Here is a 140,886-nt window from a genome sequence, read left to right on the forward strand (position 1 = left end):
TATCAGCATGGCTAGCCAGTTTGGTGCTTGGGAAACTTCTCCAGCATTTGTATGGCCACAGACCATCAGTGGTGATGGAGGCATGCAGAAGCAAATTGGCAGATTTGATTAACTCCCGTATTACTCTGCTTGCTAACTCAGGTTGTGTCAAGCTTTGTAACAAAACAGGTGAGCTCTTTGCCTTTTTAAAAAAAAAATAATGATTTGATACTCTACCTCTTTAGAGGGCTCTGTTGGCCAAGCTTCGAACGCCATAAGCACACGACAGATTGGTTTGCCCTGTTCCTCGGAAAGCCAAGTTTCTTGCCCCATGTAGACTTCCCACTGGAGCTGTGCTTGTGAATTGCCACAAATCTGTTAGAGAACAAAGAAGTGGATTTCAGTCTCCTCCCATCCAACGCAGTATTGTCACCTGGGGAGACTACATATCCCAGGATTCCGTGCAGGTCGTTCTTGTGTCAATATGCAGAGTGATCTCTGCTCTTTCCAGAAGAGTATTGGTTGAAAGGCCACTGTCACTCCCATTTGTTGTTCCAGAACAGGAGAAATAAGGAGCAGGAGGGGTTGCAAATGAAAACAAAGATTGCCTCATTGAGATTTGGGGGTAGGGAAATGCCATCAGGAGTTTGGGTTCTGAGCTAGGTGTTTGAAATTAAGGGAGATGGCTAAGACCTAAACACAGCAACAAATGAGGTGCAAGTGGTGAACAGCAGCCCAGCAGAGACTGAAAACTCTGAACCTGGAGTGAAACTACCTTATCAGAAATAATACCTAGGCCTAGGATGATTGATTTGGAAAACACATTTTAATTCCTTTTAAGAGCTTCTCCCCAGAGATTAACTAATCCATATTTAATTTGCACACAGTATTTTAAATTGTTAATGCACAATCCCTAGTTTTTATTTTCTTACTATTTTCCACCAGCCTTTTGGATTGTGACAAGAAGGGCTGCGCTTTGAATTTAACCTTTTTCGTGCGTGCATAGAAGAGATAAGATTTGAAAATATTTGTCCTACACGTCATTTTACTTACCTGTGAGCTGTTCCCCCTGGTCTGTGCATTCCACAGCAGTTTCCTTTTCCTTGTTCACCAAAATCCTCAGTAGTGGCACAGTTTTAGTGAGGTCAGTGCAGAGACGTAAAACGGAAAACAAAACAAAAAAACCTTTTGGCTTCTCCTGGCTCCTAGGCTTTGTGTCTGTATGTTTTCTGAGGAGGGGGGTGGATACAAGAGTGGGGGAGAATAAGTGATGCAGTGTTGCCATCAGGAAAGCTGAATGTATTGACTGAAGCCCATGAGGCTGCCACAGAAAGCTTGCCAACAATCCTGCTGTATTGCAGTTTCTTTGGGCCATTTCACACATTGCACAGAGACCAAGCTGGGCATCAGTTCAGCCCACCACAGCACCTCAATGGGCCTATCAGCCTCAGCCAAGCTGGTGCCATCCAGATGTTGCGGGACTATAGGCCTCCATCAGTTCTAAACAGCACATCTTTGTATAGCCCAACTGCTGGAGGGCGCCTGATTGGCGAAAGCTGATGTATCTGCAGCACATGCTTCCTGTGTTTGCATTCAGGCTTTTCATCTCCAGGTTATGCTTGAAAACGGATGTGGCAAGGGGCCTTCTAAGAAACGTGAAGCAGCTTTATAAAAATTAAGGAGTTTACATTATGGCTGCTTCTCAGTCTCTGCAACATGCAGGCCTTGGCTCTGAGCAGTCATCTTTCCATCTTTCGCATTTTAGCTTCAGATTTTAAAGAAGGGAAGAGCCACACCCATAGGTTGTGGGGGTGTAGTTAACTGCTTCCTAGCTCTGTAATTCAGGTGGGGGTGGAAGGAAGAGAACATACTCTGGAAGATTCAATTGCCTTTTGGAAATCCTGAAGTAGGAAGAGCTTGCCACCCCAGAAAGTTCTGTTTGGAAAGAATTTGTTCCAGTTGGATCACACTCCCCATAAGCAGGATGGTATTCTGGAAGGAAGAGGATTTGGTGTCTATAGATATTTTGATCTCAAAGCCTTTCTGTACTGCCTTGATTTACATTAGAGCATCAAATAGCATAAAGGAAGGGCCCGTTTTCACTTGTGGCCATGCAAATATCTGCTAGCTTAAATGCTGCAAATGTACATTTAACCTGCAAGCCCCCATTAGTCATTCAGTCTTAATTAATGGTAAGCTTATGTCCTCATTTTTTAATGCACTTGGATATTGGCTTCTTGTTTCTGGTGCTGCTGGGGGGAAATATGTGAAATGGAGCATCCCTTCCCACAAGTTGCTCTGGGCAATATTCTGCCTGTCAGTCATCTCCCTTCCTCCCCGCCCTCCAACCCAAAACATTCTGAAGACTTGAAGCAGTGGCTGATTTTAACCAGGCTTCCATCCCAGGGTGTATTTCTACCTACTCACCCATGATATAAAGTCTCAGCCTCCACAGCTGGTGGAAGTGCTGACTTTTCCTGCTGCACAACGTCTAATAAGGGCCATATTTTTCATGCAGTGGAGCTGTGGATCCTCCTCTTGGGCTCCAGGGCACTTCCTGGAGCGAAAAGCTTCTTATGGTAGAAAACCCAACAGTGCTTGCAGCCAAATTGAAGTGGGTAGTATCACTTGGCTCCACCTAGAGGGAAACCAATGAGTCTGCTAAGCAAAACAGCAGGAGTGGTTAGCTGCTTTCGTCAAGAGACCACAGAAGTTGTTCCCAGTCAGTGGGTACAAAAAGCAGGAATTTCTGATATAAACAGTCCATCCCAGGACACCAAGAATTGTATACAGGAAGGGCATTGCTAGAGTTGAACAACTTTAGCTCAAACAATGGAACTTCTCATCTCCCCCATGCCGCCACCCCCCCCAGTTTGCTCTGGGGGTTCACCCAGTCCTCTAGAGCATTTTTTTTGTGGCTGGGGGGCATGATTGCAGTGGTACATGCAAGGAGGAAAGGGAGTGGAATTCCTGTTACATGAGCAGAAGCAATTGCAGTCATGCAGTGACTTCATTGGATACAATCCCAGCAATCCAGCTTCCTGCAGCGACATTGGAGTTGATTGCATACATAATGGCAGGTTGCAGCACAGAGACAAAAGAGAGAAGGCAGTATGTGCCCCTGCAAGTAGCTTGGCCAGAATGTCTTCTGTGGGTGGCCGGAATGGCGCCTCTGCATTCCTGCGGCCCATGCTGCTCTTGACCTTCCAGCAGTGCAGCCTCCTGAACAGCTAGAGGGAAAGACAAAGAGGGACAGTGAACCCCCAGGGCACAGGAAGTAGGAGAACAGAATAACCAGCAGGATCCTTGGGGTAGCCAGCTCATGAGGAACATGAAAATTCCTCCTTTCTTGTGCGCACAACAAACTAAGTTGCAATATTCAGTTCTCTTGTATTTCAAGCTCCTTCTTGAGTCTGTTGTTGTTATTATTTTCTAAACCTTGCGGAAATGTGGCAGCTCTTAATAGAGAATGAAATATGCCTTGTTGCATGTTACTAATTTTTGGACATGGCACTATACCTTTCAGGTCTCCTGTTCTTTGCTTACCCCCTTCCCTTTTTTTTCTTTCTTTCTTTCTTTCTTTCTTTCCACCTGCCTGTGACTTTCTCTGATTTTTGTGCTCAGAACTTGGTAATACCTGGATCCTTTTTGCTCTCAGCCTCTTTTCATACATACAACAGGACTGGAAGAGTTGCTCCATTACACCCAAAGCAAGGCTTGTCAGTCACTTTATACAGTCGTACCTTGGAAGTCTAACGGAATCCGTTCTGGAAGTCCGTTCGACTTCCAAAACATTCGGAAACCAAAGCGTGGCTTCTCATCAGAAGCCGCAGAAGCCCCGTCGGACGTTCTGGTTCCAAAGAACGTTTGCAAACTGGAACACTCAATTCTGGGTTTGGGAGCCAAAACATCTGAGTACCAAGGCGTTTTGGATGCAAGGTACAACTGTACTGAGGATTCCTGTGGGTTTGCTTCATGTACATGAAGTTAGATGTACACACGTCATTTGGGAGCATGTAATTGTTTTTGTCTTGCACAAAATATGTCAAAAGTGGCTTCTGAAAAGTGAGGCCACTTTGTAGGTTTTGCTCTTCTGCATTCCAGCCCCTTAGAGTCTCATGCAGAAGGATTCCGTCTGCATAGCAGGCAGCTTCTTGCAGATTTGCCTCCATCAAGATTCAAGTAAGTCAGCAAACCGTGGCCCTGTCTTGCATTCTGGGACCTGTAGTTTTTCACCAAGCCACTTCTCAGAGTCGGTGGCTGCTTCAGAGTCTGTGAATTGCAATTTACAATTTCCTCTTTGCATTCTTCATCAGCACTGCAGTTCTTTTAATCCGTCATATCAAGTAGACGTCCGCTATTTTCCGAATCCCGCACTTGTTTGTGCCTGTAGGAGAGACCCAAGGGTTCTTCCAGCGGTTATCTTTAAGGGAAAACGGAGCTTAGTTTTTCAACTTCATGATAGACGATTTGGCTGTGACACAGCTGTTTCCATAGCAACAAATTATGATCTAAGAAGTCGCCTGACATCAAGGGAGACCAAGATTATGATACAACTCATTAAAATTCATGCTGGAGACAGGCTGACGCTCGGGGAGAAATCTCACATGCTGAAGGGGTGCTCAGGCTCACATGTCTGTGCTTTCCATGTTACACATCCAGACATCTGATGCCTTCTTAAAGATGCCATCTTTTAGGGCCTCTGCAAACTCTAAATAGTCCAATCTCTCTGGTCTTTTTGGTCCTTGGCTCCTTGTGAAAAAAGCACTGAGATTACTTTATCCATTTGTCACACACCTGAAACTTTTAAAAGAAATCCGAACCACTTTCTGCATCAGTTTCATCCCTTTTCACCACAACCTTAGCACACATGACATTGTTGGGACTGCTCTGATCTGAGCTCAGAACAAGAGCGAACATCTCAAGGAAAACTTAACGCAAAGCAATGACATAAGTAGGGGTCGGTCGGTCGGTGAGGGAGGTTTCCCGCAGGAAGAGGGAGGGCTACAGCAGTACCCAAAATGCAGAACTGGCATTGAGAGCTACCAAAGTTGCTTGGTGCTTTTAACTTGAGAGCCAAGCGAGCCGGTAAACTACCGGGAAAGAACCTATCTCTTGTTCATTGCTATTACACAGAGGATACTATATGGATGTACATTTGGAGATCAGTAAGGACGTAATCTGGTCATGCCAAACTAAGGATCGCTTGACTGTTGTGGAGTGGGGGTACCCCTCAGCTGCATTGCTGGAGAATTCCATGTAAGCTTTTAGAAGTACTTGATCTTGTCTGTGCCCTCTTCAAACCTCACCGCTGGGGGAGCATTCAGGCAGAGCATTGTCCTTTCCTCTTGGCTTGACATGGTTGTACAGTGGTACCTTGGTACTCAAACGACTTGGCTCCCAAACAAATCAGCTCCTGAACACCGCAAACCCGGAAGGGAGCGTTGAGGTTTGTCAACGTTTTTCAGAAGCCGAACGTCCAACACAGCTTCCGCGGCTTCCACTTGAGTGCAGGAAGCTCCTGCAGCCAATCAGAAGCCGTGCCTTGGTTTCCAAGCGGTTTCGGGAGTCAAACCGACGCCCGGAACGGATTAAGTTTGAGAACCAAGTTACCACTGTACTTCAAAACAAGCAGTCTGGATGCAATCTTCCCTTGGCTTAAGGGATTCTGTCTCATCTTAGTTGATCTTTGGATCCTTGCCCTTATACACTACTGACTGCTTCTGTCTCCCTTTGGGTTGCAGTCTCCGCTCTGCGTTGTTCTGTGTTCCTGTCCTATTGGAGGGAGGAACCAAACTCTTTTTCTCAACTGCTTCTGTAGCCGGGAGCAAGTGCCGACAGGTGACTACTGAAGACTCTGCGGCTATTAGCCAGGCAGGGAGACAGGTTGTCTGAGCACTGTCTCCCGTTGGGCTTCTTGTTCACTGATGGCAGCTGTTCTCTGAAAACTCTTGGATCTGTCACGAGCACAGCCAGGAGTCTCTTCTCTGCCTGGCCGAGCCCACCAGTTCCAACTGGCATTTGAAGCAGCTCTGGCAAACTGGGAGATACTGTGACATGTCACAGCACCCTTGAGTAAAGCTCTGTGTTGTATGTAGGCAAGATCAGGGTCCCTCTGTTTATGTGCTGCAGTGAGGGGGCTAGGTGAAAACACAAAATCATAGGACGCCATGCCACATATCCCCCCCTGTTTCTAAACAAAAGTTTAGAGAGAACTAGAGGAGTTGCAGGCAAATAGGGGGTGGTTGAATGGCCACAAGAGCCGTACAAGTGTAATTTAGTTGTCACAGGTAAACCTTGGTATCCGTGTCCAGTGGTTAGTTCTAGACTCACAAGCCTTGTTAAACTGCACAAATCCATCGTTCGCACCTTGATTTTTCACAGTTAATGTTTTCTTTCCCACTTCCTCCACCCCCCAAAAAACCTCCAACAGCCCAGCTCTGTTCTGTTGAAATGGCCCTCCCAGTTGGCTCTTTCCTAACCTCACATTTCTGGCACGCAAGGCCTGCCCTGAACACCCTGAAACAGCTGCCCCACACATTCCAAGAGAGGCACGCCACAGCGCAGTGATGTGTTGGAGGATTCTGAAGCGCAGTTCCTTCGTGGGTGCGCATAGAAACATGGCAGCCACACCAGCTGCTTGGGTGTCTTGTGCGTTTGGTGGTTGCCGTGGCTGCAAGTGGCTCTGTGGGACATAAAAAGTGGCTACAAATTGCTTTCCACTCCTCACCCCGGCCAATCCTTCACTCATGGTTGTTTCTTTTAACCTGTGTTGTAGCAATTATCTTTCTGGGAATTCTTTCGGAAGTCTTAGTTGATCTGTCTGTGGCTTTTGGGCAACCCGCACCTCACTACCAACGGCGGATGGGTAAGATCTGCCCTGACCTTTTTTTTGCGCACACGACAATTCATTTGGGAGAAGTGGAGGGGTCCTGCCCATGGAAGAAGCTCGCAGGAAGCAGCTGTTTTCCTTTTTATTTATTTTGTGGAGGGTGAGGCGACCTTCGTTTTTTCGTTTTTACCTTTTTGCACTATCTGCTGAACCGCGCCTGCCCTCCACTCCGTGGCAAAGTTATCAGGGCTGCTGCATCAGGACGTGATGCTGTTCTGGTACAGCGGACATGATCCAGTGCATGACTTCTGTGTTCTCCCTGTAATATGTGCCATGACTGATTGTGTGTAAACGTATTTGCAGAGGAAGTGGTGTCTTCGAGAGAAAGCAGTCTTAGAGGAAATGCGTCTTACGTGTGTCTGTGCTCCCAAACTGGAAAAAGGTCTCTTTAAATGCCAATCCTTTCAGGAGTGTCACCTCCTCAGAACTGTGTTCTGCAGGGCCAGAAAACCTGGATGACTGGGCATCAATTGCTGAGACTCTTCCTGCAGGAGGAGCCCTTGACATACATTGCTGATCACGAGCCAAGCTTTGAATTCCCACCAACATCTGGGTCTTGGGTGTGCCAGACAACCAAAAGTGAGATTGGGTACTCAGTCTGAATCAGCCTTTCCCAATCTTAGCTGGCTGGAGCTGATGGGGAATTGTAGTACAAAACGTCAGAAGGGCACTAGCTTGGGCATAGCTGGTCTAAACTATTGATTGGAAATCCATGTTGCGTGTTAAAGCTTGGCTCTGTTCTGCAATGCTTTGGGAGACACCTATTGCCTCGCTGCCCTTTTAACCTTGCCACAGAAACAGGTTTAGGGTGGTGGAGTTGGGACTCTCTCATATTGGTTTATGCCCACTCATAGTAAGCCAGCCTCCGTCTTCTAGCAAATGTTTGTCTTGACTTTTGCTTTCTGATTCAAATGATGTAGCACAGTCCTCATTTCCCCATCATGTAGAATACTGCCTTAAACAGATCCGTTCAGTTGTGTATTATTTTATTATTATTATGATTGTTATGATTTACCAACAGGTTTATGCATTAATTTATTTTTGAAATGTGGTTTTTGGAAGACATGAAACATGTATAATATTTTTTTAACATTTCCATTGCAGTATTTATCATTGTTACTGGTTGTGTGTAGTGTAACAGAATTAATATTAAAAAAGCATAGATATGAAACCTGCCTCTGCAGCTTCATTGGGTGTCTCTCAACCACTGTAGAAGAAGAGAAGAGGACGACTTTCTCCCTATAATTCCAAAAATCTGTCAGCAAATAATATAAAAACCTTTTGCTTGCTTTTGAGCCTAAAACATGATGCCCAATTACCCTTCCACATCCCTTGCTGTCATTAGTGCGCAGCTTCTCCAGTACCTAACAGGTGTGTGACCTGCTCCTCTTAGCTCACGCACCACTTTCTCAACTGCCCCGTTTCAGTCAAGTTCATTTTCTGCAGGACATACAACCTCCATATTGTTGGCAATAGGTAATATTTATTGCAATGTAGATGGACCTTGCACATCTGTTAACAGAAGCTGTCCTGATCTTGAACGTTCCATGACTAGCACCCTTTAGTAGTTAACCCCAGGAAACTTGGGAGCTTGAGGGGCTTGCATGCAACAGCCTAATTTTTATCCTATGACAGATGTGCATTACAGACACACTTTTAACCCACCTCACAACACAGCTGTATGGTCTCTAAAGGAAGCTACGTGGCAGAAGCTTCTCCAGGGGTGCTGTGTGGCAGAGCATTTGCAGGAACCTGACCCTTCCACAACCAACCCCCACCCCTCCATCCCATTGTACACACCGCACAGAGAGACCAAAAATGGACTTGCGAGGCTGGAGTTTCCTACTTCCTGGCAAGCCTTGCAGTTCCTAGCTGCACCTATTCCATTTGCAAAGCAGCTGGCCTGAGCAGATCTATGAAATCTAGTTAAGCTGTTGTCGCACTCTGCACAGGCCCAGTTCTTGAATCATGTCCAAAGCAGGCGTCTCTGTGCTTCCGATCCAGTCAATTGTGTCTTGTTTTTTCATGCACATATTTCTGTAAAAATGTGTATCCGTGCCTCATAGCAGAGATGGGAGTAGAAATAGGGACTCTCCTCTTCTTCCTCCCTCCCCACCCCAGTTAGCGGTTTGATTTAAACCATTGATCCTCACTCTTAAGGGCTGGTTCAGAATATTCTTTAGCAGTGCTGTTCTGTGAATATTCCAGCAGCGAGGGTCACTTGTGCGCCGATTCCACAGCAGGGAGCTAAAAACGTGCTTCGATCCAGATGTGGACTTCCAAGTGATGCTTAGTGTCATTGTGCGGATGATTTCAAATGGTGCATTAAAGAACTTTGGGGACTCCTCGGTCAGAAGATGAGCAATAGCTGACAAATTTCCCTACCAGAAAAATTGTTCGCTATTACTGATCATCTGTGGTAGAAAGTGCAAGGGAGTGTGTTGTGCTCTATGCTTGCAGAATACACCCGGGTGTGTGGGTGTCTGTACCCCGTGGCAACTTAAGTATACACCATAGGATATGCTTCTATGCTTTGCAATGTAGCAGCTGCTCTCAAGAGGTTCCTTTGCAGACGACTTGGTGTGCGAAGTTTAAAAAAAATATGCAAAAGCCCATTAGTCCCCACAAGAGGGAGCATTTTGCAAACTCACGGGCTCTGTGCTCTGAAGAGGAAGGGCTGTGCAGATCCTTCCTCCAGCAGGTGGACACCACAGAGCGGCTTCCTCCCATCCATTACCTGCCACAGTCTTCTCCTTGACCTCACTTTTCTAGGTCTGCATGACCCAAGTGCTTTTGCATAGGAGAGATTCTGCCACAAGTTTTGCTAGCATCTCATCTGCCTATCAATCACTACAGTGACTTCAGAGCTTAAAAACAGTAATAAACAGGAGAGCTAGGAAGTAGATCGCTTGCTAGGAAGGGAGAGAGGATTTCCAAGGCAGGACTCCTCCAGTGGGAGAGGGGACCTCCCGCTGCTTCTAGGGTGCAGCAAGGCGCAGATTCCAAGCGAGTCAGCCAGCACCCCTTGCCACAGAACCAGCCGCTTCTCCTACTCAAAGCCTTTGGCCCTTCTCCCCATCATGCCTGCCTGGGGCTTCTCCTCCCCCCCCCCACTTCTGCAGCACTGACCCTGCCAACTGTGACATCACACGTGATGCAAAAGGCTGGCTGCTGGGAGGGGCTATGACCCTCAAGAAAAGCCACTCACCAATTTTGCCCCACCGGCATGAAGAGCCCCTCTCCCCTTCTGACCACTCACGGCAGCAACAGCAGGGGGGAGATCCGTGAACTTGATGAAGTTGAGGCTCAAGACGTCCCTTCTGATGAAGTGTGCCCCACCAGTTATCCCAGTGACTCCCAAGTTCTCCAAGATCTGCCAGTCCCTGAGTCAAGATGTTCCTCTTCGCCAACAAAACCAAGACCCCCATCAGCACCTACACGGACTCCTACAGGGCTCCGAATACCATGAAGAAGGCCTACGATGAGGCTCCGTTGGCCCTGTGGAGTGAAAACAAGTTCCTGACGCAGGTACGACGCTTGGCGGGTGGGGTTTGGTCTAAAGCAGCCTTTCTCAACCTGTGGGTCCCCAGATGTTGTTGAACTACAACTCCCATCACCCCTAGCTAGCAAGGCCATAGCTCAGGGATGATGGGAGTTGTAGTCCAACAACATCTGGGGACCCACAGGTTGAGAACCGCTGGAAAGGAAAGGGGAGGAGGAGGCATGACAGAGGTGTGTAAAATTATACATGGCACAAAGGAAATCGTCCGTATCCCCTTGTAACACTAGCAGCACTCCAAGGAACAAGGGACACAGGTGGCTCTGTGGTCTAAACCACTGAGCCTCTTGGGCTTGCTGTTTGGAAGGTCATTGGTTTGAATCCCCGCGACGGGGTGAGCTCCCGTTGCTCTGTCCCAGCTCCTGCCAACCTAGCAGTTTGAAAGCATGTCAGCGCAAGTAGATAAATAGGTACCACTATGACGGGAAAGTAAATGATGTTTCTATGCACTTTGGCTTCCATCACGGTGTCCCGTTGCGCCGGAAGCGGTTTAGTGCTGCTGGCCACATGACCCGGAAAGCTGTCTGTGGACGAACGCCAACTCCCTTGGCCTGAAAGCGAGATGAGCGCCACACCCCTTTGGCTGGACTTTACCAGGGGTCCTTTACCTTACCCTTACCTCTCCAAGGAAGCTGAGTGTTGCAAGATCCCAAAGAGACAAAAGGGATTGTCACACAGTGCATGATTAAAAGTAGAGATGGCCACCAACTTGGTTGGCTTTGAAAGAGGATCGGACAAGTTCATGGCAGAGAAGGCTCTGTTGTTGGCTATTAGCAGGATACCTCTGAATACCAGTTGCTGGAAACTACAGAAGGAGAAAGTGCTTCTTGTGCTCCCGCTCTGCTTGCGTGCTTTCAATCTGAGCCTCTGCTTGGCTGCTGGAAGAAAGGGCACTGGAGCCGAAGGGGCGCTGGCCTGATCCAGCAGGGCTCTTGGGTAAAACTTCCATGTGGCAATAGTGCCTCTGCACAAAGGGGGTCTAACAAGGCTTCCTGACTGCAAGAGATTCAGGAGCCACACAGAGTTGCTGGGTCTCCCACCGTGTCCAGCCAGCTGCCCCAGGGAAACTTTGAACAGCAGGTTCCTTACCTTTGTTGCTATTTAAATTCATTTTGTGAGTTTGAGGTTGCAGCTAGCAATGGGGGGTTAAGGGGATGGAGCCAGAGGCCTTGCAGGGGGGGAAAGAGCTTTGAAGAGAGTTATAATGAGAAGGAAGGGAAATTGTGCATTAATAGGCTTTGAGAGGAGCAAGCTTCCCCCCTAGTTTTGGGACAAGGGGGGCTCCACACCCAACCTGAGCTTATGAATAAGGCACTCATCATTAATTTTATTTGTATCCTGCTTTTCCACAAAAAGAATAGTGCTCAACATGGCTTAAGGGACGCGGGTGGCACTGTGGGTTAAACCACAGAGCCTAGGACTTGCCGATCAGAAGGTCGGCAGTTCGAATCCCTGCGACGGGGTGAGCTCCTGTTGCTCGGTCCCTGCTTCTGCCAACCTAGCAGTTCGAAAGCACGTCAAAGTGCAAGTACAGTGGTACCTCGGGTTAAATACTTAATTCGTTCCAGAGGTCCGTTCTTAACTAATGAGGCCTCCTGCTGCCGCTGTGCCGCCAGAGCACGATTTCTGTTCTCATCCTGAAGCAAAGTTCTTAACCTGAAGCACTATTTCTGGGTTAGCAGAGGCTGTAACCTGAAGCGTATGTAACCTGAAGCGTATGTAACCCGAGGTACCACTGTAGATAAATAGGTACTGCTCCGGCGGGAAGGTAAACGGCGTTTCCGTGCGCTGCTCTGGTTCGCCAGAAGCGGCTTAGTCATGCTGGCCACATGACCTGGAAAAACTCTGTGGACAAACGTAGGCTCCCTCAGCCAGTAAAGTGAGATGAGCGCCGCAAACCCAGAGTCAGCCACGACTGGACCTAATGGTCAGGGGTCCCTTAACCTTTACCAACATGGCTTATAACATAAATGCATCAACTACTGGAAAAAGAATTTCATAACAACGTAATAGCAAATATCACAACATTTCAGTACTATAAATGTATCAAGCTTGCATTATCAACATTCTGTGGCTCCATGCCTCCTGGCAATAGCAAAAATAGCAAGGGAGCTTGGCCGTGGCGATGCTCAGAGCCCTTCTCATGAAACAGCCTCTTGTAACGTTTCCAAAGGGGTGGCTGGAAAAACTCACCCCATGATGTCGCTTCCATGCGCATGCCAGCTTAGAGAGATCTGGCGGCTGGGGGCTTGGGGGCTTTTGCCGTTTGGCCTGGGGATCCCACTATGGCAAGTCTGGGAATGGGAGTGGGAGCTGGCTCCCCAGGAAAAGATGAAGATGGTTATGTGAAAACACCAAAACCTTCCTGGTCTTTGGTCTGTCGTTGGGAAAGCGGCGCCCTCTGCTGTGTAGATGGCGCACAGGCAGTAAAAATTAAGTCGAAGCTCATTCAGAAAAGTGGTTTCTGTCCAAGGCTCTGTCCCTAAGCTAGTTTCCTAGCCTGCATGCTGCCAAACCTCACCCCCAACTGGTGGTACACGATGCAGTGCCTCCCCCTTCCATGTCTGCTAGGTTTTCATCAAGCAGTACCTGCCTTTCCACTAGTACTTCTTTATTTATTTTGTTTAGTTATTACATTGATATCACAGCTTTCTAGATCATGCCAGAGCCCTACTCCCAGAGCCAGCACCCAGGAAGGCATGAACCACGCCACCCTGCCCAGTTCCTCCGCTAGCCTCACTGGGGTGGTCCAGGTCAAGCAATCCTGCTCCAGCAACCGTGCGCTTGGCTTCAGTCTTGTTTACTAGGTCCTCCCACAGGGCCTTGCAGAGCCAGGCAGAGGCCCAGGCCAGGTAGATAATGTGCCCCCCCCTATTTTTTTTTACCCTGGGGATAACTGAAGTCTTATAAGTGAGTATGTAACATAGTTTTTTATAATGTATTATAATTTTAAATACATTTTACAATAAATACATTATTCTTTTAAAAATGTATTACACAATTTTTAATAGTTCAATAATGTATTTAAAAATCTATTTTTAAGTAGACAACTTTGGCTATTATTTATAATTAAATTATAATTATAATTAAAACTTCTCCGTCTTCTTATTCTACTCTTTAAAAAGATGTGTGCTTGGAGAAAGCCACTATTGCTAATAAGCCACTATTTCTTTAAAAAAAACACGGTTTCCACCAAATTTTATCCTCATTGAGCTATATGTACTCCTCGGGTGTAAGTAATATTCCTGGCCTAGTCAACAAAATTTTAAACAAATGGCCACATCTCCATCAATTTTTCATCATTTTCCAAAAAGAAAATAGCGATAAGAAAGCCAACACACTTATCTATGAGGTACGTGTGGTTTTAATTTTTGGCAAACAAGATTTCAAACAAAAACTCACCAACGTTTAACAGCATGAAAAACATGGTCCAGCATCACATTCGCGGCACATTGGCTGCTGGAGCCTTGGTCGCCTCCACTCACCCGGCGCCTATTCCGCACTCCTCTGCGGAGTTGATCGCAGGCCCTGCTCCAGACGCCGGAAGCTTTTCTCTCGCGCTGCCAGCCATGGCCCCAGGGAATCCGCCCACCACCACCACCTTTGCGCCTCCACATTCGCCCCAGTGCATCCCCTGCAATTGTAAATATGTTGACCGAGGCCCCCTTTGGAATCAGAGTCCCAGGCCAAGTAGCCCATATGCCCCCCCCCCTCGGTCTGGGCCTGTCCTCCCAAACCCATTGCGTGTGTATTCTTCACTCGTAGATGCCTTAGGCAGTATTGCATGCAGTTACTGTATTTTTTGCTCTATAAGACACACTTTTCCCCTCCTAAAAAGTAAGGGGAAATGTGTGTTCGTCTTATGGAGCGAATGCAGGCTGCGCGGCTATCGCTGAAGCCAGGAGAGCAAGAGGGATTGGTGCGCACTGATTCCTCTTGCTCTCCTGGCTTCAGGGATAGCCACGCAAAGCTTCTTGAGCGCAGCGGGAGTGCTTCTGCCTCTTCGCTCAGGAGGCTTTGCTTTGAGGCTTCCCACTTGCTGTCCTGGCTTCTGGCTTAGCCGCCCGCAGCCTCTTCTGGGCAGGGGGAACCTTCATCCCGCTGCCCGGGAGAGACTGTGCATGGCTATCCCAGAAGCCAGAACAGCAAGAGGCTATCCCAGAAGCCATATCCCTCTTGCTGTTCTGGCTTCTGGGATTCAGAATATTTTTTTCTTGTTTTCCTCCTCCAAAACATAGTTGCGTCTTATGGTCTGGTGCGTCTTATAGAGCGAAAAATACGGTATTTCACAACAACCCTGTAAGGTGGACCGTAGAATCACAGAACTGAAGAGTTGAAAGGGACTCAAAGGGTCCAATCCCCTGCAATGCAAGAATCGCAGGTGTGGCTTGTAGTGGGCAGCCAACAAGCTAGATATTTTATAAATATTTTTGTATATCCTCCCCTTTCTCCAATCTCGAGCCCAGGGCAGCATAGCAGCAATCACAAGTGGGGAACCTCAGGACATCTTAGGCCTGATAGGGGTCCCAATTTGACATGCAGGGCTGTTTCCTTCCTGCTACGCTCTCCTCCTTGCCTGCTTCCTCCTTTGCAAGTCCAGCTTGAATTTTGCACTGTTTAAATCTGCTACCCTATGCCAGCTGCACTGCCAGAGTCAGGTCCACTCAGGAGTTCCCGAGTTCAGCTGACAGCAGCTGAAAGGAGCACAGTATGTCATAAACAAAGACCAAAGCACTGTAACTTGTCAGATATGTATCAAATTCAAACCACACAATTAATTTAAAAACCATTAATGGCAACGACAACCCACATAACCACAACCCCCGTGTGCTGCAGTAGTTAAAAGTTTCAGACTAGGACCCGAAAATATAAATGCAATTAACAAACTAGCCCCAAAGAGTGCAGCTTTCGTGATCCAAATGCCTCAAAAACTGCAACCATGCTGTGCTTAAAATAGCAACTATGGGGGCATTTTTCATAGTTTGTGTGAGTTGGCATTTGCTTATTTGCTAAGTTTATATGCTGCCTTTCATTTGTTAAGGGGCGCTGTGGGTTAAACCACAGAGCCTAGGACGATCAGAAGGTCTGCAGTTCGAATCCCCACGACGGGGTGAGCTCCTGTTGCTCGGTCCCTGCTCCTGCCAAACTAGCAGTTTGAAAGCACCTCAAAGTGCAAGTAGATAAATAGGTACCACTCCGGTGGAAAGGTAAACGGCGTTTCCGTGCGCTGCTCTGGTTCGCCAGAAGCAGCTTAGTCCTGCTGGCCACATGACCCGGAAGCTGTACGCCGGCCCCCTTGGCCAATAAAGCGAGATGAGCGCCGCAACCCCAGAGTCAGCCATGACTGGACCTAATGATCAGAGGTCCCTTTACCTATTAAAAAAACAACAGTAAAACAATTCAAAACTCCACTCAGCCACAAGATGTTGCACAGAAACGACATAAAACAAAGGCAGCCACAAAATTATGCAGCAGAAATAACATTTGCGTGTCCACGTTTTAGTTTACTGAATGCATTATGATGTCAAGCAAGCCCAGGAAGATGGAGTGGACTAAGGGGCATACATTAATGTAGTTAAAGTTTGTACGTACTTCAAAACTGGGAGGAGAGAACTGTGAATAACAACTGCTCCGTGTAGCAGTAACTGGGAAGGGTGGTGAGCTGACTCCCGTGCCTTGCAGACTTGGCCTTGAATCCAGCTCCCTGCTGCGGTTTTTAAACAAAACAAAACAAGCAGCACTCCTTATCTTCATCAGCAGATGTCCACAGACAAATAAGGCGGATGCGCTGAATTATCTTAGCTGCGGAACTTGTTTCTTGTGACTGTGCGCTATATAGTCAGTTGACTCAATGCTGGGCAGGGTAAGGAAATAACTTCCACAGTGGTTTAAATTTTTAAGGAACGCTTTGACCTTAAAAGCATGCTCAGGTCCTCCTCTCCTACCCCCGAAATTTGGGAAGCAGCGGACTAGTAGGTTTTGCACACAGCAGGTTTCCTGCCTAGAAATGTAACAGCCCATACCAGTCCCAAAGCTGTGACTGAGAGCACAGGCAGGAGGCTAATAGGTCATTTTAGCAAGGCAGCCAATTGACGCCCGCAATCCCACCTCGCTTTGCGAGGGTATCTTGGGGAGAGGAACATAACCCTCCTGGATCAGACCCATGGCCCAACTTGGGCAGTATCGTCTGTGGAAAACTCATGAGCAGGATCCAAGCGCCAGGGCAATTCTCCCCACTCCTGTGATTTCCAGCAAATGGTATTCAGAAGCATTGCTGTTTCCAACTGGGGATGCAAAGCAGAGCCACCCTGGCTACTAGCCAATAATAATAATAATAATAATAATAATAATAATAATAATAATTTATTTATACCCTGCCCTCCCCAGCCAAGATGGGGCTCAGGGCGGCTAACACCAAATATAAAAACAATTGATTGAAATACAGCTTAAAAAACAAGATTAAATTACAACATTATAACATTAAAATGCAGCCTCATTTCAGTGGAAACTTAATCAAAAACTTTTTTGGGGATGAAAACGTCAAATCTTCACCAAGGCCAACTTTCCAGGCTGGTCCTACACGGGCCAGAAAAAAGCCAGGGAAGTCCCCAAATAGGAGTTCCAACGCAGAAGGAGAAAGGGAGTAGCCCTCTCTTCCCCCATGAATTTGTCTAATCCTCTTTTAAGGCCGTCTAGTTTGGTTGCCATCACTGCTTCCAGTGGGAGAGAGTTCCGTAGGTGGGTGAAGTGCACTGAGTGGGTGCACTGGGTGAAGAAGTGCTCTCTTTTATCCATCCTAAATCTTCCAACATTGAGCTTCACGGAATATCCACGGGTTCTAGCATTATGAAGGAGGGAGGAAAAATCTTCTCTATCCACTTTCTCCATGCCATGCATGAGTTTGTAATCCGTTGTGTCACCTCACCCTTGCCTCTTACTCTACTGAGAAGTAATTCAAAAAGTCTAGCTTAAATATATCTCTTTGAAACTATACTGTTGCATCCAACTTAAATACTAGGTAAAGCAGCTTTTTAAAAAACTGCTTCCCAACCCAGCTGGCCCTTGTAAGACCTTTGCAGCTAAGAAATGGCGTGCGGGTTTTGCTTTTTCCTCCTCCCTCCCCATCCATGGTTCTTTCTGTGTCGTGCCTTTTAGATTGTAAACCTAAGGTGTTTTTTTATTAGCATTATTGATCTGAAAGCCACGGTAGGACCTTTTTCATACGACATGCAGGGTTTAGGTATAAATAAACAACGTGCAATGAAGTCAGCTGGCAGAAGTCTAAAACAGATTGGAAGGGCTGGATATAGCTTGTTGGACCTGCTTTGTGTGAAAATGAGGTGCAAAAGCGTATTGTATTAACTGAACATTTCGCATAAAACAGCCGGAGGGGTTGGACTGGGCGCCTCTTGGGGACCCTAGAATTCGATGGTTCTGGGATGCAAGACTCAGTGGCCACTTGGCCCAATCTAAGCAGGGGGACAGTGGTGGTTCTTGTTACGCATTTACACTCCAGGGGAAAGTCTCTCCTTGTTCTCGAGCCCTTTGACACAGTCCCCCTGCCTGACACCCCTGCCATTTTTTTAGCTCACCTGTATTATGCCCCCCTCCCTGACTGTGACATCACAGCTGATGCAAACAGGGTCAGTGTCAGGGAGGGAGGCTGTGAGTTTAGAGAGCCATTAGCAGGTTGTAGTTTGTTACTAGAGTGCAAAGCGTCCCCTTTCTATTTTCTTACCTTAAACTCGCACCGAGCTGTTTAGTTGACCCTTTAGTTTAGCGTGGCGTACGGGGAGGAAAGAAGCCCTTTTGCTAGAAAACATAACAGAGAGTTTAGTTTAGGCCCCCAGGCGGAAATCTTCAGGGAAGGTCAACCTGTGGCGAGATGTTCATCTTTGCGCATAAGACAGACACCCCCATCAGCACCTACAGGGACTCCTACCGTGTGCCATGCCGCACCGACAACTCCTACAAGGAGCCCAATCTCAGTATGGGCGACATGAGCCACCTCGTGTCCAAGGTAAATACTGACATGTGTCCGGAGTCAAGGGGGTGTGGTGAGAACACAAAGGAACCTTTCGAAGAAGAGTTGCTTTTCTAAAGAACAACTTGGGACCAGTTTACTGAGGAGATCCGTATGTGTTCAACCACTTTGATCAGCTTGTTGAATGGTCTCCTTAAATTTGAAGGTTCATTATTGTTCCGCAAGATGTGTATGTCTTTAAGGGCTAGAGCAAATAACGTGACCCAATTTTACAGCTGTGAAACAGTATAGCAGGTGCGGTTAAGGTGTGTTAATTAAGCTGTGCCAGCAATTGGGTATAGTATATAAAGAGCAGCACCTAGCTCTCTCAGTACCCTGGTGGTTGGGTCATGCTTAGATCTGATATAATTAATGTAAAAGGAGTTTTTGTTTTTGTTATTAAAACCTAGCTAAAGTTGTTTTGCGTTCCTTGTAATGTGTGGTCTCCCCAGCACGCCTTCTGCAGTGCAACTAGTCTGCAAATAGCCAACACAGCTGACCTGCCACTGCTAGAGTTGCCTAATAATAATAATAATAATAATAATAATTAATTTTTATTATTTATACCACGCCCTTCCCGGTTCAAAAACCGGGCTCAGGGCAACTAACAAATTTAAAACACTTATTTGTAAAAGCAGCATAAAATACAGTATAAAAACATGAATAACAATAAAATTCAAAGTTCAGAAATCAATTTAGGGGAAATCCATCTAATAAGCATTAGATGATCCCCAGGGCTAGCTGGCTGAATTGGTCCTACTTGGGCCAACGAGGAGGCCAGGGGAGAGTTAGCTGTGGGATCCCAGAGTGGGTGATCTTCATAAAAGGGGAGGGGGAGGGAAGAGAAGGGAAATAAAAGATCAGGCTGAATTCAAATTAAAGGCCAGGTGGAATAGCTCTGCCTTACAGGCCCGACGGAAGGAGGTTAAATCCTGCAGGGCCCTGGTCTCCTGGGACAGAGCATTCCACCAGGTCGGAGCCATCGCTGAAAAGGCCCTGGCCCTGGTGGAGGATAGTCTGACTTCCTTAGGGCCCAGGACCTATAAACTATGGTTATTCATGCACCTTAAGGTTATCAGGCTCCTAATAGCCCCTAGCCAACTTGGCTGATGGGCCAGGATGGTTGCGAGTCCAGCAACAACCCCTGGAGAGGTCTTCAGCCCGGCAGGAAGTGAGTTGCCCAGGGCCACCAGATCACCAACACCCCTCAAACAGGGCAACCGAGGGTTCATGAGTCTTTTTTCTGCCTTGTAGGGCTTGACCGTGCCCAGAATTGACCACCCGATAGACCAAAACCGCCTGGAGAATATGGTGAAGAAGGCAGTGCAGGAATACACCTATAAGAACTGCATAGACCCAACAGCTTACCGGCCGTACAAATATTGGGTGACCAGGGAGGAAGGTATGTTTGACTTACATGTGCACAAGGGGTTGCTTCTATCGATATATTTGTTAAATTTTCTGTTTTACAATTTAGAATATACATGTAAATAACCTTAAAATATCAATGACTTCCCTTCTTCTCTTCCCATGGTTCATTTTGCATAGCGTAAATCCCTGCATATTTTATGTTAACTAAACCGTTCAGTATTCCATTATTACTTCCATCAAAACTTATTTACACTGTTGAATTTATCTTAATGCTGCCAACCTTTTCAAGTGTACACAATTCCTTCCCCCATATATTCAAGAAACATTTTCCAATCTTCTTTAAACAAATGTTCTTCTTGTTTTCTTATTCTGTAAGTTAGATCTGTAAGCTACACATATTCCATCAGTTTAAGTTGCCATTCTTCTTTGGTTGGGACCTCACTCATTTTCCATTTTGGGGCTAACAAAACATGGGCAGCCGTAATGGCATACATAAATAACCCTTTTTGACACCTGGGAAGCCTTTAGGGGTCACTTCCAGCTCCACAATTCTATGATTCTATGACTTATTAAAAAATATTTATTGATGCTTTTGAATTCTGGTGCTGGAGGAGACTCTTGAGAGTCCCATGGACTGCAAGAAGAGCAAACCTCTCCATTCTGAAGGAAATCAGCCCTGAGTGCTCACTGGAAGGACAGATCCTGAAGCTGAGGCTCCAATACTTTGGCCACCTCATGAGAAGAGAAGACTCCCTGGAAAAGACCCTGATGTTGGGAAAGATTGAGGGCACAAGGAGAAGGGGACGGCAGAGGTCGAGATGGTGGGACAGTGTTCTCAAAGCTACCAGCATGAGTTTGACCAAACTGTGGGAGGCAGTGGAAGACAGGAGGGCCTGGCGTGCTCTGGTCCAGGGGATCACGAAGAGGTGGACACGACTAAACGACAACAATTTCATTTTTAAAAATGTCAAAGCAGTTTACAATTATGTATGCATAAAAGCATACAGCTGAAAACCATATCTGAAAAGGTTAAAAGCAGGCATTGATTAGGCATACAAATTACCAGAAAAGAGAATCTGACTTGTAACTTGAACCCATTGGTAATCCAGCCTCGAGGTTTGGAAGGCATGGTCTACAGTGCTCTCAGGCTATCCCTGTCCAGGAACGGCCATCGTTGGTGAACCAGACAGAGCTGTTAAACCAGCCTGTGATCCCCATTGACTCTTGTTCCCAGGCATTTCCTGCCCCTGAGAGTAGAGATGGAACATAATTTTCTATAGGTAAAGGTAAAGGGAGCCCTGGCCATTAAGTCCAGTCACAGACGACTCTGGGGTTGCGGCGCTCATCTTGCTTTACTGGCCAAGGGAGCCGGCATACAGCTTCCGGGTCATGTGGCCAGCATGACTAAGCCGCTTCTGGCAAATCAGAGCAGCGCACGGAAACGCTGCTTACCTTCCCGCCAGAGCGGTACCTATTTATCTACTTGCACTTTGACGTACTTTCAGACTGCTAGGTGGGCAGGAGCAGGGACCGAGCAACGGGAGCTCATCCCGTCACGGGGATTCAAACCGCTGACCTTCTGATCGGCAAGTCCTAGGCTCTGTGGTTTAACCCACAGCGCCACCCGCGTCCCATAATTTTCCATAAGAGGCATTTAAAAAAGAAAAAGTACCTGCTGAGAGAGGCAGCAGTTTTTACGCACTTAATTTCACATGTCCTAAATCATTCGCCTACATTGGATGTCCCTGGTGAGTTCCAGTATCGTGAGAGAGAGAGAAGTTTTTCTCCATCTGCTCTCTCCATGCAATACAGGGTTTTTACACGCTCCTATCACCTCTTTTCTATAAACAGAGAAGTCCCAAAAGTTGTGACATTTCCTCCTTGGGGAGTTGGCCGAAACCGCTCGATCATTTTGGTGGCTCTTTTCTGACCCTTTTCCAATTCTACAGCATCCGTTCTTAGGCGAGGTGACCAGAACTGCTCACGGTACGGCCAACGCAGTGGCGCCATAGATTTGTATAGCAAACGCTTTGGTCCCCAGTGGCGCGTTCCTTCCTCTTTTTTTGCCCCCTCTGGGCTTTCCATCCTCAACCCTGGTTGCAAAACTCTCCCGTCTCCTTTTTAAATCGCAGAGAGGTTCAACCCGGTCTTCATCGGTGACAACAGGTACGCAACGTGGAGAACGGGGCCCTACAACAGCGCGGCATGGAATCGATACACCACGTACCTTCCACGGATCCCTCGGGTAAGCCTCGTGACTCCGCGGAAATCCGGGGTGGGGTGCAGATGTGAAAGGAGGCCCCTGCTGTGGACAGGAACTGCCCCTGCGCACCTGGTAGCAGAGCGACAGAGGGCCAGGCTGCAGCGAAGTCGCTCTTAAGCAAGGCAACTCTTTAGCAAGTAATATCCAAGGCAATCACATAAACAGGAAAACTGGAAGTCACAAAATATGCACTCTTAATGGATTCTCTGGAAAGCATAAAACCAAATAAATATGTCTTATAACCACTGACTTATGACTACTGCTCCATAGCAATTGTTGTTATACCGTATTTTTCGCTCCATAAGACGCACCTGACCATAAGACGCACCTAGTTTTTAGAGGGGGAATGCAAGGGGGAAAAAATCTTTAAAGGGAGCGCTGAGCAGAGCCTGTATGCATCCCAGGCTCTGCTCAGCGCTCCCTTTCACGAACCACGTGGAGCGTGTATGTGGCGCTTGCAAGCTTTTCCCCTCCTCAGGCAGGGTTGTGAAAGGGAGCGCTGAGCAGAGCCTCCCGCCTGTATTTGCTCCATAAGACATACACACATTTCCCTTTACTTTTTAAGAGGGAAAACGTGCATCTTATGGAGCGAAAAATACACTACTTTTCCATTCACCATATAGATGGGTTTATGAAGCAATTCTGTATCCTTCTGCTGTGCTGAAGAAGAATTCCACGAAACAGGGGCTATATCCAGAATCACTGTTCACAACGTCTGTTTGCGAACTTCTTCGGCAGCGTTGGACACCATAAACAAGGCTTTGCAGCCTGTTTTCACCAGATAAGAATCTGATACATTGCTTCTTTCAGAGACTTGCATAGGCTTCAAAGACTTTCAGAGCCTTATAAGACTTGTTCATTTGGTTTTATGCTTTCTAGAGAATCCATAAAGAGTGCATATTTTGCGACTTCCAGAGATTCATAAGTTTTCTGTTTAGGTGATTTCATATTATTCATATTATATAAAGAGTGTATATTGATATCGTATCATTGAATTTGGTCATCCTGTTGCCTTGGATATTACTGACTATTGTTGGCAACACAGGGGTTAAATTGTTTGGTTACTCTTAAGCAAGGCCAGCTCCACCATCAGACAGAGCCAGGCAGCAGCCTTGGGCGGCAGGTGCTTGTGGTGAGGAATTGGAAGAGTTGGGAGGGACCCCAGAGGCCCTCTAGTCCACCCCTCTCCTGCAATGCTCCGCTAAAGCGTCGCTGACAGATGACCACCCAAACTCTGCTTAAAAACCTCCAGGGAAGGAGAGCCCAGCACCTTCTAAAGGAGTCTGTCCCACTGTCAGACAGCTTTCCCCACCTTAAATTTGTGCGGCTGGTTCTAAGCGTAGAACCTTACATCGGTTCCTTGTGAAATTCCTTTCCCCAGTTTGGGCCCAGTTCTCCCACCTCCCCAAAGCATTGGGGGGACACGGGGTCCCAAACTTGAGCACTGCGCTGCATCATGCCAAATGCACATGTGCCTGCATAAATCCCAGAGAAATGGGCTCACGCTGTGCAATCTTTCCTTGCAGGAGGCTGGGTTAGAGTCGATCCTTCGTGGGATGCCCATGCAATACCCTCCGAAACCTGAGCGTCTCAACAATTACGGTAACTCCTTTGTGATCTTGCATGTCCTGCCTGGTTTAGGAACATAGTAAAGGTAAAGGGACCCCTGACCATTAGGTCCAGTCGTGGCCAACTCTGGGGTTGTGGCGCTCATCTTGCTTTATTGGCCGAGGGAGCCGGCGTACAGCTTCCGGGTCATGTGGCCAGCATGACTAAGCCGCTTCTGGCGAACCAGAGCAGCGCACGGAAACGCCGTTTACCTATTTATCTACTTGCACTTTGACGTGCTTTCGAACTGTCCCCTGTAGCTTTGCTTCTCACAGTGAGGGAAATGCCAGAAGGCCCTTGGCGCTGGACCTCAGTGTCCGGGCAGAACGATAGAGGTGGAGACACTCCTTCAGGTATATTGGACCGAGGCCATTTAGGGCTTTAAAGGTCAGCAGCAACACTTTGAATTGTGCTCGGAAATGTACTGGGAGCCAATGGAGATCTTTCAAGACCGGTGTTATATGGTCTCTGCGGCTGCTCCCAGTCACCAGTCTAGCTGCCACATTCTGGTTTACTTGTAGTTTCCGGGTCACCTTCAAAGGTAGCCCCACATAGAGCGCATTGCAGTAGTCCAAGCGGGAGATAACCAGAGCATGCACCACTCTGGCGAGACAGTCTGCGGGCAGGGAGGGTCTCATCCTGCATATCAGATGGAGCTGGTAAACAGCTGCCCTCAACACAGAATTAACCTCCATGGACAGCTATGAGTCCAAAATGACTCCCAGGCCGCACACCTGGTCCTTCAGGGGCACAGTTGCCCCATTCAGGATCAGGGAGTCCTCCACACCTGCCCGCCTCCTGTCCGCCAAGAACAGTCCTTCTGTCTTGTCAGGATTCAGCCTCAATCCATTAGCCGCCATCCATCCTCCAACCGCCTCCAGGCACTCACACATAAAACTCCCTCCTAGTTTTCCAGGGGCACAAGCTTCCCTCTCTCTCTTTCTTCCCCTCCCATTTTCTTCAGAACGGGAAGTGGTGGTGAACATGTTGAACAGCTTGTCTCGGAAGCAGCTTCCATCCATTCAGCACCGTTACACCATCCCGGGAAGGATGCCTTATCAGGGCTACTACAGCCCCTGCACGGGACGCCATTACTGCTTGCGAGGGATGGACTACTACGTCGACGGGGCGCCCACCAACGAGCGACAGATCAGCCAGCTAGTTGAGAAGATTGTAAGGTTCGGAGGGTTTTGCAGACCACACTCCAACTCCTCCCCCTCAGGGCTCTTGTGGGGGGGTTTGGAAAGGGGGGCATAGAAAAGACTCTGTGCTGGGCCCGGGGGTTAACCCAAGCAACGTGGTCCAGGTCTGGTCCAGAATCCGAAGGTTCCACGAGGAGTCAGTCCGACAGGGCCAAGGCAGGAAACCAGGCAAGGACAGGTACAGGATCTCAGGCAGGATCTGGCATACAGCAATGTTGCTCCCGTAACCTGGGCCAGGGTCAGACAGCCTTTTATCTTTGTAGGGGTAACGGCCGGTCCTGATCCCCTGGCGACTCACCTCCCTGTCTCGCCCGAAGGCGAGCACTCCTCCTGCGAGAACTCAGGTCTCTCCTTCTCTCAGACCTCAGTCTCTGCAGCTCGGGAGACGTTGGTGGGTGACTAGACCCAGGGGCCGCCTCAGCCTCCCCTGACCCAACCGGTAGTGGAGCAGCTGTAAGTGAGGCAACAAGATCATCCCCGCATCTGGAACCAGGGCAGGCTCAGGCCCTTGACTCGGCCCAGCTGGTGTTTGTTGCAGGGGAACCTGTGCAGACCGGGACTCTTCAGGATCAGGCCCCAGACTTGGTTCAGCTGCCGCCTGAGGCAAAGGATCCGGTGCAGACTGAGTCTCCTTTGGTTCCGAGTCCGAGCCCAAGTCCCAGGCCAGCACAGACTCCGCCATAAGCTCCTCATTGGAACATGCACTCAGGGTGCACACTGCAAGGTGTCCTCATGTGGGGTGGGTTTTAATAGGTAGGAGAGGATAAATGAATTGCGATTCATCCCCCCAGGTGCCCACATGTTTGTGTTGAACAGACAGAACATCAGCTTACTGTATGCATTTAAATGCGAAGCTGAGTTGAAAGTCCCAACCTTAGCAGCAAATTAAAAGCGTATGAATTAGGCTGCAAAGCCTTCTTTTGAACAAGTCCAACTGCGGAGCAAGGTGGTTCCCCCTTTTCTTGCGCCGCTTAACAAAGAATCAGATAGCAGGCTGAGAAGTAAGTTTAAAATGGCATTTAGCTATGTACTGGGTTGTCAGCAACCGCAGCAGTAAAAATTTGCAGGTAAAATACTTGCATTTGCAGAAGGAATAGCCTCAGGCATGCATGTGTGTGAGCTGGAGCAGTTAGACTAATAATAATAATTTATTATTTGTACCCCGCCCATCTGGCTGGGTCTCCCCAGCCACTCTGGGCAGCTTCCAACAAAGATTAAAAATACATTAAAATGTCACACATTAAAAACTTCCCTGAATATGTCTGCTCCAAGCACTGGTCGAAGAGAGGGAGGGAGGGGGAACAGGAAATACTATTATGTTCCTTTCCCCTCCTGTCCTGAGGGGGAAATGACCTCACACAGAGCCCTCTCTACCAATTACATGTCTATGGCTTGAGTCTTCCTATCAGCAACGCAGCTCTGTGGTCTTAACTCTTCCTCATGCTAACTGGCAAGAATATGCATTGTTAGATTTGGCTGCTAATCTCCCACAAACCCCTTCTCGGGCAAATACAGCAATTGCATGCACAGTTTTATTAAAGCACCCAAAGTCCCATCTTTGATTCAAAGGTTTTCAAAACTATCTCTTGGTCGAGGTTTGGTGAAGATGCCAGCAGTCATCTCTTTGGCAATACAGTGGTACCTCTGGTTGCAAACGGGATCCGTTCCGGAGTCCCGTTCTCAACATGAGCAGAACGCATCCCGTGTCTGTGCGTGCATGGGTCGCGATTTGCCGCGTCTGTGCATGCACGTGACGTCATTTTGAGCGTCTGCACATGCGCGAGCGGCGAAACCTGGAAGTAACCCTTTCCAGTACTCCTGGGTTGCCACGGGATGCAACCTCAAAACGTGCAACCTGAAGCAAACGCAACACGAGGTATGATTGTGGACCAATTCAACTAGGCCATTGCGCAGGCAGCGGTACTCACCCGGACCCCGACCCCGATCCCCTGATGTGCTTGGTTTTCCCTTGAACTTCTCGCTCTGCAATACCTTTGGAAAAGCTCTGCTTGTCTTTCATCTGTCAAATAGGTTTCTCCTGAGCCAACCCCAAATCCATAGTCTGCCAGGCCAGCTCTCTGCATGCTCAGTCGCAGCTACATACACTGACTCTGTGAAAGACAAAGCTACACATCCTTCTTTATAACTGCCGTAAGAAAGGGGACCGTTTCCAAACATAAACCCTTGCAATCTTTAGCGCCGCCAGCCTGGTCAGCAACCAGTCAGCCTAACAGTTCATAGTCAAGGTAAAGGGACTGCTGACCATTAGGTCCAGTCGTGGACGACTCTGGGGTTGCGGCACGCATCTTGCTTTATTGGCTGAGGGAGCCGGCGTACAGCTTCCGGGTCATGTGGCTAGCATGACTAAGCCGCTTCTGGCGAACCAGAGCAGCACACGGAAACGCCATTTACCTTCCCGCCGGAGCAGTACCTATTTATCTACCTGCACTTTGACGTGCTTTTGAACTGCTAGGTTGGCAGGAGCAGGGACCGAGCAACGGGAGCTCACCCCATCGCGGGGATTCGAACCGCTGACCTTCTGATCAGCAAGCTGTGGTTTAACCCACAGCGCTGTGCTCCTCTTTTTATGAGGGCTCGATCCATCTCAGTGGGAGCACTTCCTTTCCTGCTTAGAATTCCCACTGCATTTGCAATGTCTGGTCTCGTTGTCGTGGTAAGGTACAAATGTTTCCCTATTGTTTCCCTATTGTTGACCTGCACTGGTTGTGGTCAGGCAAGAGCTTTGATTCATGTTTGCTCTCCAGGAAATCATTGGTGTGGCTACTGTATTGGCTTCTTGCAGCTTCTGGCTATCAAGCAATTCAGCAACTTTCTTCCTTTGGCTTAGAATATAAGATCCATCCTCCTAAATTTCAATTCTGACACCCCAATAGTGGGAGCCACTTCCTAGTTCTTTCACCTCCACTTCTTTGCCTAATAATAATAATAATAATAATAATAATAATAATAATTTATTATTCGTATCCTGCCCATCTTGCTGGGTCTCCCCAGCCACTCTGGGTGGCTTCCAACAAAGATTAAAAATACATTAAAATGTCACACATTAAAAACTTCGCTGAACAGGGCTGCCTTCAGATGTCTTCTAAATGTCAGGTAGTTGTTTATCTCTTTGACATCTGATGGGAGGGAGTTCCACAGGGCAGGCGCCACCACCAAGAAGTCCCTCTGCCTGGTTCCCTGTAACCTCACTTCTCGCAGCGAGGGAACCACCAGAAGGCCCTCAGAGCTGGACCTCAGTGTCTTGGCTGAACGATGGGGGTGGAGATGCTCCTTCAGGTATACAGGACTGAGGCCGTTTAGGGCTTTAAAGGTCAGCACCAACACTTTGAATTGTGCTCGGAAATGTACTGGGAGCCACTGTAGGTCTTTCAGTACCTAAGTGTCTTAAGTGGCCAGCAGCCAGGGAGGGAGGGGTCAATTAGCCATGATTGTTAATTCACCATGATTGTTAAGTGGAATATCCATGTGCAAAAGCAGAGTACCTCTACTGGGAACCAAAAACAACACACACACCCAACACATTAGGAAATGGTCGTCAACTTTGCGCCCTGGCTGTGAGAAGCTGCTGACCACTCTTGGGCACAGAACACTGGGCTGGTTGGGTCTTGGTCTGATCCTGCAATGCAGCTCTTCTTTAGTGTCCTGCTTTCCCCTCCAAGTTCTTCTCCATGGCTCTAGCTCTGATCCCCCTGCCTCCCCGCTGAGATGCCAGCCAAGCTCTCCTGCAGCCCTTTAATGGCAACCTTTCTCTTTCCCCCACTGCTCTTCCAGGAATTTCCCGTACTACGACCACCACCACGAGATGACTCTTTGTGCACGAATGCCCGACCTGCCGCCTGGTTTCCCGTATATGAACCTTAGGTAAGGAGTCCAAACAGGTTTGGTGAGGGGAAGGAGCTGGGCTGGGGAAGCGGGGTTGCTCACAAGGGATGTGTGTTGCCTGGGGACCGTTCCCGGAGACCAAACCTGGTGAACAGATTTCCCCCAAGGACAGCTTGGTTGCCAGCGAACCAGCTAATAATAATAATAATAATAATAATAATAATAAATTATTTATAGCCCACCCTCCCCGGCCAGAGCCGGGCTCAGGGCGGCTAACACCAATAAAATCACAGTAAAAACATAATAGGGGGGAAAGAGGGGGGGAACCAATTTAAAATACAGTTTAAAATGCAGTTTAAAATGCAGCCTCATTTTAAAATAGCAGATAAATCAAGACCATAAGGGGAGGGAAACATAAGGGTCAGACCGAGTCCAAACCAAAAGCCTGGTGGAACAGCTCTGTCTTGCAGGCCTACGGAAAGATGTCAAGTCCTGCAGGGCCCTGGTCTCTTGTTCCACCACATCGGGGCCAGTGCTGAAAAGGACCTGGCCCTAGTTGGGACCAAGCCTTGAGGCTCGGGACCTCCAAAGTGTTGTTATTTGTGGATGTTAAGGTCCTCCACGGGGCATATCAGGAGAGGCTGTCCCATAGGTACAAGGGTCCTAGGCCACATAGGGCTTTAAAGGTCAAAACCAGCACCTTAAACCTGACCCTGTACTCCACCGGGAGCCAGTGCAGTTGGTAAAGCACTGGATAAATGTATGGAGACTTGCCGCGGCATTCAGCACCCGCTGGAGTTTCTGGGTCAGCTTCAAGGGCAGCCCCACGTAGAGTGAGTTACAATAATCAAGCCTGGAGGTGACCGTTGCATGGATCACTGTGGCCAGATCAGGGCGAGAGATGAAAAATTGCCACCTTTGCTGTGGCTGCAATCTGCGCCTCCTCTAGCAGGCAGCCAGAGGCGGGTTCTGGATAATAGGATCAGTGCCTGTTGGATCAGGCCAAGGGAGACTGGGTTAAGCCATCAACCTTGGTTGACTGGAACAACTGAATCACAGGTGCTGCCTTCTGCTGTGGGATGAGTGCAACCCTGCCTTGTTCCAGCAGGAGCAATGAGGCTGTCACACAAGGGAGGTTTCAAAAGTCACATAGCGGATCTCTGGGCGATGTTTTCAGCACTGGTTCTCTAGTGCGTCTTCCTCGAGAGAAAGTGGAGTGCGCCTCCAGGGGTGAAGTCAAACCACTGCATCAGCAGCACCAAAGTGACTTCCTCGGGGTGCAAGCTTGGGCAGTGTGTCAGTGACGTCGCAACGGGGGGCGGTGCGCCCTGGGTGCCATGTCTGGGGGGTGACAAGAAGTCACCCCGCGGGGGCTCGCGGAGTCGCGAGCAGCCATCACACCACTGCAGCCGCATGTGGAGGATCCCGCAGCCAGCGAGCAGAGGATCCCAGCGCCAGCAGCAAACCGTTATGTACAGCGCATGTGTGGTGTCGCACGCATGTGCTGTACGTAACAAACGCACATGTGCTGTACATAGCGGTTTGCCACCAGCATTGCTCCAGCGCTGGACGGACAGTGATCCTCCACATGCAGCTGGAGTGGCAACGGAGGGGTCCTGGCACTGTCCACGTGGACATGTGCCCTACATAGCGACGGCCTGCCTCGGGTGTTACGGTGCCCTTGTTCGCCCCTGCAGTGTGTAAGGGCAGTCCTAGGCTGCCTGGACGACAGGACCCCCTTCTCACCCTCGCTGATGAGGGCTTGAGACCCATCGGCTGCCCTCACCTGGCTCAGCCAGCCAGTTCAAGCTGCTCCCAGGAAATGGACGCTGTTTTGCGCTGGCAGCTTCTAGGAGCCACAGGTAAGAGCTGAGTGCAGGGCGAGGACCAAAGGTGGACAGACTATTCCAGAAGTAGCACAACGTGTGTCCACCCACCCCATAGGTAAAGGTAAAGGGACCCCTGACCGTTAAGTTCAGTCACAGACGACTCTGGGGTTGCGGCGCTCATCTTGCTTTACTGGCCAAGGGAGCCAGCGTACAGCTTCCGGGTCACGTGGCCAGCATGACTAAGCCGCTTCTGGCGAACCAGAGCAGCGCACAGAAATGCCGTTTACCTTCCCGCCAGAGCGGTACCTATTTATCTACTTGCACTGGCGTGCTTTCGAACTGCTAGGTTAGCAGGAGCTGGGACAGAACAACAGGAGCTCACCCCGTTGCGGGGATTCGAACTGCCGACCTTCTGATTGGCAAGCCCTAGGCTCCGTGGTTTAGACCACAGCGCCACCCGTGTCCCTCCTCCACCCCATACACCCCTCTAAAAGGTATATCTGAAGAATATCAGAAGATATACCGCAGTGACTGACTAAGCCATCCTTCCACAGCCTAGTGCTTTCCAGATGTTTTGCTCCCACCAGCTGGCTGCGGCTGATGGGAATCGTAATCCAAAACATCTGGAGGGCTGTCATAGTGATTGCTTCTGTGCATCTGTGTCCTGGAAATGAGGTGGATTTCTCTGTTTGCCAGGCAGTTGGAGGCTACCTCTCTCTGCCAGTACAAATAAAGTCTGCTTTTTTTGCTTTCCGAAATCCCTATACGGAGGGCATTTAATTGGGAGCTTCAGCATGAAGGCAATGGGAGAGGCAGTATTAACAATTTGACAGGTATGTGTTGAGGAGGCATGTCTCTCAATACCTGGGGGGGGGGAATATATATTGTATTGGCCCGAATATAAGCCGCGCTTTCCCCCCAAATTCCAACCGTGAAAAGTTAAAGTGCAGCTTAAATTTGCGACCTTACAAAAATTGGCTTTTACGATACCGCTGCTGAAATAGACATACGGTAAAATGGACCAAAAAAAATGTTTTATTGCCGATTTGCAAGCTTGAGACTGTTCTCTGGCCATTTACGGGTGTGAGTGGCTGCGGAATTGAAGGAACTGAATGCCGATTTGTGATTTTAGCAATTGTACGGTAACGTTGCGGGCCAAGATCAAAGGCTTAATTAGGCTCGGAGTTACAATTCTACCAACCGCAGCGGTTTTCAGCCTGTAACCCATGCATAGGCAAACTCCGGCCCTCCAGATGTTTGCGACTACAATTCCCATCATCCCTAGCTAACTGGACCAGTGGTTGGGGTGATGGGAATTGTAGTCTCAAACATCTGGAGGGCCGGAGTTTGCCTATGCCTGCTGTAACCCAATTTTAAGGGAGCGGCTTATATTTGGGCATTGTCTTTTTTCTCCTCCCCCCACCCCCAAATTTTAAAGGTGTGGCTTATTTGTTGGGTGCAGCTTATATTCGTGCCGATACGGTATATATCCACCTTTCCTTTTCCCTCCAGGGCCATTGGGGTGTTTTGGTGGTTCCAGATAAAACACCTATATGGATATAGCAGGACCACAACAGCAGTCAGGTGGGGGGCAAAGGGGCACAGCAACCAACTCTCAGCCACAGGCCTTGGACATTTCCAGGTTTTCGATTCCTGTGATGTTGCAGCACTCTCAAGAGAAGCCAGATTAGGATAAAGGCCTCGATTAGGATAAAGATTCGTTCTAAAGTTCACAGGATGTATAGATGGTTTGTTTACTGAAGGCACTTCTAACCTGCCCTTTAAGCATAAAACAGGCCAGCAACAAAAGTTAAAAATTAAAAAGAAAGGCTAGAGGCTGCTGCTCACATTGCCATCTTGACACTGTAACCCCATTTAACCAAAGACATTTCTCAGTGCAGCTTACAGAAATAATCAGTGCTAAGTAGTCCCTCTCCTCCAACTCATACTCTAAAAAGACATGGCAAAAAGGGGGAGAGGTGAAGGAAGATGCATACATGTACTGTATCTTGTGGGTCTCCATCCTAAGTTTGTCCTTGGTTGCACTCACAAAGACATAGCACACAAGGAAAAAGATAGAGGAGGGAAGATATAGCTTGTCGAGCTCCACCTTAAGCTTTTTCCTGGTTGCGCTCATAATGTTCCCGCTTCTGAGAGGCCCTTCTTATTATTCATCCTCTCCTGGAGCTCTGCCCTGTGACTTCCCTGTACTAGTCAGTTTGCCTTCCACGTCTTGCAGAGCTTTCAGCGAGATGATCGCAATTGTGGCGTAAATTCTGAGCTTGGGTTGGCAGTTCTGAGTGCACGTCTGATTTCAGTATTTGCGTTTCCAAAAGTTTAGCAGTAAAATAACAAACCTCCAGAGGCGTGGAAATGTAGAGCGTCAAGAAAGTGATGTCATAGCTTTGCAAAAGCTGAGCTGGTCCAAGTGTGAGCAATTGCCTGGTTAGATAAAGTCTGCTTAACAGCCCCCCCCCGCCCCCATGCCTCCTTGGATTCAACGATGGAAGTAAAAATGAATGTGCCAAAAGAAGCACGTTCAAACTGCGCTTGATTCCACCCCCACAGATGCAAATCAGTCCTACTTATGGAAAAAGGGAGTGTCTCGTGCAAAATTGCTCTGTTTGTGTGCTGACACCGGTCTGGAATCTGGAATCCTGTGCCAGAAGGAGAAGGGAACAGTCTAGAAGGGCCAGGAAGGAAGGAAGGAAGGAAGGAAGGAAGGAAGGAAGGAAGGAAGGAAGGAAGGAAAGTGGTCCTTCAGAAATGAGTCATGGGCATAATTGGCTCTTTAGGTTGTTTCTACTATCTCAGCCAGCATCAAGGAAATAACGTTGAAGACAACGCAGAAATAGTGCTTAACCTCAGTTAAACTTTCATATCTGATGGTACCTTGGTTTACAACCATAATCCGTTCCGGAGGTCCGGTTGTAAACCAAAGCAGCTTGTAACCCAAGGCGCGCTTTCGCCAATGGCGCAAAAAAAATGGGTTGTACTTTTTTAAAAAATGGGTTGTAGTCCAAAAAAAGGGACACGCACTTCCAGGTTTGACATGGTTGTAATCCAAAATGGTTGTAATCCAAAGCGGTTGCAAACGGTATACATTAAAAAATACTTCACCAATGTGCTGGTGTAAGGGAGAAAGAGGCAGCTGTATGGGCTGTTGTGGTGGACATGCCCAAAGGTAGTAAATTTTGGGCAAGTGTTTAATGATATAAATAAAATTGCACATTTAAAAGGTGAAAACTTGAATGCTTGGTGCAAGAGAGCATGCTTGGCATATCGCTCTTATGGAAAAATGGGCTTACAAATCACGACTCGCAAGAGGAACAAAGCACAAATATACCTTTGCGGGAGAAGGGGGACTCTTCATTGGGTTTCCAAAACCTCCAGAAAACCAAAGACCAGCTTCAAAGGTTTATACTAACTTGTGGCTCATCTAATGTGTGTTATAGAGGTTTACTGTTATAAATCGTGGTGCACATATGGGAATACAGCTTTTCATAATGAATTTTTGTGCGTCTCCAGGGAAATAAAGTTTTTTTAAAAGTTAGTTATATAATATTTTTTTTATAAATAAGTAAGTGTGCATCACTACCATCTAAGTAAAATAGAGAAAGCTTGGGAGGCCCCTTACTGAAATAGTGTGAGAGAGAAATATGTCTCCATATTTCCTGCATCGCAGGGGGTTGGACTAGATGACCCGTGGGGTCCCTTTTCTACAATTCTACATGTGGTGCGTGTGCATGTGGTCTGTAGGTGTGCTGTATGGGATTGTGTATTTCATATGTGGCCCATTGAGTTGTGTCTAACCAGCAATGGGACCCATAGGTCAAAAAGACACACACACAACCGCAGTCTGCAAATCAAAGTCATATTCTGCTCCGTGTAAAATCTTTTTTCTTTCTCTCTCCCTGCCAGGTGGGATACAAGCCATTTTAAGAAGGCTGGAGGGGCACAGAGGGACAGCTTTATCATTCATCCTGAATTTGTTTCGGAATCATTCCCCCATCCACCGTGTTGGTAGTAGAGAGTTGAGACAGGCTGCCATTAAAATTGCCGCTGGTGACTAACTGCGCCTCCATCCTTTCCTTGGCCTCACAGAGTTCCTCCTTTCATTTGTTGTTCTTGTTGTTTTGTCGTGTCTTTAAAGGTCAGCACCAACACTTTGAATTGTGCTCGGAAACGTACTGGGAGCCAATGTAGGTCTTTCAAGACCGGTGTTATGTGGTCTCGGCGGCCGCCCCCAGTCACCAGTCTAGCTGCCGCATTCTGGATTAGTTGTAGTTTCCGAGTCACCTTCAAAGGTAGCCCCACGTAGAGCGCATTGCAGTAGTCCAAGCGGGAGATAATCAGAGCATGCACCACTCTGGCGAGACAGTCTGTGGGCAGATAGGGTCTCAGCCTACGTACCAGATGGAGCTGGTAAACAGCTGCCCTGGACACAGATTTGACCTGTGCCTCCATGGACAGCTGTGAGCCCAAAATGACTCCCAGGCTGCACACCTGGTCCTTCAGGGGCACTGTTACCCCATTCAGGACCAGGGAATCCTCCACACCTGTCCGCCTCCTGTCCCCCCAAAACAGTACTTCTGTCTTGTCAGTATTCAACCTCAATCTGTTAGCCGCCATCCATCCTCCAACCGCCTCCAGACACTCACACAGGACCTTCACCGCCTTCACTGGTTCTGATTTAAAAGAGAGGTAGAGCTGGGTATCATCCGCATACTGATGAACACCCAGCCCAAACCTCCTGATGATCTCTCCCAGAGGCTCCCAGTGGTAGCTTCGAGAACACTGTCCCACCATCTCCTCCTCTGATGTCCACTTCTCCTTGTGCCCTCCATCTTTCCCAACATCAGGGTCTTTTCCAGGGAGTCTTCTCTTCTCATGAGGTGGCCAAAGTCTTGGAGCCTCAGCTTCACGATCTGTCCTTCCAGTGAGCACTCAGAGCTGATTTCCTTAAGATTGGATAGGTTTGATCTTCTTGCATTCCATGGGACTCTCAAGAGTCTCCTCCAGCACCAGAATTCAAAAGCATCCATTCTTTGGTGATCAGCCTTCTTTATGGTCCAGCTCTCACTTCCATACATCACTACTGGGAAAACCAGAGCTTTTACTATACGGACCTTTGATGTCTCTGCTTTTTAAGATGCTGTCTAGGTTTGTCATTGCTTTTCTCCCAAGAAGAAGAAAACTCCACTCATAGAGTCACCCTAGTCTCTGCTGGACCGCATTCCCAAAACGAAACGGGGACCCTGAGCGTGAGCGCCTGAATCCCCTGGACTCTCGCCTCCCTTGATGGCTTGCAAGGGGAGGGGATCTTGGATCTACAAGAGATCTTGAAAGAGCAACTCCAAAGCAGCCGCCGCTGCGCCTTGGCGCTCGCCTGCTTGCAGCTCGGGCGGGCGGAGAGGCGAGGCGCGGAGGCGGCGGCGGCGGCGGCGGCGGCGCGCACGGGATCCTCCTCGGGGGCTGCTCCTCCCCTTGGCAAACTACATCTCCCAGACTCCTCTGCCCTCCCTCTTCCCTCTCTCTCTCCCCCCTCCTCCTCCTCACACCTGAAGAGCAGCCCGGCGGCAGCAGAAGCAGCGGCAGCAGCAAGTCAGCAGCCCCGCGGCGGAGGCGCCTCTTGCGCCGGGGACCCCGGACGGAGGTGGGCAAGGCGCGCGCGCATGCAAGGGGGTGGCCGCCGGCTCCGGGTTTGCAGGCGCCTCGGGGCGGCGGCTGGGCCGACCTCGGCTGCCCTCCCTTCTTCCCATGGCCCGATAGGGGACGCGTAAACAAGCAGGAGCAGAGCCTCCCAGCCTCCCCATCCCGGGCCCGCTTGGCAAGGCTGACAGCGCCCTCCCCCACCCCGGGCGGGGGTGCAGGGGGAGGTGAGGGCTCCTCTCTCCCTGGCCACATCCTGGCACGGGTCTGGGTCCTGCCCTCTCTCTCCCCGTTGCCAGCGCGCGTGCTGAATCTCCAAGCGCAACCGCCTGACAGGCTCGCTTTGCAAAACGCTCGGCGGCTGCAGGTCGAAGTTGAAACTTCTGGCCTGTTGCAAGAGTTTGGGGGGGGGGTGTTGTTGTCGCTCTTGCAGAGCCAGAGGGAGGGAGGGAGGCTTGGAGGCAGCCCAATTTGGGAGTGGGGGGCGAGAGGTCTTTTCTGCCTCTTTGCAATTCTGGGGGGGGGGGTGCCTGGAAAGTTGCACAACACCCACCCACCCCGTTCCTTCTCTGGAGTGTTTGCAACCCACAAACCCCCTGCCCGGATGAAGGCGCACTCTGTGACCCCCATAAATAGCGTGCCTTCCCTCTTGCCCAGAGCCGGAGAAGGAAAGTGGGGGGGGGGAGGTAGCCAAAGGGTGCCGGATCAGCTGTTTCCCAGCGAGCAGCCCCTTCTTAGAGGCTTCTCCCTCGCTCCTTCCACTTCCCTCCCCGCCTTCTTAGCTGTTGACTTTGGTCGAGCCGAGGGAGAAGCTGTTGATCCTCTAGTTAATAGATAATACGCCCAAGTTCTTCGTGGAACATTAAACTCTTGTTTCCTTGCAGCCGCGGGCGGGGGGGGGGGCTTGCCACGTTATCCGGCAAACCCCAAACTGGTTCCCGAAGGCAGATCTCCAGCGACGCAGGCTGGATGCTCCTTGCTCGCTTTTCTTGTGGGTTCACGAATCCCGGGATTAATATTGCCTCCTGTTAGTTTTGGTGTGCGTTTTTTGTGTACAGCAAGTCACCTCTGCCTGTCACTGCAGCGTGCATCTGTTGCGTCCTTGGAGATCTGCCAGGGAGCCATGGGAACCTGTCAAATTATGTGTCATTCTAACCCAGTTTGCCTCGTGCTCTGACTGGTGGCTGCTCTCCTGGGTCTCCACTTCCTACTTGTTCCTCTTGACTAGAGATGCCAGCGGTAGCCCTATGCCAAGTCAGGCTTTTCATCTACTCTACCTCCCTCAGTAGAGACGCGGGTGGCGCTGTGGGCTAAACCACAGAGCCTAGGGCTTGCCGATCAGAAGGTCGGTGGTTCGAATCCCCGTGATGGGGTGAGCTCCCATTGCTCGGTCCCTGCCCCTGCCCACCTAGCAGTTCGAAAGCACGTCAAAGTGCAAGTAGATAAATAGGTGGGAAGGTAAACGGCGTTTCCGTGTGCTGCTCTGGTTTGCCAGAAGCGGCTTAGTCATGCTGGGCACATGACCCGGAAGCTGAACGCCGGCTCCCTCGGCCAGAAAAGCGAGATGAGCACCGCAACCCCAGAGTCAGCCACGACTGGACCTAATGGTCAGGGGTCCCTTTACCTTTACCTACCTCAGTGCTGTCTGCACGGACTGGCAGCAGCTCTCCAGGGTGTGAGGCAGGGAGCCTCTCCTAGCCCTACCCGGGAATCGAACCTGAGACCTTCTACAGGCTAAGCGTATGCTCTACCGCTGAGCTACGCCCCTTCGCCTGTATGCCCGCAGCCACAGAGCTACAGTCATCCAGGTGGTTGTGTGAATGTAGAAGTCGGCAGGAGGAGAAGGGGGAAATCCCCATTCCGGAGGCAGGTTCAGTTCTGCCGGTGAAATTTGCCCTTGAATAAGAAATGGCACTTTATATTTTAGAATCATGGAATTGTAGAGTTGGAAGGGACCACGAGGGTCATCTAGTCCAACCCCTTGCAGTGCAGGAATCTTTTGCCCAACGTTGGGCTCGAACCCACGACCCTGTGTTTAAGATTCTCGTGCTCTCCAAACTGAGCCATCCCAGAAGGTGATGTCTTGCCTGTCTCATTTCTGGATTACTTAAGGAAAGGTGAACGGATATTATAGTGTTTATCTTTTCCTTTCTAGTGATTTGACAGGGAAATACCAGCCCCACCCTCCCCATCAGAGGCAGAAGCAACACACACACACATTTTCTCCTATTCCCTAACTAGCAGGAAAAGAAAAGTGTCCTGGTCTAGTTTTAGCTTGTCAAACTTAGCAGTAAAGTCTAAAAGTAGGGAAGGAATCCGTCAGGTGCTTCACAAGGCAAAACTCTGCTTTTGCTTAAATGCAACGAACAAAGCATCTTGCCTTCTTTCCCCCCTGTCCCTGGGTCTGTAGGGGGCGGGATTGTGGAGAGAGACCGAACACAGACACAACTTGTGTGTGTGTGGTAGAGCCACCCTGCAAACAGCAGCACTGTGTTCCATTCAAATGTATCTCTTTCTTTAGGGCTCAGCAGTGGGGTGGTGATGGTGCAAGTCTGATGCATAGCACTGACTGGCTAGTGCCTGTAACATCATCAAGAAACTTCTCCCCCCCTGAGCAGTTCCGCAATTTGAAAAAGCTTCCTTTTGAAAGATGTACACGAACAGTCAAATGCCTTAATGTTCCTGCAGAGTTTAAAACTGAAACTGCAGATAGGCAGCTGGCCTGAATCATGAGAGAGGAAGCAAAACTGACAGAAGGCTCTGATTTGCCCCAGCAAATGAATGTTTATAATTTCGGTTGCAAAGCCGGGCGGAAGCTGAGCAGTCCCTGTGGTGGCTTAATTTTTTAAATATCAGTTCCTGCCTTTCTAAACAGTTCAGGGTGGTTTTTACCCCTTGCTGCCTTTCAGATGCAGCTTTTCTGCGGAAGAGGAAAAACTACCACCAAGATAAAACTGACAGTGTAAATGCATATTAATAGTGCGCTTAAAACAAACACGCACACTCAGATTACTATTTTTAAAGTTGCCATAATGAATGGAAATAAACAGCTGCTGTACTAAAAAATGAGGGGTTCTCATTTTAAGCCTCATCAGGGCTAAGTGGCCTTCCTAAATCTGTTCCCTCGTTCCCAAAAGTGCCTCCGCAAAGTGAGAAGCCTCTGCTTGACTGTAGCAGCTAGTGATTCCAGCAGCCACCCACACAGAGCGCCCTTCCAACCCTCTCCCTCTGCTGTCTTTCCATCAGCCACATGCTCTGGTAGTGCCTGCCTGTTCTTGCAGGAGAGGAATATGGCAGTCAAAGGCACCGCGATTCCTTTGGCTGGTTTTTGCCAAGAAAACAGTCAGAGGTAGTACGGGGGATGTGACTGAGCCAAGGGGGCAGTGGAAGCACTGAAAGAATCCTGGAGGGGAGTGGGTTATTGCATGTGTCTGTGACAGCTGTCAGGCCAACTGGGCTGCTACAGTCACCCGGAGACTTCTGGCAGTTTGTGGCCTCATTCACAGGCTCCTGCGCACGTACCAGTTCTGCGATTCTGATGAGAGAGCCCTTGAGGCTGTGCACACTTACTGAGGTGTAAGCTCCTTTGAATTCAACGAGACTTTCTTCCATGTAAACATGCCCAGGGTTGTGCTGACAGCCCGATTTTGCAGGCTGTCTGTTGTTATTTAGTCGTGCCCAACTCTTTGTGACCCCCTGGACCAGAGCACGCTAGGCCCTCCTGTCTTCCACTGCCTCCCGCAGTTTGGGCAAACTCATGCTGGTAGCTTCGAGAACACTGTCCCACCATCTCGTCCTCTGTCGTCCCCTTCTCCTTGTGCCCTCCATCTTTCCCAACATCGGGGTCTTTTCCAGGGAGTCTTCTCTTCTCCTGAGGTGGCCAAAGTATTGGAGCCTCAGCTTCAGGATCTGTCATTCCAGTGAGCACTCAGGGCTGATTTCCTTCATAATAGAGAGGTTTGATCTTCTTGCAGTCCATGCGACTCTCAAGAGTCTCCTCCAGCACCAGAATCTAAAAGCATCAATTCTTCGGCGATCAGCCTTCTTTATGGTCCAGCTCTCACTTCCATACATCACTACTGGGAAAACCAGAGCTTTAACTATACAGACCTTCCCTTCTCAGGAGGTGGCCAAAGTATTGGAGCCTCAGCTTCACGATCTGTCTTTCCAGTGAGCTCTCAGGGCTGATTTCCTTAAGAATGAATAGGCTGTCTATAAGTGGGTAAATGTTTTAAATGGATAACACACAAACAGGTATGATCAGCTGGGAACATCTGCTCCACGAGGCTCACCGAAATGAATGGGGCAGTGCTGTAGGGTGGAAAGACATGCTCATTTTCTGCAGGATCTTAGGGCGAGCGGTTCTCTTCAGACTCTTGGTTTTTTTTCTAATTAGGCGTCCTGAATGTCAAATGACTGTAATGCTTTTTAAGAGGCGGGCTGTGTTGCTTAGAAGAAGCCCTCTAATTTCCCCATCTGCCGTTCTCTCTTCCCCTCCATCTCCCAAGTCTGTAATTCAAGGAACAAAGTGAGCAAAGGTTTGTGTACATCAGCCTCCCTCAAGCTGGTGCCCTCCAGAGATTTTGTGCTTCTGCAGAGCACCATCTTGGGGAAAGCTGATGTGGAGAATGCATTTACCGTATTTTTCGCTCTATAGGACGTACTTTTGCGTTGCTTTCGCTGAAGCCTGGAGAGCAAGAGGGGTCGGTGCGCACTGACCCCTCTTGCTCCCCAGGCTTCAGGCAGCTATCTGCAAACCTTCGGAGCACGCCCCCAGCCCCGCAAGCTACGGGAGCGGCAGCAAGGCTGCACACAACTTTGCCGCCGCTCCTGGACCTGTTCTGGGGGCTGGGGTTGGGGGAAGCTTGGGCTTCCCCTGCCCCAGCCCCATGGCTAAAAACGAAGCCAAGACAGCGCGCGGGATCCATTCTGCTCGCTGTCTTGGCTTCTGCCAAAGCCGCACGCAGCCTCTCCGGCTGGAGAGGTTGCGCGCGGCTAAAAAGGAAGCCAAGACAGCCAGCAGGATGGATCCCGCGCGCTGTCTTGGCTTAGAATCATAGAATCATAGAATCATAGAGTTGGAAGAGACCACAAGGGCCATCGAGTCCAACCCCCTGCCAAGCAGGAAACGCCATCAGAGCACTCCTGACATAAGGTTGTCAAGCCTCTGCTTAAAGACCTCCAAAGTAGGAGACTCCACCACACTCCTTGGCAGCAAATTCCACTGTCGAACAGCTCTTACTGTCAGGAAGTTCTTCCTAATGTTTAGGTGGAATCTTCTTTCTTGTAGTTTGGATCCATTGCTCCGTGTCCGCTTCTCTGGAGCAGCAGAAAACAACATTTCTCCCTCCTCTATGTGACATCCTTTTATATATTTGAACATGGCTATCATATCACCCCTTAACCTCCTCTTCTCCAGGCTAAACATGCCCAGCTCCCTTAGCCGTTCCTCATAAGGCATCGTTTCCAGGCCTTTGACCATTTTGGTTGCCCTCCTCTGGACACGCTTCTTTGCTCTTTGGGGCTGGGGGGGGATAATTTTTTTTTCTTTATTCCCCCCCCCCTAAAAACTAGGTGCGCCCTATGGTCCAGTGCGCCTTATGGAGCAAAAAATACGGCACCTCATTTGATCCAAGCAAGAATAGGCGAGACTTGACTGTCTCTTTCTGGATCAGGAACAGAAGCCTCAAGACTCCTGTTCTGGCTCCGGTGCTGCCCTCTACCAAAGAGGTTAGGGTCAGATCAGTGTGGATTAGGAATTAGACTTGGATCATGAGGGAAATGTGGGTCCAAGGCCCATCACTGCGAATGGAGATGGAGATTTTGCAGGAAGTTAATGAAGCTATGCAGGGCTGCTAAGACTCCCCCAACAGTTTGACACCTGCTCTGGGCTCTGAGCTGCCCTAGGAATCAGCCTGGCATTTCTGAGCGATTTGACAGCAACCATGAGGACTAGCCCCTTGGTTTGAAAACACTGTTCCTCAGCAGGAGACCCACGAGGCACGGCTGTTTCCCCATGCCACTTCAATCAAGCTAAGCAGTTGTGATTTAAGACAGAGGGTTTTCTTTTAAGATGTGCAGGAAGCAAACTATCAAATTGTTGATAGAATCAAATTGTTGATTAAATCATAGAATTGTGGAGATAGAAGGGACTCAAAGGGTCGTCTAGTTTAACCTCCTTGCAATGCGGGACTCACACAGTTAAAGAATCATATACTGTGGTACCTTGGTTTAAGAACAGCTTAGTTCATGAACAACTTGGATTAAGAACGCTGCAGACCTGGAAGTAGGTGTTTTGGTTTGTGAATTTGCCTTGGAAGCAGAACATGTTGCGCTTCCTATTGAGTGTAAATTGAGTCCCCTGCTGCCATGGGAAAGCACACCTTGGTTTAAGAACGCTTTGGTTTAAGAACGGACTTGCGTGGCAAGTTCCTGACCCCCCCCCAAGGTGGAAATAACGACCCATGACACAATTATTAAGGTTAATGGGCTAAATAAGGCCACAACTTTGTTGGTTACAGGTGATAAGCGGTATTGGCTTAGGCATTGGTCCTAACTGACTATATCCGGCTTCAGTCCGTCCGCTTGAAATCTGGGAAGGGTTAGCCACTGGTAGGGGGAGTCCTGCTGATGCACATCAACTAGGAACTCCCCCGGGGTCACTGATAGGGGGTGTGCCTTAGGCCCTCACCTCCCCAGGCTTCAGACAGGGCCACGCCCCCCGGAATCCTTTATTGGACTACCCTTCAATATGTGGGGCAGGTGATGGCACTTCCTCCCCTCTTCCATCTACAGAGAAATACCAATGCCTAACCGCCAATACCCAGAAAGTTGTGACGATTTGCTATGAGGTGGGCGAAAAACCAAGTGGCTGGTGCCAATTTGCCAAGTGGAAAAATTCCCACCAGGCCCCTTAATGGCGACCAACCAAGGTCCATAGCAAGGTCAAGGAATGAAAACCTTAAAGGGCGGGAGGGTGGGAAAAGCAGGAACAGCTTCAGAATGGATAGGTTTAATCTTCTTGCAGTCCATGGGACTCTCAAGAGTCTCCTCCAGCACTAGAATTCAGAAGCATCCATTCTTCGGTGATCAGCCTTCTTTATGGTCCAGCTCTCACTTCCATACATCACTACTGGGAAAACCATAGCTTTAACCTTTAAGCAGAACCGTAGCTAGGTGATCTTGCACCCCTGGCAGAACTGTCCAGATTGTGCCCCCTAGCCACTGACAAATTAGCTCTTCTTTCTGCCGCTCCTCCATTCAATTCACCCTCAGTTAAAAACCTTTTCTTATGAGCCAATAATCAATATTTTTATTTGTAGACATATTTATGGACACATTTTTAGCCAGTTTTGCACAGACACCCCTCGCCTGCGCCCCTTGCGGGAGCCCATCTCACCACCCTGTATCTACGGCCCTGATCCTCAGGAAAAGCGAGACATTCTGGGATCACATCAGAAAGTGGGGCAGCTTCTGTAAATACAGGACTGTCCCTGGAAAATAGGGACATTTGGAGTTCTTGCCACAGTTCTTGCCCAGATGTTTGAAAAGGCTGCAGAATGCAAATCCCGCTGGTGGGATAACGGATGCAGATCGCTGCCTGACCCCGAGCGTGTGGTTCTTGTTGGTGCTGATCCATTGGTTTCCTTGGTGCTGAGAGCAGACGGCGTGGGGAACCGTGAGTGAGAAAGGCCTTTGCCATCGGTCAGGTGCAGCTGGGCTTTGTTTAAAGCCCCCTGACACCTGATCTACCAAGGTTTATCTGCTGCAGGCCTGCTTGGTATCCTGCCAACTCGTGGCAGTTCAACACACACACACCCTTGGCAGCTGCCTGGGAAAATGAGAGGCTCTGTGGATCTGGATCCCACAAGTGGAATGTTAGCCAGGAGTATTTTTAAACGTGGTTTCAAAGACGCAGAGGCAGCAGACTGCAGTTGCGAGCCAAGTCATACCCAGAAGCCTTAGAGGGGCAGGGTGGCGCTGAAGGTGACAGGCGCAGAGCCAAGTCAATTATTTCTTTTATTTTGTTCCCTAAAATTTATACACCAGTCTTTTTGCATTATTATTTCATGTTATAATGTACAGTGGACCCTCGGGTTGCAAATGTGATCTGTGCGGGATGCACATTCGCAACCTGCAGCGGTACATCTGCGCATGCACAGGTGGTGGATCGGCGCTTCTGCGCATGCGCAAAGCGTGATTTAGCATTTCTGCGCATGCGCAACCGCCAAAACCTAGAAGTAACCCATTCCAGTACTTCCGGATTTTGGCAGGTCCATAACCTGAAAAAACACAACCTGAAGCATCTGTAACCCGAAGTATGACTGTATATAAAACAGAGAGAACAATTATAACAACAGGCGAAAATTAAAATACCTGCCTTGCTTGTCTCACCTGAGATCTAAGTGGAAGTGGGGGTGAGTTCCAGGAAAGTGGGGTGAAGAGAGGGAAGCAGGGAGGAAGACAGAACAGATAGGCCAGTTGCCTGTCTCTGGACCCTTGCTGTGAAACACCCTCTCAGCACAGGTGGATGGATTGAGCTTGCTTATACGCTGCTTTCCCACCATTTGCAGCAACCATTCAAAACATCAAAATACAGAGCATTGAAATGTGCGTCCTGTATGCAAAACACAGAACATGTCAGTATTTCTTTTTAAATAGCAAGCAATTCAGCAAACACACAATAAATTCGGTATTACCCCCAAAAATAATCTATGCTTAAGTACAGGGCAAAACAAGAGTTGGCCAATATTATTTCTGCTCCTCATCTTGCTGCACTCCAAGGAGCCTGGCTTATATTATTATTATTATTATCTTTATTATTATTATTATCGTTATTATCGTTATCATTATTATCATTATCATCATTTATTTATTTATACATACATACCCCGCCCATCTGACTGAGTTTCTCCAGCCACTCTGGGCGGATTCCAACAAAGTATTAAAATACAAAAATCTATTAAACATTAAAAGCTTCCCTAAACAAGGCTGCCTTCAAATGTCTTTTAAAAGTCTGGTACAGCGGTACCTCGGGTTAAGTACTTAATTCATTCTGGAGGTCCGTTCTTAACCTGAAACTGTTCTTAACCTGAAGCACTACTTTAGCTAATGGGGCCTCCCGCTGCTGCTGCTGCGCCTCTGGAGCACAATTTCTGTTCTCATCCTGAAGCAAAGTTCTTAACCCGAGGTACTATTTCTCGGTTAGCGGAGTCCGTAACCTGAAGCATCTGTAACCTGAAGTGTATGTAACCTGAGGTACCACTGTAGTTGTTTTTCTCTTTGACATCTGGTGGGAGAGTGTTCCACAGGGCGGGCGCCACCACTGAAAAGGCCCTGTGCCTGGTTCCCTGTAACTTGGCTTCTCGCATTGAGGGAACCACCAGAAGGCCCTTGGCACTGGACCTTAGTGTCCGGGCAGAACAATGGGAGTGGAGACGCTCCTTCAGGTATACTGGACCGAGGACGTTTAGGGCTGAATATAGTGCAGAGGGGAGGCTTGGATTCCAGACTGCTGGCTCCCACATCTCTCCTCCAGAGGAGACTGGCACCCTTGCTGTTAACCTTCAGGTGTCTCCTGAAGGCTTCTTCTTTTCTTTTTAGTGTCAACAGGCTTATTCAGTTGTACGTTTTTAATTTTTTTGACAAACCATCATTTTTTATTATTGCTCCGTGGTATTTTGTGTTCTGTAAAAGGGTAAAGGGGACCTCTGACCATTAGGTCCAGTTGTGGCCAACTCTGGGGTTGTGGCGCTCATCTTGCTTTATTGGCCAAGGGAGCCGGCGTATAGCTTCCGGGTCATGTGGCCAGCAGGACTAAGCTGCTTCTGGCGAACCAGAACAGCGCACGGAAACACCGTTTACCTTCCCGCCGGAGCAGTACCTATTTATCTACTTGCACTTTTACATGCTTTTGAACTGCTAGGTGGGCAGGAGCAGGGACTGAGCAACGGGAGCTCACCCTGTCATGTGGATTCGAACCACCAACCTTCTGATCGGCAAGCCCTAGAGGCTCTGTGGTTTAACCCACAGCGCCACCCATGCCCCATTTGTGTTCTGTACTGTCTTGCTATTTTACGCAACGTCTGGGGGGCTGCAGCTGGAGGTGAAGTAAGGACTTGCAAGAAACTGGATCTGAGGGGGAAATAATAGCCCAAATTGGTTTGCGTTGTCATGCCTGACCTTGCTGATGGATCTGCTGTGCTAAATTCCTGTCCCTGGCGTTGGGTTATCAGCGCTAAATCTGATGTGGCTACCGGTGACTCTCTTTGCAATCTGATGAAGGAGCCTCATCTCGCCTAGGAAAGGTCAAGCCGCAATGAATTCGTTTCCAGGCTCTTTGTCTATCTGTCTCTCTCTTCCGCACCTGCCGGAACACCCAGCAAACACTCCAAACAAAGCAGAAAAGAAGTCAGGTGAAAAATAGCCCACACCGAGGCTCTGATAACGTTTGTTTTTTGCAGGACATGTTGGACAAAGGCAGCCGCGAGAGGGGCAAGGAAGGGCACTGGCGGAGAATAATTCAGTCTGTGCACAGCAAATGCATTGGCAATCTTCGGGGATAACACAGGCATGTGTCTCCTCTGCACGTTTCCCCTCCTCTTCTGTAGAGCTTCACTGGGGGGCCTCTGCAGGGAGATTAACTTGACTCATGCAGGCACAGTTTTTCACAATCCAGTTTCATGTTCTGTGCACCAATTTCAAGCTGTTCTGCAGGGCCAGCTATCCTGTTAGGCAAAGTGAGGCAGATACGGGAACATGGCCGAGGCAGCCACCAGGCCATTACTAAGGCTGGGTGATATAATAATAATAATAATAATAATAATAATAATAATAATAATAATAATTTATTTGTACCTCGCCCATCTGGCTGGGTTTCCCCAGCCACTCTGGGCGGCTTCTAACAAAGACCAAAAATACATTAAAATGTCACACATTAAAAACTTCCCTGAACAGGGCTGCCTTCAGATGTCTTCTGAATGTCAGGTAGTTGTTTATCTCTTTGACATCTGGTGGGAGGGAGTTCCACAGGGCGGGCGCCACCACCGAGAAGGCCCTCTGCCTGGTTCCTTTGCTTCTTGCAATGAGGGAACCGCGAGAAGGCCCTCAGTGCTGGACTTCAGCGTCTGGGCAGAATGATATATATCGTCCAAAACTGGTTTTAAGTCCATATCATGATATCGGTTTCGTATCTTTTGACCTGGCAATATATCACAAATCGTGTATGTGTGCTATATAAAAATCACAATGTGAGGAAAACCATGAAGCCAGCCAGTGCCTCTGCATAGCTCCATCCTTATTTCAGACATTGTGATTATCAGGATATTGTGATGTTTAGCTGGTGCTATATCACAGTGTTGAAAAAACCAGATATCACCCAGCCCTGGCTGTTACCCTCTGACGAAGGCAGAGATGACAGACAGACAGACAGACAGACAGACAGACAGACAAACTTAGTTGGTCTATAAGGTGCTACTGGACAATTTTTTATTTTTATTTTATTTTTATTTCGACTGCGTCGGACCAACACGGCTACCTACCTGAATCTAGAGACAAACAAACAGACAGACAGATTACTCTAGATTGTCACTGTTTGCTAATGAGAAAAACCCTGGAAAGTCACTCCCAGTCAAAGGATAAAATTACCTGGGGCAGATGGACAAACAGTCGGACATGATATAAGGCATCTTCCTATTCTGGGTTTGCAAAAGATGGAGCCAGGGTTTCCATAGAGCGGCAAAAAATAGTGTTTAGAATTGTTGTATAAACTGGCCACCATGCAGAATATTGACAAGTGTTTGATCTGTGGTTGCAGCCATTCACCAAAGGCTTTGTTTTATTTATTTATTTATAAATAAATAATTTTTTATTATTTTCCTTATACATACTTTTACAATACAACACATTAAATCACATAAATACTTTTAGCTCTGCCAAGCTGGCGACTTCCCTCCATCCCTTCAGCGGGTATCTCTTATTTTCTTATATCGTGTGTTCTCCTTTTTAACCTTATATCTGTCGCACATTGTAAGAGCTATTTCAATCCTGCCAGTGTTTTTAGAGTTTTACAATTATCCTTTATATACACCATAAATTTACTCCAACTTTCTTGAAACCTCTGATCGTCCTGATCCCGAATTCTTCCCATCAGTTTGGCGCTAGCTCTGCCAAACTCATCATTTTCGTCTAGCACTCCGCAGTAGTAGGAATTTCTTGCAGTTTCCAGTTTGGGGCAAGCCTGTTTCTTGCCATAGGCTTCGTTTTAATGTTGTTGTTGTTGTTGTTTAGTCGTTTAGTCGTGTCCGCCTCTTCGTGACCCCCTGGACCAGAGCACGCCAGGCACTTCTGTCTTCCACTGCCTCCTGCAGTTTGGTCAAACTCATGCTGGTAGCTTCACGAACACTATCCAACCATCTCATCCTCTGTTGTCCCCTTCTCCTTGTGCCCTCCATCTTTCCCAACATCAGGGTCTTTTCCAGGGAGTCTTCTCTTCTCACGAGGTGGCCAAAGTACTGGAGCCTCAGCTTCAGGATCTGTCCTTCCAGTGAGCACTCAAGGCTGATTTCCTTCAGAATGGAGAGGTTTGATCTTCTTGCAGTCCATGGGACTCTCCAGAGTCTCCTCCAGCACCAAAATTCAAAAGCATCAATTCTTCGGCGATCAGCCTTCTTTATAGTCCAGCTTTCATTATATATCATTTTAATAGCCAGCCCCTTCTCAGACCCCCTGCATGTTCCCCGTTGCTGGAGTCTGAAATGGCTTCTGTACAGTAAAATCCTTGGCAGTTTCAAAGCCAGCCGATGCCAGACTCCATTGGGGCACCAGTTTCTGTCTTAGGCTGAATTTGCTTGCAAAGCCTGTCCTGTCCGTTGCCTTCCCTTCAGAGCTCTGGGTCTTTCACACTCACAAAGAAAACATCACCCCGCTGGCTAGCGTGGTGCAGAAATTTGCCTGCAGCTGTTTTAACTGAAATCGATGTGCTGGGAGGCAGGAGCGATGATCTCTCTCTCTCTCTCTCTGCACATGCAAGTGGGGTCAGGATGAGGCCTCGGCTTCCCCAAACAGCACATAATTAGCTACCAAGAAGGAGAGCCAATCAAAGGCCCCTTCCCAGATAACCAGATTTGAGCTGGCAATAATTGCTTTGCAATAGAAAATAAATGCTTTGTTATTAAAACTGAAAATAAGTGGTACTGGTAAAGAGATGCTTAAGAAAATGTAAATAGGGTTTGATAACTGGAAATGGATAGTTATAATAATAGGTTAATATATGGAGTAAGGATGAATGCTAAAGGGTAAGGATTTGCTGAATTTAATATTTGAACTGGAATACAAAATGGGAGGTGTGAGGAGGTCAAGAAACTAGTGAAGAAAATATAAGATTTGAAAATATTATTTTATTTTTAGTTTTGATTTTTGGCTTTTCTCTTTGTTCTTATTCGCTATTCTTTACTTTCTCTTCTTCTATCAACTGTTTCTCTATTGTGTATCTTTTATTTGTTTTGCTTTTGTAGTCTAAATGTTGGAATTTGTTTTTATTGTTTGTGAAACATTAATAAATATCACTTTTTTAAAAAAAATAAAACTGCAAAATAATAATAATAATAATAATAATAATAATAATAATAATAATAATAATTTTATTTATATCCCGCCCTCCCCAGCCGAAGCTGGGCTCAGGGCGGCTAACAACAATAAAATAATACAAAATTCTAAAATCATTTCATTATAAAATTAATTCAAATCAAATTAATGGCAACCATTGGGTTAGAGTTCTGTGAAGATTGCCAAAGGAGGGAGTCAGGCTGTGCCCTAGCCAAAGGCTTGGTGGAACAGCTCTGTCTTGCAAGCCCTGCGGAACTTCTGTGCATGCGCAAAGTGCGGTTTAGCGCTTCTGCGCATGCACGGAAACCCAGAAGTAACTGTTCCAGTACTTCCAGGTTCGGCATGGTGCACAACCCGAAATCACACAACCCGAAGCATCTGTAACCCGAGGTATGACTGTATAATTTCAGTTCTGGAAAGGAACCTCAGGTTACATACACTTCAGGTTACAGACGCTTCAGGTTACAGACTCCGCTAACCCAGAAATATTACCTCGGATTAAGAACTTTGCTTCAGGATGAGAACAGAAATTGTGCTCCAGTGGCAGCGGGAGGCCCCATTATCTAAAGTGTTGCTTCAGGTTAAGAACAGTTTCAGGTTAAGAACAGACCTCCAGAACAAATTAAGTTCTTAACCCGAGGTACCACTGTATAGATATAGATATAAAATTTATTACATATAGAAGAATACAAATGTTTGAGAGATGTAGAAACGAACAGGGGCTTGACTGTTTGACATCATTTGTGCCGCAACTTACGAAAACGATGGACAGCAGAGGGGTTGAAAACAATGCCACGAACAGTAAGATCGGGATTGCACAGAAGCACAATGGAGCAGTCGATAATAAGTCCTGGAATACGGCCAAATCCAGGCAAAACTATACTTTGCAAGAGCCTGACAACCGTGTCTTTTGATATATGGTATGTCTGGAACGACCACCGTGTAGCTACATAGGTTTGTCTTTGCACTTGGAAACTCGTAAATAATGGGTTTTTCGGATATTGCAATAAATAGGACCTTCTTCGAACCAGGTATTATGAAGAGGAAAGGGCAAGTTAGTCCTCCATCCCTGGGCAACGGTTAGTTGAGCAAATCAATTATAAGGTGGCAAACAAATAAATTATAAGATCAGCATTATCACTGGGGAAGATGGACAGCAAATGAAGTTGAGGATTTTCTGAATCTCATGCAGCCAAGAGAACGCAGTCTGTCTGCAGCTGCCTGATTCTGGTGACAGCTCATTTATTGTGGCAAACTAGTATGGAAAGCCCTGGCAAGGGCTCATGTCAAACTGTGTCTCTCACCCTTGGATACGGGAAACTCAGTTGCTCCTAAGTGCATTCTAGCCTGCAGCGCAACTCAGCCAGCTTCTGATGCTACAGCCTGTTGGAAGTCCCTCTTGGATTCTTCCAGCTCCCTCTCCTAATCACAAGATTCTTTGTTGCTCTTGTTACGAAACGCATGAGCTTCTGGCAGAGGCGGTTGCGTTGCTGGCACAGGGCAAAGGCAGCGCAAGGAACTTTGTAGCTGGAGGCCTGAGGACTAGGATGAGGCAGACCAGAAACCTGTCTGCACCCAAAACGAATTCTGGAATATCCTCTTGCCGCCTCCTTTGCAGCCTTCCTTGTCTGACTTGATGTACTGTTGCAAACATACAGTACTTGAGGAGTTGATTTCTGAGCAATGCGAACAGAGCAGAATGTGGAGAGAGAAGAGCGAGCCAGAGGCTGGGTCTAGACATATCAAAGAAGCGTTTCAGATAAATGCGCGGGAAATTTAAACAGGGAAAACAGGTAGAGAAAAACAGGATGCCACAGCGCCATCTGGTGGCACAATGTTATATCGCATATACAACACATATAAATTGCTTTTTCATTAGCAATCTAAGTGAGTCCAGAGGTGCAGAATAACAGCTCATTTCTCTGGGGGGTGGGGTTAATGTAGTGTGGTAGCTTGAGTGTCAGGGAAGAACTCCTGGATTCAAATCTTCATTAAATCACAGAACTGTAGAGTTGGAAGGGACACAAAGGAATCGCTATGTTTAAAAACCTCCAAGGAAGGAGAGTTCATCACTTTCCAAGGGAGTCCATTCCACTTCTGAACAGCTCTTAGTGTCAGAGTGTTCTTCCTAATGTTTAATCAGAACCTCCTTTCTCGTAATTTGAATCTATTGGATTGGGTCCTAGGGCGGCAGAAAACAAGCTTGTTCCCTCGTTCATGGGGAAGCGCTTCTGATATTTGAAATCTTACCCAGGCCGTGAGTTTGCTAGGAACCCTATTCTTGCAGCCTGGCAACTCTCTTGACAGCATCATCATTGCTGTTGCTTATGGTTATTAATTATTGCAATACATTTCTGCCTTTGATAAAAACAAAAATACATGCCAGAAATTCAGTAAAAGCGAGCAGGCTCTGTATAGCACCTGTATTAAATGAGGCCAGAAACTAAAAACAATATTTGGCAAATCCAGAGAGACACCAAGTTTTGAAAAGCCCACAGGAATAGTCCAGCCTGGTCTCCTTTGCTGGGGAGACCCTATACAGTGGTACTTCTGGTTACATACGCTTCAGGTTACATACACTTCAGGTTACAGACTCCGCTAACCCAGAAATATTACCTCGGGTTAAGAACTTTGCTTCAGGATGAGAACAGAAATCGTGCAGCAGTGGCGCAGCGGCAGCAGGAGGCCCCATTAGCTAAAGTGGTGCTTCAGGTTAAGAACAGTTTCAGGTTAAGAACGGACCTCCAGAACGAATTAAGTACTTAACCCGAGGTACCACTGTACTTTGGGTTTCATAAGTTTGAGCAGAGTGAGCTGGATTTAAGTTTGGTGTCCTTTCTCTAGCCTTCAATCCTGTCCTACATCTGCTCAGACCTTCCGTAGCTCGTCTCCTTTTGAACAGCTTGCAATGGGATGAAAACCAAACGTTTTGACTTCCCTCCCCTGGTTGCAAGGACCCAGCACTGACGCTTTTTTGTCACCCCCTAGAAAACCAGCCTTCCTCTTTTGCTTAACGTGACTTTGATTTCTAGATGAAACAGGAAAAGCTCGGCTGCAACGGGAGGGAAATGATATTTTTAGTAATCTTGTTTTTCTCCCAGGATCCACTGCCATAGAAAAGAAAGGGGGGAGAATGTGCAATTTTTTTAAGGACTTGAAAAGAAGCTGCCTGTGAGAGACTTTGTCAGTGGAGGCATGACTATATTAATAACCCACGGGGCATCACTGTCATATTTGTTTTCAAGGATCTATCATTCCTGAAGAAGAGAAATGATGCACAAGAGTGGAAGGGGTACAAGGACGATGAGTAAGAGGATGCTATATTAGTTGATCCATCCATTTAATCGGGGGCGGGGGTGAATCTGTAGCTCTCCCTGATCTCGTTGGACTACCAAGTCTCATCCGCTCTGACCATTGGACATGCTGGCTGGGACTGGTCAGAACAGGGAGGCCAACAACATCTAAAGGTTCTTCATCCCTGGTTTTAATTAGCTGCGGAATCTTTTGTTCATTTAAAGTGGTGCTCCCTATTAACCAGGCAGCTGGCTTTGGAAAAAAATTGGGTCGTATCCAATGTATTGCAGGGCTTTGGAATAAATGACCTTAGGGGTCTTTTCCAACTCTGCAATTCTATGTTGTTCAGCTGATGGGCCAGCATGCGACATGATACGATAATCTTTATTGTCATTGTCCCATACAGAACAACAAAACTGAAAAAAATCTACATCAGACATTCAAAAAACAACAAGCCTGCTATCCCAGCCTCGTTAGCCCCCTAAAAACTCTGATACCCCAATATACTCCCATAGAGACTACCGTAAAGGTAAAGGGACCCCTGACCATTAGGTCCAGTCGTGGCCAACTCTGGGGTTGCGGCGCTCATCTCGCTTTACTGGCCGAGGGAGCCAGCGTACAGCTTCCAGGTCATGTGGCCAGCATGACTGAGCCGCTTCTGGCGAACCAGAGCAGTGCACGGAAACGCCATTTACCTTCCCGCCGGAGCAGTACCTATTTATCTACTTGCACTTTAACGTGCTCTCGAACTGCTAGGTGGGCAGGAGCAGGGACCGAACAATGGGAGCTCACCCTGTTGCAGGGATTCAAACCGCCGGCCTTCTGATTGGCAAGTCCTAGGCTCTGTGGTTTAACCCACAGCACCACACGATACCTTACACTGTGTTTAAAACCAAAATCGCATTTGGATAGAAACTGTTTCTCAGGCGGCTAGTCCTAGTCTTTATAACCCTGGACCTTCTTCCAGAAGGCAGAAGCTGAAAGAGATCATTTCCGGGGTGCGCACTGTCCTGCGCTATCTCTGCAGCTTTCTTACGGCACCTGGAAGCGTAGATTTGGTCCAAGGTGGGAAGAGGGCACCCAATTATTCTCTCCCCAGTCTTTACAACCCTGGACAGCATTGTTTTTTCCTTGACCATGCAGCTTCTAAACCACACACACAGACAGGATACTGTGGATGGGAAAGGATAAGTCTATCAGTGGCCACTAACCACGATGCCTCTGTTCTGCCTCCACTGTCGAAGGCAGCATGTGACTTGGGCCTTTTGGCTCCTGCAGAAACTGGCGTGAGTTGGCACCCCCAGACTCTAGAGGAGGAAGCAGAAGGAACAGATGGAGGAGCCAGCAGGGATGGAGGGAAGAAGGCCTTCCCTTCTGTCTCTAGGTGTCAGAGAGGAGGAAGGAAGCCTGCTGGCCTCATCGGGGAGAGGGGAAGGACGTGGACCAGCCAAAAGGTGAGGCTGAACAGGAGGAGGGTCATTGGAGCTGGAGGCATAGGGGCAGGACACAGTCTCATTGCCAAGGGACTCCTTGTCAAGCTTTGTAGATAGGATTGTTGGTATTTTATTGTAATTTGGTGAAAAGAAAAATACTTGACTATAGAAAAGGAGAATTCCCTGGATGCCTAGATCCAGGTTTGGGGCAAGTACAGCCTTGGTCCAGTATACCTGAAGTAGCGTCTCCACCCCCATCGTTCTGCCTGGACACTGAGGTCCAGCGGCGAGGGCCTTCTGGCGTTTCCCTCCCTGCTAGAAGCAAAGTTACAGGGAACCAGGCAGAGGGCCTTCTTGGTGGTGGCACCTGCCCTGTGGAACGCCCTCCCACCAGATGTCAAAGAGAAAAACAACTACCAGACTTTTAGAAGACATCTGAAGGCAGCCCTGTTTAGGAAGCTTTTAATGTTTAACAGACCACTGTATTTTAATACTTTGTTGGAAGCCGCCCAGAGTGGCTGGGGAGACCCAGCCAGATGGGTGGGGTATAAGTAATAAATTATAGTAGTAGTAGTAGTAGTAGTAGTAGTAGTAGTAGTACTCTTTGGTGAGAGAGCCCCAGCAGATACTTAAACTCACAAAATATGCAGTAAAGTAAAAGCGGGAAAATATTTTCTGCCAGACCTTTAAAATAGCCCCTTCGAAGCGGCTTCCAAAGTTCCCCGTTCCCCTTAGCATAGGCAGAAACTGCACATTTGGTACGTTAAAAATGGTTTACTTACAAATCCTTCAAAGATCAAATGCATGCGCTTTCTCATACAGCAGCAAGAAAAACACAGGCGGTGAAACTTAGGTTCCAAAAGTGGTAAATGTTTCAAAATTATTTGTATAGAAACACAAAAATGTAGGGGTCCACATGGTGGAATGGGAGGATCAAAGACTGGGGCAATCAAGTCAGATTGACAGTGTATAAGAAATAGATGATGATGATGATGATGATGATGATGATTAACCCTTCCTGCCAAGGTGAAGGGGAGTGACCTGGCTAAGCCTGGCAGGACAGCTTCCTCTACTCTTCATGCATTTATTAGATTTAAGCATGCTGGTTATATGGGGCTGGATGTCCCACGGGGATTAAATGAGCCCACCCAGATGGAGTGAGCAAACCCAAAGGCTGAGAAAGTCCCACAAATGAGCTCACTCTCCCCTGTCTTTAAAAGCTTCATAGGAGGGGATGTGTCAACCGTCAGAACATCTCTATAGCTTCCGTTCGATCATGAAAGTCTTGCCTGCCTCATGTACCCTGGAATCTTGACTTGGAATGAGAATCTGCTGAGCATGTCAGCCTTTCAAGTAAGAGTTACAACTCTGTTTTGGGATGTGTGCTTCTGAATTCCAGTGGCTGGAGACCTCAGGAGGAGAGAGTGCTGATGGGCCCAGATCCTGCTCATAGGATCTGCTTTCAGCGTCTGGATGGCCACTGCGAGAACAGGATGAGGACTCAATGGACCACTGGCCAGCTGCAGCATCAGGGTGGTTTTGTGGAATGCAAAAGGTGCCTTTCCAGACTCACACCCTGTGCTGGAACAATGTGTAAAGGTAAAGGGACCCCTGACCATTAGGTCCAGTCATGGCCGACTCTGGGGTTGCGGCACTCATCTCGCTTTATTGGCCGAGGGAGCCGGTGTACAGCTTCCGGGTCATGTGGCCAGCATGACTAAGCCACTTCTGGCGAACCAAAGCAGCGCACGGAAATGCCGTTTACCTTCCCGCTGGAGCGGTACCTATTTCTCTACTTGCACTTTGACGTGCTTTTGAACTGCTAGGTTGGCAGGAGCAGGGACCGAGCAACGGGACCTCACCCCGCTGCGGGGATTCGAACCGCCGACCTTCTGATCGGCAAGTCCTAGGCTCTGTGGTTTAACCCACAGCGCCACCTGCGTCCCAACTTGTAAGAATAGTAAATCCCACTACGGAAGCATCATGTTCTCTGGATGCAGCCCAGTGCTTCTCCAGATAGCCCTATGCCAATTTATGCATATTTTACCAAGAGAAAACTCTCACATAATTAATTGAAGCCTTTAATTGGGTAGTGCCCTTAATGGGTCGCAAAGTGACCTCCTGCCTTCAACCCGCCCTTAGTGCGGGGACTTGGCAGCTGAACGCTTCCTTTGGTTAAATCTGTCGCTTGCTGTGGCTAATCTCTTCTAATGCCGCCATAATCCCATTATTGAAAACAACTGAAAAGCTAGGAGTTAAAGGGATGAAAAGATTTATTTAGTCTGTGCTGCTGCGTGAGCTTGATGGGGCAGCGACTTTTCTGCACTTTTTTGTATGGCTGCTGTTCATCAAATCATCTTCGGGTACAGCCTGCATTTTCCCCAATTTATGATTGCTCTCCCTGCTTCAGCTAACTGGTGACTTTGCTGGACAGTTCCCAGAATTCCCTGGGGAGAGGAACAGACTATTAACCCATCCCTCTGGGGAATTGTACGTCTGTTCAGGGAACGGGGGTCTCCAAACAAATCTCAGCCCGTTTAACAAACCACAGTCCCCTGGGTTCTGTGGGGAAGCCACAAGTGTTTAAAGTTGTGCACGCTCTAGTTATCTTCCTCTTGGACTACTGCAATGTGCTCCACGTGGGGCTACCTTTGAAGGTGATTCGGAAACTACAACTAATCCAGAATGCGGTAGCTAGACTGGGGACTGGGAGCGGCCGCCGAGACCATATAACACCAGTCCTGAAAGACCTACATTGGCTCCCAGGATGTTTCCAAGCACAATTCAAAGTGTTGGTGTTGACCTTTAAAGCCCTAAACGGCCTCAGTTCAGTATACCCGAAGGAGCGTCTCCACCTCCACCGTTCTGCCCGGACACTGAGATCCAGCTCCAAGGGCCTTCTGGCGGTTCCCTCCCTGCGAAAAGTGAGGTTACAGGGAACCAGGCAGAGGGCCTTCTCAGTGGTGGCGCCCACCCTGTGGAACGCCCTCCCATCAGATGTCAAGGAAATAAACAACTATCTGACTTTTATAAGACATCTGAAGGCAGCCCTGTTTAGGGAAGTTTTTAATGTTTGAAGTTTTATTTTGTTTTTAGTGTTCTATTGGGAGCCACCTAAAGTGGCTGGGGAAACCTAGCCAGATGGGTGGGGTATAAATAATAAAATGATGATGATGATTATGATGATTATACTGCTTTAAATGTTTAGTGTAGATAGGGCTTACATTTTGACTCAGGTATCCAGTGAAGTGACCTGCTTCGCAAGTCACCTGCTGCCTAGAAATTGCATTGGAGCCAGAATTGCAGACCCATGCCATCTGCATTTGGCCAAAGCGAGCGAAAAACAGCCATGTGCTGTGGCTGGATATTACATCTCAGAAACCGGGATTAGCAGGCCCATCTTTTGGCAGCTGATACTGTTCCAAGGGTTAAACCACAGAGCCTAGGACTTGCCGATCAGAAGGTCGGTGGTTCAAATCCCCGCAGCGGGGTGAGCTCCCGTTGCTCGGTCCCTGATCCTGCCAACCTAGCAGTTCAAAAGCATGTCAAAGTGCAAGTAGATAAATAGGTACCACTCCGGTGGGAAGGTAAACAGCGTTTCCATGCGCTGCTCTGGTTCGCCAGAAGCGGCTTATTCATGCTGGCCACATGATCCGGAAGCTGTTCGCCGGCTCCCTCGGCCTGAAAGCGAGATGAGCGCTGCAACCCCAGAGTCAGCCACGACTGGACCTAATGGTCAGGGGTCCCTTTACCTTTTCTATTCCAAGCAGCAGCAGCAGCAAGTGTGGGGAGGCAGGCAGGAGGACGGCTGCCCCTTAGGAATATTCCCTAGAGAGGCCCCAGGGTCTGTTAGCAAAAAATAACTTGCTTCTCTGACCAGCGGCATTTGGATACGATGACAACATCGGGAGTCGGAGAGGCGCTCCCCATGCCAGCCGCAACCTGAAACCTCCCTCGGGGTTACGTGTTCCTCTTCCAGCGAAAGATGAAACCTGATTTTGCAGGTTTGTGATCCCTATTTAGTGTCACCCTTGGTAAGATGTTAATTAGCATGGCTTCGTGGAGGTGCTGAGAACAGCGCTTTGGCTCTGAGCTAACAAACAACACTGCAGCTGCCTTCATCGCAGCAGATGTTTCAAGGCCACCTCCTTTTACTTCACTGAGCAGAGGGGGGGGGGAATCTCTGAAGTCACCAGGTTCAAGCCCCAACTCAGCGCAATCCGACCCCTGCTTCGATATCTCTGCCCTCTTTCCCTGTGGAAGCTCTGCTCCATTGCTGCCATTGGCAAGCTTCTACCTAGAGCTTAGCCGAAGTCTGACGCCCTCTAATTCCCACCTACTGACTGTATCCCTGTAGCAAACAGTATTGAAAGTGGGTTTGTGTGTAACCGCTGCAACACCATCCTGAGCACAAATCACCAGCAATGCACAGCAAAGGGGGCGGCGTTCCTGGAGGGCCCCACATTTAAATGCTGTGCGTGTGTTCATTTAAGCAACCTTGGGCAGAACGGCCTGTAATGGATTTAAAGGCCAGGGACTACAGGATCCCTGTTATTGGAGACGGGAACAAATCTGTCTCCTAAAGTCAAGGGAGCAATTCTCATTCGTACAGGCAAACAGGAGACTTCCCAATTCTGCATTTGTCCTCTAATGCAAATATGGTGGGGAGGGCATTCTAGGATTTGCAGTACCTACGTGAAAGGCAATGTGTTGTGCCAAATTCAGGCATAAAGGCAGTAGGACAGTTGCTGCCACAGGGTGTGTGTGTGTGTGTGTGTGTGTGTGTGTGTTCTGGGTTATAGCATTCCAGCCACATGGAAGCAAATCTGTGCCATTGGCTCCCTTGCTGTTGTGTCCGTCCCACCCCTCCCCCACGCCAAGCACCACCAGCTATTTTCAGTTGGCAAAAGCAGCCACTGGGTTATGAGGTCTTGCATTCATAAAGCCCAGTGGTTAGACAGCCAGGCCAACTTAATAGGCCACCAGCGGATACACTAAAGTAAAGGACATATAAACCTTTTAAGGTTTATAAGCCAGTGTGGTGTAGTGGTTAAGAGCGGTAGTCTCGTAATCTGGGGAACCGGGTTCGCATCTCCGCTCCTCCACATGCAGCTGCTGGGTGACCTTGGGCCAGTCACACTTCTCTGAAGCCTCTCAGCCCCACTCACCTCACAGAGGGTTTGTTGTGGGGGAGGAAGGGAAAGGAGAATGTGAGCCGCTTTGAGACTCCTGAAGGGGAGTGAAAGGCGGGATATCAAATCCAAACTCTTCTTCTTCTTCTTCTTCAGCCTGGGGTCCCCAACATGGCACTCATGGGCACCATGGTCTTGGCACCTACCAAGGCTCCTGGCCCCTCCCAGTTTTTAGTTTTTATTTAGTTGTAAATTGAGGGGTGTTTTTTGTTTTTACTTTTGAGGTGGGTTGTTTCAGGAATTGCCTGTTTTTCTGTTTTTTTATATATGTGATTTGCCTGTTGTGGGGAGTGGGAGGCAATTCTGAACATGTTTTAATTCAGTGATATTTGTATTTTGTTCTTCGATTCTGAAATGTGTCCTTAAAGGTTGGGGCTCCCTGTTTTCGCTCCACGTTTTCATGGCCTCCTTTCCTCATTCTCCCTCTTTTTTCCCTTCTTGCCTTCCAGATAATTGCATTCTGGAATTGAATTGGACTGGAAAGAAAATGGTGTGTATTCTAACGAAGACAAACGCCCTTATTTCAATGAGAGAGACCCGGTCATAAGGAGTGGAGGGCAGAGAGCCCTTTGCTACAAGACAGATATTTGCAGATAAGGTGACGCAATCTCTGTTTTGGAAAGAGCTCCTCCAGATAAGACACAGCCATGTACTCGTTTCTGCCGGAGAACTTCACCCCCGTGAAGCAGAAGCCGGTCAAGGAGTTGAAACCCATGATAGTGGCCATTGTGCTTGGCCTCATCCTGCTCATTGCAGCCGTGGTGGCCTGGTGCTACTACGTGTCATCCCTTCGGAAGGCGGAGAGGCTGAAGACGGAGCAGATGGACCTCCATCAGGACGGCTTCACCATCAAAAACCAGGATGGGGAGGTCGTCTTCAGGTTGGCCTTCCAGTCAGGTATGCTTGACTTGGAGTCTTGCTCCAGGGAGGGTGCGAATCTAACCTGCACCAGGACTGACAAAGGGAAGCTCAACTTCTTCATTAAGATCGTCACCCCAAAAGACACGGTGATGTGCTACCGGGTCCGCTGGGAGGAGTTTGTGGCGGACACCGTGGTGGAGCACAAGATGTTCTGGGGGGACGCCCACTGGTATGGGGGCTGCGAGATGAGCGTGCAGCACTGGCCCATTAAGCTGCCCGGGTACCAGGAGCCCATGCCGTTTGTGACCAGCGACGTGTATTCTTTCAGGAACAGCTTTGGGGGCATCCTAGAGAGGTACTGGCTGTCCTCCAAAGCAGCCGCCATCAAGATCAACGACTCTGTGCCCTTCCACCTCGGGTTCAACGCCTCCGAAAGGTCCCTTGTCTTCCAGGCCAGGTACAAAGATTCCCCCTACAAGCCTCCGCTGGGGCAGCCGCCGTTCCCAGAGCTGAGCTACCGTGTCTGTATCGGCTCTGACGTGACCTCCATCCACAAGTACATGGTGAGGAAGTATTTCTACAAGCCTTCAAAGATCCCCTCGGAAAACGCCTTCAAGTATCCGATCTGGTCAACCTGGGCCTTGTACAAAAACGACATTGACCAGGACAAGCTGCTACGCTTTGCTGAGAAGATCAAAAAGTACAAGTTCAACTGGAGCCACATCGAGATAGACGACACCTACACGCAAGCGTACGGGGACTTCGACTTCGACCCAGTCAAGTTCCCGAACGTGACAGAGACGTTCAAGAAACTCAAAGAAGACGGGTTTCAGGTCACTCTCTGGACGCACCCGTTCATAAACTACAATTCCTCCAACTTTGGGGTAGGCATAGAGAGACAGCTTTTCATCAAGGAGCCGACAGGAAGGCTTCCTGCTATGGTCGAATGGTGGAACGGGATTGGCGCCATATTGGATTTCACCAACCCTGCGGCCAGGGATTGGTTCCAGAGCCACCTGAGGCAACTCCGGAATAAGTACGGCATCTCTTCCTTCAAGTTTGATGCTGGAGAGACCAGCTACCTTCCCAAACAGTTCAGCACCTTCCGCCCCTTGTCGGACCCCAGCATTTGGTCCAGGCGCTACACGGAAATGGCCATCCCATTTTACGAGCTAGCGGAGGTCAGGGTTGGCTACCAGTCTCAGAACATCTCCTGCTTCTTCCGCATCATTGACAGGGATTCTGTCTGGGGTTATGAGCTTGGGCTGAAGTCCTTGATACCGACCGTCTTGACCATCAGCATGCTGGGATACCCTTTCATATCGGCCGACATGATTGGCGGGAACTTCTTTCCCAACAAGACGGATGGGGCGGTGGAAATCCCAGACCAAGAGCTCTACATCCGATGGCTTGAGCTGTCGGCCTTCATGCCTTCCATGCAGTTCTCCATTCCACCGTGGCTCTACGACAGAGAGGTCATAGACATCGCCCTGAAGTTCACCAGGCTCCACGAGTCTTTGGTTGCCCCCCTCTTGCTGGAGCTGGCCGGGGAGATCACCGACACTGGGGACCCCATCATCCGGCCCATCTGGTGGATTTCTCCCCACGACGAGGCTGCACACAAGATCGATTCCCAGTTCCTGATTGGGGACACGCTGATGGTGGCTCCCGTCTTGGAGATGGGCAAGCAAGAGAGGGACATTTACATCCCAGCCGGCAAATGGCGCAGCTACAAAGGGGAGCTCTTTGAAAAGACACCCACCTTGGTGACGGATTATCCTGTCGATTTGGATGAAGTAGCTTATTTTGTGTGGGTGTCCTAACCGCCTTCAGCTACTGCTGCTGCTACCACCAGCTTTGAAGCTTAGTGAAAGTCAACCAGGCCTTATTCTAGGAATATTAACAACAAATAATTCTAATCCGTTAAGGAGGCAGAAGGGGGTGGGAGACTGGAAATGGCTATATATTTGTCCCTCGCATATGCTGTAAAGATCTAGCTTCGTTCTTGTGATCTAGAAAAATGCTGGATCACAATGGCGTGGGATTTGCACATTCGAGGAAACGGTCTTTCCGGTCTCCCCTCGCAAGGCCCATAACTGCACAGGATCTCAGCCCCAAGCAAATTTGTTCCATTTTTCGATGTGGGTCTTGGGGGCCTTTGCAATGCCAGCTGCGATTATTTACGAACCCATCTGTAGTGTCTCTGGTGCCTCGGATTGGGCGCACGTCGCAGGCTGTTAGCCAGACCGTCCATGGATCTATGGATCCTTTTTTAAGCTGTGGGAAGCTGTTCCCTGCCTATAGCTTTTCCAAATATGAGCCAAGGGAAAGCCTTGAGCTATGAGCAAAGGATCCCTGCCCTTCTAGGAAAGGGGTTCTTTCCCCAGAGGTGTTCAGGGTTGCTATAGCACAACTAGCCTTACATTTTACAGTGCAGTAAGCTATTATTTGAAATAACTGGGGAGGTTTTCCTAAAGAGTTTAACTTCGGTTTATTACAGGCACAGATACCCACACACATACATATATATATTCCTCGTCTGGTGTTAGATGAGGCTGGCTTATCATGTTGTGTAGGCCTTTAGTTACCAGGCTGGGCTGGTTACTCAGCTCTGGGGCTTTTGAACAGGACTGGCATCTCAGCTTTCCCCTCGCTGATGCCAGCCACCTTCTTGCCAAGGCAATCTTTGGCTAGCAAAAAGGATGATAATCTCCGATATATGGGTGGCATGCTTGCTCCCACAGCAAACAGGTGTGCTTTAGAGGTGTGGATCGGGACTTAAAAGCCCTTCCTTGCTGCTGTTGTTGCTGCTGCACCTCCTCTGGGGTTATTTTCAAAGGTGCCTTTGCAGCTGTGTTGCCAATAAAGGATTGACTTTCAACTCATCAACGGTTCCCAGGAAGAAGAGCATCGCCAGACTCTTCCAGACAAGACGGCAAGCTCTTGTTGGCAGCCCACGGGACTCTTGTGTGTTCAAAGAGGCAACTGGGGGGGGGGCGGTGAGAGCAGGGGCATCAAAGCTCTACTGTTAACTTACTAATAGGACCCGGAATAAAAATGGTTCGTCCTGCTCCCAAGTGATGCTGTGCCAAATGGGCAGATTCGTGGTTTCTCCTTCTGGAAGGCAAACTGAAGCTAATGCAACCTGGTGTGTGATTGTTTTCATTAGGATTTGACAAGGGGAATCCTTCTCCTTATAGTCGACTGCAGTGAGGAATTTTTAAGGGGTGGCAGCATAGCTGTCAACTTTCAGATTTGAAAATAAGGGATCAGCAGCCTCACCTGTCCCAGGGACAGTCTACGGGATATCTAACAATCCGGGAGCACTCTTTCACAGGTAAAAAAACAGATCCCCCAGCTCATAGATTGATCGATGGAACGGTTGATGATGATAATCATCATCATCATCATCATCATCATCATCATTTATTATTTATACCCCGCCCATCTGGCTGAGTTTCCCCAGCCACTCTGGGCGGCTTCAAACTGGGTGTTAAAAACAATACAGCATTAAATATTAAAACCTCCCTAAACAGGGCTGCCTTCAGATGTCTTTTAAAGATAAGATAGCTTCTTATTTCCTTCTCATCTGAAGGGAGGGCATTCCACAGGGCAGGCGCCACCACCGAGAAGGCCCTCTGTCTGGTTCCCTGTAACCTCACTTCTCACAGGGAACCGCCAGAAGGCCCTCGGCGCTGGATCTCAGTGTCCGGGCAGAACGATGGAGGTGGAGACGCTCCTTCAGGTATACTGGACCGAGGCCATTTAGGGCTTTGAAGGTCAGCACCAACACTTTGAATTGTGCTCAGAAACGTACTGGGAGCCAATGTAGGTCTTTCAGGACCTGTGTTATGTGGTCCCGGCGGCCACTCCCAGTCACCAGTCTAGCTGCTGCATTCTGGATTAATTGTAGTTTCTGGGTCACCTTTAAAGGTAGCCCCACGTAGAGCACATGGCAGTAGTCCAAGCGGGAGATAACTAGATCAGGCACCACTCTGGCAAGACAGTCCACAGGCAGGTAGGGTCTCAGCTCAGGTGGAGCTGGTAGACAGCCACCATGGACACAGAACTGACCTGCACCTCCATGGACAGCTGTGAGTCCAAAATGACTCCCAGGCTGCGCACCTGGTCCTTCAGGGGCACAGTTACCCTGTTCAGGACCAAGATTTGAACATAGGGAACACATGAAAAGCAAACATAGCGAGTCCATGTTTAGGGGAAGGGCTGTAAGAGCATCTGCGTTGGAATCTGAAGCCCCCAAGTTCAATGCCTGATGTCTCCAGGTTGGGCTGCAAATGTCCCTTGCATGAAATCCTGGAGAGCCACTGCCAGCCTGTGTAGACAATACTAAACAAGATGGGCCGGGGTTTTGCCTTTGTATAAGGCAGTGTCCCGTGTCTTAAGAGCCGTAGCTCAGTGACAGAGCATCATCCACTCTGCATGTAGAAGGCCCCGGGTTTGAACTTCAGCCTCTCCCGGTACAGCTGGGATCGTCGCCTCTCTGAAATCCTGAAGAGCTGCTGCCAGTCTGAGTGGGCAATACTGGACCCTAGGTCGGCCAGTGGTCTGGCGCAGGATCAGCCAGCTTCCTGTGTTCCCTGTTCTCCCACCATGACTTTGTTGTTGTTTAGTCGTTTAGTCATGTCCGACTCTTCGTGACCCCCTGGACCAGAGCACGCCAGGCACTCCTGTCTTCCACTGCCTCCCGCAGTTTGGTCAAACTCATGCTGGTAGCTTCGAGAACACTGTCCCACCATCTCGTCCTCTGTCGTCCCCTTCTCCTTGTGCCCTCCATCTTTCCCAACATCAGGGTCTTTTCCAGGGAGTCTTCTCTTCTCATGAGGTGGCCAAAGTATTGGAGCCTCAGCTTCAGGATCTGTCCTTCCAGTGAGCACTCAGGGCTGATTTCTTTAAGAATGGAGAGGTTTGATCTTCTTGCAGTCCATGGGACTCTCAAGAGTCTCCTCCAGCACTATAATTCAAAATTATGGTGACCATGACTGGGTTGGTCCAAAGATGATTGTCGTATGGAATCATAGTCCCCTGCAATACAGGAATCAACTAACAGCTGATTTGCAGAAAACTGAATAATGCAGTTCTGGGATGGTGATAGGTTGATCTTATGCTGACCACCAGATAGCCACATGAAGCCAGATTGTAAAGTTATAGGAGCCATCATTTAAAGGCATCTCAGCCCAATCTCTTGCAAGTTGGGCAGATGGCCTGTTATTTTGTTTTAAAGCAACACATGTTCACTGATGGAGTCATCGCTCGTGAAATAGAGTCACAAAGTGATTTCATGCTCTTTATTCAGCTCATAGTGGTGAGGAGGAATGAATGGAAGTCCCCTCAAAGTATCTGCTTTATATACATTATTTACACAATGGGCTGTACATAATTGGCTAATTCCGGAATTCTACTGTAAGCCAATCAGGTTGTGGGTTCACTTCTATCTGGAGCATGATTGGGTGGTTCCTGCCAACCAATCATACTGCTGCATTATTCTAGGACCAATCAGACTGCTGCAGTTTGGATCCTATTGTTCTAGGACCAATCAGTCTGCTGCAGTTTGGATCCTATTCAACTCAGTACATAACAGCTCGCTTTTCCCTTAAGGAAAAAAAGCAAGCCACAAACATTTAAAGTGCTCTGCAAATTCTGCGATTGTGATGGTTTTGCCTTTGCTGCATAGAGTTTGCCACCCAAAACACGCTTCTGTAGCTGACACTTCCCTGTTGAAGGAGAGCCCCTTCAAAATAAAAATAAATCACACAGAGCTGGAAAATATGTCCTCACCCGCCACGCCACCCCAATAGATCACCCAAGGACAGAAATGTGTGTCTTTTGTGAACCCAAGGACAGAAATGTGTGTCTTTTGCAGAGTCGCTAGGAAGCTGCCTGGGCTGCCCCGACTGTGTTTCATTTCAGCTCCAGGGCAAAAAGGGATTTACCTGAGCTCATTTTTTAAAAAAATTAACATGTTAACATACAGTCTGTCACTGCCAAATAAGGACAATCCAGTTTAAAGCAGTGAGTTTGAACTGTATGGGTGGTTGTCTGCATTTCTGCTGTTTCATAACTTACCCAGGCTTGAGATACAGCTTTTTCACACAAACCATTGGAAACACAACCTTCATCGAGTCACGGAATGGTAAGTTGGAAGGGACCCAGAGGGTTACTGAAATATACTCAGAGTCGAGAGTGGATTTCATGCTCTTTATTCAGCTCACAGTGGTGAGGCGGAATGGAAGTTCCCCCAGAATGTCTGCTATATATACCTTATTTACACAATGGGCCCCACGTGATTGGCTAAATCCGGGATTCTCCTGTAGGCCAATCAGGTTGTGGATTCACTTCTATCAGGAGCTGGATTGGGTGGCTCCTGCCGACCAATCATACTGCTGCATTGTTCTAGGACCAATCAGACTGCTGCATTCTGAATCCTATTGTTCTAGGGCCAATTAGACTGCTGCCTTTTGGATCCTATTCAACTCAGTACATAACAGTTACCTAGTAGCACCCACTGCACTGCAGGAATCCTGCCCACAGCTACCCCTGGGTGGGCTTGAACCCCCAACCGTCATGTCAGCAGCCACACAGGCTGGCCCATTGCACCACCTGCTACGAACAAACCAGAGGGTCCTGGATTCACAATGGAGGTGGTTGATTCTAGAAGAGGGGAAGGGGTTCTCAGGCTTGGGGGCCAAATGCGGCTCTTTATCTGGCCCTGGGACCCTCCACAGCCAACCCCTCTCCTCTCAGGCCACAGCCCTTTCCAGCTCTTACTTCATACCTCCCTTGGGTGTTTTTGCCTGGGAGGGATATATCCTTGAACTCTGGTCATGCCTCTTGGCTGTCTGGAGGGGGCATGGACACCAGTCTGCTGTAGGTAAAAATTTACATCAATTGCTCCGCCCTCTCTTGCCTTTGGCTCCACCCACCACTGCCATGTGGCCCTTGGGAGATTGCCTAGACAAGAAAGTGGCCCTTGATCTGGAAAATGCTCCCGGCTCCTGTTGTTGAAAGTTGCACACTGTTAAGTTGTGGGTGAACATATCAGACAACACAGCGATTCTTCAAACAGCTCTTGTTTATTCACAAGCCAGAAGAGAACTGAACTGAAGGGTTCAGTCAGCCTGCTTATATAGAGCTCCAGTACAATGTAACTGTAACAATTTTCTAAAACTATCCAATCACTGAACGTCACTTTCAATCCCTTATTTGCATAACTATCTACAGCATCCCCCTGCTGGCCCAGGTTGAGAACTTCAGAACATAACACATACGATCACCATCATTTCTCCAGTGTCTTCTGCGCCCTGCCAAGGTGAGAGGCCTCCTTTGCTCAGAGAACTGCCCTCTCATCTCTGGAGAAAAGGCTTGTCATTTTTTCCTTACAGGAAACAGGATTCTGCCCAATCTCATTGTGCCTTTAAGATGAAAGCTGCCTCCTCCAAATGCAGGTCAAGTTCAGAGCAAGGCAAAGGAGGAAGTCCTGGCTGGTTTCAAAGGTTCTCAAATTGCATACCCTCCAACATTTCTCAAATGAAAATAGGCACATCTTATTCCACAACCATCAGCATTTTTCCGACGAAAATAGGAATGTCCAATAAGTGAGAGCTGGACCATAAAGAAGGCAGAGCACCGAAGAATTGATGCTTTTGAATTCTGGTGCTGGAGGAGACTCTTGAAAGTCCCATGGACGGCAAGAAGACCAAACCTCTCCATTCTGAAGGAAATCAGCCCTGAGTGCTCACTGGAAGGACAGATCCTGAAGCTGAGGCTCCAAGACTTTGGCCACCTCATGAGAAGAGAAGACTCCCTGGAAAAGACCCTGATGTTGGGAAAGATGGAGGGCACAAGGAGAAGGGGACGACAGAGGAAGAGATGGTGGGACAGTGTTCTCGAAGCTACCAGCATGAGTTTGACCAAACTGCGGGAGGCAGTGGAAGACAGGAGGGCTTGGCGTGCTCTGGTCCAGGGGGTCATGAAGAGGCGGACACGACTAAACGACTAAACAACAATGACAACAAATTCCATTGCCTCCAGCATTTCTCCGGTGAAGGAAAAGAGAGACATTTCAGGATCAAACCAGAAATCGGAATGGCTTCTGCAATTCTGGGACTGTCCCTGGAAAATCAGGACAGTTGGAGGGTCTGATTGCAGGCTTGGGAAATATTGAGACAGCAAAGAGCCTCTGCTAGTCCTGGTGGACAATATGGGGCTTGATGAGTTGCCAGCGTAAGGTACCACCACATTTGGGTTGGAAGCGAGTAGCAGAACATCTTTCCCCCAAAGATCCCACATCCTGTCCCCGGCATCTCTTGGGCAGTAGATTACTCTCTGTTTGCCGTGGAAGCTGCTACCAGCCAGAACAGGTAATGTTGGGTCTACATAGACAAATGGTCTGGCTTGGTCTAGGGCAGCTAAACCGCCTGTTGCTATGAAGAGAAGGAAGCCAAAGGGATGAATGTCAGGGCTCCATTTTCACCACAGTTCTGCTAGCTTGAATGGTGCAATGTTTTGCTATCATGGAAAAGCCTCTCCCGCTGATTTAGGTACCTAGGGAAACATCTGACACGGCTTTTCTTTATATATTTCCACAAAGGGAACTACAAAAAGGAGCACCTTCCTAGCAGAGAGATTTGAACTGCTTTAATAAGCAGATCTGCTGTGGATAACTTGCTGCCAAGATTAATTATTCAGGGGCATTTTTTTTTAAAGTCAATGCAAAGGCAAAACAGCAGTTGCCTCACCTCAAAAAGGATATTGCAGAGTTTGGAAAGGGTCACAAAGGGCGAACAAAGTGACCCAGGAGAAGGAGCAGTTTCCCTATGAAGAAAGATTGCAGTGTTTAGGACTTTTTAGTCTGGAGAATAGGCAAGTAAGAGGAGAAACGACCAAAGTTTATAAGATTATACACGGCATAGAGAAAATGTTTTGTCCCTCTCTCCTAACACTAGAACTCATGGACATCTGATGAAGCTGAATGTTGGAAGGTTCAGGACAAATGAAAGTCCTCCTTCAAGCAGCACAGAGTTAAACTGCGGAACTCATTGCCACAGGAGGCAGTGATGGCCACCAACCTAAAAGGTAAAGGGACCCCCAACCATTAGGTCCAGTCATGACCAACTCTGGGGTTGCGACACTCATCTCGCTTTATTGGCCGAGGGAGCCGGCGTACAGCTTCCGTGTCTTGTGGCCAGCATGACTAGGCCGCTTCTGGCGAAACAGAGCAGTGCACGGAAATGCCATTTACCTTCCCGCCGGAGTGGTACCTATTTATCTACTTGTACTTTGATGTGCTTTCGAACTGCTAGGTGGGCAGGAGCAGGGACCGAGCAGCGGGAGCTCACCCTGTCAGCTTGGTGCAAAAGACTGACTTGGTGCAAAAGGTCGAGGATGACAAAAGGGACGGGTGTGCCTTTCCGGAACCGTCCTCTTAAAATCCATATTTATTATTTAGCATTCCCGCAGGATTTCTGCACACACAAAGCCTTTTTGTCATCTGCATCTCATTCATTAGAGGACCTCTGTTGTAAATAAAAATATGCCCTTTTCCCTTATGGGGTATCCAAGAGCCCATATAGAGTCCTTACATAGGTTCCCTATTGGTAGGAGAAAATAACAGAGGCCAACCAGAGAATATTGAGAAGCAAAGCAGCTAGTAAGCTTGATCTTTATTGATCTGTTGCAACAGGGTACTCCCCTCACACGCAGGAGAGGAAGAGGACCCAGAACAATGGCCTGCAAGGCCTTATAAAGACTTTTGAAATTCCCCTTCTCTAGATCAGGACCACCCCCAGAAACATTATGCATACATCACAGAAGGGGTGTAACCTAAGACCACCCCTCAGATACATCCCACCTACATCACAGAAATTTAAATGTTGTTTTTCTCTTCTCCTTGTTTATCTCCTGTCTAGCAGGTTACTTGATTGGATTTTCTGGGGAGCCTGGCCATTCTTTTGTAGTGGTAAAATACTTATTTCCTGGGCCAGGTCACAGGCTCACACCTTATTCAAACACAGATTAAGACAGGATTTGTGAAGGAAGAGACAATGGGGAGGCTTTTCCATTTTTAACCTTGCAGAGAAAGGATTTGGTCAGTTTAGGAATCAAAATGGTTCCAGGTTGGCTTTCCTGTGCTGATCTATGTATGTGCAGTTATGAACATTACTATATATCTAAGACCATAAAATTCCTATCACACCACCGAGGGGAACGTTAATCCGGAATGCGAAAATGTGTTCATTGCTCCCAGATAGCAGCAAAACATATCTTTGCTGCCAGATTGTTGTAGAAAATAATTTATTTATTTTTAATGCATCATGGGAGAAGAGCAGCATGCTTTTTGCATTCAAGCTCAGCTTTTCCTTCCTTGGGTTTCTGTAATTAATGAGGTATGAACTGTAAAGTACTGTGTATACACAAAAGTGCCGTGCAAATCAGAGGTAATAAACAAGGCTTAAAGAACTGGCTTAAAGAGGTCTGTTGCCTGGGGTTACAACTTAAGCAAAGAGCAATAATGCCTTTTTTATTGGGGTTAAGTAATCTGGACACAGCGGCCAAGTTAACTCAGTAACAGCTTCTTATTCTTAACCAAGTTAAGGCTTGCAGACACTGCTCCATTACCATCTTATCGATCCAATATCTGCACATGATTCCTTGGAATTAATGCTGTCGAATTCACAGGGGTTTGCTACCCATGAATACCCACCATCTTTTGCATACTTATTTGGGTATGAGTGCCATTCAACCCAGTGGGTCTACTTACTTCCATGTAAAAAATGCAAAGGATCAGGCTGTGTGGCTGCAAAATACAATTTAAGACTAAAACAATTTGCAGAGAGTGGCTTAACGGTTAACACCGCAGTCTCTCTCAAAAGCATCTGTTTTCCCTTTAAAAAAAACCCAAAATCTTCAACATCCAGTCTGGGGGTGAGTTCTGTATAGCTCAGAAGTCTGCACATGGCATTGTGAGCATTTGTTGGTCCCAATAAAGCTATTGATTTTACTGATCCTGTGCTGTTTTATGGTACAGTGGTGCCTCAGGTTACATACGCTTCAGGTTACAGACTCCGCTAACCCAGAATTAGTGCTTCAGGTTAAGAACTTTGCTTCAGGATGAGAACAGAAATCGTGCTCCGGCGGCTGTACCCATGGAAATGTGCAGCTGTCTGGAAGTGAACCAACCCTAGGTTGTATCCAAACTAAATTCAGGGTGCAAGGAAGGAAAGCAGAAGGTACTGTGGGGCACTGTATTGCAGACACATTCAGAGCTCCTCCTAAAACTGCAACAGAATCATAGTGTCGTACAGTTGGGTGGGACTCAACCCCTTACAATGCACAAATCACAGCTAAGCACAACAGTTTGCACAATACAGTGGTACCTTGGGTTACAGACACTTCAGGTTACACACTCCACTAAGCCAGAAATAGTGCTTCAGGTTAAGAACTTTGCTTCAGGATAAGAACAGAAATCGGGCTCCGGCGGCGCGGCGGCAGCAGGAGGCCCCATTAGCTAAAGTGGTGCTTCAGGTTAAGAACAGTTTCAAGTTAAGTACAGACCTCTGGAACGAATTAAGTACTTAACCTGAGGCACCACTGTATTTTGTGCACTGCCCTCGCATCCCTGAGGATGAAGGGTAGTTTAGAAAAAGCGATCTTAAAATATTCTGTTCAAGTGGACTGGCATGGCTACCAGTTTTTTATACTAAAATATTGTTATTTTTATAAAAGGTTAGACAAGTAAAAGGTTCTCGTTTCACTCGCTCTTTTTTCTCATGCAGCTACCAGCAAGCTAATAATTTACTTCTGTGTCCTCACAAAGAATCACAGTTCTGTATAATCAAGTTAGCAAAGGAATTGCACAATTGATGTTAAATCTAGTCTGGTCCTTACATATGGTTAGTTACCCAAACGTCCACCCTACTGCTACCACCCCCCCAGGCCAAATTTCTGGGGGTTATTTTGGATTAGAGAAGGGAAGCAGACCAAGGAGAAAATGTTGCAGGAACAAGTGATTTCAACTCTCCTTACACTGACTGTGGAAAAGTGTGTGCACATTTTGACAGAGAGAAAGCATTTCAAGATGTGATAGCAGACCCCTTAACTGCCCAGACTTAATCAGGACATCCCATTTTGGGGGGGTGCATGGTCCAGAAAGACGCGTATTTTGGGGAGCCATGCTCTCGTGGGGGTCACATGATTCACACAGGATTGTGTACCCCCAAAGATGTGCACCCTCATTTTCCTCTGGGACATGTTGGAGGATATGTGGGAGATGACTGGACCCAACTGGATCCTCATCTTAATCCTGAATAATTCCTAGGCTCTGGTGCAAACATTGCTATACTAGTCAGGAACGAAGACTAAGGACTCAGCTATACAGCTGCATATACAGTGGTGCCCCGCAAGACGAATGCCTCGCAAGACAGAAAACCCGCTAGACGAAAGGGTTTTCCGTTTTGGAGGTGCTTCGCAAAACGAATTTCCTATGGGCTTGCTTCACAAGACGAAAATGTCTTGCGAGTTCCTGCGGGTTTTTTCCCCTCCCCCCCCCTTTTCCCAAGCCGCTAAGCCGCTTAACAGCTGATCCACTAAGCCGCTTAACAGCTGATCCGCTAAGCCGCTAAGCCGCTTATCAGCTGATCCGCTAAGCCGCTAAACCGCTTATCAACTGATCCGCTAAGCCCGCTAAGCCGCTAATAGCGCTAAGCCGCTAATGGGCTTGCTTCGCAAGACGAAAAAACCGCAAGATGAAGAGACTCGCGGAACGGATTCTTTTCGTCTTGCGAGGCACCACTGTAAAACGTTTTAAATGTAAAGTGCAATGTACAAATGTGACACTAGATGGCGACAGTGAGCTATGTAAAATTTGATGGCTTTTTCAAAACTCTTTTTTAAAAAAAAACATTTTCACAGTGTTTCTTATATGTGGGCCGATTCCACCTAAGTGTTGTCAAACACACACAAACCAACACCAACACACCAATATATCACCTCTCCTCCAAGCAGCTAAAAGTGGTTCCCCACCCCCAATTTTATCCTTCCAACACCCCTGTGAGGTAGGGTTGGTCTCTCCCAGGTCACGATCCGACACTTTGACCATTACACAACACTTAGAACATATAAAGCTTATGGTACAATAGCAAGGCACTACATTTTCAAAAACGGGGAGCAGCTATTGCTATTTGCTATGCCCCTCACAGAGCTACAATTCCCAGGCAGTCCTTCCTCCTCAGGAACTCTGGGAACTGTAGTCCTCTGAGGAGAATGGGAGTCTCCTAGCAAATTTCAGCCCTCTGAATAAACTACACCTCCCAGGATCCTTTGAGGGTGGTCATGCACTTTAAATGTGCGTTGAATATGCTCTAAATGTATAGCGTGCATCTGAAGGCCCCAAGTTGTGAAGCTGGATTTAAGAATTGCCTATCCATCTGCATTATGGTCTGAAGCTCAACATCAAAAAAACGGAGATCATGGCCACTGGTCCCATCACCTCCTGGCAAATAGAAGGGGAAGAAATGGAGGCAGTGAGAGATTTTACTTTCTTGGGCTCCATGATCACTGCAGACGGTGACAGCAGTCACGAAATTAAAAGATGCTTGCTTCTTAGGAGAAAAGCAATGACAAACCTAGACAGCATCTTAAAAAGCAGAGACATCACCTTGCCAACAAAGGTCCGTATAGTTAAAGCTATAGTTTTCCCAGTACCTGTAGTGATGTATGGAAGTGAGACCTGGACCGTAAAGAAGGCTGATCGCCGAAGAATGGATGCTTTTGAATTGTGGTGTTGGAGGAGACTCTTGAGAGTCCCATGGACTGCAAGAAGATCAAACCTCTCCATCCTGAAGGAAATCAGCCCTGAGTGCCCACTGGAAGGACAGATCCTGAAGCTGAGGCTCCAAGACGTTGGCCATGAGAAGAGAAGACTCCCTGGAAAAGACCCTGATGTTGGGAAAGATGAAGGGCACAAGGAGAAGGGGACAACAGAGGACGAGATGGTGGGACAGTGTTCTCGAAGCTACCAGCATGCGTTTGACCAAACTGCGGGAGCCAGTGGAAGACAGGAGTTCCTGGCGTGCTCTGGTCCAGGGGGCCACGAAGAGGCGGACATGACTAAACGACTCAACAACAACAACATATATCTGCATCTATCCCGAATGCAAAGCTCCCCCTTCATGTCAGTGGGGCTTACGCAATAAGCTGGCAACAAGGAGACTTGGCCTTCAGTTGACATTTACGTCAATCATCTTGCTGCCGCTTACAGTCTGGGAATGGAGAAGACAAACTTCCAGATGGGGGAGCCAGGACGGCTGGCGTTGTGCGAAAGTCTTGTTGTGCTTCCAATCTGCTCTTCAAACTAGAAATAGACTTTGCTGTTCTTCCCACACACACCCCACACACTTCTCACCCTCCGAGATGAAGAATGAAGCTCCTCAGAGCCAATGGGAAGATGGCAGAAAGAACACTCTATCTTCAGTTATTTAAGAAAACAACCACCACTTTTTAAAATGATGTGTTTGCATCGACTCTCTATTTCTAGTACAGAGAAAAAGGGAGAATTCTCCTCATTATGAGATCGAGTAAGTCAAGGTTCCCACCTGTCTGGAACTTCCATCACCAACACGGCTGGTCCGATACATTTTAATGTATTTATATATACAAAATATTTCTATACCTTTATTTCATTAAAAAACAAAACAAAACAATAACATTTTACTGCAGTTATAAGAACAGGCCAGCATCCTGTTCTCACAGTGGCTGCGGGTGTGATAAGAATTTTAAGGTCTTAGATGTATAATAAATGTTCATATGTGTACCAACCAAGCACATACATAGATCAGCACAAGAATACCGACCTGAAACCATTTTTGATTCCCAAACTGAGCAAATGTTCTCTCTGCAAGGTCAAAGGAAAATGGAAAAGTCTCCCCATTGTCCTTTCCTTCACAAATCCTGTCTTAAGGGTATGTCTGTCTGTGTTTGAATAGGGTGAGCCTGTGACCTGGCTCAGGAGCTAAGTATTTATCATTACAAAAGACTGGCCAGGCTCCCCAGGGTATCCAATCAAGTGAGCATTAACAGGTACCCTGCCAGACAGGAGATAAACAATGCACTCAGCTTTCTGCTGTAGACCGTCCTTTCTGTGATGTAGGTATGGTGTGTCTGGGGGTGGTCTTGGACTCCAGGGTGGGCAATTTAAAATGTCTGTATAAGGACAGGCATACCTTGGTTCTAGGTCCTCCTCCTTTCCTGCGTGAGAGGGGAGCACCCTGTTGCAACAGATCAATAAAGATCAGGCTTACGAGCTGCTTTGATTCTCAATATTCTCTGGTTGGCATCTGTTATTTTCTCCTACCAACAGGGAACCTACGTTAGGACTGTTCAGTTTCTGTTAATTGATTCTCATGAAAACTTACAGATTCTGGCTTCACACAATTAACTCAAGGCAGTGTCAATTTACTCTTGGCAGAAAGCCAAGGTCTGCTTGACCTAGAAACTACTTACTCTGATTGGTTAATGACCAGCACTCAACTCTGTTATCTAGGAATGCTAGCACAGTTTGGTGTGTTAGGTGTGTTGAAGGAGTAGGAGTGCTGTGTATGGCTAATAGAGAGAGAAAGAAAGGATTTATTTGCTTTGTTTTGTATGCAGAAACTCTGCTGGTTTTTTTTCCTTTTAATAAATCCTGTAAATAGTTATTTTGAGTCTAGCTGACTAGTCATTTCCACCTCAACTAGCTTCTTCGCTGTGCAGGAAAACTCTGCTACGTTTGGGCTAAAGCCATTAGGGCTATGCCTGACACTTCAAAGTTCCATGAAGGACTCTATATGGGCTCTTGGATACCCCATAAGGGGAAAAGGGCAGATTTTTGTTTACAACACGGGAAACCAGCAAACAGGATTCGACCGCAAGAGCCCCTCTCCCCTCCTGTGGTTTTCAGAAACAGATTCAAAAGCATTGCTTCCTTTGATCATGGAGGCAGGACAGAGATTATAATAAACCCAGATGCCAACTTTGCTGCCACAGACACCCGGACAACACGATCACTGGATCCAACAACATCAAACATACCATCTCAGGACTATTTAATTGCTCATCTTCTAACATTGTGTATGCTATCAAATGCCAGCAGTGCCCTTCAGCTCTCTATATTGGACAAACAGGACAAACCCTACGCCAAAGGATAAATGGGACATAAATCTGACATCAGGAATCACAAGACAGAGAAACCAGTAGGAGGACACTTCAATCTCCCAGGACATTCTATACAAAATCTCAAAGTAGCTGTCATATTACAAAAGAATTTCAGAAACAGACTGGAAAGAGAAGTTGCCAAATTACAACTTATTGCCAGACTTTTCCCAGTAGTAATGTATGGAAGTGAGATCTGGACCATAAAGAAGACTGAATAAAAAAATTCCTTCCAGTAACACCTTAAAGACCAACTAAGTTAGTTCTTGGTATGAGCTTTCGTGTATAAAGAAGGCTGATCGCCGAAGAATGGATCCTTTTGAATTAGGGTGCATGGAGGAGACTCTTGAGAGTCCCATGGACTGCAAGAAGATCAAACCTCTCCATTCTGAAGGGAATCAGCCCTGAGTGCTCACTGGAAGGACAGATCCTGAAGCTGAGGCTCCAAGACTTTGGCCACCTCATGAGAAGAAAAGACTCCCTGGAAAAGACCCTGATGTTGGGAAAGATGGAGGGCCCAAGGAGAAGGGGACGACAGAGGACGAGATGGTTGGACAGTGTTCTCGAAGCTACCAGCATGAGTTTGCCCAAACTGCGAGAGGCAGTGGAAGACAGGAGGGCCTGGCGTGCTCTGGTCCAGGGGGTCACGAAGAGTCAGACACAACTAAACAACTAAACAACAACAACAACAACAACAACAACAACAACAACAACAACAACCAGACTTAAAACCATGGAGAGACCTGGTCTGAATAGAGACATTGGATTCTTCTTTCATTATACATGATAAAGCTATTTTTGGCCATCTCACCCCTTGCTTTTCCTGTAAGACCAATGGTCATCAACATGTTTACCACACCTATCAGCCAATCACCCATTCCAACCACCCTTCTGAGTAATACCCCCCCCCACCCTCTCACTATATATAAATAAGGGTCTGGTGACTTCTGTTTCAGTGTATCTGAAGGAGTATACATGCACACGAAAGCTCATACGAAGAACAAACTTAGTTGGTTTCTAAGGTGCTACTGGACATTTTTTAAAAATATATATATATATTCCATCTTGGCTGGTAGCCATCAATAGCCCTCCCCTCCATGAATTTGTCGAACGTGTAACATGAATTTGTTGTAGGTAAAACTATGCAATGAAATCCACTCCGCCGTAAGTTATTTACTTTATTATTGTATCTTGATACATTCCCTGATAACAGAAACATAGGCAGCTACTGCACAGCAGGCCAGACTGGTTTGGTTTGGTTGTTACACGCAGGAAAACAAGAAACCTATTTTTCTGGCCCTGCCCTCTGCACTGTTTGCAATAGCATTACCTTCAAGCCATGTCTGTCAGCATGCCACTCATGCAGTGACTTTGTATTTGTGTTGGCCTTTTTTTCTTTCTTTCTAGTAGATACACCTCTATTTGTCCAACCCTTGGACCATTAAATACAGGCCCTGATATTGTGGTAGGAATTTTGAGGTCTTAGATACATGTTAAATGTTCATAAGTGTACCAACCAAGCACGTATATAGATCAGCACAGGAAAACCGACCTGAAACCATTTTGATTCCCAAACTGAGCAAATGTTTTCTCTGCAAGGTCAAAGGAAAATGGAAAAGCCTCCCCATTGTCTTTTCCTTCACAAATCCTGTCTTAAGATATGAATAGGGTGTGAGGCTGTGACCTGGCTCAGGAACTAAGTATTTATCATTACAAAAGACTGGCCAGGCTCCCTAGGTATCCAATCAAGTGACCATTAAACAGGTAATCTGGCAGACAGGAGGTAAACAAAGCACTCAGATTTCTGCTGTAGACCTCCCTTTCTGTGGTGTAGGTATGATCTTCTCTCTCCTGCATGTGGTGAGTGAGGACCCTGTTGCAACAGATCAATAAAGATCAGGCTTACTAGCTGCTTTGCTTCTCAATATTCTCTGGTTGGCCTCTGTTATTTTCTCCTACCAATAGGGAACCTACGTAAGGACTCTATATGGGCTCTTGGATACCCCATAAGGGGAAAAGGGCAGGTTTTTTTGTTTATAGCAACGCAGACTGTAGCTTTTGGAAAACATCAGTGTTGCTCAGTTTAAAGGAGAAAGATTCTAGACCTCATTGAGAACATTTTGCAATAGGCCAGGCAGGGTTTCCAGTGTCTCAGCAGCCAAAGGACACTGAAGGCAAGGATGGAGAACGTGCAGAATCCTTGTTGAACTCGAACCCATCAGCCCCTGCCAGCACGCCCAATGGTCAGGGGTGGTGACAGGAGTCATAATCCAACAACACTTAGAGGGCTGCAGGTTCACCATACACGACTTAACGCCTTCTTTCTTCTTGCCAAGTGGCAGGTGCAAAGCCCCATCTCTTCCTGCCTCTTGTGCCTACTATCCAGCCAAAGCCTTAACCACAACCATCGCTCGGCTCCACCTCAGCCCTTGCTAGATTCTTCTGAATTCTGCAAAACACTCTTTCTCTTGTCCTGAAAGACCTACATTGGCTCCCAGGACGTTTCCGAGCACAATTCAAAGTGTTGGTGCTGACCTTGAAAGCCCTAAACGGCCTTCGTCCTGTATACCTGAAGGAGCGTCTCCACCACCATCGTTCTGCCTGGACACTGAGGTCCAGCGCCGAGGGCCTTCTGGAGGTTCCCTCCCTGTGAGAAGTGAGGTTACAGGGAACCAGGCAGAGGGCCTTCTTGGTGGTGGCGCCCGCCCTATGGAACGCCCCCCCCAGCAGATGTCAAGGAAATAAACAACTATCTGCCTTTTAGAAGACATCTGAAGGCAGCCCAGTTTTTAATGTTTGAAGTTTTATTCTGTTTTTAATCTGCTGGGAGCCGCCCAGAGTGGCTGGGGAAACCCTGCCAGATGGGTGGGGTATAAATAATGAATTATTATTATTATTATTATTATTATTATTATTATTATTATTATCATCATAATCATCATCCACCGGGCTTGGTGAGGGGCGTGGAAGAAAGGCAATTTAACTGGAGGAAAGGCAATTCAGATTTTCCCTGGATTGACATTTGTTCTGATCTATTGCTAAACTGTAAGAAAGGGGAAAGCCACGTGGTACAAAGCAGAAGGGAACGAGCCCTCAGTTCCATCTAGTGGTGCTAATTATTGTGCAAAAGTGCATGCTTAATTTATTTTGAAAGAGCTCACAACAGAAATTGCTTTGACTAGCGAGAAGCGTCCAGCTCACAGAACTTTCTGTGCAATGCCTGTATCTATTTTCCGTGATGCTGTCACTGCAAGGTCCTCTGTGGAGAATCATACCAAAGCACCCCCATTGCAGTGTGTGCGCGCACATCTGTGTGTAGAATTGGACCGTGATATCGAAAGCATCCCTCCATACTCACAAAACGTCAATGAGTTAACCTGGTCCTGACTTTCGCCTTCTGCAACATGGGAGATAACAGCCCTTCCCCATCCTGGAAGAGTGAGATAAAAAGATTGCGAGCTGCACAGATTCAGCAGAACTAAAAGCCAGATGAGGTCTGTAACGAGAATACATTAGCATTAAAAAAAAAAATCTCTGTGAAGAAAGAGCTTTTCTTTTAAGATAAACTGATTAAGTCAAAGTCACCTTGAGGGCTAGAGACAAGGTCGCTCCAAGGCCTTTCCCTGGCCCCAAGGCAGCTTAAGAATTCAAAACAAAATAAGGCACTTCGTCCAAAGGGACAGAGTAGTCCTTAAGAAGAAGGGGTGTCTTTTCAAAGAGCTCCCCTTTGTAGCTGCGCCATTTGCCAGCTGGGATGTAAATGTCTCTCTCTTGCTTGCCCATCTCCAAGACGGGAGCCACCATCAGCGTGTCCCCAATCAGGAACTGGGAATCGATCTTGTGTGCAGCCTCGTCGTGGGGAGAAATCCACCAGATGGGCCAGATGATGGGGTCCCCAGTGTCAGTGATCTCCCCGGCCAGCTCCAGCAAGAGGGGGGCAACCAAAGACTCGTGGAGCCTGGTGAACTTCAGGGCGATGTCTATGACCTCTTTGTCGTAGAGCCACGGTGGAATGGAGAACTGCATGGAAGGCATGAAGGCCGACAGCTCAAGCCATCGGATGTAGAGCTCCCGATCTGGGATGTCGACAGCACCTTCCGTTTTGTTAGGGAGAAAATTCCCGCCAATCATATCGGGCAGTACAAAAGGGTATCCTAGGAGGCCAATGGTCAGTACTGTTGGTATCAAGGACTTCAGCCCAAGTTCATACCCACAAATTGAGTCCCGGTCAATGATACGAACAAAACAAGAGATGTGCTGGGATCGGTAGCCGACTCGGACTTCTGCAAGCTCGTGAAATGGAATGGCCATTTCCGCATAATGCCGGGACCAAATGCTGGGATCTGCCAAGGTGTGGAAAGTGTGGAATTGTTTGGGAAGGTAGCATGTCTCACCGGCATCAAACTTGAAGGACGAGATGCCGTACTTAGTGCGGAGTTGCCTCAGGTGTCTCTGGAACCATTTTCTAGCCGAAGGGTTGGTGAAATCCAATATGGCGCCCACACCGTTCCACCACACAACCATGGCAGGGAGTCTCCCTTGTGGTTCCATGACAAAAAGCTTCTTCTCTATTCCCACCTCAAAGTTTGGGGAACTTTCATGTACAAAAGGGTGTATCCAGATGGTGACGTTGAAGCCATCTTTCTTAAGTTTTTCGAACATATCTGTCGCCTGAGGGAACTTCGAAGGGTCAAAGTCAAAATCACCATAATTCTGTGTGTACATGTCATCAATTTCAATGTGGCTGTATTTGAAACCGTGCTTTTTAATCATCTGTGCAAATCCCAGAACTTTCTCTTGGTTAATCTCCTTCTTGTACATGGCCCACGTTGACCAGATTGGGAACTGGAACATCCTTTCTGAAGGCACCTTCAAAGGTTTCTTGAAATGGACCTGAGCCATGTACCGGTGGACAGAGGTAATGTCTGAACCTATGCAGACATGGTAACTCAACTGTGGGAAGGGCTCGTTCAACGGCTCATATGGAGAATCTTTATACCTGGCTTGGAATGTGAGGGACCTTTCTGAAGCGTTGAACCCAAGGTGGAAGGGCACAGAGTCACTTATCTTGACGGCAGCTGCTTTGGAGGACAACCAATACCTCTCCAAGATGCCCCCAAAGCTGTTCCTGAAAGAATAGACATCACTAGTCACAAATGGCACAGGTTCTTGGCTTCCAGGTAGACTGATTGGCCATTGCTGTCTGCTCATCTCGTAGCCTCCATACCAGTGGGCGTCCCCCCAGAACATTTTGTGTTCCACCGCAGAGTCTGCCTCAAACTCTTCCCAGCGGATGATGTAGCACGTCACCGCCTCGTTGGGTTTGACAGTCTGGATGAGGAAGCTGAACATCCCCCTTTCCGTACCAGTACAGCTTAAAACTCCCCCTTCCTTAGAACAAGATTCCAGGTCAAGGACACCTGATTGGAAGGCCATCCTGAAGAGCACTTCTCCATCCCGGTTTTCAATGGTGAAGCCTCCCTGCCACAGGTCCACCTGCTTCACCTTTACCCTCTCTGCCTTCATAGGAGGAACCGTGTAGCAATGCCAGCACACGGCCACAGCTATGACGAGTCCTGTTGTCAGTAGCGCAGCTCTTCCAAGATAACTCTGCCGCGATGTCAGAGACTCCAGAGAGGAATGGAGAATTGGTTTTGTCCCGGAGCCATTTTCCCTCTGACGCTTCTCTCCTTTTCCTTGGCGGCGGGACAACTGAGCTTCCATAATATCACAGATCTAATAGCTGTGGCCAGTGGTTGCTTGGCCCTCGAGGTGGCGAGTGTTTTTCTCAGCTTTATAAAGACTGTGTTTAAAAACAGCTCTGCCCTCTCTCTCACTTGCTGTATCCAGGAATGCAGATCGCTACCCTTCAGAATGCAGTGACAAAACACATCTCAGCCAGGCTAATAAATGAGCCTAATAAATTAATCCTGGTTACCGGGAGCAAGACTTCTCTGCCGCTGCAACCTCTGCTGGAGCCAGCATCCTGCTGCTTTCCTCGACTGGATGAGGCGATCAGCTGACCGAGGAAGGTTATTACGCAAGTGAGAGATGGCACAACTCCCTGCAAAGCCTCAGCCCGTTTTTTTTTTTTTTCTGGATGGGGAGAGGGAGCAAAGATATTGCTTCGGAATGAGAGGCCCCAGGAGTAGGAAACCAGGCGATTCAAAGACCTACAGCTGTGTGCAAAGGCCCCAGGAGCAGGCTGCCGTTCTCTCTCAAGGCTGGAGAGTCCTCTGGCGGCTGCATCTCATATCTTGATAGCTGCCCTTGAGATGTCTTAGCGTCGCCACTCCCTGCCCTGGCAATAATTTTCTCTGCGGCAGTTCAGCTTCATGAATGACTCTGAAGATTTGGAGTGATCGCCCTTTCTTTTCTCTTGGGTTGGGTTTCTTGTGTGACCTTTGATGGCTCTCTAGTTATATTACTAGATGTATGCCTTAACACACTGAAAAGTTATATTTGTGATAAATGGAGATACGTCCGAGGAGCTAACAGAGAGAAGAGAAAGGGGCTGGTATGAGAGCCGGGCCAGAGTGGGTCTTCTCAGGGTGGGAGACTGAGGAAGAGGAAGGTCTCCCAGGTGGGAGGTGGGAAGATTAAACTTTTAAAATGAATTGATTTTAGAATGCTGTGTTACTTTTATTGTTGTTAGCTGCTCTGAGCTTCGGCTGGGGAGGGCGGGATATAAATAATTTGTTGTTGTTGTTGTTGTTATTGTTATTATTCTGTATGTGTGAAGATTAAGAGAAAATGCTGACTGAGTGCGGCATAGATATATTTATAATTTTGTGTTTTATGAGGATCATATGAGGATTGTTATATGGAAAGCCCAGCCAGATGGGTGAGGTAGTAACAACAACAAGAAGAATAAAAAATGTATTTTCTGATTTTTTTCTTTTTTTCTTTTCTGATTTTTTAAAAAAAATTCTCTATATTTTAGTTTCAATTTTATATTAGGTTGAAAACCTTTAATAAAATTGATTAAAAGATCCTTGGAGGTTTTTAATCAGAGGTTGGATGGCCATCTGTCATGGATGCTTTAGTTGAGATTCCTTCATTGCAGGGGTGGACTTGATGATCCTCGGATGCCCTTGCAACTAATCTAGTCTATTATTCTATGATAAAAATGTTCTGTTGCCCTAGCACATCAAATCCACTTTTTTATTTATTAAAAAACAGACTTTTGAGGCCGCTAGGTTGAGCATTCACCCTAATGAGCCTTCATCCTGATTTGCTTGCACAGTGCTTACATGCCTTCCTGTTAGTCATTTTTGCATTTTACATTTCTTAGTGCGTTACCGTGTCAATTTTCAAGCTGCCTAACCTTACCATAACCTTTTCCCTAACCAAGGTTATGGAAAATTGGTTTAAAATTTACAGATTGATCTTTGCTGAAAGAAAATTATATGAAGACGATGTATAGATGGTATATGGCACCAGTGCAGTTAGGAAAAATGTATAAAACCAGCTCAAATTTATGTTGGAAGTGTAAGAAAAAGGAGGGAACATTTTACCACATATGGTGGGTTTGTAATGAAATTAAGAAATTTTGAGAAATGATATACAATGAATTGAAGAAAATGTTCCATCTAACATTTGTTTAAAAACCTGAAGCATTTTTGTTAGGGATTGTAGGAAAAGACGTGCCAAAGAAGCTGAAAAACATCTTCATGTATGCGACAACGGTGGATGGTGAGAGTCTTAATAGCACACGGATGGAAGGGTGAGGAAATCCTGACTAAAGAACTGTGGCAAGAGAAACTGATGGACTATGCAGAACTGGCAAAATTGACAAATAAACTACGGGACAAGGATAACTGTGACTTTAAAGAGGAATGGGAACCTTTTACAAAGTACCTAAAGATGCAACAAAGTGAATTGGACTCCTTGGCAGGCTTTGAATAAACACTCACAAACTTTTTATTGATAATAATCAGTTAGATAAATTAAGGACTTATACAATTCTGTAACATGCAGAGAATAGCATTTATAGAGAAACCAGAGATTGGAACTGATGGAAGTCAGGGGGTGGGGTGGGGGGGGTTGTTTATGGGAGGAAGGGGGGAGGGGGGAAATGAGGAAAAAAATTGAGGATGATATGTTTTAAGATAATATGTTTTGTTGAATTACCTAATAAATTTTTTTTTAAAATTCAAGCTGCAAAAAGTCTGGTAAACTCCCCACAAGCAAATCAGGGTGAATGCAGAAAGAATACTCGCCGACCTGAAAACAAATAAGAATGAACACTAAATAAAGACCAGATATAATCTAACCTCCATGTATACTTTGTGCGAGCAAATTGAGATGAATGCTCAGTTAATTGGCTGGCTTGAGGGAGCCCTTGGATAACAACCAGAGCACAAACTGTACCACCCGGTCACAAATGTTTCTGAAGTTTTCCGACTGCAATTGAACTTGGCTCCTGAAGGTGGCAACGGAGGAAAAGCAATTTACGGTAGATCAAGGGAGTGAAGGCTGCATGAAGTCACCAACGCAAAAACAAGAGAGGAAACTCTTGATGTACAAGATTAAAGTTTATTAAGCTCCATGCATTTCAATCTAATTTTTCTGCAAGGGGAATAAAAGGCTGAAACCCTTCTGCAAATTCTGTGTTGCAAAGTAGGTTCTGACTTGACAGTTGGAGCAGCCGGATGGAAATCCATCTCCCCCTGCAAAATTTCCCTAAAACTCTTGGAAGAGTCTGCTTGCTTGCACAACACGCAGCATAGTTAATGCTGCTTTGTGGTTGTGCATTTAAATATATTGGGCTGGATCCAGGAAATGGCTTGGAATTTGGCCCCATATAAATCAGTGCAGAAAAGTCAAGTCTTGTTGATTTCAATGACACTCGAGCACAAGGAAGTTTTGGTGCAATCCTGGACATATCTTTGTTCTTGTTGTTTAGTCATTTAGTTGTGTCCGCCTCTTCGTGACCCCCTGGACCAGAGCACACCAAGCACTTCTGTCTTCCACTGACTCCCACAGTTTGGTCAAACTCATGCTGGTAGCTTTGAGAACACTGTCCCACCATCTCGTCCTCTGTCGTCCCCTTCTCCTTGCGCCCTCCATCTTTCCCAACATCAGGGTCTTTTCCACGGAGTCTTCTCTTCTCATGAGGTGGCCAAAGTATTGGAGAATCGGCTTCAGGATCTGTCCTTCCAGTGAGCACTCAGGGCTGATTTCCTTCAGAATGGAGAGGTTTGATCTTCTTGCAGTCCATGGGACTCTCCAGAGTCTCCTCCAGCACCAGAATTCAAAAGCATCAATTCTTTCGCGATCAGCCTTCTTTATGGTCCAGCTCTCACTTCCATACATCACTACTGGGAAAACCATAGCTTTTACTATACGGACCTTTGTTGGCAAGGTGATGTCTCTACTTTTTAACAGGTAAAATCCGCTGTGCAAAAGTGTGTAAGTCCTTAATAATTGTATATAGGATAGGGCTGCAGCCTTGGTCTGAAGGCAGCCTACTGAATTTATAACACAGGTCAGTCAAAAGAAAGCACTCCTAAGGAACTGGGACTGGATGCACTTTTGCCCTGATCCAGAAAGGCTAATCTTTGGTTTTATCATTTGTATCCAGTTTAATTTCCCCCATTCTTTTATTTGATAGTTTTTTGAGAGGAAAGGTCCTCCCTTGCTTTTTAACTCTGCTCTGTGACTCCACTGTGTTTTAAGAAACCTATATAGTGGTACCTTGGTTCTCAAATGCCTTGGTTCTCAAACGCCAAAAACCCGGAAGAAAGTGTTCCAGTTTTCAAACGTTTTTCGGAAGCCGAAGGTCCGAAGTGACTGTCGGCTATTGTTTCCTGCACCAATCAGAAGCTGCACCTTGGTTTTTGAACATTTCGGAAGTCAAACAGATTTCTGGAATGGATTAAGTCTGGCACTTTTGCTTTTGCTATTTATTTAACGTTTTTGTTTTTGAGCTTTTTCGGTTAATTTGTTTTTGTGACTGTGTGGAACCCAGTTCAGCTACTAATTGGTTGATTGTGCGACTGCGGAAACGGATAAAAGCTCCCCATCCAAACAATGACTATCATCAGTGCAGGTAAGAGGGAAAAAATAATTTTAATCTTTATCATCTACAATACCGTCTTATTTATTTTATAGTACAGTACATTGATTATTGCTTTCATTTTATGGATCAATAGTCTCGTTAGATAGTAAAATGCATGTTAAATCGCTGTTTTAGGGGTTTTAAAAAGTGTGGAATGGATTACAGTAGAACCTCTACTTACAACCGCCTCCACTAGCGAACGTTCCAAGTTGCGACCATGGCAAACCCGGAAGTAACCGGCGGGTTTGCCGCTGTTCGCGCATGCGCAGAAGCGGCCAATCACCGCCCGCGCCTGTGCACAGTGGCGCCTCTCCCAGCAACCTGTTTCACCATAAGGACGGGCCTCTGGAATGGATTGTGGTCATGAGTAGAGGTTCCATTCGTTTTGCATTACTTTCTATTGGAAAGCGCACCTTGGGTTTGGAACGCTTTGGTTTTGGAACGGACTTCCGGAAGGATTAAGTTTGAGAACCGGGGGGTTCACACAGGATTATAATTGGTGTTTACTTGCTTAAGGAGATTATCAGAAGAGATCATAAAAAAAAAGAAATATATACGAACAAGATGAGATGTGGAAACAGCAAGATAAGACTGGAAAGAATTATGAACATTATTTGGACAGATTTGTGGATATTAACGCAGCAGCAAGAAGATGATCGGAATCCCCCTTTGGAACTTGAAATATGGGTCCCCCCAACAAAAATTTAAAAATCGGCTTTGTAATTCGGAATTTATGTGATTTGATTTGATTTGATTGGTCGGTTAATAAAAATTATTTTTTTAAAAAAAGGATTAAGTTTGAGAACCAAGGTAAAGAGAGACCCCTGACCATTAGATCCAGTCGTGGCCAACTCTGGGGTTGTGGCACTCATCTCGCTTTACTGGCCTAGGGAGCTGGCATACAGCTTCTGGGTCATGTGGTCAGTAGGACTAAGCCGCTTCTGGAGAACCAGAGCAGTGCATGGAAATGCCGTTTACCTTCCTGTCAGAGTGATACCTATTTATCTACTTGCAATTTGGCGTGCTTTTGAACTGCTAGGTTGGCAGGAGCAGGGACCGAGCAACGGGAGCTCACCCCATCGCAGGAAATTGAACCGCCAACCTTCTGATTGGCAAGCCCTAGGCTCTGTGGTTTAACCCACAGCTCTCCCACAATAACCAAGGTACCACTGTACAAATTAATTTGCCTCTGTGAGAAGGATGATTCCCCCCCATGCTTTTTAAGAAGAGAAGAGAGAAGGAACACCGGTTGCAGAAAATGACACTGCGTCCTGCCCACACACACACACCCGGGGCAAAGGACATGTTTGCAAGTGTCTGTGGCTCCCACTGAATTTCAAGGAAACTCTTTATTCAGAGAGACATTTTGATGGTTCCCAATAAAAACTGCAGAGGGAAAAAATGGTCTGGAGACATTTGAGGAGCATAAAAACATCTTCCTCGATAAAGGATGCTTCCAGACAGGTGTTGAATACTTGCTGGAAGCCGTTTGCTGAGATATTGCAAATGGGTTGTTGGAACCACAGTTGTTGTTTCTTTAACTTACTGGATTTCTACCGGAAAGGGTAAATCGAGATTAAGTGAGGGAGGTAAAAATACATTACTGATGACAATAATGGTGTGTGAAAGGTGGAAAAAACCCAAAAAAACCTTGCATGCATGGGGAGGGCAGATCTCATGAAAATGGACTGTTTTGAAGGACCCAAAGTTTCCTCCTGGAATCCCCGCTTGTGGTCTCATGATGCCACAGCTCTGATCTAATTTACTGCATTCACTACCAGAATATTAACATAAAAAGTTAATAAATGGAAAGAACGTCTTTCATTCTGCAGCAAAAAGAGCACAGCTAGCCAAAGGCAGGAGCGGGAGATCAATACAAGGACGCTGAGGAATAAAGCAAAGGATCTTTCAAAAGTCTCGCTTTCTGCATTGGGGGAAAGGGTTTCTCAGTATATTTCCTATTTTCCTACAGCTGCAGCTAGCGATGGAGGATATATTTGGTTCGAGGTTTAATGTGAACCTACTTAATTTGCAACACACAAACTGAAACATGGCACTTCTCGGAGTTTTCCGAACCAAAAGATACACGTGAAAAGGCATTTGTAAGTGGAAAGTTTGTACATATTTGTGCTATGCTCTTCCACTGCGCTATGGCCCTTTCCTTTAAAAATGAGCTAAGATTCTAGTCCTCATTGTTCTAAATACAGGTCTGATTCCAACAGGAACATGGGGAGGAAGCCATCTTGCTCAGTATTGTCTACACTGGCCGGCAGCAGGGGTTTCAGTCAGGGTGAACTTCCCAGCCCTGCCACCAGGGACCTTCTGCAGCAAAGCAGGTGCTCTCTACCGCTGAGCGATGGCCCTAAGGACCAGACTGGATGGGCCCCTGGCATACACATTGTGTATTCAGTGGTCTCTGTTTGCCTGAGCTTGAGTCTGGAGCTCCTCTGTTCTGATTCGATACAGGATGTCCAATCACAGAACATTTCAGAATTTTGGCCTCTGCCATTGGCCCTTGAAGTCGTGAATAGTGATTCGCAGCTTGGAAGTTTAGATGACCAATCATGTTGGGAGTGGGAGTGGCCCAGGCTTTCAGAAATGTATATAAGCAGTTGCTTTGCCCTTGTTTTCCCAGTTATGTACAGTCATACCTCGGGTTGAAGTAGCTTCGGAATAAGTATTTTCGGGTTGCGCGCTGCGGCGACCCGGAAGTAACGGAGTGCGTTACTTCCGGGTTTCACCGCTCATGCATGTGCAGACGGTCAAAATGACGTCATGCGCAGAAGCGGCGAATCGCGACCTGCGCAGGAGCAGACACGCGGACGCAGGTTGCGTTCGCTTCTGGATGCGAACGGGGCTCCGGAATGGATCCCGTTTGCATCCAGAGGTACCACTGTAGTTCAGTAAAGGTTCTTGCTGTTATCACTGTGTCTTGCCTCGTGGGAACTCACATGTGATGGCCTGGGAATCGGATTCAGAGGCTGAACCGGAGGAATCCCAGCCTGCACAGGAGTCCCCGCCTCCAGGGCCATCTGAGCCAGGGCAGGGCCTTGAATCTGAAGGGCCCGCACTTGTGCCGGATCCTCAGGAGCAGACACCAGATGAATCCACTCTGGCTCTGGAGGTGATTGAGGACCCATTGCCTGCAGGTCCTCCTTTCCCAGCCCCGGCAGGGGAAGGTGAGGCTGCCTCTGGGTCCAGTAACCCTCCAGCCTCTCCTGAGCTGCAGAGGCTCAGGGCAGAGAGGCGGAGGGAACTAAGTTCTCTCAGGAGGAGTGCTCGCCTCCAGGCCAGGAGAGGCGAGTCACCTGTGGGCCGGGACCGCCCTAGGCCCCAGAGGAGATAAAGGCCAGTCAGCCCAGTCCCAGGTTGCGGGAGCAACATCGCTGGAAACCTGTTTCTGCCAGCACCCAGACCTGTTCTTCCGGAGTTCCCGACCACGCCCGGCTTCTTGCTTTGGACCCCGCTTCCTCCTTGGTGGACAGTCTCCAGACCCTCGACCCAGGACCGGACTCTGACCACGCCTCACGGTAACCTCCCCCCGGGACCAGCACACCACGCTTCAATACGGGCAGCTTCGTAAGTTCTCGTGCAAACGCCACAGGCTTTCTAAGTGTGAAAAGAGGATCCGCAGCAAAAGGGAACGTCCTAATCTGGGAGTCCAGGGGCCTCCCCTTCGCCTTTGTGGACTGAAGTGGCTGTTCTGGCTCCCCTCCAGTTCCCAGCAGCGACCTCACCAGCAACAGCTTGAGTTCTTTAGTATTCTCTGTCCCTATTCAGGAATCGCAACTTGTAAAGAACGGAGCCCAGCAGCTCTGTTGCTTCTCCCTTCCCACTCCCCACATTGCTGCTGCATTTATTGCGCTATAGATTTTTATATCCCTTTAGGGCACTACTTGCCACCCAGGCAGGAAGGTGGTCTTCCCAAAACCCGCCATCACCCTGCCTGAAGAAGAAGAAGAACTCTGCGCTTCTCAAAAGCTTCCCTTCTCTTCCATCAGCAGGAGCTAGCTGAGAAGCAGGCCAGTGCTTTTTGCAATTTTTCCTGGGAAAGCCAGGATGTGATTTTCCTCGGACATGGGCTTTCTCACAGCACTTCCCCTGGGATCACCACCCTGCTGCTATCTTGGGTGCTAAAGGGTGCTGGCCGGGAGAGACAGAACTTGCTGCCTTAAATTGTATCTTCGTCTTTTGTCGCATCCTGTTCCTCCCTTTGGATGAAAGGCAGGCAAAGCAACTTCGCAGTTCACTTTGCCCTTTGCAAAGGCTCTTCTCCCCATCTATAACCCCCCTCAATTTCTTTCTCCAGAGAGACAATGAAGCTTTTCAAGCTGAGCTGGAGTTGGACTTTTTTCCTTCCTTGGCTGCAGGGTAAGTTTGCTTTTGCTGCTCCCTCTTTGCACCCCCTTTTTCTCCTTGTCCGTAAGATTATTATTTTTACATACAAATACTTCCCCTGCATGGACAGTGTTTCAGTTCGCCTTCGCTGGCTGATTTGTGTTTGTTTTGATTGTGAAACGGATTCTCCTGGCAACGAGAGGTGGTTTTTTTAATGTACCCTTCTCTCTGTGTGTGCAGCTAGGTGACCATTGAAGGCTATTTGAAAAGGAGCGACGAAACTGTTCCAGGAATTCTGGGACCTACAAATGTTGTTAGGCAAGTCATGAATATGCAAACCGCACATCCTAATTTTTTGAGATCCTGCGCAACAAAATCAATAGGAGGTTGCAGTTGGAACAGGGAGCGGTCACCTAAAATCTGTGTGAGTTCAGCCTCCATGAAACACTGGGTGGCCTTAGGGAAATCAGGAGCTCTCATAGCTGTCAACTTTTTCCCTTTTCTTGCGAGGAATCCTATTCGGAATAAGGGAATTTCCCCTTAAAAAAGGGAAACGTTGGCAGCTATGAGCCTACCTCAAAAGAAAGTTGTGAGGACAAAATGGGATCTCCCACTGTGTTCAGTCTCAAGGACTTTGCAGGAAGTTGATAAAATAATAAATAAGCACTCATATTTCGGGTTGTCTCCAACGCATATTTTAGCTCTACTAATTTGGAAGGGGGAATCTGGGATATTTAACTGTTTTAAGCATTGCACAAATGTTGGGTGCTTTCTGGGTGGCAAGGAGAGAGCTGGCTTATTCTTAGTGTTAGCTTCAATCCTGCACAGTAGTCCGCGATGCAGTCCGTCCTCCAGATGTTTTGAACTACAAGGTGCTGGAAAAAGTTGTCATCCAAAACATCTGGAGCATACCAAGGTTGGCGTAATATGTAGCAGAATCTGCAATGGATGTTTCTGGAGTATCCTCCCTCTTTTTCTGCAATTTATGTATTTATTTATTTTGTTCTGTTCAATCATCATTCAAAAATTAATTTAAGAACCTACAAAACACACTCATAAACAAATATACCATATATATGGTATATTTATAAACAAATATACCACATATATGGTATATTTATAAACAAATATACCACATATATGGTATATTTATAAACAAATATACTATATATATATATATATATATATGCTTTCGTAGATTTTCACGGGTACAGGAATGCAGGTTTTGGTGTCTTCGGGTGTCTTCCCGTGTAAGAGTCGGGGTGTCTGTGCGACGTTTCGACGAGGTCTCACTCGTCATCTTCAGGCTGGTGCTTTCGGCTTCTTGTTACTGGAACTAGAACAAGAAGCCGAAAGCACCAGCCTGAAGATGACGAGTGAGACCTCGTCGAAACGTCGCACAGACACCCCGACTCTTACACGGGAAGACACCCGAAGACACCAAAACCTGCATTCCTGTACCCGTGAAAATCTACGAAAGCAAATATCTCACCTCTACGGGGAGGAAACCTAGTTCCAGTAACAAGAAGCCGAAAGCACCAGCCTGAAGATGACGAGTGAGACCTCGTCGAAACGTCGCACAGACACCCCGACTCTTACACGGGAAGACACCCGAAGACACCAAAACCTGCATATATATATATATATATATATATATATATATATATATATATATAGCGTTATCTCTTCATGCTAGATGATGCAGACGTTCATTTTCTTCCAATGTTTCAATAGTATCCCAGCGCTCTCTGTGGTATCTGATCTCAACTTTCCTATCATACGCCTCACTGATGGATCTCATTTCCTTGTGCAATATTTTTTGTGAATGTGTCATCAAGGCAACCAGTTTTATACTAATGCCCCTGCCGCTCCCAAATCTCATCAGTTTGGCCTTACATTTGGTTGCTTTCCCTTGTTTTAGCAAGCACATACTTCAGCAAGGAAATATTAGCAAAATATTAGCCAGCAGTCAGGGCTATCAGGGCTGTCTATCAGCAGCTGTAAATCCCTATGGCCAACCTTCCCAACCCTGGCATCTTCCAGATGTTTTGGACAACAATTCTGCTGCTGGCTGGGGCTGAGGGGAGGTGTATTTCAAACATCTGGAGGGCACAAGCTTGGGGAAGGCTGCTTTAGACATGCTCTCACAGGATGGCGAACAGGAGAGGCTCCTGGCACCAATGTATGGAAACATTTTTAGAAGATGAAATGGGACCACTTTCTCTGCCTGGTCTTCCTCCATTTTCAGTGGGTGGTTGAGACATCATCTCAACAAAAAAAAGCTCCTCTTTTCCTTCTAAATCCAAAAACTGGGAGGAATGCATATCAGGCGCATCAGATTTCCTTTAAGAAAGCAATCCTTTAATCTATTGTGTGCTGTTCCCCAACCTGGATTCTGTTTATAGTGCAGATCCGTTGTTTTGGCCTTCCCTGGGACCTCCACATAAGGGATTGTTCTTGCAAAGGACAGGAAATTCTGCAGGGCTTGCTGTTTGCTCTGTAGCAAACTTCTCCCCACCCCAGCCCTGCCCCCACTGGGTGCCCCCCTGGAGGTAGCGGGCAGGGTGCCAAATAATTTGTTGTCACTGTTTAGTCGTGTCCGACTCTTTGTGGCCCCGTGGACCAGAGCATGCCAGGCCCTCCTGTCTTCCACTGCCTCCTGCAGTTTGGTCAAACTCATGCTGGTAGCTTCGAGAACACTGTCCAACCATCTCGTCCTCTGTCGTCCCCTTCTCCTTGTGCCCTCCATCTTTCCCAACATCAGGGTCTTTTCCAGGGAGTCTTCTCTTCTCATGAGATGGACAAAGTCTTGGAGCCTCAGCTTCAGGATCTGTCCTTCCAGTGAGCACTCAGGGCTGATTTCCTTCAGAATGGAGAGGTTTGATCTTCTTGCAGTCCATGGGACTCTCAAGAGTCTCCTCCAGCACCAGAATTCAAAAGCATCCATTCTTCGGCGATCAGCCTTCTTTATGGTCCAGCTCTCACTTCCATACATCACTACTGGGAAAACCATAGCTTTAACTATACGGACCTTTGTCAGCAAGGTGATGCCTCTGCTTTCTAAGATGCTGTGCTAAATAATATACCCGTCCAACTGTTGCAATATGCCTACAGGGTTTCTCAAACTTGGGTCCCTAGCTGTTGGATTACAACTCCCATCATCCCTAGCTAGCAGGGGAAGTTGGGAGTTGTAGTCCAACAACAGCTGGGGGGAAGATGACCCAAGTTTGAGAAACACCATAGGCTTTCCCAACCTGCTGCCCTCTGGGTGCTTTGGAGTACAACTCCCATCAGCCCCAACAAACACGGCTGTGCTGATAGGAGTTGTAGTCCAATACATATAGCAGACTCGCATGGCAGGGGGTTGGACTAGATGACCACTGGGGAACCCCTTCCGATCCTCCGATTCTGTGGCAATGCGTATAAATGCAATGCAGTTGCTACGAACGGGCTCCCTCGGGGCTCTCGCTTCACTGGAGGTTTTTAAACAGTGGTTGGGTGGCCATCTGTCATGATGCGTTACAGAGGGTTCGGATGAATGACCTTTAGGAGTCCCTTCCAACTCAATGATTCTATGATTTTACATGCTGTCCTGACTCATTTGGAGAAACAAGGGAACTATGTGAGACTGTTATTTGTAGACTTTAGTTCAGCATTTAATACTATTATTCCGCATAGATTGGTGCCCAAACTATTAGACCTGGGACTTCCACCGTGTTTGTGCAGGTGGGTATTAGATTTTCTATCAAACCATTCCCAATGGGTCAGGATGGGTTCCCACGTCTCTGCGGATCTCATCATGAATAGGGGGACGCCGCAGGGGTGCGTGTTGCGCCCGCTTTTATATACGCTCTATACAGCTGACTGTACCCCCAAATACCCCAGTAATAAGATCATTAAGTTTGCAGGTGATACAACGGTGGTTGGTTTAATCACAGCTGGAGATGGGGAGGAGGCCTATAGGAAGGAAGCTGAGCAGTTGGGGGAGTGGTGCAGGAAAAACAACTTACTCCTTAACTTAAAGAAAACAAAAGAGATTATTGTGGACTTTAGGAAATGTAAATTGAATATTCAGCCACTCATTATTGAGGGGAAGTGTGTGGAACAGGTCTCGGTGTTTCAGTTTCTGGGGATGGAGTTGAGAGAGGACCTAACCTGGGGAGAAAACAGTAAAGACCTGATGAAGAGAGCACAGCAGAGGTTATATTTTCTGAGAATCCTCCGGAAAAACTATCTCTCAAAGGACCTGTTGATGGCATTTTACCATTATACTGTTGAGAGTGTATTAATTTATGGTCTGTGTGTGTGGTTTGGGAGCTGTACGGTCAGGGAAAAAACAATGCTGTCCAGGGTTGTAAAGACTACGGAGAGAATAATTGGGTGCACTCTTCCCACCTTGGATCAAATCTACAGTTCCAGGTGTCAGAAGAAAGCTGCAGAGATAGCGCAGGATAGTGCGCACCCCAGAAATTATCTCTTTCAGCTCCTGCCTTCTGGAAGAAGGTACAGGGTTATAAAGACTAGGACTAGCCACCTGAGAAACAGTTTTTATCCAAATACAATTTTGGTTTTAAACGCAGTGTAAGATAGTCTTTCGACATGGATGGCGCTGTGGGTTAAACCACAGAGCCTAGGGCTTGCCGATCAGAAGGTCGGCAGTTCGAATCCCCGCGACGAGGTGAACTCCCATTGCTCGGTCCCTGCTCCTGCCAACCTAGCAGTTTGAAAGCACGCCAAAGTGCAAGTAGATAAATAGGTACCGCTCCGGCGGGAAGGTAAACGGCGTTTCCGTGCGCTGCTCTGGTTTGCCAGAAGCGGCTTTGTCGTGCTGGCCACATGATCCAGAAGCTGTACGCCAGCTCCCTCGGCCAATAAAGCGAGATGAGCTCCGTAACCCCAGAGTCGGTCACGACTGGACCTAATGGTCAGGGGTCCCTTTACCCTTTACCTCTTTATGTGAGTATATTGTATTCAATTGTGGGGTATCAGAGTTTTTAGGGGGCTAACTAGGCTTGGATAGCCGGCTTGTGGGGTTTTGAATGACTGATGTAGATTTTTTCAATTTCAATGTTCTGTATGGGACAATGACAATAAAGATTATCGTATCATATCGTATCGTATCGTATCGTATCGTATTCTTCCCCAGTGCCGGGAGGCGATGGCTTCCTCATCAGGAACGCCCGTTTGCAAAAGTGCATCCACGCTTCGTCCCACGAAGTCGGAAGGGTTGGTCTGGCCGACTGCAAGCCCCAGTCTGCGCAATATCACTGGACCTGGGATGCTGCGACCCGGGCCATTGTCCACTGGAAGACCGGGCTGTGCCTGACGGTCCCCGAGGCGCAGGCATTTGCACCCGCTCAGCTGGAGTCCTGCGGAGGAGACAGGGCACGCCAAGCCTGGGTGTGCAGCAGGAAAGGCCACCTCACTTTGCAAGGCCTGGGGCTTCACCTCAGCACCAAGCAGGAGGGACACAAGGCCTTCTTGGCCCGAGAGAAGGACAAGTTCAGCAGGTGGAAGACGGCGACGGAGGAGATCGTCTGCGCTGCAGACCTGGCAGCAGCCCCTGTGCTCAGCGTCCCAGTGGAGGAATTTGTAGACCCCCATGTGTGGGTCCCTGAAGGTAAGGCAAAAAGGATTCGCTTGCAGAAAACCGCTCCCATCCGTAACCAGGAGCTCTCTTTCCCCCTCGCCACTGAATGTGGTTATTGCACTTAGAACCGGCGCTGCTGCAGCTAGCTAAACCCAGCAATGCATGAGGTAGGAAGCTGCATCGTGAGGAATGATAGTAGTAATAATAATAATAATAATAATAATAATAATAATAATAATAATAATAATAATAATTTATTTATACTCCACCCATCTGGCTGGGTTTCCCCAGCCACTCTGGGCAGCTTCCAGCAGAATATTAAAATACAATGGTTCATCAAATGTTAAAAGCTTTCCTAACAGGGCTGCCTTCAGATGCCTTCTAAAAGTCCGTTTGTTGTTTATTTTCTTCACATCTGAGGGGAGGGGGTTCCACAGGGCAGGCGCCACTACCGAGAAGGCCCTCTGCCTGGTTCCCTGTAACTTCGCTTCTTGCAATGAGGGAACTGCCAGAAGGCCCGTGGAGCTGGACCTCAGTGTCCAGGCAGAATGATGGGGGTGGAGACGCTCCTTCAGGTATACAGGACTGAGGGCGTTTAGGGCTTTAAAGGTCAACACCAACACTTTGAATTGTGCTCGGAAACGTACTGGGAGCCAGTGTAGGTCTTTCAAGACTGGTGTTATGTGGTCTCGGCAGCCTCTCCCAGTCACCAGTCTAGCCGCCGCATTCTGGATTAGTTGTAGTTTCTGGGTCACCTTCAAAGGTAGCCCCACGTAGAGCACATTGCAGTAGTCTAAGCGGGAGATAACCAGAGCATGCACCACTCTGGCGAGACAGTCCGCAGGCAGATAGGGTCTCAGCCTACGTACCAGATGAAACTGGTAAACAGCTGCCCTGGACACGGATTTAACCTGTGCCTCCATGGACAGCTGTGAGTCCAAAATGACTCCCAGGCTGCGCACCTGGTCCTTCAGGGGCACAGTTACCCCATTCAGCACCAGGGAGTCCTCCACACCCACCCGCCTCCTGTCCCCCAAGAACATAGATTGCCCTCATATCCCTCTCTCTCCCCCCCCTCCAGATAAAACTACTGCGTTGTCAGAGATCAATACCTCCTTTATAGACACCAGACCCACATCTCCAGCCATCGTTGATGAACCTAATATCACCAGCAATCTTCCGAAGAACGAAGATGTCATCCTGGAAGCAGATGACGGTGAGTACGACAAGCAGGGTGGGGACTTCAGCCTGAAGCACAAAGGGCCATAGGATTGCAGAGTTGGGAGGGAACCTGAGGGTCATCTAGTCTAACCCCCTGCAATGCAGGAATATGCAGCTATCAAACCTGCAGTCTTGGCATCAGCACCATGCTCTAGTCAGCTGAGCTACCCATGCAGGATAAAGCAAATGGTCCCAAGCAAGCCAGAGCTTCCCGTTTCCAGCAGGGCTCAGGGGACTATCCTCCAGGGCTTGCCGGAAACATCTCTCCTCAGCAACTGGTATTCGGAGGTAGACTACCTCTGAACTTGGAGGTTCTATTTAGCCACCACAGTTAATAGCCAGGGATAGACGCGTGCTCTTCTATGAGTTTGTGTAATCCTCTTTCAAAGCCATGCAAGCCAGTGGCCAGCACATCTGTTTCTGAATTAAGCATTAATTCTGGGCGCCTTCCAACAGAAAATAAAACAGTGCAGCAGAACACCACACATTAAAAGCTTCCTGAAACAGGGCTGCCTTCAGATGTCTATCGAATATTCATCTCCTTGACATCTGACAGGAGGGCAATCCACAGGGAGGGTGCCACCACCGAGAAGGCCCTCTGGCTGGTTCTCTGTAACGTCACTGCTTGCAGTGAGGGAACCGCCAGAAGGGCCTCGGAGCCAGACCTCAGTCTCCGGACTAAATGCTGGGAGTAGAGATGCTCCTTCAGGTACACAGCACAAAATTTGGCAGAAAAAGAGATATTAAGCTGTCCTCCTTGCTTGGATTTAACTTGTGCAATTTCAACCAGCTTGCCTTCACACATGTATGGTTGGAATTGTGCAAGCTGCATGCATGTAAGGTGCTATTGTATTGTAAGTATCGCCCTGCTTGTGAAAAACCTAGTTCACCAGGATGTAGGGTTCTGTCGGCTGCCGTAGACTATCATGTTTTTTAACAGGGGCGTCCTCCAACACGTAGGGACGTGGGTGGCGCTGTGGGTTAAACCACAGAGCCTAGGGCTTGCCGATCAGACGGTTGGCAGTTTGAATCCCCGCGACGGGGTGAGCTCCCATTGCTCAGTCCCTGCTCCTGCCAACCTAGCAGTTCAAAAGCACATCAAAGTGCAAGTAGATAAATAGGTACCGCTCAGGCGGGAAGGTAAACGGTGTTTCCGTGCGCTGCTCTGGTTCACCAGAAGCGGCTTAGTCATGCTGGCCACATGACCCGGAAGCTGTACGCCGGCTCCCTCGGCCAATAAAGCGAGATGAGCGCCGCAACCCCAGAGTCGGCCACGACTAGACTTAATGGTCAGGGGTCCCTTTACCTTTACCTCCAACACGTCAATAGTGCATTTGTGGTGGATTTACAGGTATACTGGACCTTCCACACATAATTTCGCTCTCTCCATTACTCTGCAATCTTCTTCTGAGTTACTGCATTATTGCCATTTGCAGGCAATAGGGATGGAAGACTTGCCCTTTGCATTTCTCTCCATTTCTTATCTTTCCAATTTTAATTTCAGTTCTCCCCATTTCTGGAGCAAACTGCGATTTTAAAAACCCTTGTGAAAATTCACCAGCATTTTAGTGCAAAGTTCTCCAAGCAAACACATTTTTGTACGCAGTTCTGAGTGACGTACATATTTCTGCAAGCGATTTCCCCTAACAGAATGTATTTCTGTAGGTTATTTTCACTGCAGGGCCGATTAAAGTTGCGCCTCCATCAGATCGACTATTATAGGAGCAGGAGTCCTGGCCACCCTAGTGTGATTTCTTGCCCTCCTCCTCACAGTATCTGCCTGGGCTCCCCGGGCTTGTTCTTGCTGAAATAGCCAATCTACACCCCGTGAATTGCATGTGGCATCTCACAGGAGAGAACACTCCTCCATACAAAACAACAAAACAAAAATCCCTGCACACAGAGGAATAGCATGCCAGGGACACTTTTCCCTGACACGCTGTTTTTCTATGTGCAGGGATATTTTTATTTTTTTATGGAGGAGGGCATGCCTTTGGCAGCACCCTGAAGAAGCCAGGTCCGCAGCCCACCCAGAGGTTGACCTCTGCAGTGACAACAAATCCTGAGTGTAGCTGGCCTGGAAACAAAGGTGCAGAGGCGAGCGAAGATCGCGAGATTTTCTCTTCTTGCTCCAAATCCTTTAGTTTCACTCTCCCTCTTTCTCTCCTTGCCAGAAAGGCACATGCCTCATAAGAAACATCACAGGAAGGGTGCAGCTCCCCGATTTACAGGTATGATGGATAGCAAGTGGAAAATGGAATATTCACTGTAGTTACTAGTCTTTTGAAACAATAAATAAATAAAAGCCCGTATTAAATTCACAAACACAAAATGTGGTATTAGCCACTGGCCTGGATGGCGCTAGGATTAACTGAACTCAATAGGGAGCTTAGTAGAGCCTCCCTGGGCAGAGGCATTGTACCCTGAAATACAATGTGAGTTCAGTGGCAAGAGCCACATGCCCTCATAGCTGAATTCCCGGGGTCTGTATTTCAGTGGTGGGTGGGGTCTCCATTACACACACATTCAGATACACCCATTCTCCTCTGTAATGCACATCCATTCATTGACTCTTTGCTCCCGCCTCCCCATATCCCAGCAATCCAGCTTGCAGGGAAAACCGTCTGGGAGCCCTTCTACACAACCCCTGCTGCAATTTCACAGAATCATAGAATTGTTGGAAGGATCCCCTGCGGTCATCTAGTCCAACCCCCTGCAATGCAGGAATCGCAGCTAAAGATGGCTAATCCAACCTCTTTTTAAGAACCTCCAGCGAAGGAGAGGCAGGCCGTTTCCCCAAAGATTCCCCACCCACCCACGTGTACGAGGAAGCCGCCTTAAGATGGTAATACAGGAGATGTAGGCAGAGCACAGGAATGATGTAATTAAACATACAGGGTGCAATGCACTTTCAGGGACCAACTGGAAGACGGTCATACTTGTCCTGAGTCCGCTGGCCTTTATCCTGGGAGTGACAATCCTCATTCTCAATATCCGGTACAACAGGTAAGAGGACCATTCATCCCACAGTGTTGCTGTCTCGCCAGCAAAGTCTCTGTTTTGCTCCGCTTTCTCTCCTCTGCATCACAAAGGCCCTGGCTTCCGATTCTGCCTCCTCTGCTGTAAGTTCCCTCCCTTCTTCCGGGGCCTCAGGCTACAATGTGGGAGCAAATAATGCTGACCCCCACCCCCCATGGCTGTTGCACAAATTGCAAGAGGATATTATCTGTTGTGTGCTTGAGCTCTCCAAAGCACCATAGGAATACCAAGCCAGAACGCCTTATTCTAGGTGCGCCCGCTTGACCACTTTGATGTGCGGAACTGGCACTATTACACGTGCCACATATTACCTGTTCCGCATTTGTAAGAAAAACGATCGCTTACTGTTGGACTTTGGAACTCCTTGCCTCTTGATATCAGGCAGACGCCTTCACTGCACTCTTTCCGGCACCGGGTAAAAACATGGTTTAGACTAAACTACCCAGAAAGTTTTAATGCTTTTAGTCTACAGGTAACTCACATCTTTCACCTATTTTAGTTGCATGATTGCAGTTTTGCGCAGGTGGGGGGAACAAATAAATAAATGGAGAGTGGAGGAAACCCACTCTCGTTATTTGTTTCACCCCAGAGCCCTCACGCTGCCTCCCAAAGTCTTGCACGGGGGCCAGTTCCAAGGGTTCCTTACTCTACACATTTTTGCATATACATTTGGACCCCCTAAACTGAACCCTTGTGTAAGATGCAAGTTAACACTATTGTTCTTTTAACAATTTCACAATCTTAAATTGTTATTAATTCTTCTTGATAATTTTCTTTCTTTTTTTGCAAACTACTGTGAGGGCTTTTCTTTTAAAAACAGCCGAGCGGTGTATGCATTTCATAAAACAGAATAAAATTTAAATTATGCTGTGACCAAAACCACCAGGTTGCAAAGAGCTGAGAGTTTGGTGGCAACTGCAGGGGGGATACTTCTCTACTGGCATTTCGTAAGAGTTTTAAGAGGAGCTCTCATTTTTTAGTAAGTACTTGCCTTGAAAATAACCAAGCCTGCTGCCCTGATGATCAGGATTGGGGAAACCCAGTCAGATGGGCGGGGTACAAATAATTAATTATTATCTTTCAAATGGATCAAAACTGATTCATCAGTTCAACTTCGTGGCTGCCTTAAATTGGCCCCACAGAATATTCAAGGCGCCACTTGCCATGTTCACTTGCCTAATAGGCCTCACAGGTACTGTGCAAATACCATTCTGGGTCTCTCAGTAATTTCAAAGCATAATCTGCTGCTGCTTCCTGATTTAGGAAGAAGCGGAAGCAGAAGCTGTCTCCTCTGAAGACCTGCCACGTGGTTCACGAGGAGCGGCCACCCTTACCTAGGGCACCTAGCCCCAGCCCCAAGGGGCAGATCATCCCAGCGTCCCCTACTCCTTCGCTGAAGCATGGCGAAATCTTGATCGAATGGAAAGATGGGACCGTCACACCGCTCTTCGACAACATGAACTATCAAATATGCTGAACATGACGGGCGCCGACTCAAAGCAAGCGTTTCTGGCAGGGCTTGTTTGACCGAGATCCATGCAGCCTCTTTCATTAGACTAACAGTCCCGATAAGAAAGCAGGTCACCTTGAGATAATTTTCTTAATAATCACATCTGCACTGCACAGCTACGCACAGAGCTTTGCTTTGTCTCAAAAAGTACAACTGGGTTGCCTGCATTAAGAAACGGCTGAGGGGCTAGGCTAGATTGCTGCTCTGAGATGGTACAGTCCTCGCACAGGGGATGTATTTGCATGAAATCTAATTCTGGATCAGGCAAGGTTAGTTATCAAGCATATCTGCCACACCCATGCGGGTGGCAGGTAGGTCAAGATGGCATCTTCCCATCTCACACCACTGTGGTACAGTCCTCCCATTAGAACCAGTCAACCTCAGAAATGCAAGTATGAAATCAGCCTCTGAAAGGACCACCTTGATGGAGATTGTTTGTGTCACAGTTCAGGTCCTCCTTACTGTATGACTGCAAAGGGCTTTTTCCAGTCCACACAGGGTGTAGCGAGCCTGAGACAACACCAGAGAAAAGGGTTGGGATACCTGTGCCCATGTTGGACCTAAAAGAGGACAGCAGCAACAAACAAGAACCAGCTTTTTGTGCAAGGTCACCTTGGGGCAATCTTTACTCACCCCAAGGTTTGCAAGCAGTGAAGGAGCATTAGAATGCAGCTGTATATAGAACTTTGCATTCGGCTAACACAGCCCTTTCTGGGAGGATAACAAATACGGTCTCCTTGGCTAAGGCTTAGCTTCTAATAAGGACGTACCAGGCATTACCGAATGATGCAGGGATGTTAGTTCCTTGTCTGGAAGGTTTTCACTCTCCAGGTCTTCTCTAACCCTGATGCTTAGAGCCACACATCCCATTATCACTCACTATTGGTCATGGCTGCTGGGAGATAGTGCCCAAAACCTATGGGAGGGCACCACGTTGAAGAAGGCTGCTCAAGAAAATAGAGGTTTGAGGGAAAGCTGAGTGATGAGTAGCCCCTTGGGCAAGAGGATGCACAAGGGAGAGGGAGCTGTTCTTAAGGACTCTGTAGCTTGCTTTACTCATGTCTGGTTTTCAAAGGCAAGCTGTGGCTCCCGGAAGCAGTGTGCGGTATTAAAACCATAGTGATACAATGACATCCTTAAAAAAGAAGAGGCAACTGAATTCTTCTACTGTGCAGGGCATGCATTCCTAGTCACTCTCTGCATATATTAACTGGAGCATGCTGCTGCTCCCAGCTTCATTGTTCTGGATGTCACTAACTCCAGCCCGGTACCCTCTGCCTTCACTCAAGCAGCTTGTTTTAAACCAGGTTCAAAATAAAGGACTAAATCTGAATGGGGATTATTTATTTATTTTTTAACAAAAAGCGCACATCCACACACAGAGAATTGATCATGAGACATGCTAGTTTTGTGCGATCACTGTACAAGGGATTTCCTGTTCCTGACATGGATTTTCCTCAACTCGCTGTCAACTAAGTGGAGTCCAGTGGCCTACAGGCAAGACCTGACTTGACCTGTGGGATGAATGGATGGACTTCTGCCCAAATTGCAGCACTGCAGTAGCACTGGGGACGGCATTGGTGCAGAGAGGACATCTGTGCCACACACAGGAACGTTAGCAAGCTCTTGAGCTTCTGTGCTTTGTCAGAAGGGGTGTGTGTGTAGCAGCGCAATCATGTCGACACGTATTTTATTATTTTTATATCCCGCCTTCTTCCCTCAAAGGAGCTCAAGGTGACGTACGTGGTTCTCTCCTTTCCCATTTTATCCTCACCACATCCCTGTGGGGTAGGTTAGGCTGAGACGCAGCGAGTGGCCCAACGTCACACCCAGCAAGATTTAAGACTGAGTGATGATTTGAACCCTGGCCCTAGCCGGAAACTCCAGCCACGATACCAGTCCTGGCTCAAAGGCAACAATGAAAACCCACAAAGGCGTTAAGACAAGGATTTTGGGGTCAGGAAAATGGCTAGGTTTGCCTACGTGGAAACTCTCTATCTCACATATGGGCAAACTGCTTGTGGCCCTTGCAGGACTTCAGCCTGCGAGGGTGGGTTTCTCATATGTGACTAATTTGTCCCTGCTGCTGCTGCTACAAGTTTATACAAATGCATAAGACACTGCCTTGCTGGATCAGACCAGAGGTCCATCTAGACCAGCATTCTGTTTCCAACAACGACACACAAATGCCTCTAGGAAGCTCACAAGCAGTCACAATGTTGACAAGTGTGTCTCTCTCTCTCTATTTGCTGCCTGCCTCTGAACCTGCCACTTAGTTAGCATGGCTAGCAGTTCTTGATAAAACTCTCCTCCATGAACATCACTGAGCGCCACAAACTGTAGGTTGCACCCAGACCCTGTTTCGCCAATTGTCAATGCCCAGTATAAAGGCTCAGCATATAACTTATAGAGGCTGTTTTGAATTCTGCTCGCGCTAAACATCCCTCTCTAAAAATTTAGGGGGGATGGAAACATCCATGCTTTAAGTAGCTTGACATAATTAAAGTGCATCTTTTAAGATTTTTGCATTTCCCCCCTAGTATTCTCTGCTTTTATTTTTATGGAATCGTCAGTTAAACTTTCAGCTAAAACAAAACAAAACCCCATTCCTGCATCCCCTGGAGCATTCAGCCTTTGGAGCAGAGAAAGTTGTGTGCTTCCCTAAAGGCGCCTTGCATGTCCTTGAACTCTGCAAGCCTGCAAGCGTCATTGAGGGTCAGCCAGCAAAAGGCCTGGTGCTCCGATGAGAGCTTGACCTCCGTGTTGTTGTCCTTCATTTCAGCCAGCCAGTAGATGACGGTTTTGGCTTTGCCATTCACAGTGTAGTTTAGCTCCTTTTTAAACCCGTCAATTATGGTGAACTGAGTGGAGTCCAGCCCAGCCTCCTCCTGCGTCTCCCGGAGGGCGGTCTGCAAGTCATCTTCCCCAGGATCAACGTGGCCTGACACGAGGAAAGGAAAGCAGAATTTTCAGGAAAGCAAAAACAAGGGGCTCTGCTTTTTATCTTCTCCTGACACTTAGTTCTAGAGTAATTTTTATGTTGTCACAGAAAAAGAAAGTGTTTTTGTGGTTGGCTCCAAACATCACCATGCTTTACTGCAGAGCTGCCTGCATTTAATGTGTCTCCAACATATTTACAGACCACCTTATCCTCAGGGCTTTGGACAGGTAGCAAGTCAGAACCATTCTAAATCAACACTTTCCAGATTTAAATCTGAGCACCAAAGGCCAGTCTAGGAAGCTGCCTTGCGCCAAACCAGACTATCTGCAAATCCAGCTCAATTATTTTCTACCCTGATAGTCAGAAATGGCTCTCCAGGCTCCTTCTCAGCACTTGTTACCTGATGCTTTTTCGAAATGGGAGATTCTGGGGTTGAGGCTAGGATGAACAGGGGCTTTCTGCAGGCCCACTATTTCCTTTTCACACACTTGCTGTCTGCAACTGACACAGCAAAGGCCTAATGGGTCACAAGTACAGTGGTGCCTCGCAAGACGAAATTAATCCGTTCCGCGAGTCTCTTCGTCTAGCGGTTTTTTCGTCTTGCGAAGCAACCCTATTAGCGGCTTAGCGCTATTAGCGGTTTAGCGGCTATTAAAGGCTTAGCGGCTAAAAGGCTATTAGCGGCTTAGAAAAAAGGGGGGAGCGGAAAAAAATCTCAAGACTCGCAAGACATTTTCGTCTTGCGAAGCAAGCCCATAGGGAAATTCGTCCTGCGAAGCAACTCAAAAACGGAAAACCATTTCGTCTAGCGGGTTTTCCGTCTTGCGAGGCATTCGTCTTGCGGGGCACCACTGTAAAGAGACAGCATTTAAGGTGTGTCAGATCTAAGACACTTATTCACTGAAACATTAACTAGCAGCACATAAGCTGTGGCCTTTTAGAAATGGGCGAGATGTGTTTCATATATTTCCTTTTCCTCTTGGTTTTAATGTATTTGCGTGGGATGCCTTGTCTGTTTGTTTGGTTGTAAGTCACTTTGGGTTGCCGTGAGCAAGATAAAGCAGCTAACAAATAGATAGGTCGATGGATTAGATAGATCGATAGATAGTAAGGCAGTGATGGTCAACCTGCAGCCATCCTGGACTCCAACTCCTAAAAGCCCCAGCCAGGATGACTAAGAGTCAGGGAAGATGAGAGTTGTAGTTTGGCAACATCTGAAGCGCTACATATTAGTCACCAGAGTTTAATTTTTGCAATGGTCACTAGTGCAAAAACAGGAGTATCACTGCCATAAAATTAAGGAAAATGCTATACTTAAGTTATTTTGAGGAAAGTGAGTAGGGCTGGGCAATATATCGATATATCCAAAACCAGTCTGAAGTCTGTATCATGATATTGGTTTCATAACTTTTTACCTAGCGATATATCATGAATGTGTGGGATTGTTATGCAAAAATCACAATACTGTATGGGGAAAAACCATAAAGTCAGCCAGTGCCTCTGCACAGCTCTATGCATATTTCAGACACTGTTATATATCAGGGTGTCGTGATGTTTAGCTTGTGATATATCGTGATGTTGAAAACTAAGTATTGCTTGGCCCCAAAAGTGAGTTGAACATGGGGAAAAGCACATCTGGGGAAGGAGGCTATCTTTGCCAACTACACCATTATTTCTAACTCAAAGATCCCATTTTCAGTCAGGTATAAATATAGCCTGTTTTCAAGCTAGCTTTAGCATTCCCTGAGAAAAGTCAGTCTTTGCTTTCACACAGATATATTACGGACAGAAATATAAACACAGCAAGCCACATGGGGTCTAAGAAAAACAAAGGCAACATAAATAATGCCTAGGCCAGAGCTCCTGCCCTGAAATGTCATAAACAGCCAGCCAAGGAGTCTTATCTGTAACACAGCAACTCCAAGAGCAGTTTCCAGGAAGCAACAGTCCAAAGAAGACTCAAGAATCAAGGGGAAAGGACTTCTGAAGTCACAGCAGAACGGCATGTATCACACTATGTCAACATTATTATTATTCACTTGCAAAATACAAGAAAAACATGCACTTGTCTTAAAATACAGATGGATTTAATTCAGCCATAGGCAAACTCGGTCCTCCAGATGTTTGGGGACTACAATTACCATCATCCCTGACCACTGGTCTTGTTAGGTGCGGATCATGGGAGTTGTAGTCCCAAAACATCTGGAGGGCCGAGTTTGCCAATGCCTGATTTAATTCCTTGATCAGTTGACAGCCCTGTTGAGAATCTCTCTGAAGTTGCTAGATACAATAAAAACTTAAGACACACCTTTCGGAGGGGTCCAGTGATGAGACCCATAGGATGTCTGCAGGAGAAGGTACTCAATGTTGTTCCCAGAAGCAGACGATGTCTCACGCAGCTTCCTGAAGATAATCAAGCCACATGCTCTCAATGACATGATTGTCCTGTCCAGAACAAGTACAAATGAGAGGTATTAGTAAGTGCAAACTCGTGGTGGGCCAAAGTAAGATTGGGCGGGACTGGAGAGGCTAGACTTGTGGGTCACAGCGAAACTCCATATCTGACCATGAGCCATGTGAGTTGTAGTCCAAAACACCTGGAGGGCACAAGGTTAGGGAAGTCTGCTTTTGAGTGTTTAGCTGATCATTCTTAAGAATCTTCCTAATTTCACAGGGTTCCTGATTTGGGGGTGGGGACTTCTAAGTTCTTCTGAGAATCCTCCTAAAGAACTTCCTGCTCAAATGCAGAAATGTCCTGATTGGAGCAGGAGGATCTGGCGTACTCAGGGACACTGTGGTTGGCAGTTGTACCCCCACAAGTCCAATATAATTTATTCCACTGGGGTGGAAACCCTTCCAGTGCTTTATGTTTCCATGGAAGATTTTTATTATATTTGGGTATCATAGGTGGTTCACAACATAAAAATACAAAATGAGAACCCAAAATACATTATACAAGAAAAACAAACCAATAACACTCCTCTCACAAACATAGGTCATGGAATGTTAATCAGCCAAAGGCCTGGTTATGGAGAAATGTTTTTGCTTGGAGCCTATATATAATCTTGGGGAGAGCATTCCACAAATGGGGAGCCCCATTCTAGTGTTGCCATCCTCCACCTCTCTTGGGGGAGGCACACAAAGAAGTGCCTCAGATGATGATCACAGGGTCTGGGTCAGTTCATATGGGGAGAGGCGGTCCTCGAGAGACAGTCCTGAACTGTTTTAAGGCTTTGTGTCAAAACCAGCTAATTGGTAGCTAGTGCAGTCGAGCCAGGATCGATGCAAAAAAACCCCCATCTTGTCCCGGTGAACAGCCTGGTTGCCAAAATCTGAATGAACTGAAATTTTCAAACCATCTTCAGAGGCAGCCACACTTTTAACGCGCTGCAGTAATCTAAACTAGAGATTACCGTAGCAAAAATAACAGGCTGTCCCTGTCCATGTAGGGGCACGGCTGTAGGGGCTACTAGCCAAAGCTGATGGAAGGCACTCCTTGCTACTGAGGTCATGAGCCTCAAGCGACAGCAATGGATCCAGAAGCATCCCCAAGCTACATACCCACTACTTCAAGAGCTGGCCATTTCCCATCAATCCAGTCTAGGGAACCACCCACTTACAGTGCCTCAGTCTTATTTGGATTGGGCTTCATTAGTAACAATGAAGAGATGCCAACCGCAAATAAGATGTTAGGCAAGACTGGCAGTCTTAAAGTTGCAATTAATGTTTTTTAGGTGATTATTCCAAACAAGCATGTGAATTAGCATATCATGCACCATTCTCTGGGTACCAGGCTGGCGAAGTACTAATGGAAAGATAGTCTTTTAAAGTCAGTATTTTTATGTATTTTAAGTAGGTCCCCCTCCGTCATTTTGCTGCTTTAAATTGCCTTGGTCGCAATCAAAACATGCTGCTTCCACCTCAAGCTGCATTACAACTATGATGGCAAATCATGATTACTGAACAATTTTAGATCAGAGGGGTAGACGAGCGAGTCTGCTGCAGCCAGAACATCAGTCTTGCGACACCTTGAAGACATTAATAACTTTTAACATGGCATAAACAGCTCACTTAATCAGATCCAGGAAGTGTTATACTGAGTTGAAGGCATTCATATCTACATTGTTGGAAGGGTTGTGTATGTGCAATTACAAAGTAGGGTCAAAAGGAAATGAAAACCAGAGAAGTACAGGGGATGGATTATAATTGCACTATTAACCTTGGACATTCACTGTTAATTTGTTTACTGACTTTTCACTGGTCTGCATTTTCATTTACCTCTGATATCACCAATTACTATTCCCAAGACCAGGGCCAGATTTAGGTTTGATGAGGCCCTAAGCTCCTGAAGGTAATGGGGCCCTTTATATGTCCAGCTGTCCTTTGTCAACAACAAATTGTCCCTGTTTTTTGTGTTGAATATATGCTATCTGGTAATTTATGGACCTAACAGATATCTAAAGCTATTTGCACATAACAAAATATATATTTTATCAAAGTAATTGTTGAACTGAAATACAATTAAGAAGTAGTATATAGGGGGGGGGGGCAAGAGGGTGGGGACCTAGCCATCCGTGGAATTTTTTCATTTTAAACCTTTAAAAGTCCTTTTTTTAAAAAGTGCACTGGAGGCTCAGATTCAGGCCCAGGCTTTGGTGACAAGAACAAAAAAAAGCTCAACTTTGGGGCTCAAAAACTGTTTGGATTTTTACTTCTTGAAATATGGCAACCCTAATGCATACATTGGGACGCGGGTGGCGCTGTGGGCTAAAGCCTCAGCGCCTAGGGCTTGCCGATCGAAAGGTCGGCGGTTCGAACCCCCGCGGCGGGGTGCGCTCCCGCTGCTCGGTCCCAGCGCCTGCCAACCTAGCAGTTCGAAAGCACCCCCGGGGGCAAGTAGATAAATAGGTACCGCTTACCAGCGGGAAGGTAAACGGCGTTCCGTGTGCGGCTCTGGCTCGCCAGAGCAGCGTTGTCACGCTGGCCACGTGACCCGGAAGTGTCTCCGGACAGCGCTGGCCCCCGGCCAATAGATGTGAGATGGGCGCACAAACCCCAGAGTCTGGCAAGATTGGCCCGTTTGGGCAGGGGTACCTTTACCTTTACCTTTAATGCATACATTATGCATCTGATGAAGCATACAGTGGTACCTCTGGTTAAGAGCTTAATTCGTTCCGGAGGTCTGTTCTTAACCTGAAACTGGTCTTAACCTGAAGCACCACTTTAGCTAATGGGGCCTCCCTCTCTTGCCACGCCTCTGCTGCGCGATTTCTGTTCTCATCCTGAAGCAAAGTTCTTAACCCAAGGTACTATTTCTGGGTTAGCGGAGTCTGTAACCTGAAGTGTCTGTAACCTAAAAGCGTCTGTAACCCGAGGTGCCACTGTAATCTACGAAAGCTTATGCCGTAACAACATCTGTTAGTCAAGGTGTTGCATGACTCTTTGGGTGGGATCCTAAGCCTGTGCGCTAGCAGAAGCCAGTGCAAGGTCTCCCACTAGCCCAGATGGGCTTCCCTCCTCCCTCAAATCCACTCTTGAGGGTTGGGAGACCCCCTCAGAAGGTCAGCAGGAGGAAGAGAGGGGAGATCCTGACATCTGGAAAGCAGAAATGTTTCGCTGGTGGAACAATTGCAAAAGCACAACATCAAATTTCACCCTGTTGTTGTTACTGTAGTAAAGATGTTAATGTATTTATTAACCATATAACTGCAATTAAGAGGCCCAATACCAATAATATTGTAATTGTTAGAATTGTTAAGCGATCTTACTGTGATTATTATTGGTATTACTGTAATTAAGATACTGATAATAATATTACTTTGCAGCGTACTCTGTCAGTACAGCATGAGACTCTTAATTGTGGGTTCGAGCCCCACATTGGGCAAAAGATTCTTGCATTGCAGGGAATGACCCTTGTGGTCCCTTCCAACCCTACAATTCTACGATCAACAATATTACCATAATTAAGATATCGATTAACAACATTGCTGTCATTATTAACAATAGCATTGCTATTATTTGAGTATATAACTAAATTGTGCGGAGCAAAAAAAGCAGTCATTAAGATATGAAGCAAATAGTAACTAAGTAAACAAATTATGTACAGCACCAGAATTATTTTGATAATCATAAATAAATAAGAATAAAAATGTACACCCCACCCCAAGACCATTCCATTGTAACTACCCAACCTCCGAAAATTCCAACACCTCTTGCGATGGTTTGACCCCTTTTCGTTTTAACAGTACAAATTCTATGAACACCCTCCATATCTCCTCAAAACCATTTCTCCTGCATATTCCCTATCTTAATAGCACATTAATTAAATAGCTATAATTAATAGCTATATCTCACACCTCTTTATACCATTCTTCCCTTTTATATTCTGCTTGCCCCTTCCTCTTCCTAGCTAGAAATAAATTTGTGAGCAAGTTCTTCATAGGCTGCGAACCTACCACCCCATCGTAAATTGATAATAATGTTACCTCTGGACTTTCGGTCAACTTTAACCCTGTGTTTTCTATTATCTCCTTACAGGATTATTATTAAGATAGTGAGCAAATAACAGACTTTTAGGTGAATAACTGCAATTATTATTATTATTATTATTACTAATGAAACACGAGAATGCAGTGCTGTTGTTGTTATTGAGATATGAAGGAGGAGATCTTGATGAGTCATTGCTATTAATTCACCAGATTGTGAGGAGAATTATTAGGACTGTTTATTCTTAAAAAATCAGGTTATTATTATTTCTTAAGGTATTGAAGGAATATTTTGATTACGTGAAGCAGGAAAAGGAGCAGCTCAGGGGAGCGGGGACAGGCGCGCGGCCTCTTCCAGGCCGGCCTAGCGAGCGCTGACTGGAGCTTCTCCAACTTCCCCAACTGCGACCGCTTCCCTCACCTCGAGGCAGCCCGAATGGGAAGGAAATTTCCCTCACCAGAGCTCGCACTCAAAGGGGCTTCCCCATTGGGCGACAGGCCTGCCAATCTTTCAGTCACCTCCGGCCTCAGCCCAATCACAACCCGCGGGTAGCGGCAGAGGGGAAGTCACGTGGCTGACCCTCGGCAACAGCGCCCGCCGCCGTGACTACGCAATCCAATCAGAAATCGGGAGGCGGTGCAATACGTCAAAGTCGAAGCACTATTGGATTTTTTTTATCGCAATTGACGTGCGCCGGACGAATAGCAAAGAAGCATCCGCTTCCGTCTCCTGCTGCGCGAACAGCCAATAGATGCTGACGCGCGAGCAGAGTGCCGCCTCTAAGGATACCCGCTTCCCGCCTTTTTTTGGTCGCCTCTCCAATTGGCGAAGAGCGGGACTCCCCCCCCCTTGCTCAACGTCCTATTGGGCGGTTTGAGGTGACGTCTTGCGGCGCGACATATAGGCGCGAGTCTTTGAACGTGGGCTTGGCGGCGTCGCCATGGAGACGCGGCCTAGCCGGGCGGACGGAGCGTTCCCAGCGCACCCTGAGGGAGTCCTTTCCTTAGCGGGGGTTCGGACAAATCTGGGGAGGGGGGAGACGCGCGGCGGGAGAGCCGTGGCAGAGGAGAAAGAGGCCCAGTTGCCGCAGCCGTTCCCCGCCCCACACTTGGCTAGCTCCGACCTCTGCCCTGTTGCCATGGCGACGGGCTCCTAGAAGCGGGAGCGTCCTCCACGAGGCCTAGCGGCGGTTCAGGGCCTCCGCTCGTGAGAAGTTTCTGAGGAAAGTCAGGAGAGGCCGGCGCTGGTTTGGCGCTGCACCTGCCGGATCCCGCATATTCGTGCAACCCTGTTAGGATAATACGCTTTTCGGATTTCGTTGGCCCATGAGCCATGATTTAAAGGCCCTGTTTTAAAACCAGTTAAAAAATTTTAAAGTGGGGGCATGGAGGAACCGACCTCGGATCTGAAAGGACTGCCAGGCCGCCTTGCTTTCCCCCTCACATAACGTTTGGCAAGATTTTGGAGGCATCAATTTTCAGCAGGTAATGCTCCTTGCACGTATCTCTGGTGCTGCCGCTTATCTTCAGTGAAAGCCTGATTTAAGGTTTGTTTTTGTTTTTTGTCTCCTTGTATTCCTAGAGTCTGGCAGTCCAGGAAGGATTTTGTGCAGCCGTTTGTGCGAAATCCGAGCTTGCCTAAAGCGATAAACTCAGAAAATCCGAAATAACGATGAAAGTGGAGTCTGGCCTGGATGGTATGAAAAATACAAAATTTGGAAGAGAATGAAAACCAGCAGTTCTGAAAGACCTGGGAATATAAAAAGAAAAGAAGAAAAAGGTATCAAACTTGTTGTTTGGCAGATCTCCCTGGGGAAAGAATTGCAGAGCTGGTGGCATGACCACAAAGAAGGCTCTGCCATTATTATTGTCTTTATCACCTCTGCTTCTACTGGATACAAATAAGGTCTTAAAGAACCTATATTCATGGGCAAGTTCATGTGGGAGAAAGCACTCCTTATGATGCCTGGGTCTTTAGCTATTATCTGCTTTGTGGTGGTGGTGGGGAGCGGTTAGAGGGGTCACAGAGACCCAGGTTCAGATCCCCATGAAATACAGTGGTGCCCCGCAAGACGAATGCCTCGCAAGATGGAAAACTCGCTAGACGAAAGAGTTTTCCGTTTTGGAGGTGCTTCGCAAAACGAATTTCCTATGGGCTTGCTTCGCAAGACGACAATGTCTTGCGAATTCCTGCTGGGTTTTTTTCCTCCCCCCCTTTTTCTAAGCCGCTAAGCTGCTTATCAGCTGATCCGATCAGCAGATAAGCCGCTAATAGCGCTAATCCTCTAATCCGTCAATGGGCTTGCTTTGCAAGACGAAAAAACCGCTAGACGAAGAGAATCACAGAATGGATTCTTTTCCTCTTGCGAGGCACCACTGTATACTTTGTAGCTGGTCAACTCCCTCTCTCACCTAACACGGCATTGTTGAGAGCAAGAACTGAGTCATGGGAAAAACACTTTTGCCACCCTGAGCAGGGATAGAGAGTTGAATATGGCCAACAGGGCAAAGTCACTACGATGTCAGGTAATCTGTTTTCAGTTTTGCAGATAATCAGTTGATTGCCAGAGCTTGTAAAGCACCAGGCTCTGCTGATCAGCTGGTTGTTGGTGCTTGCAAAGCACTGTGCCCGCAGGTCTGCAAATTCCCTTTAGCCCAGCTTCATTTTTACCTGCCCCACACCTGATGTCATATGTGGTGGGTGTGGCTTGGCTAATAGGTTCATCACCCCTTTAAGAGAAACGGCAGGATATAACTGCCTTGTCTCTTCCCAATTCATTGCTCCTGCAGAATCTCTCTCTCAACACTGAGCAAGGTTCTAGCATGGGGAAAGCTCTGCTTAGCACCAGTAGATGGGACATTGCTTCTATGAGACTGACCTCATTTTGAGCACGCAATCTTTGTGCAATAATTGGAAATGAACAGGGCTGAGGCATTGTTTCTTGTAACCTCAGCTTGTATCGGATAATGCATTCCTATTTGGAAAAGCAAACAGGCTGAGTCTCCTCAGCATCTTCTAGGCCAGTGTTTTCCAACCTTTTTTGGGCAAAGGCACACTTGTTTGATGAAAAAAATCTCGAGGCACACCACCATTACAGCCCCGTGACGTCAGCGCGCAGCGTCACGCCGGGAGGGACACACAAAAGTGTAAGTTTCAATTTTTTCCCCTCCCCCTTGCCGGGGAACCTCCAAGCTTTGGGGGTGGGGGGGGAGGAGGCAGCAAAGCGAGGGACCGAGGGACTCCTCCAACGACAAGGGTGGGGGAAGAAGAGAAAGGGCTATTCCGCTCCAGTCACGGGAGGGGAATATGTACTGGCCCAACTGGTGTGCGGTCTTCGGAAAGCGGGGTGCGGGAAGGAAGCCTAGGCTCCGGGTCCACCGACCTCGGCGGAGAAAGGCAACAACCGGAGCCGATGACGAGCCGGCGCGTGCGTGCAGCGGCTGGCCTCGAGCTCGGGAAGCTGCGCGCGGCGATGTTGACGCGGGGTGCGCGAGAGCTTGGGGGCGGGGGGGCGGGAGAGAGAGAGAAAGAGTTGGCAGCACCAGGCGCTGTTACTTATTGCGCTGCGGACGCTGCCAGCAACTGCGGTGGTTGTGCGGCGGCCACCGCCGCAGAACGTCCTCGTCAGTCAGCTGAGCTGCCTGGCGGGGTAGGGAGCCGAGGGGCGGGGCTTCCTTTCTGAAGGAGCTGAGGGTGGGGGTCCTCCGGCGCCTTCGGCGAAACGGTGCCGGCCCAGAGCGCTTCTAGGAGGCTGCCTTTGTGCGCGACATAAAGCCCTCTTTCCCTCCCTCCAGCCCCGTGTCACCTGTGGAAAAGGGGGCTGGATCCAGTGACGCAACTCGGAAAACTGTTAGGGAAGCCAGAGCAGGAAAGTGAGTGGGAGGCGGCGTCGCCGCTTTAACCCACGTTTCCTTTTTGAAAGAGAAACTTAAGTCAGTGTTTCCCAACCTTTTTTGGACTCACCCACCTCCCTCCAGGCAACATCTCGCGGCACACCAGGCAACATCTCGCGGCACACTAGTGTGCCGCGGAACACCGGTTGGGAAACACTGTTCTAGGCTGCAGTCCTATGTACTGTGTTGCAGCCTAAAGATAGAGAGTGGATTCTATGCTGGGGTCATTCTGTTTATGGTTCTGTGTGCTTATACATGCCCAGGAATTACTGAAACGCAGCTGCCTTTGGGGAGGGGCCTTGCAGATACTTGAAAGCAGTGCTGTAAGCACATGTGCGTTAAACTTTGTAGTGCCAAATTCTTTGTGTGGCACAGTTGGCTATACTGGCATGCCATACTAAGCCTATTCCTGCTTCTTGCTGGGAGTCTCACCAGTGCTGTGCTTTGCAGTGTGCTGAGCTGCCCTATAAGAGGGAGAGAAGCTGTGGGATCATGGCACCCTTGGTGGAAAGCCAGAGAAAGATAGGGAGTGATCTCTCCACTCTGTGCTGCTTCAGAGTGTGGTGTGCCCTGCTTCTCCACCAGTGTTTTCCATGAAATGGGGAAGGTCAGTATGTGCTGAATGAATTCCCCATTCTGTTTGTTCACTAGTTTATCTTGTTGGGATTCACATTGTGTCCCGGTGCTCCTCTAAATTTCCTTTGGCATTTCAGTAACACATCACTTCAGTCTTCCAAGCAGTATACTGCTACGCTTCCTCCCCAGTAGATTTACTTTAGTGGATGTTTCTTTGTATGCCAAAAGGACTCATTCTCTGTCCTGAAGCATTCAGGCCTCCCTCCACCTTAGCTTGATTGTCGGGAAGACCCACATTGATCCTAGCGAGTGGCAGTAGGCGTTCCCCTCCTCGGCCAACAAATATGGCAAACTTTGAGAGGATCCTTCTTCAGTGCTGAGATTTGGACCTGGTGACCATAAGGTGAATCCTTTCATCCCAATGGATGTTGTGTGAGACTTGTGCACTGAGGGGATTCTGCTTGCCCTTGATACCTCTTGTCCTAAAGTCTGAATACTCATTGCTGCCTTTGTCTGTGGGCAAACTCAGTAAAAGGCAGAATGTTCCTTGTACCCTCTCTGTTGTTCGTTAGTTATGAGCTACAAATTGCAGCATAGCTTAAAAGCCCCGTTAGAGCTTTGGAATGTCTTTCCCCCCTGAGCTGGAACAAGAACTTAGTAAAGTATAGGCAGCTTTCCTCCCTCCTATCATTTCTATAACTCAAAAGGAAGAAGCTGGTTGCTATGTAACAGAAACCATTAACATGGCAACTGAAGCACAGGGAATGAACCAATAATAGCTTCAACTGTGTAAAGACAGATTTCCTTTTATACAGAAACATAATGAAGAAGGCATTCTTGGATTTCTGAAAGCTTTCCTTGCAGGAAAGAATCGCGTGCAATTTTTAAATGATTAGCTGGCCACTATAACTCAGACTTGTTTTATTCACGTACCAGGAAAAGGAGAAGTTTCCAGGAACCACAACAGCTGTTGTCTACAGCAGTTGTCCTACATCGGCTGTGGAGCAGAGGCTTTTTCACTGAGGTCATCAGGCTAAAATTAATGTGAAAGAATGATCAGAAAATGGATCAGGCTGCAGTATTTGAAATTAGTGATGAGAAAGAGTAATGCTGACTGGCTAGCTTTTAGCCACAGTTACAAAGTAGGTTGTGATTTCATTTTTATTTGATAAAACTTTTATTAGCATTTTCAGTTTTACAGAACTATTTATGTAGGCAGTATGAAGAACTTAAAAGCACAGACTAGAGTTTGTGAGATTAAAAATAAATGAAAAATGAATGGATTAGAGAGATCCTGGGTTGGTATGCTTTGCACAGGCAGACACACCCACACACACACCAAGGGTGTAAAATATTTGATATGCTAAGGGAAGAGTAAGCAAACAATATTGCTTTGTGGATTCCATTGCCACTTTTCAAGGGTTAACAGTTTATGATCATCCGTGCAGTTGAAGATGGGCAATGATACTGTATTGGTAATAAGCTCTTCTCTTTCCACTCCCATCTCCGAGTACATCAGGATATCATTAGGTGAGGCAAAATATATATCCCCACTACCCTTTCAATGTAATGCTGGTCATGTTCCCTAATGTTGGGAATGCCCTCTTGGGTTCATCGGTTGGGTACTAGGTTAGAGCTGGAAGGATCATACAGTGGTACCTCGGGTTACATATGCTTCAGGTTACATACGCTTCAGGTTACACACTCCGCTAACCCAAAAATAGTTCTTCAGGTTAAGAACTTTGCTTCAGGATAAGAACAGAAATCGGGTTCTGGCGGCGCAGCGGCAGCAGGAGGCCCTATTAGCTAAAGTGGTGCTTCAGGTTAAGAACGGACCTCCAGAACGAATTAAGTACTTAACCCGAGGTACCACTGTATAGGGAGAGCTTTTCGGCTGCTTCTGTCAACCAGGGTTGTGTCCAGTGGTGTCCACACACATGCATACCACTTGCACACAGGCATTTCTCCCTCCCCCCTCCCCCAGTCTACAAATCTGTCATTTAGACAGAGTACCAGAAGATTCAAAATATAGTTCCTTTGTGAAGGGGATGTGGTGGAGCTATTTCACTGTGTCTGAATAAAGAAAGAATATTCTGCTTGGCTTTGTTGTTCCACTATGTGCCCTGTGGCCACTTTGCACTAGAGTAAAATAGAGCAGAATAGAAAGCAACAGCTGCCCCTTGTGAAGCTGAAATTTATATCTGAGCAGCAAATTCCTCCCCACGCCCTAACCAAGATCCTCACCCTGGTGCCATTTATTCCTGTGAATGAATTTCCTGTGGGAAATGTATGAGCGCAGGAGGTGTAAATGATATTCAGCATGCATTATTAAATTTAAAGTGATTTTTTCCCCTGGAGGCCAGGGTTTTCTCTCTTTTGTTCTTATGTGGATATCATTGCCTCATGGGTCTATAGCAGGGGTAGGCAAACTAAGGCCTGGGGGCCGGATGCGGCCCAATCACTGTCTAAATCTCTCCCGTGGACAGTCTGGGAATCAGCGTGTTTTTACATGAGTAGACTGTGCCCTTTTATTTAAATTGCATCTCTGGGTTATTCGTGGGGCCTGCCTGGTGTTTTCACATGAGTAGAATGTGTGCTTTTATTTAAAATGCATCTCTGGGTTATTTGTGGGGCATAGGAATCTGTTCATTTTTTCCCTTCGAAATATAGTCCGGTCCCCCACAAGGTCTGCGGGACAGTAGACCGGCCCCTTGCTGAAAAACTTTGCTGACCCCTGGTCTATAGCCAAATACTGTATTTACGTGATGTGATAAGTGGCTTTTCCCTTCTGTACCAGCAGGTGGCACTGAAGATAAGAATGTAGCTTTTTTCAATTATTATTTTAAAGAACTCCTGTTCTTTCCTCAGTGTAGCTGGAAATATATACTTGCTTTTGAGAAACGCTTTTTGCATTTTTAAGTGGGGGTCACAACAGTTAGGAAACAGATGAGGCCACAGGCCATGTTTTCAAACTACTGTTGTATAACAGATAGTGTTTGGGCATAAAATTGTAATTCATTTCTGCCATGAAATTTGCTGAATGGCCCTGGTGCCTAGCCTTACCTTACAGAGTGGTTGTTAGAATAGATGGGAGATAGAACAGAATAGAGGGAGAAGGAGACCCATGTCTAATGCTCAGGGGCCCCTGGAGGATGGGTGGGATAAAAATGCAACACTTTGGATTAATAGGCTGGAGTAAACCTGACCCATGATGGCTAGCTGCTCTAGAATACAAAATCCAGTGGCTGCAGTCCAGCTGAATTGTGAACAATGGGAATCCTGCCATTGGCTTCAGGGTAGAATGCTTCTTAAACATGCTTTTTGCATAATAAATTGACCTGATTCTGCTGGTAGCTCAGAATTAATTCTCTATGTCCCTGGTAGATAGTGGCTTGATCATTCAAACTCAACTGCTGAATTTCTAGATGTAGCATACATAACATTTTAAAATGTCTATTTCACGAGGCACCGGGGCATAACCAAGATAAATAAGTGAAATAAACATGTAGAGAATGGGAAAAGGTTGTTTTTTACAGCCTTTTTTACAACCTGTTCTTATGCTTTGTTTGAAGCAGATTTCGTTGCTTTCTGTATGCCTAGTACTAGCTCTTAAAACCACTGTGTGCGTCCAAAATTGGTATTCTTGTAGATCAGGTGAATTTTCTTACTTTGCATTTTTTATTTCTCCTAAATGCAAACTAAAAATTATGTGGCTAGTGCTCTCTGCATCTCATTATCGAGAGATCCCTCCCATGTAGCAAATGGTTCTGGGTAGTTAAAACACGTTGTTGAGCCAGTGGTTGTTTTAGCCTCATTCTTCATATCTTGTTCCACCACCCCAGTAATGTTTAATCATCCTTTTGCCCATGTTTCTGGCCTCCCAAGTGAACAGGATATTATTAGAAGCACCTTTTCAGGTGCGCTTGTTGGCTTGATTGCTTCAGTCTTACTTTGTTATTGGATTTTGACAGTTTGGGGCTAGTTGTTTTGTTTGTTGTTGCTGTTTTTATTATGTTTTGCTGTATTCTGTTTTATCTTGTAACCCATGTTGAGGAGGCTTTTATTTTTTTATTTATTGCACAAAATTTATATACCACTTGATTGTAAAAATTGCCCCCCAAAAGCCCTCAAAATGATTGCTCTGAAAGGTGACCTGAAAATATTTTAAATAAACAATAGAGCATTTGATTTCAGTAGATTCAGCTAACAATTTGCTTTCCTTCCAGCAAGCCTTCTTTCTTTAACACTGAATTGCTGGTGACTGAGATCATAATCGGTTGACAAAGCACGTATGAAGCTTTCAGCATTTGTTTGATCAAAAGGGAAATTCCACCAAGAAACAAATGGAAGTTTTGTTTGGGGATTTGTGAGTTGCTATCAAATAATTTTATAAGAATGCATCCTGGATGTAGGTAGAGGAAAGTGTCATTAGCTTGAATGTGAATATGAATAAAATCCTATTTAGTGCATCAAGGTTGTAAGATTTTCTCAATAATAATAATCAAATGGTGTGCAATAAAAAAGGAAATATAAACTTGAAATTGTGTATAGTTGCTCATCTTAAATACACTTAGGTTGGAGTGAAACTATTTGATTTCCAGAGCAGCAGTAGCACACTTAAGATTGGAGCAGAACCTCTTATATATATATTAATACATGCAGGCACCCCATTGTCTTTGTGACATGATGACCTTTTGAATTTGTCCATATCCATTTCACTGCCTTTTGATCATTAGCTGTGGGGAGCCTTTGGGACACATGGTTGGCCTGGAAGAGGCACATCTAAATTTAGGCACATCGCTTTCCTTAGCTGGTAGAGTCAATCTCTGCAGCTTGTAGCATTAGTTGTAGATACTTTGCAAGTGTAAGAAGCCGGGAGACACAAGTAAGTGATTGCACGTTCTAGTATGTGCTTCTCAGTGTAGTGTTATCGTATACTGTGAATATTTGTGTATGACTAACTGTCTGACTTGATTGATTGACTGATTCCATTTACGCACTGCAATACTTCATTAGAGATGCTTTTTAAGGCTCCTGAATGAGGGTCACCATTTAAGAAGATCTACTTATCAGTTCATTGGAGAAAAAGAAGCAATATTCATTATGATACAATTTGTGTTTGAAGTAGGCACTGTTCTGCCTTAGGTTCATAAGTTTAATGGGTAGATTTGGGGCTTCAGGATTCCATTCTCCTCATAAACTCGTATTCTACAGCTGTGATTTTAAAGTCACTTGTTTGTTAATTTTGTCAGAGTGACAAGGTGAGCACAATGAGAAGCATTGCTGAATACCTTTTGATGAAAACAGTGATATACCTGGATATCCAGAGTTTCCTTTCTCTGTTTTCTGTATTATTTAGCTCCAGAAAATGATTTATTTTCCTTTGATTTGTTATTTTAAATTACCCAAAGCACACACAAAAATCATAATATGGTAAAAACAGTAATCCAGCAAGAACAACAAAACAATTAAAAATCTAAAAATTAATAAGCAGTCAGAATAAAAAGGGGAACCAAACCCATTTACAACAAACAGAAACAAACCTAGTAATTCCTAATGTGTTAAATGTACTGAAGTAGCCAGTGCAGTACCATTTCTGGAGTGTCTGCTGATGTTTAGTGGGCTGGAGTAAGATGGCAAAGAGTCTTGTGGGACCTTAAACGCTAATTTTTATGGGAAGCGTCAGTAGCTTAGTAACAGAGCTACTGGCACCTCCAGTTAGGGCTGGGAATGTCTCCTGCTCCCAGTCAGTGTACAGACAATACTGAACTAGAACTAGCAGTCTCACTTAGAATAAGGTAGATTCCTAGATATTCCAGATTTCCAGAGCAGCAGTAGCACTCTGTAGTGTCGGCTTTTGTGGAATAGAGGCCACTTTGTTGGAACCACAAATTGTTGTCCTGTTGGCAGGTGCACATTTCTAAAGGGAAATGAGATGCAAGCCAGAAGGCTTCTGTTTCCAATCTCGTCAGCTGTTCGCTCACTGGGGAGTTTCGCTAAGCCACTGTTCTTCAGCTCCCTCCCTGTAATAGGATAGTAGTATTACTGGCCTACTTGAAAGAGTTGATGTAAGGATTACTGAAATGGCAGCTTCACAGATGAATGGGGATCTGAACTTGGGTTTTCCTTTTCCGCTGGTACTAATGACGGTGTTATTTTCATGTCTAGAAATAATTTAAATATGAATAAAACTTTGAATGGTGAGGTACTATCCACCAATAAACTCTGCCATCTAAGCGCTGCTGCTGCTGCAAGACCCTGATTCATTTTTTGCCGGATCTTTGCCCTATTTCCAGTCAGCCCTTTAGCATGAAGCAGATGCTCTGCTGCAGCTGCCCTTAACGGATAGTTTCCATGTTTTAAAAAAGTCACTGTTTCATACAGACATGTTTCACTTTGTCTTTTTTGCTTTATTTAGCAGACCTTGAATAGAAGATGGCCTCCTGTCTATACGATTGCCTTTGTGAAGCAGAGCTTGAGAAATACTTTCCCCATTTTCGTGCCCTTGGCTTTCAGAGGATTGATGAACTTGCCAAGGTCTCCATGAAAGATTATACCAAGCTGGGAGTGCATAACATGAAGGACCGCAAGCGCCTCTTCCAGCTCATTCGAATAATCAAAATGTTGCAGGCAGAAGAGGAAGCAATGAGGAAAAAACAGCATTTTCAGACAGGTTCTCTCTGCCTCCGGCCTCAGGCAGCGAAATGTGGCCCTCGAAGACAACTGCACTTTGATTCCCTCTCGGAGGAAAGAGATGGAGGGAGAAAACAGCTTGAGCCCGAATTGTGTGCCTTATCCAATTGCTCTGTAAATGAAGATAAAGATGATTTAGCTGCAGTGTTGAGCCACGAAGCTGAATACAAAAGACCTAGGAAAGACTCTTTGAATGCTGCTGCAACATGGACAGAACATAAACTGGGCATTCCAGCTATCAGTTCATCTAGCGATATTGCTCCTCTCCTAGGGGATGCTGAAGCCCCCATTGTACAAAGAGTAGCTCATATTTCAGGTTATAATTATGGAGTGCCTCATTCTTGTACCAGGTAATAACCATTTATCTGTATTCCTTTACATGGAACAATGTAATTTTCTCCTTCATACATGTGGGGGAAGTTAAAAGTTACAAAATAAAATAAAATTCTGCAACCAATTATCCTACATACTCTTTTAGGAATACATTGTGCATACATTTAATTTGCACGTATAAATTTCTATAGTGTGGGCTGACTTTGAAATTGCAAATTTAGCATTTTTGACATCCTGTGTTTCGCAGACCTAATGCTTCTGAGAAGGAGACCCCGTGGACTGAGACTGACAAGATCCGTGTGTGCGTCCGAAAGCGTCCCCTTGGCTTAAGAGAAGAGAGGCGTGGGGAAGTGAATATCATCACAGTAGAAGATAAAGAAACCCTCCTGCTCCATGAGAAGAAGGAAGCTGTTGACCTCAGCCAGTACATTTTGCAGGTTGCAGTATTTTGGCTCCTTTCGTCTTGTATCATGTCTTAAAGTGTTCAAGTAATGGTATCAAACTGATCTATTTACAATCAAAGAGGAGATAAAACAACAACTTCCCACAGCAGAACTTGGAGTACTAATCTGTATTCTTAAAATTTTGTAAAAAATAAAATAAATCTGAGCATACAAAACAGTAAAAACGGTTAAATCCAGAATATTCATCAACACCTTATCCCCTGAATATTAAGCCCTTTTTTGAAAATGAGAACTTTTGCATGGACTTCCATAGGCCCAGTGGATAAGGCTTTAGAGACAGGAAAGGTGAGAGAGGAAGTTGCTTGTGAGAGAGGGCATCTTTGTGCTTTTGCAGTGGCTTGTCGACAGGTGGAGAATGATCTCCTCCAGAAATCTGAATGACTGCTTTAGTCCCTGGGGGTCTTGTCTTAATGGATGACACTGTCCTTGGGCCTAGGAAATGACAATTTGAAAGTTGGAGCCAACACCTTGATTTGCTCCTGGAAGCTGAAAAGGAGCAAACGTAGTTGCAGCAGTGATAACAGCATTGCAACAGTACTGCAGTCTGTAGGAGAATGCTACAGTGTATTGTAGGCCAACAAAGGGGCAGATGTCCTCCCAAGGTCCATGGACCCCATACTCTTTTGTTTATTTTAGATATTTTGGGACGTGAGTGACACTGTGGTCTAAACCACTGAGCCTCTTGGGCTTGCCAATTGGAAGGTGAGCAGTTCGAATGCGCACGACGGGGTGAGCTCCCATTGCTCTGTCCCAGCTTCTGCCAACCTAGCAGTTTGAAAGCATACCAGTGCAAGTAGATAAATAGGTACTGCCGCAGCAGGAAGGTAAATGGTGTTTCCGTGCACTCTGGCACTCGTCATGGTCCTCTGTGCACCAGTAGCAGTTTAGTAATGCAGGCCACATGACCCGGAAAGCTGGCTGTGGACAAACGCCATCTCCCTCGGCCTGAAAAGTACCGCACCCCATAGTCGCCTTTGACTGGACTTAACCATCCAGGGGCACTTCACCTTTACCTTTTAGATATCTGTTACATTTATAGCAGCAGGGAATTTGACATTACCAGAAAATGATTGCATAATAATTAAGTGCTGCTGTATTATATTCTCATATTGCACGACAGTGTTTCATGAATCATTCTGGTGTGAATGCCTATGGTACAGTAGAAGACCATATTCCAGATGCCATATTGTGCTCTAGGGAGATATTCCTGCCACATATGAGCCACAACCTGTGATTGGCGGGTGGCGAGGGGAGGCATCTCAGACCAGTACTGGAACACTCCCCAAACAACATTACAAATGGTGCTATAAGGATGACATGATCCAAACTTTGACTTATCTAGACTGTGATAAACATGCAGTTTCTCTTGCTTGAAACTTTTCTGTAATTCTGTTGGACCTGCCTCTGATTTCTACCCTCCCCAAAAAAGAGAAATGGGCATTTCTAACGATTAAATGTTCTTCCTTGCATTGTCTTCTCTTTTTTCTGTTGGAAAGTGGGCATATTGTAATTACTGCCCGAGGCGCCTGTGCTAACAAAGGCAACAGAACTGGGCTGCCAGCCTAGTGAATTCCCTTTCCCCCGGGTTCCATTGTACTAGAGAGCAAGGTTCTCACAGGCCTTCAGTGCTCCAGTTCTCGCTGAATGATCTCTGCTCTCTCTTCCTCTGCCCTCCTTCCCCTCTGTGGTTAATGATTTTTCAGCTAATAGTCTTGCATCTTTTTTCTCTCTTGGTCCCAGGTACCTTCTGCTGCCTAGATCAAATTCTCATTCCGATTGACAGCAGCAGGAAGGTAACCAGTCTGCAGAGCAGCATGTTATGTACACACATGCCCCTCCTCCCCCTGTTGCTTCAGTTCAGTGGAGCTCTTGCCAAATAATAAATAAAGTCCTCGTAGATTGTGCCTACTGACACAAACAGCTTAAGAGGAAGAAGCCTTAAGTACAGGAAGTTTTACTTCTGAAATGAGGATTTCCTAGAGATGTCTTTCTAGGTTTCTAGTTTCCTTTGCCTCAAAAATACATCAGAATTTGGTAGTGGAAGTTCCTTTTCAGCAGCAAGAATCCACGGCTTGATTTTGGACCTTAACTTTTATTTTGCATCATTCCATGTTATCATTGCATACCTGTTCGCTTAAGGCAAGATGAAGTATTCTCTTCTGCCTCCCTCCCTCTTCCCTTTCTTATTTTAGCTCTGCTCACAGCTTTGTTTCCAGAGACACTTGCTTGGTACAGTTGCTGAATCCATTAGTTTGCTCTGGCTGATGGTGATTGCATGATGTCTGAATTTGGCTATGCGGGGTCTGAGCTTCCTGGTTTCACTTTGAATGGGATTTACATCCACAGCTGTGTATCTTATCATCATGGGTGGGTGAAAGGAGTGGTATTCCTTTTTGTGTAAATATCCATTTTCTTTTTGCAGCATGTGTTTTACTTTGATGAAGTCTTTGGGGAGGCCTGTTCCAACCAGGATGTGTACATGAAGACTGCCCACCCCCTCATTCAACACATTTTCAATGGGTAGGGTGTTGTGTATCTTTTCCCTATCTGTGCCTATGAACATTTTCATTGTTTATACAATATATGTTTATTGATGTTTTCATGGTGCTCACCTTTCTTCCCCTGTTTTTCTTTTGGTGATGGTCCCCACACACACACACACACACACACACACACACACACATTGTCCTATATCTGAATTATGTGTCATTTTAAAATAAATGAGCAGATAAGAGAAGGAAAGTAAAAAATTTTTCCATTTTATTTATTTAGATTTATATCCTACCACTTGACAAGGTAGCTCACAATTTAAAAGGTGAATAATCAAATAGAATAATCATAAAACAAACAAGGAAAAAAGGGCATCTTGTATAAAATCAGTAACAGGCGTAGCATAACTCAGTTGTTCCCACCATCGTAACCCCAAGGCCCGAACATTTTCATGGGCGTCTTGAAGACTTCCATGGAATTGCTGTAATGGGCACCCACTTAGGGAAGTATTTCCTAAGGAATGCCATTCTAGCAGATATTCAGTGGCAAAGGGGGTCTGGCGTAGGGCAACTGAAGAAACAAGCTTTCCACTGGACTACTTAGGACTTTAAAGGTCAAAAATGGTACTTTGAATGGAGCCTGGAAACCAACCAGCCACCAGCCGCGCTTCTTCAGTATGAATGTTCTTGCATCCTGTGACTGTTTGCAGCCAGTTGCTAGGCACCAATTCTAGTCCAGGTGCTTCTTCTTGACACCCTTTCAAGGATAACCTGACGCGTATGTAACCTGAAGCATATGTAACCCGAGGTACCACTGTATTGTGAATCAAATCAGCTCATGGGCTGGAAAACCAGTGCTGGTGGTCCCAATTTGTTTGTTAAACTAAGGCTTGCTTCTTTTAATGCCGTCTCACTCACTAGAAAAAGAGCAGCCTCTTGTGGCCATTCAGGATTTCAGATGCTGTTTCAAAATAAGGCTCAGTATGGAGCATCAGACTTGAGTGTCATCTGCTGGAGGCGCTGCCCACTAATTTTTGATGCCAGAGAAGTCGGCAGAGATTTGAGTAATACTACCTGGGTTATAAGCATTTTGTGGATTGCACCTTGGCCACACCTAAAATTTCTTTCCTGCCATATCCCAAATGTTCATGATGGATTACAATAGATAAGCTGGGCCAGGGACATTAAAAATGGTGCCCTACTGATGGTGCCGATTTGCAAGGCTCCATTATGACTAAGCAGGGGTTCAAATTTGGATTTCTGCTGCTCTGCATTGCACTGCAAAATAACATAAAGGTACTTCAGAGACAATCTTCTTTGGTGTAAGTAGAAGAAATATTTATTGCAAGGTCATTGTCTTGTACCACTGGTCTCTGCTTCTTTAATTATACCATTTAGTGTAGTCCCCTCGCATCTTTGATGTTGCTACTTAAAACAACAACTGGTATTCATCTACATAAGGAAACCCCACCAGTATAATTACATTTTGTTTTCTGCCTTATGACTTTTGGGACAAAGTCAACTAGATGAAGATACTTTTAGGATGCAACCATATTAAATCAGAGTGTAACTTGAGAAAGGTCAGATATAATACTGCTCACAACTTCTATATCAATATTTTTATCTTTACCATTCAACTGTACATACACACAGACACAAGACGCTTTCATATTTAAGGAAGCAAAAAGACCAAATACCTTCTCTCCATCTTTCAATCTGGCTATTGTGATTAGTTAGACTGACTAATTGGCCAAGCTGAATATCACAAAAGGCTAAACTCCACATTTTTGTCACCATTATAATGTGAACATAATCAATTATGGCGCCAGCTTAATGGAGAGTGCCCCATGCTGTGCCCAAGCCACAAAGGCATCACGCAGGAGTTCTTTTTGAGGCAGCTGGGAAGGTTATTATTGGAGTGACAGCCGCTCCTAATGGAGCCATTGTGTTGTGGAACATGCAAGATAGGAATCAAAAGGAGGGCAAGCAGGTCCAGGGGACTGTTTTAAAGGATGCCATCCTTGCCCCGGTTAGCCCACCAGGTGGAGGACTGCATTAGTATTGAAGGCAGAAAAGCTTCGCTCTTGTAGCTTATGGTGGTTCTCTTGTATAGCCACTGAACTTCACGTAGCAGCTCTGTACATGATGTTCGCCACTGATGACTCTTCCATATGCTTTGTTGCCTTCTCTACAGTCAAGCCTTTTGAGAATGTCTTATGTGCAACAGATCTAAACAGGATGTGAGAGGACATCAGGAGATCTCTTGGAGGCTGCTTCCATATCTCCACATTCGATTATCCCACAGAAGTAGTTTTGGGCAAGCATTCAGTGCCTGTGTTTTACCATAGTCTTTTACACTCTAATAGAAGCTGCTATATTAAAAGGTACTTCTCTTTCTTTTGTTACAGCGGCAACGCCACCTGCTTTGCATATGGGCAGACGGGTGCTGGCAAGACCTATACTATGATTGGCACTCACCAAAACCCAGGACTCTACGCCCTGGCTGCTAACGATATCTTCAGGCAATTGGAAGCATCTCAGACTAGAAAAGACCTCCATGTCTGGATCAGCTTTTATGAGATCTACTGTGGACAGCTTTATGACCTGCTAAATGGAAGGAAGAGGTGCTTAAAATCCAAGAGTACAGCTTTTGAAACCAAGGCCGTTAATCAGATATAGCTGAACAGAATTAGAGTTGCTTGGAACAGAGAAATCTGGGGACAAGTGGGTTATTGTTGTTTTTTTAGTGAAGGGATGCACAATAAAGTCCTGTCCCAAGAGCTGTGCAGCTTGCTCAGTCAGCCTAAAAGAGGAGGGGGGCTTTGATTTTGTAGTTTCATAAGTGTGCAGTTTAGGAGTTGGTAGCTAAACTCCCAGAGCCAAATCTGCCCCCAGAGAAGTATCTACTCCTTCTGTTGCCAGGGCTACACAGCAGGGCTTGCTGTCAGTCCATACTGAGGGAAGGGGCGATGGAGCCTGACCCCTCCTTCCCATAAAATTAGTTGCTGATATAGTTGGTTCAGTAAAAAGCATTAAAAGCCCACCCACCCCTTTTTGTGTGTGACCATTCTAGCAACTGCTGTAACTCGATCTTATCTTTTCAGTACATTCCAGAATGGAGACATCTCCCGTGTGGCTCAGGCATGTCAGCTTTTGTCCTTCCTTTGACAGGGTGACCTGAGGGATGTGTTGATGTTTGCATGGCACAGGGAGTGCTTTCTAGCGGAGAGGTGGCGAGAGCGCTGTTTCGTGGGGGCTCTGTGGGGATGGAGGACTGCAAACACTTAATCATCTCTCTGGGTTATTAATTCTGCAACAGGCAGATGACAATTTAAATATCAACATAAATTAATTCCCCCACTCCTGATTGTTCTAGCTGATACACTCAGCAGTGTCTGCTGCCCCGGCGATTTCAAGTGTGAAATGAAATGAGGAGCTCCCGCTGGGAAGTTTCAGCTATCAATTCTGCTTCAGAATGGGGTGGACTGTGCATTGAAATAAAACCAATTTCCCGTGAATGGCTGTGTCTTTCAAGGGCAGCTGGTGCTATCCCACTGTTGGCTGGGTTGGGTGAGGATGCGGATGTGAAATTGTGGAGCCTTACCTTCCATTGTTCATGGTGGGATCCATTTCCACATAAGGGTTGCTGGATCAGGTGCTGTGTGTCTTTCTGTCCTTTGGTCATGCTTTTCAACAAGTGAGTGAGGTCATCCAATAAATTTTGGCTGAGGCCACTTGAGGAAGCAGGATGTTGCTCTAGATAGGCTTTTGGTCCGATCTTGCTGGGATCTTAATTGTCGGCATGCGGATGACGCTCAGCTCTTGTGTTCGTCTGATTTGAGTGTGTCAGGGGATGCCCCAAGTTTCTGGAGTTAGTCAGGGGTTGGGTGAGAGCTAATAAATGGAAGCTCCACCCAGGCAAGGTGGAGGTGCTGCTGGTGGGTGCCTCAGCTGGCCAGGAAGGAAGTATTCATCCTGTGACTGATGGCGTTGCACTCATGGAGGGACAAGTTCAAAGCCTGCAGTTAGATCCAGCCTTGACTGATTGCATTTATATCCCACTTTTCCTTCAATGAGCTCAAGGTGATGTTCCCCTCCTCCCTGCTTTATCCCCATGGAAGCCCTGTGGGGTAGATCAGGCTGCGAGTGAGTGACAGGCCTAGGGTCGCCCAGGGAGCTTAATGGCTGAGTGGGGATTTGAACCCTGGTCTCCCAGGTCCAACACTGATCACTACACCGCACTGGCTCTCTTTGATTGTGTATAGAACAGTGATGCCTGTGGCATGAAGCACCTTTTAACCAACTTTGGTGCAATGGTTGCAACATTTCTTGGAAAGAGATGGACTTGGTAACATGGTTCCGCTTTTCAAGATTACTTGGAAACTGGAGCTGGTTTGGAGTATCACGGCCAGGTTATTGATGGGAACCTGCTGGACTATGACTCCCATAATTTCTGACAATCGGCCATGGTGCCTGGGATTGATAGAGTTGGGGTTCAGCAACATCTGGAGAGCCACAGATTCCCCATCCCTGATCCAAATGTCCTGTGCCCAGGACAATGACTTCTGTCATATGAACCTGTCCGTTTACAGAGATCATTGTCCAAACATCAGTCAAGGCTCCTTGTGCCCCTCCCTGTCAGAGATTTTTAGAATAGGGTATTTCCTGTAATGGCAGCTTGATTCTGAAACACGATTTCCAAGAGAACTCACATGGCACCCATCCTGTGACTGTTGAGGAGCCAGCTTATGGTTAAAATTAGCATTATGATCTTCCGTAGTTTGAGTTTTGTTCCGCTGCCTCTTCCTTGGACTCTGTTGTTTTTCTAATTGTTGTTACATTGAATTATTTAATGGGTGCTTGTTGTAATCGGCTCTATTTGGAAGTGGGGGTTAAAAGTAAATTTCATGTTTTGAAAATTAAAAACGGGCATTTGTTGAACCTTTTCCCCAAGCACTTTTGCAACTAATCTATGTGGTTTCCTCCCCAGGCTTTTTGCAAGGGAAGACAGTAAGCATATTGTGCAGATAGTTGGGCTGCGTGAGGTCCAAGTGAACACTGTCAGCCTGCTACTAGAGGTACCGTATTTTTCGCTCTATAACACGCACCCGACCATAACACGCACGTAGTTTTTAGAGGAGGAAAACAAGAAAAAAAATATTCTAAACGAAACAGTGGATATATAATTTTTGTGGTTCATGCTGTGGCCACAGACATGTGATCTGACAGTGAGTTTGGAGTAGCCCAGTGCAAAAATCCTGAGGATCCATGTGGATCCATGCTTTGTAACCACGTTTTTGCACCACTGCGGCCCCAGGCAACAGTGGGTGCGTGATTTTTTTGGTGCAAGATGTAGCCATGGACATGCTATGTGATCTGATGGTGAATTTGGGGTGACCCAGTGCAAAAATCCTGGGGATCCATGTGGATCCGTGCTTTGTAACCACGTTTTAAGTGGGGAGGGAAGGAAAAGCACTCAAGGGACAAGGAGCACGCGTGGGGTGGGTGGAGAAGGATGCTGCTAATAATGAAGAAGAGGGGTTTAAGGGGAGAAGGCTCCTCTCCCACTTTGCTCCTTTAAAGAAGCAGGCTCTCTGTCCCTCTCTCCTCCCCACTCAGCGGCTCTTCTCCCGCTTTGCTGTTTCAAAGCGAGCCACGGAGGAGGGAAGGAAGGGGAACCATGGATCCTCTGCTCACGACTGCAGCAGATCTCCCCCCCGCCACCCGTAGGCATTCGCTCCATAACACGCACAGACATTTCCCCTTACTTTCTAGGAGGAAAAAAGTGAGTGTTATGGTGCAAAAAATACGGTAATTCTGACCACCCAGACGTATACATTTTATTAAGCTTTGAGGGTGCAGGTACCATGGAAATACCACTGTGCCCCATGTAATGGTCATTAGATGTTTTAGGGTGTGTACTGAGTGCATGTGGCCAATTGTTCTCATTAAGCGTTTTCTTAAGGAAGATACTGGACATGCCCGGGCTCTCATTAGATTATTTCTTCTCTCTCCCCTCATTAGATTCTTAAGACTCATGGTTTTCTTAAAAAACGGATTTCCCTTGAAAAACATACGGCGCACTAGAAGGAACCAAAACAAAAGTTAAATATGATTTAGATAGGCCTCATCACCTCTGAGCCCAGTTAATGACGTTAAAGAATTTCTTTCCCTGCTTTGGGGTTAAGAGTTCTGAGGATTTTATTTACTTCCTTGGGCCATCCTGTTCTGCAGTGCCTCCCATCCTGCCTTGAACTTACAACAAGCCGTTTTCATTGCTGAGCAACTTCCACAACTGGTTCTTTCAGCTTTCAAACAGTGCAGCTGTTCTCTCCTTCCTCCCACCCCCCAATATTTTTGTGCTGATAGGAGCGTCAAAGTACTTTGTGCACTGCAATAGATGTAGAAATGACATTGCAAAATTTTAACACTGAGGGTCTCAGCCCTGGCACCAATTCCTTCTTTGGTTCTATTGACCAGAAATTGAAATTGCTGTGCATCCCCCTCCCCCCGCCTGCCCAGCTGTTTTGTTTAGTCGTGTCCGACTCTTCGTGACCCCCTGGACCAGAGCACCCCAGGCCCTCCTGTCTTCCACTGCCTTCTGCAGTTTGGTCAAACTCATGTTCGTAGCTTCGAGAACTTTGTCCAACCATCTTGTCCTCTGTCGCCCCCTTCTCCTTGTGCCCTCCATCTTTCCCAACATCAGGGTTTTTTCCAAGGAATCTTCTCTTCTCATGAGGTGGCCAAAGTATTGGAGCCTCAGCTTCAGGATCTGTCCTTCCAGTGAGCACTCAGGGCTGATTTCCTTCAGAATGGAGAGGTTGGATCTTCTTGCAGTCCATGGGACTCTCCAGAGCCTCCTCCAGCACCAGAATTCAGAAGCATCAATTCTTCGGAGATCAGCCTTCTTTATGGTCCAGCTCTCACTTCCATACATCACTACTGGGAAAACCATAGCTTTAATTATACGGACCTTTGTTGGCAAGGTGATGTCTCTGCTTTTTAAGATGCTGTCTAGGTTTGTCATTGCTTTTCTCCCAAGAAGCAGGCATCTTTTAATTTCGTGACTGCTGTCACCATCTGCAGTGATCATGGAACCCAAGAAAGTAAAATCTCTCACTGCCTCCATTTCTTCCCCTTCTATTTGCCAGGAGGTGATGGGCTCAGTGGCCCAGCTGTTTACTTTGGCAGTATTTTCTTTGCTGTTGGCTATGGAGACAGATGAGCAAGCTGGCCTTTCGTAGTGCACTGAAGTGATTGTGTGTCTCTTCACTTTCTGGCTCACTAAATCCTTTGGCACGCTTGGAATGTATAGTTTCGGGTAGGGGGGTGAGAAGAAAAACTGTCCAGCTTATGTCCAGCCTTAACGAAATACATTTTGCTTTGCTCATTTCCAGTGAGTGATTGTTGCACATGGGTAGGATTTCCAATGAGTTTTTCAGATAGTGATAAATGGGCCATATGAAAGGACCTTGTGGCAGAGATGAGGACTCCACAAGTTGCTGGGCTTAAATATCTGCCTCCTGGTTTCGTGGCAATGCTGGTGATGATGGAAGGAAATATTTAGGGGGGTGAATTACCTGCCATCAAACTGACATCAGACAATTAAGTTGCAGGGACATTGAATTTCCTATTTCTCTTTTTTAAAGTAATTTTTATTGGGCTTTTTAATATAAAGGTAAAAACATAAAACATTAGATGAAACAACTCAAATATGGAATAACAAAACAATAAAACAAAGAAGAGTAAGAATCAAACAGATAATAAGCAAAATAAAGTAATTTACAAAAGATGGCATAAGTAGATGTTCCTACAGTAGAAAAAGACAAATTAATATAATGTGAAGACTATAAAGTTCCCAAATGCCCAATGATGCTGGAGGTTTGCCTCCCTCTGAATGAGTGGCATGGTCTCCCTTGAGTCATCTGGGGCTGGTTGGACTGTACAGTGGTACCTCGGGTTACATATGCTTCAGGTTACAGACTCCGCTAACCCAGAAATAGTACCTCGGGTTAAGAACTTTGCTTCAGGATGAGAACAGAAATCGCGCAGTGGCGGCGTGGCGGCAGTGGGAGGCCCCATTAGTTAAAGTGGTACCTCAGGTTAAGAACAGTTTCAAGTTGAGAACGGACCTACAGAACGAATTCAGTTCTTAACCCGAGGTGCCACTGTACTAGTACATATGCCGTTTCACTGTGGGGTTTATGTGGGGAGTCCTAGTCTTAGTTCTGCTCCTCCTTCATTCCAGGTAATTCTGAAAGGAGGAAAAGAGCGCAGTACCGGGGCAACTGGAGTCAACTCGGATTCCTCCCGTTCCCATGCCATTATCCAGATTCAGATTAAGGACCCAGCAAACAGAGTGTTTGGAAGGTGAGCAGTAAAGAGCTGGAAACATTCCCTTCTGCCTCCAAGACCTTGCAATGAGCCTTGTAGGCCTCTTCTCAGAATGCAGCCGCCATGTGGAGAGTGTATGTACTCTGCTCATAGAAAACTCCTGGTGAAGAGCTTTTTAAAAATGTACACTTAACCCCTCCAGTGTACTTGCATCACTTAAGGTGGTTTACAACAAGAATGAAAATCCCATAAAAGAAATAAAACAACATAAATGTTCTGAGGTGAGGGTCTACTTCTAAGCCTAGCAATACAATTTCCTTGTCGAAGTAGGAAAGTTTTAACCAGCCGGCCAAAAAAAGGAATGACGAGGGAGCAAAATGCAGTTCAGTGGGCAAGGTATTCCATCATTTAAGTTCAGCCATCAGGAAGACCTCTGTTTTCCTGAGTAGTCACTCCCCAGCTACAGATGGAACATGGAAAAGGTTCAGTCCCATACCGTAGATCCTGCTGACTGGGCAGATTGGTGCTGGAGGCTCTCTTGGACATAAGCCACTTAGGGCTTACCGTTCTTATGTTGATTGGTTGGGGATGGAAATGGCTCAGGTAGTCTGATGGAATGGCTGTTGCTAAGTGACAATAGGAGGGAGGCCCAAAGGCAGCAGCAGTGAAGGTGGAAAAGCTGGCTTAATTGGCTTCGAGCAAGCCCGTCTCTAGGTGTTGAAGAAAAAAACTCACTCTGGACCCGCTGGAAGAATTAATTAATTAAAAGATGGATAAGGTTGCGCTAAAATAATTTTGGTTTTCCAGGATCTCCTTCATTGACCTGGCTGGCAGTGAGAGAGCTGCGGATGCCAGGGACTCCGACCGGCAGACGAAAATGGAAGGTGCAGAAATAAATCAAAGTCTTCTGGCTGTAAGTTGGTGTGAATTGTGGTGCTTCTGAGATTATTTGAAGGGCTGCAATACAGTTCCTAATATTTGACAGTGATTTTTTTAGAAGATAAGAACATTCCTTCCAGTAGTATCTTAGAGACCAACTAAGTTTGTTACTGGTATGAGCTTTCATGTTCTGAAGAAGTGTGCATGCACACGAAAGCTCATACCAATAACAAACTTAGTTGGTCTCTAAGGTGCTACTGGAAGGAATTTTCTTATTTTGTTTTGACTACGGCAGACCAACATGGCTACCTACCTGTTTTTAGAAGATGGAATTGTCTCTGGGGTGAGAACTCTGTGCAGGCCTGTTTATGTTTAGTAGAGTGCCAGATCTGGATGGTGGTGCAGGAATAGGAGATGTTTAAGATTGAGCCACAGTGGGCCCTCACAAACTTCACATCCTGTTTTCAGCTTGCAAAAATCCTCCACCGTGGACATAAAGTAGTGATCCTCTTTACCTCTGCTGGGTACTATCTTTCTTTCTCTCTCCCTTTTTTATAAGACAGATGGTGCCTGAATGCATTGCCCTAACGTTGATTCGGCTTCAGAATGTTATCACTTTACTAAATCTCATTGGCTGCATTGCATAGTCAAAAGAGCCAATCCTGAACCTGCTAAGAAGACTCAGAACCTGATTATGAACCGGGTCTTGCCCTAGAAGCTGCAAATAAACTGCTGAAAGAGGAGATGGGTGGGGGGGACCTTTGCCTCAGAGAGTCACTGTCAGTGGGACCAAACTAGGCTAGATGAAGCGGTGGCCTCATTCAACAGAGGTCTATAGAGAGAGCAGAAATCCTGAAATGCTGAATTCATGGGGGGTTTTTGTGCCAAGGAAAGACTCTCTAGGCATGTAAGACAGAAAAAGGAAGTTTGCAACCTTCCTTCTTACCCTTGGTTTTTAGGGGCAATGGGCGTATAACATAAGCTGCCCCCCCAAAAAAAAAAACCACTGGGGAAAGCAACAGACGGTTGCTCCATGGTCCCAAGCACAGGTGACTGACCTAAAGGTTGCTACTCTGATGCCTGCTCCAGGCAATGCAATCTTGAGTAGAGCCAGGGAGGAACTGACAATATCCCTCTGCTTGCAAAGGCCCATCCAATACAGTGGTACCTCTGGATGCGAACAGGATCCGTTCCAGAGCCCCGTTCACATCCTGAGTAGAACGTAACACGTGTCTGTGCGTGTGGCGTTTCGCCGCTTCCGCACATGCATGAGATGTCATTTTGAGTGTCTGCACATGCGTGAGCGCGAAACCCGGAAGCAACGTGCTCCGTTACTTCCGGGTCGCCGCGGAGCGTAACCTGAAAACGCTCAACCTGAAGCATATTTAACCCGAGGTATGACTGTACTTTGAGAGCCTCTGCTATAGAGCAAAGTGTGGTCTTGTGAAAAAACAACCCTGTGTGCTGGCATTTTTATACTCGCTCACTGTGTGAGGCTACCTGTTGTTGTCTTTCTCTAGCTGAAAGAGTGCATCCGCGCCCTGGATCAGGAACATGCTCACACTCCCTTCAGGCAAAGCAAGCTCACTCAGGTAAGGCCCAGGTCAACACCAGAACACTTTCCCCAAAGGCTGCTTTAAACGAGCGTTACTCCAGGGTTTGCCGATGGGAAGAAAAGCAACGTTAACGAATGGGTTCAAGTTACAGGAAAACAGCACCATTCTGGGCTCTAAACTTGCTTTGTTTTTAAACTTGCAAATGGCTTTTTCCTCCTCAGTGAGCTCTGGGAATTGTAGTTCTGTGAGGTTGCTGTACATTCCCTGACAGAATCCCAGATCCCCACAGTTGCAAAATACAATGTGGTTTCCTTGGATATCTGGAATAAATTCCATCTAAACTGTTTTCCCAAGAAAGTTTGGATTTCCATGGCGGGAGGAAACCTTGGATTGGCTGGCTTGCATCCCAGGCATCCTGTTGAGGTCAGGAGTAGTGTACATATCAGGCTAAGACCCAGGTGCACTTCATGGCACGTTCTCTCAGCCTAGCCAACCTCAGAGGGTTGCTGTGAGAATAATATGGGAAAGGGAGATAAACATATGCTACCTTGAGGTCCTTGAAGGAAGGGTGGGATGTAAGCATATAAACTTTTGAAAAGCAGTTACCATTGTTTATTTAGTTCTGTTTTATTTAGTTTATGTGTTTGGGCTAAAGCGCTTTAAGATGTGCCTTCCATCCCTCTCCCTTCAAGGTCCTGAAGGATTCTTTTGTTGGCAATTCCAAGACCTGCATGATAGCCAATGTCTCCCCCAGCCACATTGCGACTGAGCACACCTTAAACACCTTGCGCTATGCAGACAGGTAAGTGGTGGCACTGAACCAAAATGGACTCACTGCAATCACTCCTGGGCCCTGTGAGATTCCAAATTGTGCAGTTGTGAGGCAAATATTACCTTTTGTTGCCTAGCTTCACTTATAAGGTGATGTGTTGCTGGTTCCTATCTTTAACTGTCACTTCTTGTCAAGAGTGGGTTGAAGTTTGAGCTCTTCCGTCCCTCCAGTTCCAAGGAATGAGCTGCTGGCCTTACCATCAATCCATGGTTTAAACTGATGAGCAGCCTTGGTTCATGATCTGAGCTACGCTGCCAGCTTCTTTTCTTTATGGGAAACAAGACGAATGGCACATTCCATCGGGAACTTTTTACACTGCAAGCTTCACTGAAATTACCAAGAATCGCACAGTGATAAAGACTCCTGTAAAGCTGGGCTGCCATCCAGAAACATAAACAGAAATGCAGCTCAGATATTTATTGGTGTCTTGAACTTGTTTTAGATGCTAGAATCTATATTTAGCTAGTGGATTAAAATGACTGGTGGAGTGAATATTTCTAGCCAAATTAACTTGCTTAACTGTGGTCCATTGCAAGAAGCAAGTGAAAAGACATTTCTTGAGATTTTAACAGATAGTTATAAATGTATATGCATTTGTTTACATTTGCACCCCACCATTCCTCCCAGCTATAACTATTAGAAATCTTCCAGAGTTCCTACTTGAATGGCACTATTCTATTGGGGATGCTTGTCTAGGTCTACATCCTGCTCTCTCCCCCCCCCCAAGACTGGCAATGGGTGTCAGTGAGGGCAAAGTTGAAGAATCCTATGTTGACAAAAGACAATGTCTGGGTGCTATACAAAGAAACACACATCCAACTTAATGGTGTAACATTGGAAAATGTCAACCACTTTACCTACCTGGGCAGTTATCTTTCCACAAGGGCCGACATTGATCCAAAATCCAGCCATCGCTTGAGCTCTGCAAGTGTGGCTTTCTCCCAATTGAAGTGCAGAGTGTTTGAGGACGGGGACATTCGCAGGGAAACCAAAATGCTTGTTTACAAAGCTATTGTACTACCAACCTTACAATATGCTTGTGAAACATGGACCACTTATAAAGGCCATCTTTAACTCCTTGAAAGATTCCATCAACAGTGGAATTCCATCAACAACTCTGAAAAATTTTACACATCACTTGGGAAGACAGGCGAACAAATGTCAGTGTACCGGAAGAAGCAAAGATCACCAGTGTCAAAGCAGAGATTCTTCAACATCAACTTCGTTGGACAGGTCATGTTGTTCAGATGCCTGATTATTGTCTTCCAAAGCAACTACTCTATTCCCAACTTAAGAATGGAAAGTGAACTACCAGCAGACAACAATAAGTTTAAAGATGTTCCCAAGGCAAATCTAAAAAATGTAACATAAACACTAGAGATAACATAAACACATAAAAAGGAGAAATGTGCTAAGAGGAAGGCATGTTTGGCAAACCCTCACTGTCATCAACTTCTGCCTGGAAGCTATGGCCTCCACAGTCACTTACGGACTCACTGTTTAGACTGTTTTCATGGAAAACTATCTTACTTGGCTACAAGTGATCACCAAAGAAAGAAGACAACCCCACCCCCCACCCCCACCCCGCAAAAAATAATGAAGTGATACAATCTGTAGCAAGGGGCTGGTAGTTACATGAGGTGCAGTCAGCAGTGAGGTTCTAGTGACAGTAGAGGAGCAGCAGGGTGAATTGGGGATTTCATGAAAAGCTTTGCTGCAGCTTAGATCTTGAAGAATTCTAAAGAGAAGAGTTGGTTGGTGAATTAAGAGGGCTTTGGAACACATAGCAAAAACTGGGAACTGGAACCAGGGAAGAAAGCAAAAGGACCCAAAGAGAGGCAATATTCGGGGTAAGTGAAGAGTTGGGAATAGAGAGAAGCAGCGTTTATTTTTTAAAAGAACTTTTAAAAGAACACACCCAGATTTCTCTTTTCCCAAAGCATATGCAGATTCTCCCTTATATAACTTTTGACAGGAGCGAGGTGGAAAGTGCCTAGCGAGTCAGTCTTGTTACCTCCTCTCTGCATCTGTGCCCCAACCAAAGACAACATCTCCATTTACCCTGCAAGCCCCAATGTGTGGGAGTCCAAGTAGGGGTGACTTTACCTCACCCCAAATCCTCCCCTATGTGTTTTTGACCTGCTCTAGCAGAGGGCCTGGACCAGTATAGATTAAGATTGCTGTTTCTGCTCAGCCTCAGATCTTACAAGATCTGAACATCTGAAATGGACACAAATGAAGGGAATAAAGCTTGCATCAATATCCTCAAGCACAACTGCTAACTTATGTCTCATTTCTGTTCTGTCCCCCTGACTTACCACCAAAGAGACCCTCTCCCACTGACTAGACTCCCCAGCCCCTGGCAAAGTATCCCCCCTCCTGCCCCATATTGGGTCCTGCTACTCTTTCTCTGTCCTATGAAGAGCTTCCTAAGAAAGAAACTCAGAAGATTATGCATTTCATAAGCGAATGAAGAAATGGGGCAGAAACTAAATAAGGGCATTTGGGTTCCACCTTAGTGTATCTTGAACTGAAAAATTTGTGGAAATCCCTCCTGCCAATGTAGAGCCATTGGTTCTGATGGAACTGCAGCAGGCTAAGTATTCCTTAAAACTGCCCACAGAAAGAGCTCATCTGGTACTGTGGCTAATGGGCTCCACTACAAATTGGGGAACCTCCAGTTCAGAACTGAGCAAGTGGCTGTGTTGAGAGGGCTGTGATCTTTATTGCATGGTTGCTGTAAGGCCTGCAAGGAGATAATGTATCGCAAGGGCCCTGAACATTTGTAAATACTAGAGACATTCTAGGCGTTATGTGGTAATAAAATCTGGGCTTGAAAG

General features: G+C 46.9%; 6 protein-coding genes, 1 long non-coding RNA gene and 1 pseudogene across 16 annotated transcripts in view; 5 read left to right on the top strand and 3 right to left on the bottom strand.

Moving 5' to 3' along the window:
• FAM219A (family with sequence similarity 219 member A) overlaps positions 1-1,165 on the top strand; it is a 70,744-nt gene extending 69,579 nt beyond the window's left edge. For both annotated transcript variants that reach the window (XM_082242298.1, XM_082242297.1), the window contains exon 6: positions 1-1,165. This exon is cut by the window's left edge. The gene's annotated coding sequence lies outside the window, so the exon portion shown is untranslated.
• Positions 1,166-10,077: 8,912 nt separating this feature from the next.
• Positions 10,078-34,642, top strand: SPMIP6 (sperm microtubule inner protein 6). Of its 3 annotated transcripts, none has more exons than XM_082242217.1 (7): positions 10,078-10,399; positions 19,708-19,855; positions 21,957-22,069; positions 23,614-23,689; positions 24,660-24,873; positions 28,690-28,779; positions 34,491-34,642. In XM_082242217.1, the coding sequence occupies exons 1-7, from the start codon at positions 10,265-10,267 to the stop codon at positions 34,594-34,596; spliced, it is 882 nt and encodes a 293-aa protein (XP_082098343.1). In that variant the 5' UTR covers positions 10,078-10,264; the 3' UTR covers positions 34,597-34,642. The 3 variants fall into 3 exon arrangements, with proteins under 3 accessions (XP_082098343.1, XP_082098345.1, XP_082098344.1); XM_082242219.1 differs by having other exon boundaries at positions 10,080-10,399; positions 24,660-24,868; XM_082242218.1 differs by lacking the exon at positions 10,078-10,399 and adding an exon at positions 18,123-18,450.
• Positions 34,643-36,097: 1,455 nt separating this feature from the next.
• Positions 36,098-63,683, top strand: MYORG (myogenesis regulating glycosidase). 2 transcript variants are annotated; one of them, XM_082241945.1, is made up of 2 exons: positions 36,098-36,225; positions 60,195-63,683. In XM_082241945.1, the coding sequence occupies exon 2, from the start codon at positions 60,393-60,395 to the stop codon at positions 62,427-62,429; it is 2,037 nt and encodes a 678-aa protein (XP_082098071.1). In that variant the 5' UTR covers positions 36,098-36,225; positions 60,195-60,392; the 3' UTR covers positions 62,430-63,683. The 2 variants fall into 2 exon arrangements, with proteins under 2 accessions (XP_082098071.1, XP_082098072.1); XM_082241946.1 differs by lacking the exon at positions 36,098-36,225 and adding an exon at positions 56,009-56,152.
• A 16,286-nt stretch (positions 63,684-79,969) lies between these two features.
• LOC309514568 (myogenesis-regulating glycosidase pseudogene) lies at positions 79,970-83,504 on the bottom strand (annotated as a pseudogene). 2 transcript variants are annotated; one of them, XR_014224569.1, is made up of 2 exons: positions 80,395-83,504; positions 79,970-80,239 (listed from the first exon to the last, which is right to left on the bottom strand). The product of XR_014224569.1 is annotated as a myogenesis-regulating glycosidase pseudogene (transcript). The 2 variants fall into 2 exon arrangements; XR_014224570.1 differs by having other exon boundaries at positions 79,970-80,305.
• Positions 83,505-90,099: 6,595 nt separating this feature from the next.
• LOC309543008 (uncharacterized protein) lies at positions 90,100-103,903 on the top strand. 3 transcript variants are annotated; one of them, XM_082242177.1, is made up of 6 exons: positions 90,100-91,243; positions 96,357-96,830; positions 97,882-98,016; positions 100,196-100,252; positions 100,937-101,027; positions 102,324-103,903. In XM_082242177.1, exons 1-6 carry the CDS (start codon positions 91,189-91,191, stop codon positions 102,535-102,537), a joined length of 1,026 nt encoding a protein of 341 aa, XP_082098303.1. In that variant the 5' UTR covers positions 90,100-91,188; the 3' UTR covers positions 102,538-103,903. The 3 variants fall into 3 exon arrangements, with proteins under 3 accessions (XP_082098303.1, XP_082098305.1, XP_082098304.1); XM_082242178.1 differs by lacking the exon at positions 90,100-91,243 and adding an exon at positions 91,489-91,528; XM_082242179.1 differs by lacking the exon at positions 100,196-100,252 and having other exon boundaries at positions 90,112-91,243.
• Positions 98,023-102,304, bottom strand: LOC309514306. The gene is made up of 3 exons (XR_014211907.1): positions 101,406-102,304; positions 99,334-100,301; positions 98,023-98,968 (listed from the first exon to the last, which is right to left on the bottom strand). It is a non-coding gene; the product is annotated as an uncharacterized lncRNA (long non-coding RNA).
• Positions 103,900-112,447, bottom strand: NUDT2 (nudix hydrolase 2). Of its 2 annotated transcripts, XM_082242326.1 has the most exons (3): positions 112,297-112,447; positions 107,820-107,956; positions 103,900-105,511 (listed from the first exon to the last, which is right to left on the bottom strand). In XM_082242326.1, exons 2-3 carry the CDS (start codon positions 107,947-107,949, stop codon positions 105,198-105,200), a joined length of 444 nt encoding a protein of 147 aa, XP_082098452.1. In that variant the 5' UTR covers positions 107,950-107,956; positions 112,297-112,447; the 3' UTR covers positions 103,900-105,197. The 2 variants fall into 2 exon arrangements, with proteins under 2 accessions (XP_082098452.1, XP_082098453.1); XM_082242327.1 differs by lacking the exon at positions 112,297-112,447.
• Positions 112,448-113,588: 1,141 nt separating this feature from the next.
• The window catches only part of KIF24 (kinesin family member 24), a 32,718-nt gene continuing 5,420 nt past the window's right edge, over positions 113,589-140,886 (top strand). The window contains exons 1-10 of the mRNA XM_082241777.1: positions 113,589-113,776; positions 122,885-123,509; positions 123,740-123,929; positions 126,379-126,476; positions 128,854-129,069; positions 131,436-131,523; positions 134,694-134,815; positions 135,587-135,692; positions 137,179-137,250; positions 137,907-138,016. Coding sequence (XP_082097903.1) covers positions 122,902-123,509; positions 123,740-123,929; positions 126,379-126,476; positions 128,854-129,069; positions 131,436-131,523; positions 134,694-134,815; positions 135,587-135,692; positions 137,179-137,250; positions 137,907-138,016 — 1,610 coding nt within the window. The 5' untranslated portion in view covers positions 113,589-113,776; positions 122,885-122,901. The remainder of the gene's footprint in view (positions 113,777-122,884; positions 123,510-123,739; positions 123,930-126,378; positions 126,477-128,853; positions 129,070-131,435; positions 131,524-134,693; positions 134,816-135,586; positions 135,693-137,178; positions 137,251-137,906; positions 138,017-140,886) is intronic.

Source organism: Podarcis vaucheri, assembly GCF_965113315.1.
Source record: "Podarcis vaucheri genome assembly, chromosome: 11".
Lineage (NCBI taxonomy): Eukaryota > Metazoa > Chordata > Lepidosauria > Squamata > Lacertidae > Podarcis > Podarcis vaucheri.

Coding starts and splice junctions, on each gene's coding strand:
- SPMIP6 (XM_082242217.1), top strand. CDS start 10,265: ATGTTCCTCTTCGCCAACAAAACCAAGACCCCCATCAGCACCTACACG. Junction 19,856..21,956: donor TTGGGTGACCAGGGAGGAAG/GTATGTTTGACT, acceptor TTTAAATCGCAG/AGAGGTTCAACCCGGTCTTC. Junction 23,690..24,659: donor TGAGCGTCTCAACAATTACG/GTAACTCCTTTG, acceptor CATTTTCTTCAG/AACGGGAAGTGGTGGTGAAC.
- NUDT2 (XM_082242326.1), bottom strand. CDS start 107,949: ATGTCATTGAGAGCATGTGGCTTGATTATCTTCAGGAAGCTGCGTGAG. Junction 105,512..107,819: donor TCACTGGACCCCTCCGAAAG/GTGTGTCTTAAG, acceptor TCCTCGTGTCAG/GCCACGTTGATCCTGGGGAA.
- MYORG (XM_082241945.1), top strand. CDS start 60,393: ATGTACTCGTTTCTGCCGGAGAACTTCACCCCCGTGAAGCAGAAGCCG.
- LOC309543008 (XM_082242177.1), top strand. CDS start 91,189: ATGAAGCTTTTCAAGCTGAGCTGGAGTTGGACTTTTTTCCTTCCTTGG. Junction 96,831..97,881: donor CCATGTGTGGGTCCCTGAAG/GTAAGGCAAAAA, acceptor CCCCCCCTCCAG/ATAAAACTACTGCGTTGTCA. Junction 100,253..100,936: donor TGCAGCTCCCCGATTTACAG/GTATGATGGATA, acceptor ATGCACTTTCAG/GGACCAACTGGAAGACGGTC.